Here is a 139,264-nt window from a genome sequence, read left to right as displayed (position 1 = left end):
TCAGACCATGCTGTCTGCCCCAGGGTTGTTTGCCTGCCTTTCCTCCAGGAGTAAGGAAGCACCCTCAGGTCTGTATCCTAGCCAAGCCCTCTGACCTTTAAAACTCCAGTCTTCAAGCCCTGCTGGTTGCAAGGACTCAGGAAATTCAGCCCCTCCTGTTTTCCCCAAACTGCGACTCCTTACTTCCTACCTTCTTCCATATGGCTTCCTCTCTCCCTCTAGTTGTGGAGCTTGTTCTGTCAGTCTTCTGGTGGATTTCTGGGGTATTCAGAATGATTTGATAGTTATCTAGTTGTGTTCATGGGACCGGAGGAGCCTCAGGTCCTCCTACTCTGCTGCCATCTTACCTCACCCCATCTATATTTAACTATTAACTTTCACTGCATTTTTACCCACTCTTGGTTCATATGTATTCTTATTGTTCATATGTATTATTATCATTTTAAGATATTTCTTTTGGCTAGGGTATATATATTTTTGGAACCCAGCATTCTATTTTATTTTTGAGTCTATGGGTTTCCCCCTAGCTTTATTGAGATATAACTGATATATAGCATTGTGCAAGTTTAAGGTGTACAACATGGTGATCTGATGCACATATAAATGAAAATGATTACCACAATAAGGTTAGTTAACACATCCATCACGTCGTAATTTCACTTTTTGTGTATGCTGAGAGCATTTAAGATCTACTCTTAGCAACTTTCAAGTATATAAGCCAGTATTTTTATCTGTACTCACCATGATGTACATTAGATCCTCAGAACTTACTCATCTTATAACTGATGAAGATGTACTCTTTGACTAACATTTCCCCATTCCCTTCACCTGCCAGCCCCTGGCAACTGCCATTCTATTTTCTATCTATGAGTTTGCCTTCTTAAAGATTCTACATAGAAGTGATATAATGCAGTATGTTGTCTTTCTGTCTGACTTGTTTCACTTAGCACAGTGTCCTCAAGGTCCATGCACCAATGGCAGGATTTCCCTTTCCTGTGGCTGAATAGTTTCCATTGTATATATGCCACATTTTATTTATCCATTCATCTGTCCGTGGACACTTATGTGGTTTTCATGTCTCGGCTATTGTAACCAGCACTGCCGTGAACACGGGAGTGCAAATATCTCTTCGATATATTAATCTCACTTCCTTCAGATATATACCCAGATGTGATATTTCTGGATCATGTGGTAGTTCTACTTTTTTCTTTTTTGAGGAACCTCCATACTGTTTTCCAGAGTGGCTGTTGCAATTAGCAATCCCACCAACAGTGCAAGAGGGCTCCCCTTTCTCCACATCCTCACCAACACTTGTGACTCTTGTCTTTTCTGGGCATGTGTGTTTTGCAACAATCCTATAGGTATCTTTCCTTAAATAAGGGAAATTCCCTCTAGTATTCCCTTGACTAGCACTTCTTGTCTGCCTGTTCCATTCCATCCTTCTGAAACATTAATGATTCCCAGTCTCCCCATGTTATGTTGTTTCTGTGAGGAAGGCCTACTTCAGTTGTTCAGTGACATAGCCGTCCATTCATCTGTTGCTGATTCTCATGACACATTCAGGAGTTTTTATAAAACTTTTCAGTTTTCTAAAGTTTTTTAATAAAACTTTTCTTTTTTTAAAAAACTATTCATCCAAATAAGGCAGTCAGAGAAGGACAAATACCGTATGATTTCACTCATGTGGAATGCACGAAACCAAACAAATGGTCATAGGAGAAAAAAAGAGAGAGAGACAAATCAAGAAACAGACTCTTAACTCTAGAGAACACACTGATGGTTACCAGAGGGGAAGGGGTGGGGGATGGGTGAAATAGGTGATGGGGATTAAGGAAGGCACTTGTGATGAGCACTGGTGTTCTATATAAGCATTGAAATCACTATATTATACACCTGAAACTAATTTTACGCTGTACGTTAACTGGAATTTTTTTTTTTAATTTTTTTTTTTTAAAGATTTTATTTATTTGAGAGAGAGAGAATGAGAGACAGAGAGCATGAGAGGGAGGAGGGTCAGAGGGAGAAGCAGACTCCCTGCTGAGCAGGGAGCCCGATGCGGGACTCGATCCCGGGACTCCAGGATCATGACCTGAGCCGAAGGCAGTCGCCCAACCAACTGAGCCACCCAGGTGCCCCCGTTAACTGGAATTTAAATAAAAATTTTAAAAAAATAAAAGCAAAAACCCAAACAACGTATTCATTTAATATTAATTAATCAAGCACATATTATGACGAGGTTGGGTCTGGAGTTCTGGATTTTTTTTTAGATTTGTAAAAAAATTAGAATTTCTGTGGGCATCAGGAGTCAAAATCCTTTCAGTAAACAGGCCCTGGACCATATCTGTCTTCTGAGTGTCCACCTGTCCCCAGTGGTCCTCACATACTGTTTTGAGCCTGGAGACTTCAAGTCAGATTTAGTGCACACATTTCTTGAACAACTCTCCTGTTCTGCCTCTTACATTTGAGGGGAGGGGTGCTTCCAGACCAAGCAATCTATATGCCCGTCAGTCACCTTTCTTATAGGGAAGTTCCATGTGAACATTTCTACCTATAGTTTGTTATCTTCAGTAGGAGAAAACAGTTGTGTCAGATATTTATATCACAAATAAGTGTAGCAGGGCAAAAAGGCCAACTGTAATTGCAGCTATTTACAGAATGACCTCTGCTGCTTTTTTGAAAGGTTCCTTGTCTGGATAACACATAGAAACTCTACTGGTATGGATTTTCTGGATTTTAGTTATGGGTAATAGAGGAATGAAAAATAGTTCCTGTAGAGGGTATATTGGTGGGACACAGAGCTTTTGTTTGAAAGCTGAAACATGTTTCTTGAGGGGGCAAGTCTCATCTTAAGATGGGAGGAATAGCCTGGGCTGCCCCACCTATGACTACTTGCACAAAAACTGCTTTCTATTTTTTTAATTAAGATTTTATTTGACAGAGAAAGAGAAAGAGACAGAGAGAGAGCACAAGCAGGGGGAGTAGCAGGCAGAGGGAGAGGGAGAAGCAGGCTCCCTGCTGAGCAGAGAGCCCGATGTGGGGCTCAGTCCCAAAACCCTGGGATCATGACCTGAGCTGAAGGTAGATGCTTAACCAACTGAGCCACCCAGGCCCCCCAAAACTGCTTTCTCTTGAGCAGAGCCAAAGCCAGAAATCCATTTCTGTGTCGACTGCCCCCTGGCCTTCTGCAACCAACCCTTCCTCAGCCAACATGTTCTGCACAGCCATCCCCCTAGGACCATCCCAGTCTTGGGTGCAGAAAATCACCTTCAACCAAGGGATCTTTGCCAAGAGGATCAAAAGACACAAGTGCAACAACTTTCTGCACAAAGCTGCTGGAGCAACAGAGCAGAAGTACATGAGAAAGAAGATACCAAGTCCTAGTTATGGAGGACAAATTAAAGGGGAGCTTTGCAGCCCACTGCTAGGACAGCCTCTACACATTAGGGGAGGCACTAGAAACAGAGTGGCAGGCATAGAGCTCAGCCTGTTAAAGAGGGCAAACCCCCAGGAGGCAGACACCTCTGAAGGAGGTAGACTTTTGGGATGTGGAGTAGTCAGTTGGGCATAGTGTGAGAAGAGCCTTAGCCAGCACTCATACCTCGCTTGTATGGGACACACTCAGAGGAGAGGACTTACGGGCAGGCTTTGGCAGTAAGTCATCCCTCCAGAGACCCCAGAGGATGCACCTGGGTAAGCAGCCTTTCATGTGCCGGGAACATGGAAGTCAAATCTTCACAGACATCAGAAGTCAGCCTCAGGGGAGAAGTGTTTTCTGTCCAATGAGTGTAGACGGTCTTTTACTAAGAAATCAACCCTCATTGCACATCAGAGGACACACAGGGGAGAAGCTGTATGTGTGTAGGGATTGTGGGCATGGCTTTAGACATGTCAATCCTTGTGAAACACCACAGAATACACTCAAAGGAGAAATCTTTTGTGTGCAGGGAATATGGACAGGACTTCTGACTGAAGTCCAGTCTTCCTCAGACACCAGTGCACACATATTGCTGGGCTGTGCCTTATGTGCATGGAGTGTGGGTTCAGCTTCAGCTGTAAGTCAGCTCTGGTCAGACACTTGGGAGAGAAATGCTTTGTGTGCAGGGTGTGTGGGCTTCAGCTTTAAGGGAGCGCTCTTCACAAACGAGAGAACACACCAGGGAAAGAGCAGTGGTGCTGCGTGTGCAGGGAATGTATGAAAAGTTTTAGCTGTAAGGGGGCCCTTAAGTGGACACCAGCAGACACACTCAGCAGAGAAGCCTTTTGTGTGTAAGAAGTGTGGGCAAGGCTTTGGCCTGAAGTCAGATCTCATCACACATCAGAAGAGACACTCGGGGGAGAAGTCTTTATGTCTAGGGAGTATTGAGGAGGCTTTAGATGGAAGCAAGCCTTTGTAGGACATAGGATGTGCTCAGGGGAGAAATAGTCTCTACAGGCAGTGTGGATGAGGCTTTACTTGGAAGTCACAGCTTAGTGTATACGGAGAACAAAATTTGGTCATCACCACCCCACCCCAGGACAGAGAGGCTTCAGGAATGGTTTCCTGGCCCTTAAAACACTCTGTGAATGTGAAAATGGCATGGGAAGCTGTAGAAAAATGGGGTTTTTCTTGTCAAAGAAATAGTCAAACTGTGGTCTGATTTCTTTCCCTGGGTCATTTGTTATAACATGAGTTCTTAACTGTAAACACACACCTTGTTTATTTGTGAGGACAGAGGATATCAGGACTGGTGTAGAGAACTCAAACTCAGCCTTTGTTTCCCTCAAGAAATTGAACCGAGAAAAATGAGTCCAGAGTTGCATTTGTATTTTTGTTATAGAATCTAAAACTGCAGTCAGGTGGAAGAGCATTCCAGGTGTGGGAGACAGGTCTCTTGGGGGATCTTGTCTTTTGATTTGGACAGTCCTTTTGAGATTTGTTTAACAAGAAGCCTTGGCAGATAGAGTGTCTTCCTCTGGGGCAGAGAGCAGATTTGTTTGGTTTCTAGGATAATAGAGAATGTCTTTCTCCAGGACAAAATTTGGGCAGGTTTGCCTGTAGCTCCTATAGAAAGATTGGGGATTTTTTAGGCTTGGAGATCCGCAGCTGTGACACAAACCCATTGTGACCTATCCACCCCATCCCACTTCCATGTCACCCCTTTGTGATGCAGGGCATATGGAGAACCATGAACAAGAAGCTTATGTTGTCTGTTGTATCATGAGTAGTAAAGTCCCTTTTCTATGGTCTGGGAGTCTGGGTCTTCCACTAGAATCCATGAAACTAGCAAGCTAGAGTATGGTGAAGTCTGACTTTTCATAGTTTTATTTTAAGGGGGGCATGATTTAAAAAAAAAAAACTATTGAGATGTAATTCACATACCATAAAATTCACCCTTTTTAAAGTTTACAAGGCAATGACTTTCAGTATATTCAGACTTGTGCATCTATTACCACAATTTTACAGTGTTTTCATTACCCCAAAAAGAAAACCTACAGCTATCATTCCTAAATGCCTACATCCCTACAGCTCTAGGAAACCACTAATTTGCTTTATGTTCTTATAGATTTTTCTCATTCTGAACATTTCATATTAATGGAATCCTACAATATGTTGTGACCTTTGTGAATGGCTTCTTTCACTTAGCATGATATTTTCAAGGTTCATGTTGTAGCATGTGTCAATACTTCATTTATTTTTGTTGCTGAATAGTATTCCATTTTGTGGATATACTACACACTTATCTTTCCAGATGGACATTTGGATTGTTTCCACTTTTTGGTTGCTATAAATAATGCTGCTCTGAACATTTCATGTACAGCTTTTGTGTGGACCTATGTTTTCATGTCTCTTGGGTAGATTTATTGGAGTGGGATTACTCACTGATATTGTAAAGTTTAGAGATCAAAAAAGAAATCACTGAAATAGAAAACAGGAAAACAGAAAATTAATGAAACACCTGGTTCTTTGAGATCAATAACATGTCAATAAATAAATTATTTAGATGAAATAGACAAATTTATAAATAACAAACCACTACTATAGTAGACTTGAGCAAGATGGTGAAATGAGAAGACCCAGGCTCTTTTTCTCCAATGGAGATAATAATATATGAACCAAATCACCTTTATGAGAATTCTAGAAACTGGTTAAGAGGTGGCAGAACCCCAGGCAAGTACAAAGCCAAGAAGAATTGCATCAAAGTAGCTAAGAGAGTTTATTGCACTTTGCACACCATAGACCCCCACCCCAGCACAACACACTTTTAAACAACCAATGGGTCAAAGAAGAAATCACAAGGGAAATGAGAAAATATCTTGAGACAAATGAAAATGAAAACACAACACATCAAAACATATGGATGAAGTGACAGCAGTACAGAAAGAACACTGGTATAAGACTATAGTGGTAAATGCTTACGTTAAAAAAAAAAAGATCTCAAATCAACAACCCAAATTTATACTTCAAGAAATTAGAAAAAAGAATAAACTAAGCCCAAAATTAGCAGAAGGAAAGAAATAATAAAGATTAAAGTAGAGATAAATAGAGAATAGAATGACAGTAGAATTAACAAAACTAAGAGTTTTTTTTTTTTTTTTAATTTTACTATGTTATGTTAGTCACCATACAATACATCATTGGTTTTTGATGTGGTGATCCACGATCCATTGTTTTCATATAACACCCAATGCTCCATGCAGTACGTGCCCTCCTTAATACCCATCACTGGGCTAACCCATCCCCCCTCCCCCCTCCCCTCTAAAACCCTGTTTGTTTCTCAGAGTCCATAGTCTCTCATGGTTCATCTCTCCCTCTGATTTCCCTCCCTTCATTTTTCCCTTCCTTCTCCTAATGTCCTCCATGCTATTCCTTATGTTCCACAAATAAGTGAAACCATATGATAATTGACTTTCTCTGCTTGACTTATTTCACTTACCATAATCTCCTCCAGTCCCATCCATGTTGATGTAAAAGTTGGGTATTCATCCTTTCTGATGGCTGAGTCATATTCCATTGTATATATGGACCACATCTTCTTTATCCATTCATCTGTTGAAGGGCATCTCGGCTCTTTCCACAATAATCTTTGACAAAGCAGGAAAAAACATGCAATGGAAAAAAGACAGTCTCTTCAATAAATGGTGCTAGGAAAATTGGACAGCCACATGCAGAAGAATGAAACTCGACCATTCTCTAATACCATTCACAAAGATAAACTCAAAATGGATGAGAGACCACAATGTGAGACAGGAATCCATCAAAATCCTAGAGGAGAAGATAGGCAGTAACCTCTTTGACATCGCCCACAGCAACTTCTTTCAAGATACATCTCCAAAAGCTAGTGAAACAAAAGCAAAATGAACTTTTGGGACTTCCTCAAGATAAAAAACTTCTGCGCAGCAAAGGAAACAGTCAACAAAACAAAGAGGCAACCCACAGAATGGGAGAAGATATTTGCAAATGACACTACAGATAAAGGGCTGGTATCCAAGGTCTATAAAGAACTTCTCAAATTCAACACCCAAAAAACAAATAATCAATTCAAAGAATGGACAGAAGGCATGAAAAGACACTTCTCTGAAGAAGATACACAAATGGCTAACAGACACATGAAAAAATGTTCATCATCATTAGCCATCAGGGAAGTTCAAATCAAAACCACATTGAGATACTACCTTACACCAGTTAGAATGGCAAAAATTGACAAGGCAAGAAACAACAAATGTTGGAGAGGTTGTGGAGAAAAGGGAACCCTCTTACACTGTTGGTGAGAATGCAAGTTGGTACAGCCACTTTGGAAAACAGTGTGGAGGTTCCTCAAAAATTTAAAAATAGAGCTACCCTATGACCCAGCAATTGCACTCCTGGGTATTTACCCCAAAGACACAGCTGTAGTGAAAAGAAGGGCCATATGCACCCCAATGTTCATAGCAGCAATGTCCGCAATAGCCAAGCTGTGGAAAGAGCTGAGATGCCCTTCAACAGATGAATGGATCAAGAAGATGTGGTCCATATATACAATGGAGTATTACTCAGCCATCAGAAAGGATAAATCCCAAACTTTTACGTCAACATGGATGGAACTGGAGGAGATTATGCTAAGTGAAATAAGTCAAGCAGAGAAAGTCAATTATCCTATGGTTTCACTTATTTGTGGAACATAAGGAATAGCATGGAGGACATTAGGAGAAGGAAGGGAAAAATGAAGGGGGGGAATCGGAGGGAGAGATGAACTATGAGAGACTATGGACTCTGAGAAACAGGGTTTTAGAAGGCAGGGGGGAGGGGGAATTGGTTAGGCTGGTGATGGGTATTAAGGAGGACATGTACTGCATGGAGCACTGGGTGTTATATGAAAACAATGGATCGTGGATCACCACATCAAAAACTAATGATGTAGTGTATGGTGACTAACATAACAATGAAATTTAAAAACTTAAAAAATATATAATAACAAAATTTTAAAAGATTTTATTTATTTATTTGACAGAGAAATTGAGAGAGAACACAAGTAGGCAAAGCAGCAGGCAGAGGGAGAGGGAGAAGCACACTCCCTGCCGAGCCGGGGGAGCCCAATGTGGGGCTCGATCCCAGGACCCTGGGATCATGACCTGAGCTGAAGGCAGCCGCTTAACCGACTGAGCCACCCAGGCACCCCCAAAATTTTAATTTAAATTCCAGGTAGTTAACATACAGTATAATATTAGTTTCAGGGGTACAATTTAGTGATTCAACACTTATATACCATACTGGTGCTCACCACAGCATGTGCACTCCTTAATCCCATCACGCATCCAACCCATTCCCACACCCCTTCCCCTCTGGCAACCATACAGTTAAGAGTCTGTTTCTTGGCTTGCTTCTTTCTTTTTTTCCCCAATGAGCATTTGTATTGTTTCTTAAATTCCACGTATGAGTGAAACCATATGGTATTTGTCTTTCTCTGACTGATTTATTTCCCTTAGCATAATACTCTCTAGATCCACCCACATCATTGCAAATGGCAATTTATCCATTCTTTATCCATTCATCAGTTGATAGACATTTGCGCTCTTTTCATAATTTGGCTATTGTAGATAATGCTGCTATAAACATCGGGATGCATGTATTCCTTCAATTTAGTATTTTTGTATTTTCTGGGTAAATACTTAGTAGTACAGTATTGCTGGACCATAAGGTAGCTCTATTTTTAACTTCCTGAGGGACCTCCATACCGTTTTCCAGAGTGGCTGCACCAGTTTGCATTCTCACCAACAGTGCAAGAGGGTTCCCCTTTCTCCACATCCTTGCCAATATTTGTTGTTTCTTGTGTTGTTGATTTTAGCCAAGCTGACAGGTGTGAGGTGATATCTTACTGAGTTTTGACTTGTATTTCCCTGATACTGAGTGATGTTGAGCATCTTTTCATATGTCTGTTGGCCATCTGTATGTCCTCTTTGGAAAAATGCCTATTCATGTCTTCTGTTTAATTGGATTATTTGTTTTTGGGAATTGAATTTTGTAAGTTCTTTATATATTTTGGACATTAAACCTTTATCAAATATCTTCTCCCATTCCATAGGCTGGCTTTTAATTTTGTTGATTGTTTGCTTCACTGCGCAGAAGCTTTTTATTTTGATGAAGTTCCAGTAGTTTATTTTTGCCTTTGTTTCCATTGCCTCAGGAGACATATCTAGAAAGAAGTTGCTGTGGCCAATGTCAAAGAGATTACTGCCTGTGTTCTTTTCTAGGATTTTAATGGTTTCCTGTCTCACATTTATCTTCCATCCATTTTGAATTTATTTTTGTGTATGGTGTAAGAAAATGGTCCAGTTTCATTCTTTTACATGTTGCTGTTCAGTTTTCTCAATACCATTTGTTGAAGAGTCTCTTTTCCATTGGATATTCTTTCTTGCTTTGTTGAAGATTAATTGACCGTATAGTTGTGGGTTCATTTCTGGGTTTTCTCTTCTGTTCCATTGATCTATATGTCTGTTTTTGTGCCAGTACCATGCTGTTTTGATGACTACAGCTTTGTAATATAATTTGAAGTCTGGAATTCTGATGCCTCCAGCTTTTTCTTTTTTTTTTTTTTTCAAAATTGCTTTGGCTCTTCAGGGTCTTTTGTGGTTCCATACAAATTTTAGGATTGTTTGCTCTAGCTTTGTGAAAGATGCTGGTGGTATATTGATAGGGATTGTCCTACATGTGTAGATTGCTTTGGGTAGTATGGACATTTTAGCAGTGTTTGTTCTTCCGATCCATGAGCACAGAATGTTTTTCCATTTCTTTGTGTCATCCTCAATTTCTTTCATCAGTGTTTTATAGTTTTCAGAGTACAGGTCCTTCACCTCTTTGGTTAAGTTTATTCCTGGGACTCTTATGGTTTTTTATGTAATTGTAAATAGGTTTGATTCCTTGATTTCTCTTTCTGCTGCTTCATTATTGGTGTATAGAAATGCAACTGATTTATGTACATTGATTTTGTATCCTGCATTTTACTGAATTTATGTATCAGTTCTAGCAAATTTTTGGTGGAGTCTTATAGGTTTTCTGTATAGAGTATCATGTCCTCTGCAAATAGTGAAAATTTTACCTCTTCCTTGTCAATTTGGTTGCCTTTTATCTTTTTGTTGTCTGATTGCTGAGGCTAGGACTTCCAGTACTATGCTAAATATCAGTGGTGAGAGTGGACATCCCTGTCATGCTCCTGACTGTAGAGGAAAAGCTCTCAATTTTTCCCCACTGAGGATGATATTAGCTGTGTGGTTTTCATATATGGCCTTTATTTTGTTGAGGTGTGTTCCCTCTAACCCTACTTTGTTGAGGGTTTTTATCAAGAATGGATGTTGTACTTTGTCAAATGCTTTTTCTGCATCTACTGAGAGGATCATATGTTTCTTATTCTTTCTTTTATTAATGTGGTGTATCATGTCAGTTGATTTGTGATATTGAACCACCCTTGCTGCCCAGGAATAAATCCCACTTGATTGTGGTGGGTGACTCTTTTAATGTACTGTTGGATTTGGTTGCTAGTATTTTATTTTTTTATTTTTATTTTTTGGTAGTATTTTATTGAGGATTTTTGCATCCATGTTCATCAGGGATATTGACCTGCATTTCTTTTTAAGTGGAGTCTTTATCTGGTTTTGCTATCAGGGTAATGCTGGCCTCATAGAATGAAGTTGCAAGTTTTCCTTCCCTTTTTTTTTTTTTTTTTCTTTTTTGGAATAGTTTGAGAAGTATAAGTATTAATTCTTCTTTAAATGTTTGGCAAAATTCACCTGTGAAACCATCTGGCCCTGGACTTTTGTTGGGAGATTTTTGACTATGGATTCAATTTCTTTGCTGGTTATAAGTCTGTTCAAGCTTTCTATGTCTGTTTCAGTTTTGGTAGTTCATATGTTTCTAGGAATTTACCCATTTCTTCTAGGTTGTCCAGTTTGTTGGTGTATAGTTTCTCATATATTCTTTTATAATTGTTTGTATTTCTGTGATATTGATTGTTTCTCCTCTCTCTTTTGTGATTTTATTTATTTAGGTCCTTTCTCTTTTTTTCTTGATAAGTCTGGGTAGAGGTTAATCAATTTAATTGATTTTTTTTTCAAAGAACCAGCTCCTGGTTTCATTGATCTGGTTGTTTTTTTTTTTTTTGGTTTTGTTTTGTTTTTGTTTGTTTGGGTTTTTTGTCTCCATATTATTTATTTCTGTTATAGTCTTTATTATTTCCCTTGTTATGCTGGCTTTAGGCTTTGTTTGTTCTTTCTCTAGCGCCTTTAGGTGTAAGGTTAGATTATTTATTTGAGATTTTTCTTGCTTCTTGAGGTAGGCCTATATTGCTATAAACTTCCCTCTTAGAACCACTTTTGCTGCATTCCAAAGATTTTGGACAGTTGTGTTTTCATTTTCATTTGTTTTCATGTATTTTTAAGATTTCTTCTTTGATTTCCTGGTTGACCATTTCATGTTTATTAGCATGTTATTTAACCTCCATGTATTTGTGGTCTTTCCAAATTTTTTCTTGGGATTGACTTCAAGTTTCATAGCATTGTGGTTAGAAAAGATGCATGGTATGATCTCATTCTGTTTGTATTTCCTAAGGTCTGATTTGTGACCTAGTATGTGATCTATTCTAGAGAATGTCCCATGTGCACTGGAAAATAATGTGTATTCTGCTGCTTTGAGATGAAATGTTATGAATATATCTATCAAGTCCATCTGGCCCAGTGTGTCATTCAAAGCCATTGTTTCCTTGTTGATTTTCTGCTTAAGATGATCTGTCCATTGATGTAAGTGGGTTGTTAAAGGCCCCTACTATTATTGTATTATTATCAATGAATTCCTTTATGTTATTAATTATTTTATATATTTGGGTGCTCCCATGTTTGGTGCATAAATATTTACAATTGTTAGATCTGTTGGATAGTCCCTTTAATTATGCTATAATGCCCTTTTTCATATCTTGTTACAGTCTTTGTTTTAAAGTCTAGTTCGTCTGATATAAGTATGGTGACACCAGCTTTCTTTTGATGTCCTTTTGCATGATAAATGTTTCTCCATCCTCTAACTTTCAATCTGCAGGTGTCTTTAGGTCCAAAATGAGTCTCTTGTAGGCAGCATATAGATGAGTTTTGTTTTTTTTATCCATTTGGACACCCAGTGTCTTTTGATGGGAGAATTTAGTCAATTTACATTCAGAGTAATTGATAGATATGTATTTATTGCCATTTTGTTACTCATTTTGTGTTTGTTTCTGGAGATTCTCTATGTTCCTTTCTTGTCTTTGTCACTTTTGGTCTTTCCTTTCCATGCAAAGTCCCCTTTAATATCTCTTGCAGGGCTGGTTTAGTGTCATGAACTCCTTTAGTTTTTTTTTTGTCTGGGAAACTCTCTCTCTTTCTATTCTGAATGATAGCCTTGCTGGATAGAGTATTCTTGGCTGCAGATTTTTCCCATTTCAACATGTTCAATATATCTTCCCATTCTCTTCTGGCTTGCCAAGTTTCTGTTGAGAGATCTGAGTCTTCCCTTGTAAATTAAGGACTTCTTTTGTCTTGCTGCTTTTAAGATTTTTTTTTTCATTATCACTATAGTTTGCAAATTTAATTACAATATGTTTTGGTATTGGCCTGCTTTTGTTGATTTTGATGGGAGTTTTCCATGCTTCTTGGACCTGGGTGTCTGTTTCCTTCCCCAGATTAGGGAAGTTTTCAGCTAGGATTTCCTCAAATAAATTTTCTGTCATCTTTTCCGTCTCTTCTCTTCGTGGGTCTCCTATAATATGAATGTTCTTATGTTTGATGGAGTTACTGAGTTTCCTAAGTCTATTCATGACATGTTCCATAGTTCTTTTGTTCAGCTTCATTATTTTCCATTATATTATGTTCTTTTTTTTTTTACATTTTTTTATTATGTTAATCACCATACATTACATCATTAGTTTTTGATGTAGTGTTCCATGATTCATTGTTTGCATATAACACCCAGTGCTCCATGCAGAATGTGCCTTCTTTAATACCCATCACCAGGCTAACCCATCCTCCCACCCGCCTCCCCTCGAGAACCCTCAGTTTGTTTTTCAGAGTCCACAGTCTCTCATGGTTCGTCTCCCCGTCCGATTTCCCCCCTTCATTCTTCCTCTCCTGCTATCTTCTTTTTTTTTTTAACATATAATGTATTATTTGCTTCAGAGGTACAGATCTGTGATTCAACAGTCTTGCACACTTCACAGCGCTCACCATAGCACATACCCTCCCCAAGGTCTATCACCCAGCCACCACATCCCTCCCACCCCCCACCACTCCAGCAAACCTCAGTTTGTTTCCTGAGATTAAGAATTCCTCATATCAGTGAGGTCATATGATACATGTCTTTCTCTGTTTGACTTATTTCACTCAGCATAATACCCTCCAGTTCCATCCATGTCATTACAAATGGCAAGATTTCATTCTTTTTGATGGCTGCATAATATTCGAGTGTATATATATACACCCACATCTTCTTTATCCATTCATCTGTCGATGGACATCTTCGCTCTTTCCATAGTTTGGCTATTGTGGACATTGCTGCTATACGGGGTGCATGTACCCCTTTGGATCCCTACATTTGTATCTTTGGGGTAAATACCCAGTAGTTCAATTGCTGGATCGTATGGTAGCTCTATTTTCAACTTTTTGAGGAACCTCCATACTGTTTTCCAGAGTGGCTGCACCACCTTGCATTCCCACCAACAGTGTAGGAGGGTTGCCCTTTCTCCACATCCCTGCCAACATCTGTCATTTCCTGACTTGTTAATTTTAGCCATTCTGACTGATCTGAGGTGATATCTCATTGAGGTTTTGATTTGGATTTCCCTGATGCCGAGCGATGTTGAGCATTTTTTCGTGTGTCTGTTGGCTGTTTGGATGTCTTCTTTGGAAAAATGTCTGTTCATGTCTTCTGCCCATTTCTTGATTGGATCACTTGTTCTTTGGGTGTTGAGTTTAGTAAGTTCTATTATAGATTTTGGATACTAGCCCTTTATCTGAGATGTCATTTGCAAATATCTTCTCCCATTCTGTCGGTTGTCTTTTGGTTTTGTTGACTGTTTCTTTTGCTGTGCAAAAGCTTCTTATCTTGATGAAGTCCCAATAGTTCATTTTTGCCCTTGCTTCCCTTGCCTTTCGCGATGTTTCTAGGAAGAAGTTGCTGCGGCTGAGGTCGAAAAGGTTGCTGCCTGTGTTCTCCTTTAGGATTTTGATGGACTCCTCTCTCACATTGAGGTCTTTCAACCATTTGGAGTCTATTTTTGTGTGTGGTGTAAGGAAATGGTCCAGTTTCATTCTTCTGCATGTGGCTGTCCAATTTCCGCAACACCATTTGTTGAAGAGACTGTCTTTCTTCCATTGGACATTCTTTCCTGCTTTGTCAAAGATTAGTTGACCATAGAGTTGAGGGTCCATTTCTGGGCTCTCTATTCTGTTCCATTGATCTATGTGTCTGTTTTTCTGCCAGTACCATACTGTCTTGATGATCACAGCTTTGTAATAGAGCTGGAAGTCTGGAATTGTGATGCTGCCAGCTTTGCTTTTCTTTTTCAACATTCCTGTGGCTATTCGGGGTCTTTTCTGGTTCCATACAAATTTTAGGATTATTTGTTCCATTTCTTTGAAAAAAGTGGATGGTATTTTGTTGGGGATTGCATTGAATGTGTAGATTGCTCTAGGTAGCATTGACATCTTCACAATATTTGTTCTTCCAATCCATGGGCATGGAACGTTTTGCCATTTCTTTGCATCTTCCTCAATTTCTTTCATGAGTATTTTATACTTTTCTGAGTACAGATCCTTTGCCTCTTTGGTTAGATTTATTCCTAGGTATCTCATGGTTTTGGGTGCAATTGTAAGTGGGATCGACTCCTTAATTTCTCTTTCTTCTGTCTTGTTGTTGGTGTATAGGAATGCCACTGATTTCTGTGTATTGATTTTATATCCTGCCACTTTACTGAATTCCTGTATGAGGTCTAGCAGTTTTGGGGTGGAGTCTTTTGGGTTTTCCACATAAAGTATCACATCATCTGCAAAGAGTGAGAGTTTGACTTCTTCTTTGCCAATTTGGATGCCTTTTATTTCTTTTTGTTGTCTGATTGCTGTGGCTAGGACTTCTAGTACATACCCAGTAGTTCAATTGCTGGATCGTATGGTAGCTCTATTTTCTCTTTAATTTCTCTTTCTTCTGTCTTGTTGTTGGTGTATAGGAATGCCACTGATTTCTGTGTGAATAGCACTGGTGATAATGGACATCCCTGCCGTGTTCCTGACCTTAGGGGGAAAGCTCTCAGTTTTTCCCCATTGAGAATGATATTCGCTGTGGGTTTTTCATAGATGGCTTTTATGATATTGAGGTATGTACCCTCTATCCCTATACTCTGAAGAGTTTTGATCAAGAAAGGATGCTGTACTTTGTCAAATGCTTTTTCTGCATCTATGGACAGGATCGTATGGTTCTTGTTCTGTCTTTTATTAATGTATTGCATCACATTGATTGATTTGCAGATGTTGAACCAACCTCGCAGCCCAGGGATAAATCCCACTTGGTCGTGGTGAATAATCCTTTTAATGTACTGTTGGATCCTATTGGCTAGTATTTTGGTGAGAATGTTTGCATCCGTATTCATCAAGGATATTGGTCTGTAATTCTCCTTCTTGATGGGGTCTTTGTCTGGTTTGGGGATCAAGGTAATGGTGGCCTCATAAAACGAGTTTGGAAGTTTTCCTTCCATTTCTATTTTTTGGAACAGTTTCAGAAGAATAGCTATTAATTCTGCTTTAAATGTTTGGTCGAATTCCCCTGGGAAGCCATCTGGCCCTGGGCTTTTGTTTGTTGGGAGATTTTTGATGACTGCTTCAATTTTCTTAGTGGTTATAGGTCTGTTCAGCTTTTCTATTCTTCCTGGTTCAGTTTTGGTAGTTGATACATCTCTAGGAATGCATCCATTTCTTCCAGATTATCGAATTTGCTGACATATAGTTGCTCATAAGATGTTCTTAGAATTGTTTGTATTTCTTTGGTGTTGGTTGTGATCTCTCCTATTTCATTCATGACTTTGTTGTTTTGGGTCATTTCTCTTTTGTTTTGATAAGTCGGGCTAGGGGTTTATCAATCTTGTTAATTCTTTCAGAGAACCAGCTCCTAGTTTTGTTGATCTGTTCTACTGTTCTTTTGGTTTCTATTTCATTGATTTCTGCTCTGATCTTTATTATTTCTGGTCTCCTGCTGGGTTTAGGCTTTATTTGCTGTTCTCTCTCCAGCTCCTTTAGGTATAGGGTTAGGTTGTGTATTTGAGACCTTTCTTGTTTCTTGAGAAAGGCTTGTATTGCTATAATACTTTCCTCTTAGGACTGCCTTTGCTGTATCCCAAAGATTTTGAAGAGTTGTGTTTTCATTTTCGTTGGTTTCCATGAATTTTTAAAATTCTTCTTTAATTTCCTGGTTGACCCATTCATTCTTTAGTAGGATGCTCTTTAGCCACCATGTATTTGAGTTCTTTCCGACTTTCCTCTTGTGATTGAGTTCTAGTTTCAAAGCATTGTGGTCTGAAAATATGCAGGGAATGATCCCAATCTTTTGGTACCAGTTGAGACCTGATTTGTGACCTAGGATGTGATCTATTCTGGAGAATGTTCCATGGGCACTAGAGAAGAATGTGTATTCTGTTGCTTTGAGATGGAATGTTCTGAATAGATCTGTGAAGTCCATTTGGTCCAGTGTGTCATTTAAAGTCTTCATTTCCTTGTTGATCTTTTGCTTAGATGATCTGTCCATTTCAGTGAGGGGGGTGTTAAAGTTGCCCACTATTATTGTATTGTTGTCAACGTGTTTCTTTGCTTTTGTTATTAATTGCCTTATATAATTGGCTGCTGCCATGTTAGGGGCATAGATATTTACAATTGTTAGATCTTCTTGATGGATCGACCCTTTAAGTAGGATATAGTTGTCCTTCCTCATGTCTAATACAGTCTTTGGTTTAAACTCTAATTTGTGTGATAAAAGGATTGCCACCCCAGCTTTCTTTTGGTGTCCATTAGCATGGTAAGTGGTTTTCCACCCCCTCACTTTCCATCTGGGGGTGTCTTTGGGTCTAAAATGAGTCTCTTGCAGACAGCATATCGATGGGTCTTGTTTTTTTATCCAATCTGATAGCCTGTGTCTTTTGATTGGGGCATTTAGCCCATTTACATTCAGGGTCACTATTGAAAGATAGGAATTTAGTGCCATTGTATTGCCTGTAAGGTGACTGTTATTGTATATTGTCTGTGTTCCTTTCTGGTCTATGTTGCTTTTAGGCTCTCTCTTTGCTTAGAGGACCCCTTTCAATATTTCTTGTAGGGCTGGTTCATGTTTGCAAATTCCTTTAGTTTTTGTTTGTCCTGGAAGCTTTTTATCTCTCCTTCTATTTTCAATGACAGCCTAGCTGGATAGAGTATTCTTGGCTGCGTATTTTTCTCATTTAGTGCTCTGAGTATATCATGCCAGTCCTTTCTGGCCTGCCAGGTCTCTGTGGATAGGTCTGTTGCCAGTCTAATGTTTCTACCATTGTAGGTTACATATCTCTTCTCCCGAGCTGCTCTCAGGATTTTCTCTTTGTCTCCGAGACTCGTAAGTTTCACTCTTAGATGTCGGGGTGTTGACCTATTTTTATTGATTTTGAGAGGGGTTCTCTGTGCTTCCTGGATTTTGATGCCTGTTTCCTTCCCCAAATTAGGGAAGTTCTCTGCTATAATTTGCTCCAATATACCTTCTGCCCCTCTCTCTCATCTTCTTCTAGGATCCCAATTATTCTAATGTTGTTTCGTCTTATGGTATCGCTTATCTCTCGAATTCTGCCCTCGTGATCCAGTAGTTGTTTCTCTCTCTTTTTCTCAGCTTCTTTATTTTCCATCATTTGGCCTTTTATATTGCTAATTCTCTTCTGCCTCATTTATCCTAGCAGTTAGAGCCCCCAATTTTGATTGCACCTCATTAATAGCCTTTTTGATTTCGACTTGGTTAGATTTTAGTTCTTTTATTTCTCCAGAAAGGGTTTCTCTAATAACTTCCATGCTTTTTTCAAGCCCAGCTAGTATCTTTAAAATCATCATTCTGAACTCTAGTTCCAACATCGTACTAATGTCCGTATTGAGTAGGTCCCTGGCAGTCAGTATTGCCTCTTGTTCTTTTTTTTGAGGTGATTTTTTCCGTCTTATCATTTTGTGCAGAGGAGAATAGATGAATGAGAGAACAAAATGCTAACAGGGTAACAACATCCCCAGAAAATATACTCTAAACAAATCAGAAAAGACCTGAAACCAGGGGGAAAGAAAGGGAAGGAAAGAAAAGAGAAAAAGTTTGTTTTTTTGTCAACAAACAAAAACAGAACAAAACAAAACAAAAAACAGAATATGATCAGATATGATCAGGCTGGTGCATAGATCAGTGCCACACACTAGATTTTGGGTGTATTTTGGTCTGTTAGAAGAAAGTGTCTCCCAAATTTTAAAGAAAGAAAAACTTAACATATGTACAAAAATAAGGTTTAATACGCTGAAGGGGTGGAATGTGACTGTAAAGATGAAAATTATAAAAGATTTTATAAAAGTAATTGATAAGATAAGGAGTTGTTTGAAAAAAAGAGGATTTAAAAAAAAAAAGTGGAGAGAATGTGATCAGGCAGGAGACTAGAACAAAGCCATACACTAGAGATTTAGGGTATATATTTTTTTTTTTAATTTTTTTTATTGTTATGTTAATCCCCATACATTACATCATTAGTTTTAGATATAGTGTTCCATGATTCATTGTTTGTGCATAACACCCAGTGCTCCATGCAGAACGTGCCCTCCTCAATACCCATCACCAGGCTAACCCATCCTCCCAACCCCCTCCCCTCTAGAACCCTCAGTTTGTTTTTCAGAGTCCATCGTCTCTCATGGTTCTTCTCCCCCTCCGATTTCCCCCCCTTCATTTTTCCCCTCCTGCTACATTCTTCTTCTTCTTTTTTTCTTTCTTAACATATATTGCATTATTTGTTTCAGAGGTACAGATCTGAGATTCAACAGTCTTGCACAATTCACAGCGCTTACCAGAACACATACCCTCCCCAGTGTCCATCACCCAGTCACCCCATCCCTCCCACCCCACCCCCGACTCCAGCAAGCCTCAGTTTGTTTCCTGAGATTAAGAATTCCTCATATCAGTGAGGTCATATGATACATGTCTTTCTCTGTTTGACTTATTTCGCTCAGCATAATAGATTTAGGGTATATTTTTATGTGTTAGAAGAAACTGTATCCCAAAATTTTAAAGAGAGAACAACTTATATATATATGCCAAAAATAAGGGTAACTACTATGAAGGGATAGAATATGACTCTAAAAATGAAAAATAAAAATGTTTTTTTAAAAAAGGGATTGATAAGATGTTGGTTGAAAAAAGGAAAAGAAAAATTAAAAAAAAAAAGAAAAAGACAGTTAAAAAAAAAAATTAACTTCGAAAGACTAAAGAATCATGGGGAAAAAAGCCATGAATTCTATGTGCAGTATTGCCCTGTCACTGGAGTTCTGCCATTCTCATTGATCGGTAAACTTGGTCTTGGCTGGCTGTTCTCGCTGATCTTCTGGGGGAGGGGCCTGTTGCCGTGGTTCCCAAATGTCTTTGCCGGAGGCAGAATTGCCCCGCCCTTGCCGTCCGGGCTAAGTAATCTGCTCGGGTTTGCTCTCCGGAGCTTTTGTTCCCTGCAAGCTTTCCGTACAGCTTTGGAGGCCGAGAGTGAAAATGGCGGCCTCCCAATCTCCGCCCCGGAGGAGCTGAGAACTCGGGGCCCCGCTCCTCAGTGCGCCCCCAGAGGAAAGCAGTCAGTCACTCCCACCTCTCTGGTCTCTGGCTGCACTCCGTGCTCACCCGGCCTGTGACCGCGCCTTTCTATCTGGCACCCGACCCCAGGTGGAGTCTCCAAACCCAGCAGATCCCTGCAGTGCACTTCCGCGCCTCTCCTCCCGGGGGAAGAAGGTGAGTCTCCCCAGATCTGCCGCTTGTTGGGTCCCTGCTGGAGGAGCAGGGGCCCGACTGTGCCGCGGATCACGGTTTATGACAACCCCGAGCTGAGAGCCCGCGCCTGGGCTCCGTCTCTGTAGCTGGCTTCCCCACTCCGATACCTGGGAGCTCTGCCGCACTCAGGCACCTCCGGTCTTTGTGTGACCCCGAGGGTCCTGAGACCACACTGTCCCGCGAGGGTTCCACCCCCCGCTTAGCCACTGGAGCGACGTCCCTCAGCGGAGCCGACCTCTAAAAGTTCCGATTTTGTGCTCCGGGGCTCTATCACTTGCCAGAAGGGGCCGACGGAGGCCCCTCCCCCCATCTATCCTCCCGGATATCGCCTCGGATTCACTTCTCCGCACGTCCTACCTTCCAGAAAGTGGTCGCTTTTCTGTGCAGAGAGTTGTTGCTCTTCTTTTCTTTGATCGCCTCTTGAGTTCGTAGGTGTTCAGAATGGTTTGATCCCTATCCGGCTGAATTCCTGAGACCAGACGAAATCCAGGTCTCCTACTCCTCCGCCATCTTGCTCCGCCCCTCCATTATTTTATGTTCTGTATCATTCATTCATTCTTCTGTTTCTTCCAGCCCTCTATTCATGCATCAAGCCTGTTTCCAATCTCAGTTATTGCATTTTTCATTTCTGTTTTTTAACTCTTTTATCTCTGTGGGTCTCCCTGATGTCTTCCATTCTTTTCTCAAGTCCAGTGAATATCCTTATGACTGTTGCTTTAAATTCTCTATCAGGCATATTATTTATATCTGTTTCATTTAGATCTCTGGCTCTGTCCTTACATTGTTCTTTCATTTTAGATGAATTCCTCTGTCTTGGCATTTTGTCTAATTCTCAACCTTCTCTGTGTTAGAAAAGCTCATTATATTTCCTGCTCCTACAGTGATGGCTTCATGAAGAAGAGGCCATATGGTGTCCAGGGTTTGGCACTTAAGGGTCTGTGGTGTGTGCTGAGTGCACTCAGCTGTTGTGTTTTGGCTGCTCTATCCTTCAGGCCCATCATCTGCAGAGGATCTCCTTGCCTGAAGTGCACAGTGTTTGGTCCTTGGCCAGAATCTGGTGAGTTTTAGGTAAGTTGCTTTGGTCTACTTTTAAATGAGTCCTGATACTACTTCCACTAGAACTAAAGCCCTGCAGAAGTCTGTGGTTGGGAGACGTGGTATGGGGCAGGGTGTTGGCTTATTTTCTGGGGAAGGGTCTGTGACTTTAAGACTGTCCAGAGCTTGACTGAGAGGGTCAGTCTCACCAGAGCTCAGGGGGGTGGGACTTGGTGTAAGCAGGTTAGTCAGCCAGTGTTGGCGCTGCACCTCTCACAGCTGGGAGCTCTGTATTTTTGCTGAGTGGCAGGGGAGGGAAATGGCACCAGCTGGCCCCTTTGTCCCTGGAGAGGAATCTCCCTGATTGTTGCCCCTCTAGGAAGCACTCTGAGAGAAGTGAATCATCTCCCCTCTGTGTGTCCCAGGTATTTTTCAGATTGCTGTTTCCAACTGCCTGCCTCTGGGTTGCTTGCCTGACTTTTCTCCAGGAACAGCTCAGTGGCCTCAGGGCTTTATCCCAGCCATGCCTGCTGATTTCTAAAGCTCCAGGCTTTAGGGACGTGATGCCAAGAGTCTGTGCAGGACTTCTGGGGGAGGGGCCCGCTGTGCTGAGCCTTAGGCAAGCTTGTCTGAGAAAGGCAGTCTTGCCAGAAAGCAGGGGGCTGGGCTTGGTGTAAGCCAGTTAGGCAGCCAGCGTCATGCTATGCTATTTCCAGCAGGTGGCTCTGTGTTTATGCTGAATGGTGGGGGAGGGAAATGGTGCCTGCTGGCTCTTTTGTCCCCAGAGAGGCATCTCTGTGAAAGCTGACTCTCTGGGAGGCACTCCAAGAGGAGCGAACAGTCTCCCCTCTGTGTGCCCCAGGCATTCTTCAGATTGTTGTTTCCAGGCTGTCTGCCCAGTCCTGTGCCTGCTTTCACTCCAGGAGCAGGATAGCACTCTTAGGGCTCTATCCCAGCAAAGCCAACTGACCTTTAAAACTCCAGTGTTTAAGCCCTGGTAGTTGCAAGAACTTAAGGAAATCAGTTCTTTATGTTTTCCCAGCCAATGGTTCTGGGGAAATGTTCTCCTATGCATTCCACTGTGTGCTCCTCTCTCTGTCTCTCTCCCCTTTCTTTGCGACCTTGGCTTTCTCCCCTCCACAGCACTAGGGATCTGTTTCTCCCCCAAACCAAGGTTCTGCACTTCTTAACGTCTTTGATGTGGCTTCTTTTCTCCCTTTAGTTTGGAGTTTCTGTCAGTCTTCTGTTTGATTTCTGGGGTATTTAGAATGATTTAATAGTTATCTACTTGTGTTTGAGGGAGGAGAGGAGCCTAGGGTCCTCCTACTCGGTCGCCATCTTGGATCCCCCCACCCCGTTCTTTTTTTCCTAGAATTGTTGTGGCTTTTTGCAATTTTTTGTGGTTCCACATTTATTTGAGGATTGTTTCCCAAAAGAATAGCCCCCTTCTACTTCTCCTGGTAGGTATGATGTGGGAAAGAAAAGCAGCAGAAAAATTATTAAATTTCCTTACTACCTACAGCCCACTGACAAGTCCTTGAAACAGGCCGAGTGACATTCCTCTAGGGACTCAACTGCCTCAATGTTGACACTTTGCTAAGGGCAAAAGGCAATCCTAGCCTGAACCCCTCCCTCCTTCCTGTAAGCCTACTTTAACATACAAAAATTCCTTTAGAAATTTCCTTTATCTCTAAACCCCCCAAGATATGTGTTGGCAGTCATCGCCGGAGCATACGGCCCACTGATATACATCTGAAGGGTCTCATGCCTAAGGTTTTATTAGATGGTAATAAATGACCTTTTCCCAACAATAGCTAGCCCCCTCAGGGTCCTGGAAACCTTGCTTCCAAAATTCCTTAGAGACTTACACTATCCCTAACCCCCTCCCAACTTGAAAATATATAACGGGCCACCCTGGTGCAGCTCTTTCTGCCCAAGGGTCCTGTCCCCATGCTTTAATAAAACCACCTTTTTGCACCAAAGATGTCTCAGGAATTCTTTCTTGGTCACCATCTTTGAAACCTAATGTCTTTCCGACATCACTCATTACATCAAGTGCCCTCCTTAATGCCCATTATTCAGTTACCCCATCTCCCCATTCACCTCCCCCCCCCCCCACCTTCTAATGTACAGATGTATGGATATCTCCAAGGTCCTGGCATGTTATGCAGAGGAACCTTTGTTGGGTTATATATGACTTAGTAGTTGTAAATTGAAGAAGAGAGACACAGGAAGCAACTCACACTGCCATGATGCTGAGGTCACTCATCATCCTTGTATTTACCCAAGTGATGGCCCAAGGGAGACACCCAACCCTATGCTTAACACCCATTGGCCGAAATTAGTCACAGGCCCAGGCTGGCTGCAGGGGGCTTCGGATGTGGTCTCCTGTGTTCCCAGAAAGAGACTCATAGAAGCCAGTGAGTGGTGATTGGAGGTCTGCTGAGGATTAACACTGGGAGTTCTTTTTTTTTTTTAATTTATTTATTTATGAGAGAGGGGGGAAGAGGGGAGGGTAGAAGGGGAGAATCTCAAGCAGACTTTCCACTGAGCATGGAGTCCCATGCAGGCTAGACCCTACGACCCTGAGATCCTGACCTGAGGCCAAAACCAGAGTCAGAAGCTTAACCAACTGAGCCACCCAGGTGCCCCTGCTGAGAGTTCTTATTGCTGATGTGGTCAGGGGAGGAAAGCCCTGACAGGCATATTTTCTTACCTTCTGCCTCTTTCTCCAACATGCTTGGGCAAAGGCCAGAATTAGGCCTCTAATTGAGATGTTACAGAAATATTATTTCAGGGATGACAGATTCAAAATTTTTATCTGAAAGAGGTGTTCAGTTGCACCAATCCTACAGGTCTGAGTTGGGATAAAGTTAGTTGCTAAGCCAATGCTGAGGGCATTGTCCATAGGGCGGGACCTTGGTCACAGGCCAAGGAGGTCAGAACTCTGGGCACAGTGTTCAGGAACCAAGGTCTGAACAGAGTGTTAAGCTATTGGGTATTAGCAGACACTGTGCTTGAGTTAATGGTGATTATAAGAAAAGATGCTGTAAGATAATGGGAAGATGCAGGCTATGGCCAAAGTGGGCTGGTCAGATAAGTGCTGTGTCTGGGGGATCAGCAGACCTTTTGCTGGTAACTAAAAGTGACAAGACATGAGTCTGTGAGCTAATGGTGAGTCAGCACTGGGAGACTTGTTCTGCCCCACTTTGAGCTCTGTCTTCAAAATACAGAGAGGTCAGGTTTGAAGCAAGAAGTCCTGGATTCAGAGGGCTCAGGTAGGTCACTCATTTCTCTAGGTGGGATTTTTATACCTCCAGAGACCCTCATCAGTGCCTTCAGCCCCCCAGGTGACTCCACCTTTGGCCAAAGCCACACTGCCCCATCATTGGAGTGTAGGTGGGATACTCTATGATGCTCAAGCTGGGATCAACATGGACTGGGAACTAAGCACCTGGGTTCCAGGGAGGTCTTCTCCCTCTATGAGACTCAGGTTATAACCTGAGTTACAACCAGGGGTGGCAGATCCAAAGTTCTTCAAACACCATCTGATATTGCAAGGGGCACCTGGGTCTTCATGAGCTGTCCTTTTCAACCTCTGAACCTTAGCATTTTTATTTGTAATAAGAATAGTAATACCCCTTATGGTAAAGCATTGCTAGGAGAATAAGATGGATAAAACACAAAAAAGCACCATGTTACATGTCAGTTATATTTCAATAAAAATAAATTAAATGGGTTAATAAAAAATGAGGAATATTCTGAAAATGTAGATAAATTGAAGGAAATGTTTTATTTTAATGTTTATTAATCATAAAATATTTCAGACTGACAAAAGTTATAAGGAGGAAACACCTGTGATGGTTAATTTTATGTGTCAACTTGAATGGGTTTAGGGATGCCCAGATATCTGGTTAAATATTATTCCTGGGTTTGTCCATGAGGGTATTTCTGGAAGATACTAGCATTTGAATTGGTTGGCTGAGTAAAGTTGATGGCCCTCCACAGTGTGGGTGGATATCATCCAATACATTGAGAGCCTGAATAGAACAAAAAGGTAGAAAAAGGTTGAATTTGCTCTGCCTGACTACTGAGCTGGGATATCAATTTTTTTTTTTTTGCATTTAGCACTCCTGATTCTCATGCCTTCAAACTTGGACTGGCATCTACATTATTGACTCTTGGTCTTTCACGTCTTCAAACTATGCCACTGGTTTCCTGGGTCTCCAGCTTGTAGACAGTAGATCATGGGACTTCTCAGCTTCCATAATCATGTGATATAATACCTTATAATAAATCTTTTTATGTATGAATGTACACACAAATACACAGACAAATATCTTATTGATTCTGTTTCTCTAGAGAACTAACTAATGAAACAACTATACATCACGATCTAACTTCTTAGAATGAAAAACATGCAACTCCAGATGAAATACCCATTATTATCCTTCCTGATCATATCCCCTTTCCATCCCAACTCTAAAGCCCACTCCCAAAAGTAACCACTCTCCTGAATTTTGTGTTTATCCTACCTGTTTTTCCTTATTTTTAAATTTTCTTTTTCTTCTAAGTTTTTATTTAAATTTGTTAGTTAACATACAGTTAGTTTCATGTGTAGGATTTACTGATTCATCACTTACATAAAACACCCAGTGCTTATCACAAGTGCACTCCTTAATATACTTCATCCATCTAACCCATCCCCCCACCCACCTCCTCTCTAGTAACCCTCAGTTTGTTCTCTATAGTTAAGAGTTGGCTTTATGGCTTGCTTCTTTCTCTTTTTCCCCTATGTTCATCTGTTATGTTTCTTAAATTCCATATATGACTGAAATCATATAGTATGTGTCTTTCTCTGACTGATTTATTTCCCTTGCATAATACTCTCTAGCTCCATCGACGTCATTGCAAATGGCAAGATTTCATTCTGGTTTTTTTTTTTTTTTTTTAAATTTTGTTTATTTATTTGACAGAGAGTGAGCACACAAGCAGGGGGAGCAGCAGAGGGAGAGGGAGAAGCAGGCTCCCCATTGAGCAGGGAGCCCAATGTGGGGCTTGATCCCAGGACCCTGTGATCATGACCTGAGCCGAAGCAGATGCTTAACTGACTAAGCCACCCAGGCGCTCCAAGATTTCATTCTTTTTTAGGATTAGGTAATATTCCATTGCATATATATATATATATATATATATATATATACCACATCTTTATCCAGTCATCAGTCGATGGACACTTAATTTGGCTATTGCTGATAATGCTGCTATAAACATCAGGGTATGTGTGTCCCTTTGAATCAGAATTTTTGTATCCTTTGGGTAAATACCTAATAGTACAATTGCTGAATCATAGGGTGTTGTATTATATTATATTTATTTTTGTGATAGCTTATGTTTCCATATTTTACAAAAGTATAATTTATACATTAAATTTTATAAATATGTTATACTATATGTATTCTTTTTCAACTATTGTTTTATGCCTTGAAAAAGTTTATAGATTACTTCTAAATTGAGTCTCAGAATGTTATCCTAGTAAAATAGGGGTCATAAATAAACTTAAACCATTTCCAATAACTTGTTCTTTTTTTGTTTTAAATTATTGCAAAGATTCTTTAGGTACACCAGAAAGTTATCCCTTCAAAAGGGGAATTCTGATGGGTTCAGGAAAAGATGGCGGAGGAGTAGGGGACCCTATTCCAACCAGTCCCAGAATTGAGCTGGATATCTACCAGACCACTCTGAACACCCATGAAATCAGCCTGAGATGTAAGAAGATAGATCTGGATCTCTACAAACAGAATATTGCAGGTGGTTGGTTTCAAGGTATGAAGTGGGGAGCCCTGATTCTATGGGCACATATCCCAAGATAAATGGAAGAGGGAGGGAGCTGCCATAAGCGCTGGCGCTGGGAAGGTGAAATGACACAGGAGCAAAAAAGCATCCCATGCTGGGGACTGGGCACAGACTCACAGAATGGTAGCGGTAGTGATGGGGAAAGGACTTTAGGGCAGCTCCCTGGACTGAAACCTAGAGCTGCAGAGCCACGTGTGCAAACTGGGGGTGGCTGGTGGTTTTAGAAACACAAAGGGCAGAGACGTGCCCTGACCTGGAGTGAGGACTGGGAGAGCTGAGGGGCGCATAACCCAGGACACTGCAGTTTCTAGCAGCACAGACAGAAACGAAGATAGTGTGGCCTGGAGAGCTCACTGAAGAACAGACTGCAATCTCTGCTCTGAGGCAGAGGGTTGGAAATGGTCTCTCCAGGGAAAGCCACCAGAAAACAAAAGCCTCAAAAAACCGGTTTTCACTGAGCCCATCCCCCCCACAGGGGGCAGGGCAACTCTGCCCAAACAGGGTTGCCTGAGTAACAGCGTGGCAGGCTCCTCCCCCAGAAGACAGGCTGAGAACAAGAGGCCGGCAACCCTGATATCCCTATAAAACAGGTGTATCTTGCTTGGGTTGTGGTCAATAATTTGGACTATGTACATTCCCTCAACCACCCCTCAACGGAATGACTAGGAGGAGGAACCCCCAAAATAGGAAAGACTCAGAGACTGTGACTTCTGCCACAGATTTACAAATGGATCCAGATATAACCAAGATGTCAGAGATGGAATTCAGGCTAGCAATTGTGAAGACAATAGCAAGAATGGAGAAATCAATTAATGGCAACATAGAGTCCCTAAGGGCAGAAATGAAAGCTGAACTGGAAGAACTTAAAAATGCTATCAATGAGATCCAATCTAATCTAGATAATCTAACAGCTAGGGTAAGTGAGGCAGAAGAATGAATTAGTGATCTAGAAGACCAATTGATAGAAAAGAAGGGAAAAGAGAAGGCCAGGGAAAAACAACTCAGAATCCATGAAAATAGAATCAGAGAAATGAGTGACACCATGAAATGTTCCAATGTCAAAATATGAGAGAATGTCAGGTCCCTGAGGGGTGGAGAAAGAGAGGGCTAGAAAATATATTTGAGCAAATCATAGCTGAGAACTTCCCTAATCTGGGGAATGAAACAAACATTCGTGTCCTAGAGGCAGAGAGGACCCCTCCCAAGATCAAGGAAAACAGGCCAACACCCCAGCATGTAATAGTAAAACTCGCAAGTCTTAGAACCAAGGAAACCATCTTAAGGGTAGTTAGGGGGAAGAGATTCCTTATGTACAGAGGGAGGAACATCAGAATAACATCAGACCTATCCACAGAGACCTGGCAAGCCAGAAAGGGCTGGGAAGACATATTCAGGGTACTAAACGAGAAGAACATGCAGCCAAGAATACTTTATCCAGCAAGGCTGTCATTTAGAAAGGATGGAGAGATGCAGAGCTTCCAGGACAGGCAAAAACTGAAAGAATATGTGACTACTACGGCGACCCTGCAAGAAATATTAAGAGGGGATCTATAAAAGGAGAAAGACCCCGAGAGTGATATAGAACAGAAATTAACAGAGACAATCTATAGAAACAAGGTTTTCACAGGCAACACAATGACAATAAATTCATATCTTTCAATAATCACTCTCAACGTGAATGGCTTAAATACGCCCATAAAACGGCACAGGGTTGCAGATTGGATAAAAAGACAGGACCCATTCATGTGCTGTCTACAAGAGACTCATTTTGAACCTAAAGATACATCCAGACTGAAAGTGAACGGATGGAGAACCATCTTTCATGCCAATGGACCTCAAAAGAAACCTTCCCCAGGGGGAAGCAATTCTTATAACAGACAAATTAGATTTTAAGCTAAAGACTGTCATTAGAGACACAGAAGGACACTAAATCATTCTTAAAGGGTCTATCCAACAAGAAGATCTAACAATTGTAAATATCTACGCTCCCAACATGGGAGCAGCCATCTACATAAGCCAACTGTTAACCAAATTAAAAAGTCATATTGATGACAATACATTAATTGTAGGAGACCTCAATACTCGACTCTCAGCAATAGACAGATCATCTAAGCAGAAAATCAACAAAGAGGGGCGCCTGGGTGGCTCAGTCGTTAAGCGTCTGCCTTCGGCTCAGGTCATGATCCCAGGGTCCTGGGATCGAGCCCCGCATCGGGCTCCCTGCTCGGCGGGAAGCCTGCTTCTCCCTCTCCCACTCCCCCTGCTTGTGTTCCCTCTCTCGCTGTGTCTCTCTCTGTCAAATAAATAAATAAAATCTTTAAAAAGAAAAAAAAAAGAAAATCAACAAAGAAACAAGAGCTTTGAATGACACACTGGACCAGATGGACCTCATAGATATTTACAGAACATTCCACCCTAAAACAACAGAATACTCATTCTTCTCGAGTGCACATGGAACTTTCTCCAGAATAGACCACATACCGGGTCACAAATCAGGTCTCAACTGATACCAAAAGATTGAGATTATTCCCTGCTTATTCTCAGACCACAATGCTTTAAAACTGGAACTCAATCACAAGAAAAAATTTGGCAGAAATTCAAACACTTGGAAGCTAAAGACCACTCTGCTCAAGAATGTTTGGGTCAACCAGGAAATCAAAGAAGAACTTAAACAATTCATGGAAACCAATGAGAACAAAAACACATCAGTCCAAAACGTATGGGATACTGCAAAGGCGGTCCTAAGGGGGAAATACATAGCCATCCAAGCCTCACTCAAAAAAACAGAAATTTCACCAACTAACTCTACACCTTAAGGAACTAGAGAAAAAGCAACAAACAATGCATAAGCCGCGCATTAGAAGAGAAAAAATTAAGATTAGAGCAGAAATCAATGAATTAGAAACCAGAAACACAGAGATCAGATCAACAAAACTAGAAGCTGGTTCTTTGAAAGAATTAATGATCGATAAACCACTGGCCAGACTTACCCAAAAGAAAAGAGAAAGGACCCAAATTAATAAAATTATGAATGAAAGGGGAGAGATCACGACTAACACCAAGGAAATAGAAACAATTATTAGAAATTATTATCAACAACTATATACCAATAAATTAAGCAACCTGGAAGAAATGGATGTCTTCCTGGAACCTATAAAATGCCAAGACTGAAACAGGAAGAAATTAACAACCTGAATAGACCATAATCAGTAATGAGAATTAAGCAGTGATCAAAAACCTTCCAAAAAACAAGAGTCCAGGGCCTGATGGATTCCCTGGGGAATTCTACCAAACATTCAAAGAAGAAATAATACCTATTCTACTGAAGCTGTTTCAAAATTAGAAACAGAAGGAAAGCTTCCAGACTCATTCTATGAAGCCAGCATTACCTTAATCCCCAAACCAGGCAAAGAACCCATCCAAAAGGAGAATTTCAGACTGATATCCCTGATGAATATGGATTCCAAAATCCTCAACAAAATCCTAGCTAATAGGACCCAACAATACATTAAAAGGATCATCCACCATGACCAAGTGGGATTTATCCCCAGGGTGCAAGTGTGGTTCAATATTCACAAATCAATCACTGTGATAGAACCCATTAATAACAGGAGAGAGAAGAACCATATGATCCTCTCAATTGATGCAGAAAAACATTTGACAAAATACAGCATCCTTTCCTGATTAAAACTCTTCAGAGTGCAGGGATAGAACATTCCTCAAGTTCATAAAATCCATCTATGAAAAACCCACAGTGAATATCATCCTCAATGGGAAAAGATGAGGGCCTTTCCCTTAAGATCAGGAACACGTCAAGGATGCCCACTCTTGCCACTATTGTTCAACATAGTACTAGAAGTCCTAGCCTCAGCAATCAGACAACAAAACCAAATAAAAGTATTCAAATTGGCAAAGAAGAAGGCAAACTCTCTCTCTTTGCAGATGACATGATACTTTATGTGGAAAACCCGAAGGACTCCACCCCCAAATTACTAGAACTCATCCAGCAATTCAGTAATGTGGCAGGATACAAAATCAATACACAGGAATCAGTTGCTTTCTTATACACTAACAATGCAACTGTAGAAAGAGAAATTAGAGAATTGATTCCATTTACAATAGCACCAAAAACCATAAGATACCTCGGAATAAACCTAACCAAAGAGGTAAAGGATCTATACTCTAGGAACTACAGAACACTCATGAAAGAAATTGAAGAATACACAAAAAGATGGAAAAACATTCCATGCTCATGGATCAGAAGAATAAACATTGTTAAAATGTCTATGCTACCCAGAGCAATCTATACCTTCAATGCCATCCCGATCAGAGTTCCAGTGACATTTTTCAAAGTGCTGGAACAAACAATTCTAAAATTTGTATGGAATCAGAAAAGATCCCGAATTGCCAAGGAAATGTTGAAAAAGAAAAACAAAGCTGGGGGCATCACGTTGCCTGATTTCAAGCTATATTACAAAGCTGTGATCACCAAGACAGCATGGTACTGGCACAAAAACAGACATATAGACCAACTGAAGAGAATAGAGGGCCCAGATATGGACCCTCAACTCTATGGTCAAGTAATCTTCGACAAAGCAGGAAAAAATATGCAATGGAAAAAGTCAGGCTCTTCAATAAATGGTACTGGGAAAATTGGACAGCTATTTACAGAAGAATGAAACTCGACCATTCTCTAACACCATTCACAAAGATAAACTCAAAATGGTTAAAAGACCTCAATGTGACACAGGAATCCATCTAAATCCTAGAGGACAACATAGGCAGTAACCTCTTTGACATCGCCCACAGCAAGTTCTTTCAAGACATGTCTCCAAAGGCCAGTGAAGCAAAAGCAAAAATGATCTTTTGGGACTTCCTCAAGATAAAAAGCTTCTGCACAGCAAAGGAAAAAGTCAACAAAACAAAGAGGCAACCCACAGAATGGGAGAAGATATTTGCAAATGACACTGATTTCCAAAGCACTGATTTCCAAGATCTATAAAGAACTTCTCAAACTCAACACCTAAAAAACAAATAGCCAAGTCAAAAAATTGGCAGAAGACATGAACAGGCACTTCTCTAAAGAAGACGTACAAATGTCTAACAGACACATGAAAAAATGTTCATCATCATTAGCCATCAGGGAAATTCAAATCAAGACCACATTGAGATACCACCTTACACCAGTTAGAATGGCAAAAATTGACGAGGCAAGAAACAACAAATGTTGGAGAGGTTGTGGAGAAAGGGGAATCCCCTCACACTGTTGGTGGGAATGCAAGTTGGTACAGCCACTTTGGAAAACAGTGTGGAGGTTCCTCAAAAAAATAAAAATAGAGCCACCCTATGACCCAGCAATTGCACTCCTGGGTATTTACCCCAAAGACACAGATGTAGTGAAAAGAAGGGCCATATGCACCCCAGTGTTCATAGCAGCAATTTCCGCAATAGCCAAACTGTGTAAAGAGCTGAGATGCCCTTCAACAGATGAATGGATAAAGAAGATGTGGTCCATATGTACAATGGAATATTACTCAGCCATCAGAAAGGATGAATACCTAACTTTTACATCCACATGGATGGAACTGGAGGAGATTATGCTAAGTGAAATAAATCAATCAGAGAAAGTCAGTTATCATATGGTTTCACATATTTATGGAACATAAGGAATAGCATGGAGGACATTAGGAGAAGGAACAGAAAAATGTAGGGGGAGAAATCGGAAAGGGAGATGAACCATGAGAGACTATGGACTCCAAGAAACAGTCTGAGGGTTTTGGAGGGGCGGGGGGTAGGAGAATGTGTTAGCCTGGTGATGGGTATTAAGGAGGAGCACTGGGTGTTATACAAAAACAATGAATCATGGATCACTACATCAAAAACTAATGATGTACTGTATGGTGACTAACATAACATAATAAAATTAAATTAAATAAAAAAAAACAATAAAAACAAAAAGGGGAATTGTGATCTTTGAGTAGTCATAGATGGAGATCCTACTTTCAGTTTTGATCAGCACCCAAGTGTAGATGTTTGGGTAGCAAGATGAAAGAAACCCAGTGATACTCTCTAGTCTCAGGCTTTTCTCATATATGTGTATGTATATATATATATATATATAGGGTTATGTGAGTAGCCTTGGTTTTAGGAGCACATATGGACAGAGGCTTGTCCTAGAGACGTGCTTGACTACCTTGTGTTGTCTGTAATAGAGCACTGACATGTAGACACTGATATACATCATGAAGAACACACATAGGAAATCTCATTGGAATATGGCATTTAGGAATACCATTGCATGTCAGGTCCAAGCTGCTTGGTTTTACAAGTACTGTGATACCCAGGACCAATATTTGTCATGCTGCTATAGTTACTGTTGTTTTATTTTATTTTATTTTTTTTTAAAGATTTTGTTTATTTATTTGACAGAGAGAGATACACAGCGAGAGAGAGAACACAAGCAGGGGGAGTGGGAGAGGGAGAAGCAGGCTTCCCGCAGAGCAGGGAGCCCGATGCGGGGCTCGATCCCAGGACTCCGGGATCATGACCTGAGCCGAAGGCAGACGCCTAACGACTGAGCCACCCAGGCGCCACCGTTACTGTTGTTTTAATCACCTTGATATAGATCAGCATGTTGATGATCCAGAAGAAAAGAGAAGAGGGCAGAATCCATGTTAAGATTTTCCATTTGAGCTATGCCCACTTACGGTTACTGGGACTGATACCAGTGACCTGAAAGGTACTTAGAAAACAAGTTGTTCACACAAGAAGACCCCAGAAAATGGAAAGAACACGACAACTTCACAACCAAAATTATTAAAAATGTGTCTAATTTTGAAGGCTGACATTCTTTCTGTCATGACATTTGACAAAGTTAGTGTGTGAGATCATGTCTGCAGGCCTCCTTTGTATGGCTGACTTACAAAAGTTTATATGTATAACAAGAAGTTCAATGAGTTCCCCAGGAACCCAAGGCCATTTTAGAGATGGAGAAAATCTTCAAAATCACGTCCATTGAAAACATGGTCCTCATGGCTTCCTTAGATCTTTAGAATGCAGCCAGCACAACCTAGAAAGTCATAGAAAGATATTTTAAGATGAAAAGTTAGGAGTAACTAAGCCTTGGGAAAAGAAAATCAGACTTGGTGCTTCATTATTTGTGCATAGAAATACAAGATTTCTGTACATTGACTTTGTATCCTACAACTCTTAACGAATTTGTTTATCAGTTCTAGCAGGTTTTTTTTTTTTTTTTTTTTTTGGTGGAGTCTTTTGGGTTTTCTATATAGAATATCATGTTATCTGCAAACAATGACAGTTTTACTTCTTCTTTGCCATTTTGGATGCCTTTTATCTCTTTTTGTTGTCTGATTTCTGAGGCTAGGACTTCCGGTTCCATGTTACATAACAATGGTGAGGGTGGACATCCCTGTCCTGTTTGTGACCATAGGGGAAAAGCTCTCAGTTTTTCCCAATTGAGGATGATATTAGCTGTGGAATTTTTGTATATGGCCTTTATTTTGTTAAGATATGTTCCCTCTATCCCTACTTTGTTGAGGGTTTTTATTAAGAATGGATGGTATACTTTGTCAAATGCTTTTTCTGCATCTATTGAAATGATAATAAGGTTCTTATCCTTTCTTTTTTAAGTTTTTATTTAAATTCTTGTTAGTTAACATGTAGTGTAATATTAGTTCAGGTGTACAATTAAGTGATTCAACACTTCCATACAGCACAAGTTACTCATCACAATAAGTGAATTCCTTAATCCCTATCAACTATTTAACCCATCTCCTGACCCAACTCCCTTCTGGTAACCATCAGTTTGTTCTCTACAAGTCTGTTTCTTGGTTTGCTTCTCTCATTTTCCCCCTTTGCTCATTTGTTTTGTTTCTTAAATTCCACTTATGGGTGAAATCATATGGTATTTGTCTTTCTCTGACTGACTTATTTCCTTTAGCATAATACTCTCTAGATCCACCCACACCATTGCAAATGTCAAGATTTCATTCATTTTTATGGCTTAGTAGTATTCCATTGTATATATATATATTTATACCACATCTTATTTATCCATTCATCAGTCAATGGACACTTGGGCTGTTTCCATAGTTGGCTATTGTAGATAATGCTGCTATAATCATTGGGGTGCATGTATCCCTTTGAATTAGTATTTTTGTATTCTTTGGGTAAATACCTAATAGTACAATTTCTGGAGCATAAGGTAGTTCTATTTTTAACTTTTCAAGAGACCTCCATAATGTTCTCCAGAGTGGCTGCACCAGTTTGCATTCCCAGAACAGTACAAGAAGGGTTCCTTTTTCTCCACATCCGTGTCAACACCTATTGTTTCTTGTGCTGTTGATTTGGAAAAATGTCTATTCATTTCTTTTGCCCATTTTTAAATTGGATTATTCATTTTGGGGGTTTGAGTTTTATAAGTTTTTTTATATATCTTGGATACTAACCCTTTATCAGATATGCCATTTGTAAAAATCTTCTCCCATTCCATAGGTTGCTTTTTAGTTTTGTTGATTATTTCTTTTGCTATGGAGAAGCTTTTTATTTTGTTGAAGTTGCAATAGTTTATTTTTGCTTTTGTTTCCTTTGCCTCAGGAGACATAACTGTAAAGATGTCACTTTGGCTGATGTCAGAGAGGTTACTGCCTGTTTCATTTTCTAGGATTTTTATAGTTTCCAGTCTCACATTTAGGTCTTTAATCAATTTTGAATTTATTTTTGTGTATGGTGTCAGAAAGTGGTCCAGTTTCATTCTTTTGAATGTTGTTGTCCAGTTTTCCCAATACCATTTGTTGAAGAGACATTTTTCCTCCCACTGGATATTCTTTCCTGCTTTGTTGAAGATTATTTCACCATATAGTTCTGGGTTCATTTTGGGGCTTTTTATTTGATTCCATTGATCTATGTGTCTGTTTTGGTGACAGTACCATACTATTTTGATCACTATAGCTATGTAACATAACTTGAAGTCTGGATTTGTAATGCCTCCAACTTTGCTTTCTTTTTTTCAAGATTGCTTTGGGTATTCAGGGTCTTTTGGGGTTCTATACAAATTTCAGGATTGTTTGTTCTAGCTCTGTAAAAAATGTTGTTGTTATTTTGATAGGGATTGCCTAAAATATGTAGATTGCTTTGGGCACTAGAGATTTTAACAGATGATGCAGAGAAAGCATTTGACAAAGTACAACATCCATTCATGATAAAAATCTTCAACAAAGTAGGGTTAAAGGGAACATATTTCAATATAATAAAGGCCATCTATGGAAAGCACACAGCTAACATCAAACTCAATGGGGAAGAACTGAGAGCTTTTCCTCTATGGTCACAAACAGGACAGGGATGTCCACTCTCACTACTGTTATTTAACATAGTATTGGAAGTCCTAGCCTCGGAAATCGGACAACACAAAGAGATAAAAGGCATCCAAAATGGCAAGGGAGAAGTAAAACTTTCACTATTTGCAGTTGACATGATACTGTATATAGATAACCTGAAAAACTCCACCAAAAAATTGCTAGAAATGATACACAAATTTAGTAGAGTCACAGGATAAAAAATCAGCATACAAAAATCTCTTGTATTCTATAAACCAATAATGAAGGAGTAGAAAAGAAATTAAGGAATCAATCCTATTTTCAATTGCACAAAAACAATAAGATACTTACGAATAAACTTAACCAGTGAGGTGAAAAACCTGTACTCTGAAAACTATAAAGCACTGATGAAAGACATTGAAGAGGACACAAAAAAATGGAAAGATATTCCATGCTCATGAAGAACAAATATTGTTAAAATGCCTATTCTACCCAAAGCAATCTACAAATCTAATGCAATTCCCATCTCTTTTTTTAATAGGACAAAATTTTTATTTTTTTTATTATGTTATGTTAATCACCATACATTACATCATTAGTTTTTGATATAGTGTTCCATAATTCATTGTTTGTATATAACACCCAGTGCTCCATTCAGTACATGCCCTCTTTAATACCCATCACCAGGCTAACCCATTCCCCCACCCCCTTCCCCTCTAGAACCCTCAGTTTGTTTCTCAGAGTCCATAGTCTCTCATGGTTCGTCTCCCCCTTAATAGGACAAAATTTTTAATTCATTTTTTTATGTGTAGGTTTTCCAAATTCTGTACCATTTTGTGTTAATAAGTAGTACAATTAAAGGGCTTTCCATGGTCAAGTATTGTTGAGAAGCTTCAAGTAAGGTAAAGTTATAGATGTTTATTTACTGAATCAGTTGGGATAACTAAGTTGTTTAAGGTTATAACAATCAAAATAAGGTTTTTTGCAAATGCAGAGAACATGATTTATTTTATTCTCTAAAAATTTTTGTTAATTTCCTTTGACCATCATAGTTCAATATGCTTTGGCTAAGCTAGTTAAAACCAGATCAACTGGGTTTTCCCATTCCTAGGTTTGAAACTAAGAGTTTTTTTAACAACGTGGATGGACCTAGATAGTGTAAGTGAAGTAAGTAAGTCAGAGAAAGATAAATACCATATGATTTCCCTCAAATGTGGAATTTAAAAAAGAAAACAAATGAACAAAGAAAAAAAGGGACAAACAAAACATCAGACTCTTAAAATAAGCCTGAACTGAACTGAAAATTTGATTCCTGAGGTACCATGGAAAAGGCCAACATTATTCTCAATTGTTTGGTTACTTTCTACTTAGCTTCTAGTCTCTTTCCTTAAACATTGCAAAAACTGATTGATTCCTTAGGGGAAATATGAATTACTTTTCAGGGCCTTCCTACTCTTTGGAACCTTGTCACTCAAATCCTGACTTTCTTAGGAGCTTGACCTCCAATTTGTCTCTTTGGTCCCAGGAGGTCACCAAAAGCTCTCCTGGCTTCTTTATTCCTTGGAAAAGGTTTTCAATATATCCATAGTTTTTGTCTCATTTCAATGGTTGGAATAATTGCCATGGGGAAAATTTTCTCATAAATTATTAGACCACAGCATGTAGTTCTTTCTACTCTATGATCTTGGTTTTTCCAATCCTGGTCATGAACAGCTTCCTCAAAGATTTGTTTTGTTTTGCTTAATTTTTAGCTTTCCTGGGTTACAGTATTCTTCTTCTAAAATTACTCTTATCACAGCCAGAAGCATATAATGTATTCTGCCAGAAGCAGAATAATGTATTCATTATTTCTGATAAACAAATACTTATTCTATTTTAGGTATTTTGTTATTTTTCAGTTTTTTACTTCCTTTCTAACAACAACACCACAAAAATGATTTTCAGTGATGTGATATTCAGAATTTTCTTCTAAAATTACATAATTTTGGGGTAACTCATTGATGCTTATGACCTATACTAATATCTTATTAATTCGTGCTTAACAAAGAACTCCACAGATGAGATTATGTGGACTTTGGCTAATATGTTAATTAAAATTTTTAGGAGAACCCAGAGACAAAGTATTCTTTTAGACTAAAAAATATTCTGGATGATGGGTATAATGTAAATTTCCCAAGAGGCAAAGGGACTTTCTATCTGCCCAACATATTTATTGAACATATTCCAGCACCAGCAACTTCCACTGAGCAGAGATCAAACCAAATCATCTGTTTTTATTTTTATTTTCCCCTTGTTTCTCTTGTTTTGGACTATCAACATGCTAACTGATATCCCAGACATACAAAATAGCGTGGATATAAACATCTCTTGTTGGTGTAGTTATCTAGGAAGTATTATATGCCAGCAGGGAATAATGTTCAATTTATGAGAAGCATAGTTATTTGTGATTTCCTCTTTGCATTCTTCATGATCTGGACCAGTGTTTGTAGGATGATTCTCTTGTACAAACACTGAAAGAAAATTCAAGACATGAGCAAGAGCCAGCACACACACATATCCTCCTCAAAGAAGAGAGTCTCACAAACTATCCTCTGCCTTGTGGCATGTTCTGTTTTTACTTCTTTAGGCAATTCTTTCTTCATTGAACTCTTGGTATTCAAGAACACAAGAATCTTACTTAGCAGGGCATCAGCAGCTTCTCTGCAGTTACCCAACCTTTTGCCCTTTGATGCTGATCCACAGTAACAGCAGAATTCCCAAATTCTGAGCTGCTCTTACTAGGATTAAGACCTCTCAGCTTATAAAGTAATTATGGATGCCACACCCAGACTTTTTGTTACATGAGAAGAAGACTTCCATTTCAAGGTGAGAGCCTACTTTGAGAATTTAATGTAGACTGGCTTCTTTTACTTAACAATATGGACTTAAGCTTCATCCATTTCTTTGCATGGCTTGATAGCCCTTTTAAAAAAATTGCTGAATAATATTCCACTGTATGGATGTACCATTTTATCATTCACCTATTGAAGGACATCTTGTGCACTTCTCATTTTGGATGGTTGTCAATAAAGCTGGTAGCAACAGGGACGCATGGGTGGCTCAATCAGTTAAGTGTCTGCCTTTGGCTCAGGTCATGATCCCAGGATCCTGGGATCGAGTCCCACATCAGGCCCCTTGCTGAGTGGGGAGCCTGCTTCTCCTTCTGCCTGCTGCTGCCCCTGCTTGTGCTCTCTCCCCTGTCAAATAAGTAAATAAAGTCTTAAAAAAATAAAGCTGGTATCAACAATCACATGTAGGTTTTTCTTTGGGCATAAGGTTTGAAATCAGGTAAATACCTAGTACTGTGATTGCTGGGTCATATAGTAAGGCAATATTTAGCTGGGCCTTTTATGTTTTAAACTGAAAACATTAATTGACTGAATCCAACTGAATTTTTAAAAACTAGATGTCTGCATGGTGAGTGAATACTACCTCCCTAGTCTCAATCCAGAGGAAGTTATTGTATGGTAATGAAGAGTATGCTAATTTTTATTGGGTAAATTGAAGGATGTAACAGAAAACATTTTGCAGCCTAGCTTTATTTTATTGTTTCTCCCCCAAACTATCTTATTTGTGTAAATTCAGCTAAAAATTACTGCTATAAATACCATACTTCTTAGTAGTAGTAGTAGTAAAAAAATGACAAGCTATTACAAATAGGGAATCTGCCTCATTTGATTTTTGGTTCTTCCTTTTTTTCTGTTCCCCAACAGTGTCTAGTTTATTCTTCCTTCTCTTCAGACTAATAAAATGCTGGGGACTGTATAAATACTCCTACACATTTAATAACACATTTATTAACATAGATATTTTTAAACTTCAGAGGAGATATGGAGAAACAGGCTTTAGTGCCTCAGTAAGTTCATCCTCCTTGCTACTTATTCCTTCTCCCCAGAGCCCCACACTATCTCACAATAACTGATCACTTAGGGGCTCTTCCTTCAGAGATGTTTTTGCAGAGTAAACAAGTGAAGGTTGCAGTGGATCTGAAACATGGGCTCATCACACTTCTCAAAGCTCCCTGGGCACTTAGTATAAAAGCTGCCTGCAACTACAAACTAAGTCTTTTGGACAGGAAGAAAGAACTCCCAGCCACCAGCTTAAATAAACGTCTTCTGGGTCTTTGGGCACAATGGACAGGCTTTCAGCTGAGAGGTGCCAGAAACCGATTTAGCTTATAGAAACTCTAGGTGTACTAGATATATATTACCCTTGATCCATTACAACCCTCCCCCCTCCCTTTTTTTAAAGACTCAGGATAATGTCTTTTCCCTACTCCTGGGAGGGAAATGAGAAGAGGACGAGGACATGATTTGGGTGCATAGAGCATTTCTGAGAGTGGGACAAAGCCAAAAATTTTGTGGGCTAAACAGAAAAGATAATAGGAAGAGAAGCAAAGAAAGGTGCTGGCAGTTTTTGCCAAATCCCACCTTGTGTCCTTGGTCCTAACGTGCTGTTGTGGGATAAGTATTACTCGGTCTGAAGGCTTGATAGTCTTGGCAAGGAGAAAACTCAATTCTGCATCTTGCTGCTTTAGCAGTTACTTTGTTTATAGTAGGGAGATGAGACCTGTGTGCCTGAGAGAGCCCTAGCATAGCTTCCCTTCTCTACCCAAGAATTCAGATTTCTCACCCACACTAGGACTTTAAGTGGGTGATAGAGGGCATGACAAGAACATGACTTTTAACACGTCAGACTGAAAAATGTGTGTGAAGGTGAGTATTGTTTCTTTACCTTCAATCTCTCTGGATGCAGGATCATAGCTGGGAGCGACTGAAAAGACAAAACATAGTTCTCATGAGTGCCCAAATTAGACTTTCTACATTGGCATAAAACTGGGTCATTAATATTTTTAAGGTTCTAGGAAGTTGTTTTTTTTTTAATTAAAAAGACACTTCAGCATATAAAGATGACACCTGGGGTTGAACCCTTGATCTTTTCTCCCTTCTTTCTACAATCCTGAGTGGTCAGGATTGGCAATGGTTTTGTTGAGTAACTGGCAGCTCCCCCTCTTCCCTTCACTCTTCAGTCATATTTATTTACCAAGTGCCAGGCACTGGGAGCGATAACTACAAAGGGATTATATGCATGGCCACCTACAATAATACAGGCACTATTGTACGATAGGTTAGTATCATGAACTTTGGAACCAGTGAGTTCTGACTTTGAGTCCTAGTTCTACCATATATTGGGGATGTGGACTTGGCTTTAGGACTAGGTTACCATAGGCTTTAGTTTTCTATTTTGTAAAATGGGGCAGTAATAATAACCATCTCAGAGATTACATGTGAATATAAGATGAGGCAATACACATAAAGCCCTTTGTACATTGTAAGCTTGAGAAATGTTACCATTATTCCTATTATTCCATATCATTGTTAGTAGTAATTGTCTAATGGATAATAGTTTAACTTTCATGTATATACTCTTATAATTTTCAAGATAACCCTATGAAAAAATATTATGATATTGTTATTTTCATATTACAGATGAGTAAACCAAGATTGACAAAGGTTAAAGACCTTCCCAAATTTACACATGTAGTAAGTGGTTGAGCCAGACAGAGTCCTTTTGATTTCATGTTTAACGCTCTAGACTCTACATTATAGCCTTTTCAAGTTCTCTGAGTCAATTCAACCGGAGAACTGAGGACGTGTTCACATTTCAGGAATGTAGTCATTAGGCCTGATCTGCCTGGTAACTGATGATGCATTATCAGTTTGGCTTTTGCCTTTCATTGGACAACGTGGTTCCCACTGGGCCAATCCTTGGTCCCAGGGCTGATTATTAACTCACCGCTGTCCCCACGGGGAGGCGGGGTTTGGACCTAAGACAGCAGTTGGTCCCAGAAGCCTGAGATTAACGGCAGGGTTTTACCTCTGCCTGTCCTGAGGGATGCTGAGTCACAGTGCCTACCTTGCCCCTAACTCTCTCTCCTCCCAGTCTTTGTCTGTTTCTACCCGCCTCCTCTCACTTCCGTCCTCTCTTTTCTCGCCTTTATCCATGGGATCCCAGAATTGTTTCATTTGAGAGGATTTAGGGCAGCATCTTTCTGAGCCAGTTGTCACCTTTTCTTGGTCAAATCCATTTTGAGAATATTGTTAAATTTTTAACCAACGACATCCCCCCGCCCCCTTTCAAGAAAGCACACATGCAACATTTGACAATTTCAGAGGATTCCTAAATCCCCTGGAGCCACAGAACCCAGGAGACCTGGTTAGAATCAATTTTCTTTCTTTCTCTTGGGAAACATCCCAGGTTCTGGCCTCAGCTCTTCCAGGGACAAGAATGTTATAAATAGCATCTGAGTAAATAACAACAACAAAAGCAGTCTCCTTCAATGACAATAATTATTAGAAAACAGAAAGCAAAAGTGAACTCCAGAGCTAATTTTCACATGTAGGAAATACCAGAGGTGGAAAAAGTAAGTTTAATGATTTCTCAGAAAAGCAAACAGCCAAATCTTGAAAATAGCATATCCGCAGGACCACTGGTCCTGTCTGCTTTCTAACATGTAGGGGCTCCTTGGGGGGTTCCAGGGGTGGTCAGAAGGCACCCTTCCTGGACTGGTTGGACAGATCTCCATAAGGCCGAGTCTCCTTCCCTTCAGAAGGACTCTAGGTTGTCCCAGAGCCTGACCACATGGTCAGCCATCTGCCTGATAATACCTTCTGTGGTAAGGACTAGGTTCTGAGGGAGAAATCACTACCCTGTCCTCCTGCCCTTATAGGAGTCTCTGTGGGACTGTTACGGAACCTGGACTGGATCGCCCGACGGAAGAACCAAGTGGCACTCGGAGATCTTGGAGGATAAGAGGTTTATTTAACGCTGGTGGGCTAAGAAGAGAGTGGTGTCCAAAGGTCTGAGCCCCGAGCACAAACAAAGGGGGCAATTTATACACTTCTACTTCCACATACTTGGCACTTTTGGCGAGTGCGCGAAGCGGGGCAGGGAGAAGAACCTGGATTGGTGCGTGCAGGATGCACAGCAGGGAGAAGAACCCAGAAGAGCCCCGGGGCAAGGACCGGGACTCTCTCGCTGGCTTGGTCGGCCATCTTAGGACACAGATTTTCCTTATCAGGACCACTTCCTTTTAGCTGCTGGCCAGCAGTGGGTCACTCATTCTCCTTTCCTCCTCATCCTCTGACTTCCCTTCCTCCTGTCCTCCTCCACCACCTGTCCTCCTGTCCTCATCCTCCTCGTCTGCCTGTCCTCATCATCCACCTGTCCTTCTGTCCTCCTGTCCTCTTTGTTCTGTCTTTCTTATCCTCCTGTCCTCATCCATCTGTCCTTCTGTCCTCCTGTCATTCTGTCCACCTCATCCTCCTCATCTTCCCGTCCTCTTCATTATTCTGTCTTCCTGTCCTTCTGTCTTCTTTGTCACCTGTCATTCTTGTCCTCCTGTCCACCTCATCTACCTGTCTTTCTGTCCTCCTGTCATTCCGTCCACTTCACCCTCCTGTCCTGTTCCTTTAATCCTCCCTATACTCCTGTCCTTCTGTCCTATTTGTCCTCTTTTTCCACCTGTTGTATTGGGGTGCTTTGAAATGTATGAGAAGGAGGGCTCTACCAAAGAGGAGGAGGGGCAGGGTCCTTCTTGCAGGGGAGTGACCTCCTACTACAGATGGTCAATGACCACAGTCCTCTTGCACAGTCCTCTTGCACAGTGCCCTGTGAGCCTCCCCACATGAGCCGGAAACACTCCTATTTCTTTCTTCTTCTCATCTCCATCCCAGCCGCCCATCCTCTCCCCCACATTGTGGGAAACCAGTGTGGGCTGCATCATGGAGCAGCCAGGTAGAGTCACTGTTTGGGGTCACAGGAGCACAGGATGATTTTCCTGGGCTGTAGACACTCAGGCAAGGCTGCCCACAGTTTTGGAGTCCTCCTCTCCCTCCCTTCCCCCTAGCCCCCATCCTCTCTGGAGGGTCAGAGAGAAGTGCCTTCCTCCAAACATAGGTGTTGAGGGGCAGCCCTGTAATAGAGGTGGCCAGGCCATCGTGGGGGCAGGAGTGCTAACTCAGGCTTGCCCTTCGATGTGGAGTTGGCCCTTCCAAGAGGTCCGTGAGCTTTACAAGGCTGTGTGTCCCATCGGGGTTGGAGGGTCCCAGCCATGTTCCCTTGCTATCCTGGGATGGCTTGCTGCCATCAAGCACGAGGTCACTTTAGCTTTACATCCTCACCAGCCAGGAGCCCTCATCCACTTCCACTCCTTTCTCTCCTTCCACCCCACCCATCCTCCAGCATCCCTCCTGACTTGTGGACCTGGACAACCTTTAGTATTTCTTCTCTTGCCTCATCCTTCTCTAAAGGTGGCTAAGTAGACCCTGGGGTGAGAGAGGCATGAGAGAGGGCAAGGGCTCTAGCCCAAAGCATTTTGTGGTTTCTTCCTGCTCTTGGGCAAATGTAGACAGTACCTCACTCCCTGGAGCCAGCAGACACTACCTAAGAGAAATGTGTCCTGTTTGCCATCTTCCATGCTTCTTCCTCCTCTCGAAGCTCTCAGGCCACAGGAGTGAAGACATTAGCCAAGGAGTCTGTTATTGGTAGATGACACCTTAGCCAAAGGTTGTGAAGGATGAGAATTTGTAACTCCCACATGGAACCCCCAGAACCTGTTTTCAAGCTGTGTGATCATCCATCAGCGACGATTTGCCCCAGTGACCACACTTCTGAAAGTCAGCTTATCAGCAACAGATACACATCAGCCACCACTGGATGTAAACACTCTCGACTCTGAAAATCCCGCAATTCCTGACACCGTGCTTCCCAAAACCCTGCATCAGGTCACTTCTGCTTTCCTCAAAGAGACTGTGTCTTACAAGCTCTCCAGTGCTTAAGCACCAAATAGATTCAGCTTTCCACCTCAGCTTCTGAGTGGTGCTTTCTTCCTTCAACAAGGGGTTTGGACAATCAAAAGAGGTCTCAGAGAATCCGTGTCTCTCAGCAGAGACTGGCAGGTGCTGCAGAAGCCTATGAAAGGCCTCACCCACAGAAATCCTGGCCCAGTACACTCTGTAAAACTAATTATTGTTGTCCCTGCCTTTATTGCTAACTTTAGAATTGTTGGTTATCTTATTAATGGACTTGTTTTTAGCTTACTGTTTGAGCTATAAGGTAACTGATTTTAACAACTTGACTTTGATGATGAGCCTCCCCACCCTGCTAGGAGTAAGCCTAGGATTCTGCTCCAGTGCCTGGGCCCTCAGTCCTGAAAGGTGAGCTACACCACAGGGAGGGATCTGGGATCTAAAAGTCTCAGGTGCACCTACAGGAGGATTCAGCCCTCAGCTCCTTGTGGGAAAAAACTTGAAGGAGAATCACCCTGAATGCCTGGGCAAGAGGTCAGTGGAGAGAGTGGAGCCAGGGATAGGGGGGAGTTTGGACAACGTCCCTGGAAAAGAGACGCCAGGGGAGTGGGTCACTGTGTCTCTGGGCTAGGACTATAACCAGGCAAGCAGGAGGGGCCCAGGAGCAGCTCCAGAGCCACTGCCTACCCTAGAGGAAGCAGTGAGTGCACAGCAGGATGCCTGGCCGGGTCCCCAGACCTCTCAGAAAGCCCTATCCATGAAGATGCTTCGTGAGGCTGGCCTCCTGGGGTAGGGCTTTGACAACCTGCTCAGACACATGGCCTTCTCTTTCCCCAGCAGCTCAGTTCACCACACACCTCTCTGCTGGCCTTGAGGTATAGCTGTATTTACCTCCCCCAAACTGCTTGTCTTTTCTAAGATTTATTTATTTTAGAGAGAGAGTACATGAGTGGGGGGGTGGGGGGTAGGAGGGAGGGGCAGAGGGAGAAGGAGAGAGAAATCCTCAAGCAGACTCGGTGCTGAGCGTAGAGCCCAATACAGGGCTCAGTCCCAGGACCCTAATATCATGACCTGAGCTGAAATCAAGAGTCGGCCGCTTAACTAACTGAGCCACCCAGGCGCCCCCCAAAACTGCTTTTCATCCTACCTTCATCTTCCTTACCCTTTCTGTCAGGACTGGGATCAACTGTCACCACCTCTGGGAGACTTTCCACTACCTGGTCCTTCTTCCTGCTCAGGGTCCAAGTTTCACCTGTGGTGGGTGTGGGTGTGTGTCTGAGCCCCACCAGAAAAGCTCTCCTTATCACTAAGGTTTTGTAACATCTTTTCCTGTCCTTAAGGGAACTCCAAAGATAATTTAACCTACACACCCACAGAATTAAAAATTAAAATGAATATAATGCCCTAATTGTAACAAAAAGTATTCACAATTAAATCATAATACAGTCATAACATATGTCTCAATATGTAAATGTTTGGCTTGACTATATAGGAAACATAATGATTAATCAGGCACTTGAATGGATATGCAAAACGTCTATGAATACAACAGCTACAAATGCCACTGATCAAGCGTGCTGTGGGCAATCCAGAACTCAGCTGTGGGAAGGACACAGTGCTGTAGGAAGTAAGCCACTCTCAGCAAAGTAGCCGACAATACGAACTACCACCTCCCTTCCGTCTCAGCATAGCCACCTTCCTGGAAGATTCAGCGTCTACTGTGAAAGCAAAAACGCTATTTGCCTGTGTCCTTATGACGAGGCCCATCATTCCCCACAGCCAACTGTCCTGGTTTGTCCAGGACTGAGGGGGCCCCAGGATGCAGAACTTTCAGTGCTAAAACTCGGACAAGTTGATCATCCTGCTTTATACCTTGAAACAAACCAAGACTAACCAGGTTTCTCTATTTGGTTTGGCCCCCAAAATAAACCTGGATTGCCTAGAAAAATAACTTTCTCCCTGATTTTTGCAATGCTAATCTGCAGATATGTCACAACTATTGTGACTATAACAATCATATCATAATGCAAACATTAATTTTACAGGTTTTTTTCCCTTAAATATTTTTATTTGATTAACCAGACTTTTTGATGCCCACCTTCCTTGCAACTCTGCTCTATCCTCTCCGAGTGTTCCTTTGACAATATTAAAACGCGACAAACGAGCTCTCGACGCAGATCATTACAATCGGGCTTCTTCTTTGGTGAAGGCCTGGCAAGACACCATGGGCATCTTGGCCTCAAGACCCGGTAGGGCTGGACTCCTGGCATCCTTGGCCCCGCCGCTGACGGGTGAGGAGCTCCCCCAGCACACCCCAATAAGGGCCGCCAAAGTCCTCCCCATGAATTTTCTTTAAAAAAAAAAAAAAAGATTTATTTATTTATTTATTTGACAGAGAGAGACACAGCGAGAGCAGGAACACAAGCAGGGGGGGTGGGAGAGGGAGAAGCAGGCTTCCTGCGGAGCAGGGAGCCTGATGGCGGGGCTCGATCCCAGGACCCTGGGATCATGACCTGAGCAGAAGGCAGACGCTTAACGACTGAGCCACCCAGGCGCCCCCTTCCCCCATGAATTTTCAAATATCAGAAACCACCCAGGTGAAAACTATTATCCAAAACATGAGGGTCCCTGGTGAGAATTCAGGGGGTCTGTGAACCTGGACGGGAAAAATAAATTAAATTTGTTTTTTAAATATTTATTTTATTTATTAAATTTAGCCATTCTTCCCCTAATGAATGGAGGTAGCAAAGCTCAGCAGTGTTAGCAAGACTTGTGCTTTTGTCCTCAGTCGAAACCACAGGAGTTTTCTTTTTTTTTTTTTTACGATTTTATTTATTTATTTGACAGAGAGAGACACAGCGACAGAGGGAACACAAGCAGGGGGAGTGGGGGAGGGAGAAGCAGGCTTCCCGCGGAGCAGGGAGCCCGATGCGGGGCTCCATCCCAGGACCCTGGGATCATGACCTGAGCCGAAGGCAGACACTTAACGACTGAGCCACCCAGGCGCCCCACCACAGGTGTTTTCGAATCACATGATAGTTGTTGCAGACACCTAAGTTTCCAAACGACAGTAACGTTAGCTCCACCTCTGGGTCTCATTTCATGAGGGAGTGAAGTATCCTATAAGCTATATTTGACAATTACCAACAAGATTGCTTTTCATACACATATATGTAATTTGGGGGGGTTCTACTTCAGAGGCCCAGCAAAGGGGACATCTGGGAGCTGTGGGGTGGGGGCTGACGATGGCGTTTGGGAGCCAGAGCCCGAGCGGGAGCCCGAGCCAGGCGGGATGGGGAGGGGCGGGGCAGGGCGGAGCCGCCTGAGATCGCAGACGCTCCGCCTTCCGGACGCTGAGCGCTAGCTCTCCGGGGTTAGCTCCAGGCCACCCGCCCCACAGCTGAGGACCGACTCCTGCTAAATCGACGCCCGGGGGCTGCGCGCCAGGCTGGCTGACCCGGGCTCGCGGGTCCTCGGGAGCGCGCGCGCCTGGACGCTGCTGCGGACAATGCTGCTGTTCCTGCAGCTGTTGCGTCTAGTGCCGAAGCTCGCGGCAGGTGACTGCGCGGAGAGGCCGGGGGCGGGGGCCGGGGGGGGGGCGGAGAGGCGGGGGCCCTGGGGCAGAACCCCAGGGGCCGCCCGCCAGCGCGTGGTTGGGGCTAAGGGAGGCAGGGAGCGATCGGAGGCCACTTCCGGGTTTGGGGACCAGGGATGGTGAGCTGGGGAGCAGACCCAGGACCGCAGGTGGCGTTGAGCCCTGGGTTAGAGCCCCCGTTTGCGGCCTCCACTGTGGCACCCGGATCTGGCTTAGAGTCCTGCGGGAAGCCGGCGGGACGCGGAGGGCTGGCGGTGACCCCGGCCTGGACGCAGCCGATGCCGTAGCTCCTCGGGGTCCCCGTGGCCCCCCCTCCGTAGGACGCCGCTCGGTTCCTGGGGCTGGGTCCTCCAGGAAGGTCCTTAGGGAAGCTCTGTGGGGGCAGAAATCTGAGAGGGCTGGCGCGTCCCCTGCCAGCTAGCTCGGGCAGCGCCCGCCCTTCATGGTGGGCGTCCCCGGAGGCGTGGCGAGGCTCTCCCGAGTCACGGTGGGTGTTGGCGGAGGAGGTGCAACGAGGATTTCTCTGACCTGGCCCGGAATTTCCATTCTTTCCCAGTTTTAATTCTTCTGGCATTGGTACCTGAGCCTGACCTGCTCCTGGATTCCCCCCTCTCCCCCCCGCCCGCTGCCATGGGGCACCGCCCCTCCCGGCCACACAGATGCCGGAACACGCAGCACACATGCGGAAGTGTCCACCGTCACAGCAGTTAACAGTGGCTGGTCACCCTCGCTCCAAGCTGTTCTAAATGCTTCACATACAAGAAGCCATTTCAACTCACAGAACAATCCTCGATTTACTATTTACAGATTTAAACTAGGGCGCGGAGAGGACGCTTACTGGCAGGATCTAAAGTCGGAGTTCTTAACCTTTTTTATGCCTTGGACCCGGTCTCAGAATGTTTTTAATGCAACAGATGAAATACATTTGGGGGGGGGGGGCGTCTGGGTTGTTCAGTGGGTTAAGCTTCGGACTCTTGAATTCGGTTCAGGTCATGAGGTGGAGCCCCCCCCCCCCCCTTAAGGCTCCCCGCTGAGTGTGAGGGGGAGCCTGCTTAAGATTCTCACTCTCGCTCTCTCTCTGCCCCTCCCGCGCTAGCGTGCTCTCTAAATAAACAAACATAAATAGAAATACATAGGATTACAAAGGAATCTAGTTACGTTTCTATAAAGCTGCTAAAACTTTTTAACTAGAAATATAAATGTGTGAGATGTAGTATGTGTGCTTCTAAGTTAACACATTAAATAATGCACCAAATAGCAACAATTCCCAGAATTGGGAATTAGAATAAAGCATATGTCCAGGTGTCTGCACCAACTGTCACCACAAAAGCACTTGTGGCTTCTGTCCAAATCCAAAGCAGGGGTTCTGCTAATCCTGCTGAGCTTTGTTGCCTTCACCATAGGAGAAAGGCTAAATTTCAGCCTTAGTGAAAGTAAAGAGGTTCTTTTTTCCCTCCAAATTGAGGCTCCTGAAGTCAACAGGATGGACCTTCAGGAGGATTCAGCCCTCAGCGCCCCATGGAAAACATTTGAAGGAGAATCACCTTGGATGTCTGGAAAGATTGGGGGAGAGTTTGGTCCTTGGGACAGGACCCCATGGGGCATGGGCCACTGTGTCTCTGGGCCAAGACTGTATTGGTTTTCAGGTTCATACAGTCCCCCCAACCCTCCCTGGGCATAATATAGGGGCATACAGGTGATTCCAATTCTGTGTGGCGGGATGGTCATGGGTGTTTGCACATAGGCCCTGTCTCCTTATGGAGGGAATGGCTGGGGCTGACCTAGGGAGTGGGGACCCCAAGCCAAGGAGGAGGGAAGGAGTGGAGAGATAACCCTGGGATGTATCCAGCTGCAGGAGAGAGATGGCACATGGAGGCGAGGTAGCCAGGGGTTTGGGGCAGGCCCCTCACAATACTGGATGCCAGGCTTTCCCTTCAGAAGCTAGGGAGTGAGGAAGTGGCTTTCATGGGGCAGATATCATGAGTGCTGCAGCAGGGAAGTTTGAAGTGGCTCAAACTTTAGAATCACCCAGAGGACTTGTTGAACTACAGAAAGCTGGACCCCACCCCCAGAGCTTCGGATTCAGTAGGGCTAGGTTGGGTCCTGCGAATTTGCATTTCTAGCAAGTTCCCAGGTGATGCTGATGCAGCTGGTCCTGGAACCACACTAGATTCACTAGCTTAAAATGTTTTTCCCTCCTTACCCACCCCACTGCCTCGTAACTCACAGCTGGTGAGGTCCCCTTCAGGTTTCAGCCTATAAGGCCCCTGACCCCAACACCTTCCCACCCCGGTGTGTTTCTGATGCCTGGGACTTCCTGCACCACAGCACTCATCAGCCCCACTCACCTTATTGGACCTACTTATTTATTTGTTCAGTTGCATCCTCCCTGTCAGACCTGAGCTTTTTCAGGCCCATGACCGTCTTGGTTTATCTCTGTCCCCACATACACCCCCACGTGGCTCAGTGCCTGGCTAGTAGTAGGTGCTCAACAGCTGTTTGCCAAGTGGGTAATATTGCAAGGGCACAGCTGAGCAAGTGGACAGAGCTGGGCAGGACCAGGCAGAACCAAGAGGGTATGGGTTCTCCACCTGGTAGCATATGAGCATCACCTGGGAGGTTTCAATGCCTGCTAGTGTCCTCTCCTCTTTCCCTCCAAACCAGCTAAATTTATCAATAGCAGAAGTGTCAAAGCTGCCAGGAGGGGCTGGAGCTGGAGAACCTCTAGCAGAGGGAGAGGCAACCCAGTCCTGGCTTCCCTCTTAAGTGGGAAGAGTCAGGGCCTACCTCACAGGAATGCAGTAAAAATGCCATGAATCAGTATTTCTAAAGCTCTGGCACCAAGACCCAGAACTCAGCGCTGTTGGTTTTACACCTCCGTGCTAAAGGAGTTTCCAGGCAATCCTGAGACAGGGCTCCCACGTCCCTCTTCCCTTCCAATATGCCTCTCTTTGTCATTTCATACCATCCCTCTAAGCAGAGACAAGGATGTGTAGGGTATTTATGCCTTGGGATTCATATTTCCCTTTTCCATTTCCCCTTTGCAGAGAGTCCCTGGGGGCTGCCTGTGGTGGCCGATAGCCCGGCTTCCTTAGCGAAGGTGGTGATGGCAGAACTAGCCGACCTGAAGTTAGAAAACAAGCCATGGCCTGGAGGTAAGGCACTGCCTACCTGCTGAAAAAGGGGGCAAGATGGCAGAGGCCAGGAGCCCCCAGCATGCAGGAGGGCACCTCCACAATCTGGGAATCTGGTAGACTGCCTTTGCTCAGGTGGAGCACACAGAGACCAGACCCTCTGGAGGGTGCCCCAGGGGGCTTCTTCACTCAAGTATCTTTCCCCACCCTCACCCCCCCAACACACACACTCCAGCTCTCTTTTCCCCATGCCCACCTCTCCCTTCCAGATAGGCTAAGCAAATGATGTCTGCAGAACCCTTCCTTCATGCCTACACTTCTTTATGTTTATTACCTCGCCGAATGCTCCAGCACTGTGGACCAGGTCAAGCAAGTGCCCTCACCTACAGATGAAGAAATCAAAGCCTGGAGCTGTGGAACAAGGCCACACAGCTAGACAGTGGCAATGCCACATGGATTGTAGGAAAGGGGTGGGGCACCACCCTCCCCCACCAGTCAGAGAAAGAGGGAGGCTGTGCATAAGAGGGCAGGACTGCCCCTTTTTGCGGGGCTGGCGATGTGGCCCAGTGACCAGGACGCAGCAGTGAGGGAAAAAAGGGTGGCTAATGACACGGGGCCTGAGGCAGCAAAGGGCATGTGGCCACTTAGGCCATGTCACAGCATGAGCAGATTCCCCTGGGACATCTGCCACGTGGCCCCCACTTCCTCCTGCTGTGGTCTCACCGTGCCTGGCACTGACCGCAGGCTGGCAGGGGTGTTTCCTCCAAAACTACAGAGGTAGCCTGATGATTCCTCACTCTGGGCTGGAGCCCCAGGCATGAGGATCCCTCCTGGATCCAGTTAGCAAGGAGGAATCTAGTCCCAGCTCAAACTGTCCTCCTGGAGCAAAAAGACAAGTGTGGGCAGCCGGTGAGCCCCCCCCAGAGAGCAGGTTGGGCTCCCAGGACCGTCTAGTAGGCAGAGTAGACAGCAGTGGGATTTTCAGGGATGGTGGCCCCTCACTGGGTATGTGGGAGGCAGTAGCTGGAAGCCAGCTGAATGACGGGGCCACAATCATGAACTTGTCTTTGAATAGTTCCAACTCCCAGGATGGGCACCAGATGCCAGGCTGTAGACCATGGGTGAAAAAGTCCAAGGCAGAGCCGATGCCAGAAACCAGAGCTCCCATGGCAGGGAGGGGTAGCCCAGAGGCTGTATCCAGGCCATTCCAGGCACCATCTGGACAAGCCGAGGAAGGATTTGGGATTCAACCCCCTCTTTCACCCCTACTGCTATCACCTACAGCTACTGAGTCACACCACCATTTTATTTTTCTCCCATGTTATTGCAAAAGCCTCAGAACACCAGAAGAATACTACTGCCCCAGGACCTTTCCACTGGCTTTCCCTTCTGCAGACCTGGAATGCTCTCTCCTAGACCTTTACACAGCTGGCTCCTTTAGGTCTTCATTCAGGAGTTTCCTTGGGGAGGGGGGCTTCCCCGTCCATTCTATCTAAGATTTTAAACCCCACCCCTAACACTTTGTATGTCTCTGCTTTGTTTTTTTTTCCCCTCAGAACTTATTGCTGATCAGCCTGTCATACATTTTATTCATTTATCTTGCTTATCCTACATTCATGGAAGCTTCCTAAGAGCAGGCACTTGTAGCTCTTCTGCTTTCCCAGCATCCTCAGGGCCTCCGAGAGGGCCAGATAAACAGCAGATGCTCAGAAAGTACTTGCTGAATGGGGCCACAGGGAGGGCCCCGCCTGGCCATATGGGCAAGGCTGGGCAGAGCTGAGCCCATTGAAACCGTGTCCAGGGTGGTGTCTGTGGAGGGCAGAGAGTGGGGAGATGCCATGGGGAGAGGGCTGCTCGTGTGTCCCCAGCCAGCCATATAGTGTCAGCCCTTCGTGGGTTCACTAAAGGGCAGGTGCAGGCCAGGGGACATCTTGAGAATCCGGGTCTGGCCCTGCTTTCCGCTACTTGGCAGGTGATTTTGCCTCTTTGGGGCTCAGTTTCCCCATTGGTCATAGATTGGCACAATAGTACCTGCCCGGTAAAATTGTTATGAGGGTTAACAGAGCCAAAATTTCGTAAAGTGCTTAGGACAGGGCCCAGCACCTAAGTGCTTTAGAACTATTTTGTAACTTTACAAAATAAGACATGGATAGACTTCCCTTCATTTTTAACCAGAAGTAACTGGCCATTGAAGCACAGCTTTTGGAGGACATCCTTCTTCCCGGACTGTGCATCCTTCTCTCTGTTTCAGGATAGCAGGACCTCCAGGGCTCCTGGGTTTGAACTGTCCACTGAACTCACAAGACACAACAGACTTTGGTCTCATAGTATGTGTATTTGTTCTCTATAGCTGCTGTAACAAGGGGACCACAACTTGGTAGCTTAAGGACGGCATACTTTTATTCTCTTAGAGTTCTGGAGGTCAGAAGTCCAAAATGGGCTTCTCTGGGCTGAAACTAAGGTGCCGCGGGACAGTTCCCTACAGGGGCTCTCAGGAAGAACCCATTTCTTTGCCTTTTCCAGCTTCTAGAGCTGCATTCCTTGGCTCGTGGCACCTTCTGCCTCTTTCTTTGTTCCATCTTCCCATCCCCTTCTCTGGTAGTCATGGAGTGTCCCTCTGTCCCCTTTCATAATGACACATTCAGGGCCTGCCTAGACAATCCAGGATAATCTCCCCATCTCAAGATCCTTAATTTAATCACATCTACAAAATCCCTGTTACCATATAAGGTAACATTCATAGGCTCCAGGGATATGTTAGGGGCCCAGAATTCAGCCTACCACACTGTGCGCCTTTAGCTGAGGAGGAGACAGGACAGAACATACAACATGCATGGCTTCTCCACCACCCAGGAGGCAACTACCCAAGGACACAGGCTCTTTGCCCTCCCTCACACCCAGGACAGACAGCTGCTGCAGATAGGAGCCAAGGAGCAGGTGGTCGGTCACCTTAGCGTAGAGAAGCCATAGCCTCTGTTCCTTTCAAGGTCTACATGCCTACTCACAACTCCCAGCCCAGGAGCACCCCCACTAATCTTAACTCAGTGGTTTGCAAGGAAACAGCACCCTGAGAGTCCGTCATTTCCCTGGAGGCCCACACCAGCCCAGGCCTGATGTCAGCCCTTCACTCACTTTCAACATTGATCCCTCTCACCTCATGTAAGGTGTCACCAGTGCAAGAAGAGAGCTCCTCGTCCTTTTCCTAAGCTTAGAAAAAGCAGGCTCTGGGGAGAGAATCCGGGCTCCTCTCTTTCTAGTGCATGGCTTTGGGTACTGTACTTGCCCTCCCCTGGGCTTCTCAGGTCCTTCATCTGTGGATTGGGGCCAATCACACCAACGTCTTAGGTTTATACTAAGGACCAACTGAGATAATGAATGAAAAGCAGTTAGACTGGTGCAGGGCACAGAGCAGTCACTCTCCAAAAATGACAGCTGTGATCATCATCCTTGCCTTTCATGCTCTTGTTTTTTGTCCAACTCGATAAATGCCGGCAGTATCCACTGTGTGCCAAGCATGACGTTCTTTCTCCCCAAGACCCGTGGAAACAGTGGTGACACAGTCCGATGTATTGCCCACCCCATGGAGCCCACAGTTTCGCAGGGAGCACAGAGACTGCTCTGAGGAATGTCAGGGTGGAAGCAGGAGGGCTTCTTGGAGGAAGGGACACCTGAGCTGCAACCTGAGAGATGAGGGACATTGGCTGAGAGAAGAGAGGGAGCAGCCTGGGGCAGAAGGAACTGCAGGTACAAAGGGCCGGGGCAGTTTGCTGTGGCTGCAAGGGAGCTTAAACGGAGCTGTGAGGGTGGAGATGCGCTTGACTCCTTTCACATTTGAATATTCAAATGTTGAGCATCCACTGTGTGCCAGAAGCTGTTCTAGTCTGGGAAAGAAGGATCCTTACAGGAATCTCTGCCCTTGGGGAACTGACATTACAGGGGAGAGACAGACTATTAACAAGAGAAACAGGTAGGGACACCTGGATGGCTCAGTGGGTTAAGCATCTGCCTTTGGCCCAGGTCACGATCCCAGTGTCAGCGTCGTGGGATCGAGTCCCGCATCGGGCTCCTTGCTCAGCCAGGAGCCTACTTCTCCCTCTGCCTGCAGCTCCCCCTGCTTGTGCTCTCTCTCTCTCTCTCTAACAAGAAAATCCTAAAAAAGAGAAACAGGTAAAGTGCGTATTCTCTATGTGGTGGTAATGCTCTAGAGAAAACACTAGGGGGAGTGCTGGGAATGTAAATATTTAATAGAGTGGGCAAGGAAGGCTTCGCTGAGAAAGTAGCATTTGAGTAAAACCTTTTTTATTTTGTTTATTTATTTGAGAGAGAATGAGAGAGCACAAGCAGGGTGAGGGGCAGAGGGAGAATCAGACTCCCCGCTGAGCGGGGAGCGTGACATGGGCCTCGATCCTGGACTCCAGAATCATGACCTGAGCCGAAGGCAGCACTTAACCAACTGAGCCACCCAGGGGCCCCGAGCAAAACCTTTTTTAAAAAAAAAAAATGAAGTAAGGGAGGGGCCCCTGGGTGCTCAATTGGTTAAGCATCAGACCCCTGAACTCAGCTCAGGTCTTGAGCTCAGAGTCATGAGTTCAAGCCCAGCATTGGGCTCCACAGTGTGGAGCCTATTTGGAAAAAAGGAAGAAAGAAAGAGAGAAAGAAAGAAAGAAAATGAAGGAGTGAGCTGTGGGTGAGCCTCTGAGAAAGGTGGGGTAGGTTTTTTAAAGGTACAGCACTTGTTTTCATAGCTGGAGTCAGGGCGAGCTGCTAAATAGATTTCATCTCCAGCACCAAGTTGAATGGATAAGCTGGTGCTTCTAGAGATGGTGGAGAACAAACCTTGAGGCAGCATTTGGACTTAAAGAGAAGAGATGACTAGCAGTGTCTGGTGTAGGAACAGGAGGGAGCGGGGAATGGAGTCAAGATGCCACCAACTTGGCAGCAATGGTTCAAGCTAGGAATGATGGCCCCGCTTTATCAGGTATCTCTGGAGAATGAATAATTCCACAAAAATTAAACTGCCAAACAACCAATTTTTTTTATCATACCTTTTTAATTGTGAGATGGGAAACCAGATAATCACACTTACAGAGAAGAGTGTAAAGTATAAGTAAGTAAACCCTGAGTGGGGGCGGGGGGGGGGGAATGGGGGTGGAAAACTTCTTAGAAATAGAAATAAAGCCCACAAGCCTTAGCACATGAACTTTGGCCTCGATGTTTGACTGATTGATTGACTGATTATTTAAACTATTTGGATGCCCTTATATTTTTAACTGAAATCCCCAGTTCTTGCTCTTACTGATGGCAAATACTCTGGAGAGGTTTCCACCGCCGTCCCCATCAGTCACACCAGCCCGCGGTGCCAATCCTGGCACGTGAGCCTGACTATTTTGTGTCTTCACAGGGACACACTCTCTCCACTACCACTACTTGGCCCTGTCAGAGCCAGGCCCGGGCCTTCCCCAGTTCCTGGCTATAGGCTACGTGGACAACCAGCCCTTCATCCATTACGACAGTCGTGTGGACAGGGCCAAGCCCCAGGCCCCGTGGATGGCAACCGTGGATGCCCAGTACTGGGAGACAGAGACCCAGAAGCAGAGAGCCTGGGCAAAGGTGCAGCAGGTGGAGACGTGGACCGTGATGGGCTACCACAACCAGAGCAGTGGTGCGTCAGGGGCTCCTACTGGCCCACCTCTTCCTTCCTTCACACTCCGCATGCAGACCCTCTAGGCAGCCATGCCCTTCCATTAGGGGACACAGGCCACCCTACTGAGCCCGGAAGAGGGTGCAAGGCATGCTCCTGGTGCATAGCTCTATCCCCACAGCCAAGCGGGGGCCCGCAGAATTTGTTGTGGCTTCAGGAGCCAGCCCATGGGGCCAGCACAGCAAGCATCCACAGTAGCTCAGGCCCCACAACACCTCCGCTTCAGCTACCCAGGGTTCCAGACTCCAGCAGACTGGCAGAGGCTTTTCCCTCCCTCACACCCACCTCCAGGCTCTCAGACACCAACTCTGCCATGCAGGGAGGGAAGCCAGATGAACCTGAACGAGGCAGACAGCTCAGGGTGGGAGAGAGAACCTAGCTGAGGACCTCTGCTCTACCCAATGCCAGGGAGGAAGAGGAGCATTTCCCTCAGGCCACAGCTTCCGTCTCTCAGCACGGACAAGCTCACGCCCCCTGCTGGCTGCTGCCGGTGCTGCATGAACACACCACCTGTTCACAGCCCTTTCCCACTCTGGACCTGGAAACCCAAACATAGGTATAAAAGCCCGAGACTGGGGAGAGGTGCACATTAGCCCAGGGGCCCCAGGATAAGCGTCCCCAGCCCCCAGTCGCTGTGCTAGCAGCCAGGCTCACATCTGAACGTGTCTTTCACATCTCTGAATTTGCCCAGTCTTACCATGAGGACCTCTTCCATCCATAAGTAGCTGAGTTCTTCTGATGTCTCTAGTTATGAACTCAAGTGTCCTCCCGTGAGAGGCCCAACAGGCTTCTCAGCCCTGCCTGCTCATGACAATTACCCGGGGAGCATTTGTTTTTTTAAATGCCGCCACCCTGCCCACCACCCTTCGGAGACACCCGTGGGTGCTGGGCTTCTCTCCGGCTCTCAGGGATCCACCCCATAGCCCGTGCAAACTGCAGCCTTCTCGCCCACGTGCACAGGCATACACAGCACTCAGCGGATGTTCGGCTGTGAGATCAGGGAGGACGGCTCTACCAGCAGCTTCTGGCAGTTTGGCTTTGACGGGCAGGACCACCTGTCCCTGGACCTGGAGACTCTGAGCTGGGTGTCGGCCAAACCTGCAGCCATGCGGACCAAGAGCTGGTGGGAGATGGAGCGCTGCTATGCCGAGTATGACAAGGCCTACCTGGAAGGCCTCTGCCTCATTTCCCTGGGCAGGTACCTGGAGCTGGGAGGCCAGAGCCTCACCCGGAAAGGTAAGGTGCAGGCTGCGGCCACAAGAGGGGCCCACACCCCCGTGCTCGAGAGTCTGGGGGGAGGGGCGGGAGGAGGCAGACTGTGTTCCCCTGGCTCCGATAAGCCCACTGAGCCCCAGGAAGAAGGCCGACTAGCCAAGGGCTTCCTCATGTAGAGCAGGACAGAGGCCTCGACCTCGGGCCCTCATTCCAGGTGAGGTGGACCACACTGTGGTCTTGGTAAATGAGGCCCTGATTCTTCGCCTCATTTTATTCATCCACAGAGTAGGTTAAACTAGGTGGCTCATAAGGCCCTCTGGGGGCTTAACATCCTGTGGTTCTCCCTCAGAAATGGACCTCAGGCCCCAGGGGATAGCATCCCTCACTAGACCAGTCCCTGGACTACTGGGGACTGCCAGGGAAGCTGAGGCCCTTTGCCCCTCTGCCCCCACACACCCCTCATGCTAAACATGCTCCTCAGATTCTAGGTGGATCCTATACTTCTGACTCCAGCCAGCAGGGCTGGCAATACAAGGACTGGGATGGACACTAGGGAATGTGGGTGCTTGGGGGTGCTGCGGCAGAGGTCTCGCTGGCTGCTAGTGGGTCGGGCCGGTCAGAGCACCCAACACATCATGGACGTCTGGTGATTGAGTGGCAGGATGTGAATCAGCTGAGGCAATGGGGGAGGACGTTCCTTGAAGGGAAAGCAGGGCAAATAACATCAAGAGATGTGTTTATGAGAGCAGAGTGTGGTGGGTCAGAGCTCAGGCACTGGAGCCTAGCCTCCAGAGCTACATCCTGGCTCCAGGACTTGCTGGCTGTGGACCTTGGGCGAGTCACTTGCCCTTTCTGTGCCTCAGTGTCCTTGTCAGTATTACAGGGAGGGTCACAATAGCCCCTGCCTCCCAGAAGCACCATACTGGTGTCTTAAATGAATGTTGAGCTCTCATCCAGCACCAGGAGATATTATACACCTATCACCTGGTGGATTAGTCAGAAATCTCCACAGAAACAGAACCAACAGGATGTGGAGAGAGAGAGAGAGAGAGAGACATATTTAAGGAATTAGCTCGCGTGACTGTGGAGGATCGGGAGTTCCAAGATCTGCAGTTGGCAAGCTGGAGACCCAGGAGAGCCAATGTTTCAGTTTGAGTCCAGAGACAGGAAAAGACTGATGCCCCAGCTGCAAGAGATCAGGCAGAGGAGTGCCCTCTTAAGACTGGGACTTTTTGTCCTGTTCTGATCCTCAAGTGATTGCACGGGGCCCACTCACACTGGGGAGAGCAATCTGCTTTGCTGCATCTACTGACTCAGATGGGAATCTCGCCCAGAATAGTGACTGACCACATGGCTAGGCACCACGGGGCCCAGGAAAGGTGACACATAAAATGAACCGTCACACCTGGAGGATGTCATTTGGGACAACCCTGAGAGAAAAGAACAAAGAATCCCCATCAGGCCCTGAGGGGCTGGGGGATTGGGGACAGGAGTCAGGCTAGGCTTTAATTCCAGGCTGTCTGACTCCAGAGCTACACTCGTGACCACCTCCTTCCAAAGTGAGGGAAGGACCATCATTCTTGCCTTCACTCAACCTCATTAGGCACCTACCATGTGCAAGAAGTCATGGGGGACGTATGTAAAGTCTCTGAGAAAACCATAGGGTTTCAGGGCACCTGGGTGGCTCAGTCATTAAGCATCTGCCTTCGGCTCAGGTCATGATCCCAGGGTCCTGGGATCGAGCCCCGCATCGGGCTCCCTGCTCAGCAGGAAGCCTGTTTCTCCCTCTCCTACTCCCCCTGCTTGTGTTCCCTCTCTCGCTATGTCTCTCTCTTTCAAAGAAATAAATAAAATCTTAAAAACAAAACAAAACAAAACAAAAAAACCATAGGGTTTCTGTGGGAAGGAGGGGGTGGTTAACATAGGACCCAACAGTCCCACCCAGGACCTCCCTGGAGATTGGGGGCAGGAAGTCACAGGATTGTGCCCCTTTGGGATGGTTGGCAATGGGTCATCCCTTCCTCAAACATTGGTTGAATGCCTTACCTGGAGAGAGACCTTGTCTCCATCTCCTCCCTGTCCTCCACCCTGGAAGATGCTAGGGGAGCCCAGGATCAAACACAAGGAAATGGGCAGAGAGCAGCCTCTCACCAGCCTTCCTCCCTCAACCTCTCTCTGCAGAGCCGCCCACAGTGCAGGTGACAAGACACACAGCCCAGGATGGGGGCATCACACTGAAATGCTGGGCCCGGGGCTTCTACCCACGGGACATCTCGCTGAGCTGGTGGCTGGGTGAGGAGGAGCTGGTTCTAGAGACTGAGTATGTGGAGACACGCCCCAGTGGAGATGGCACCTACCAGATGTGGGCGGCGGTGCAGGTGCCAGCCAGGATGGAGGACCGGTACACTTGCCATGTGCAGCACTCTGGCCTGAACCATATTCTCACTGTGGCCTGGGGTGAGGAGCTGGGTTTGGCAGAGAGGATGAGGAGGAGCAGGGGAGGGTGCCAGGGTACCCAGAGATAGTCCCATGGCCTGAGGCTGCTGCCCCCTTTTCTCTGCCTTCCGCAGAAGCACCCTCTCATCCGTGGATAACCAGTGCTGTGGTTATCTCCACCATCTTCACCATCACTTTCTTGCCAATGGCTGGAGTGTTGATCTTCATCAAGCAGTACTCTCAAGGTAGGCAGGGAAGAAAAACAGGGGTGGAAGGCCCTCACAGCTGGCCAAGCCCTGCAGGGAGAAATGCTCTGCTCCCATCCTTCCACCAGAACGATTCCCTCCTGGGGAGCAGCAACTACTCTTAAGCCCCTGTCCCCCATCTATGGAAAAGCCCAAGTATCCCCACCCCATAGCCATATATCGTCCTGAGGACCCTGCGGATCCCACAGCCAGGGAAGACCACTAGGCCTGACCTTGGAAAGGCCCTAGAGGGGGAGAGGGAATGGAAGGTGGGGACCCAGGACCCCACCTCTGCCTACCACCCACCTAATCTCTGGTTTTGTGTTCTTTTTCTCCCCACAGCCAGGAAGCAGGAATCTTGCCAACAAGCCCCAGGTGATTGTGGGATGGGCGGGTTGGGGAGAGGAAGCCCCAGGTGCTCCCAAGCATGGCTAAGATGCCTGAGAACCAAAGATGGAGGCAGGGTGGTGGGTGAGCGCTGTCTGTCTCCAGCATGGCCTCATCCCTCGCTCCCTCCCGCCATCCAGGAGCCAGGTGGAGGGGGTAGGGAGCCACCACTGACTTTGGGGGAGAGCTGGGGAGCAGGCCAGGTCACCTCCCTACTTCCTCCCTGCAGGTGGAGAGGACCCTGCAGTGAGAGTGGAGGCTGCTCAGCTGCTCTGCTGACACAAGTCTGCAGTCACAGGTCAACGAGGTGTTTTGTGGGGTGTTTGGGGGCCTCCAGGGTGCTAGCTGGCTGGCCGTGGTGACCCAGCTGGGAAGGGCCCACCCTACCCCCAAACGGAGCCCTCCACAGCACCATCAGCCTCGTTACAAGCAGTCTGTGCCACTAAGCTAGCTTTCACCATCTTCCTGAAGTCCTTTTGAAACTCTAATTGTCTCCTGTTTGGGGGGTGGGGGGGTGGGCGGTAATAATTCCTCGGCTCACACTTGACAATTTGCAGAATACTTTCATGTTCAGTGTAAACCCTGCTTAAGTCTCTCAGGTACTCTGTAAGTTTGGTGATGTTATTCTCACCTCCAGTTCCCCAACATGAAAATGGAGGCTCTGGGCAGTTAGGGAAGAACCAGAACAACAGTCAAGGAGTTATGGGGGCAGCATCCTGACCCCATCTGCTGGCATCTGGAAGAAGTGTCCAAATGCCTGCCTCTTTGTATAAGTGTGTTCTTGTGTGTATGTATATTTTCTTTTGTAAAGGTGATTAAAGTGTTGGGGGTGGTGAGGGTGTGTGGTTCTGGGAGCATGAGGGGGAGGGGGTCCATGATGTATGTGCAGGTGTGTAGGGGGTGAGGGTGTATGGGAGGTGTGTGGTGTGAGGGGGTGAGGGTCTGTGTGTGGGTGGTATCTTTCTGTGGATGAGGACAAGTTCAGAGGGACGGCTGCCCAGGGGCCTGTTAGCTGAGGGGAGCTGAAGGATGGGAAATGATATGGTCAGAATTTTCCATCCTGTCCTTTTGGATGGTTTGAAGTTTTACACTAAGGGAAAGAGGAGTTTCACCTTGTCCTGTGGAAATGCTTATTAAGATTCTTGTTAAGGGTGTGTCTGGGGAAGGTCCAGCCTCACCTCCGAATTTTCAGTGGAACAGAAACCCCACATCTCCCTTGTGAACAAGAATCTCCTGGGGAGCACACATTTTTGTTTATTCAGAAAGCAGTTCCAGTCTCATGGCCATCTGATGTGCAAGGGGAGGGGACTCCAGAGCCACAGCAACGGGACCACTCCACCGTCATAAAGGACACAAGGCTGGGCCCCTCGTAGGGCAAGGCCCCCTCCACCTCTCTGGAGGACCCCAAGGTATGACAGAGCCTCTTCTGGGACTTCTGAAACCTTCATGTCTGCAGCCCTGGGAGGCCCCAAGCCCAAGGATGTGAAAGATTTGTGATACTAAGAAAAGATTCATCTGCCCTGGTGGCCTGAAGGGCCTCAGCAGGGAGCTCCGAACTATCTGATTGTACTGAAAATGAAAATGTGTCTTAGATGTCTGTCTGCCTCTCCTCGTAACGCCATCGTGATCCATGTGTACAAAACAGGGTTCTGAGCACTTTACAGGTACTCAGCTGTTCAATCCTCATGGCACACCTGGGCGGGAGAATTAATAATCCTGTGCTACAGGAAAGGAAATGGAAGCCCGAGGTCCTACGGCTGGTTCATGCTGGAGCCAGGAGGGAGGCCAGGCAGTCTGGCTGCAGTCTGGGCATCTCACCATTGAACCGCCACTGTGCCATTCTGGAAATGGGTATGTAAGTCCAGGGCTGCAATCCCTTATCTGCGGTTCTGAAATGCAAAACCCCAAACCAGAATTTTCTTCCTGATTTTGGCATCAAAACCCAACCTGAAGTGAAGTGAGGCTACCTGTGGGCCATTGGGCCTTTTCACAATTTTCCACAGAAGTACTGATGTCTTTGGTTACATTGTGTCACCCCAGACAACCTCTGGAGATGTTATGTAATGTTCAGCATCTGCACCTTGGCACTTTCTAAAACCCAAAGAATTCTAAATTCTTAAATCTATCTGGCCCGAAGGGTTTCATGTAAGGGCTTGTGGACCTGTATTAATAAGGTTTTGTGACAATAAAGGTTTTATTTTTACAGTTGTCTAATGGTACAGTAAAAAAAAATTGGGGCACAAAGTGGGTCTGGCCCCCACCAATGGAAGGGCACACATGGTCAAAACTTCCCTGAGGCAGGGTGAGGGCCCAGTGTATTGGTGGAGAAGCAGATGGTGGGGAGGCTGTTCTCCCCTTTCCTGAGTGCCTTCCTCTGCTAGAACAGTTCACACGCCTGACAGAATCTGGTCTTCCTGCTGCTAAGGGCACCGCCATCCTGACCTTCAGGGAGTATCTGCTCTGTAACTGCATTATGAGATCTTGGAAACTGAGCATTGCTTCAGCTTTACTTTGTTTCCTATTTCCTTTACAAGCTAGTTCAGTGTTTTGCCCATGGAACCATAGAATACTTTTTAGACCTAAAGGGACCCTAACGCATCTCTACAAGCCCCTGATAATTTGACACTCTCACTCCCACACACACACACACACACACACACACCCCCACCATCATGCTGCCTTCCTTGGCCTCTCACATTAGAGTCCCTCCTGTCCAGGATGTCTGCTCTCTCCGGAGCACATCTCTCTCCCCCTCTCTCTTTTACCTTCCACCCATACCCCAAGCACATATTGGTTTAAGTCTGGTGCACCTGCAAGAATTGAGGCAAAGGAACACGATCAACCAGCACCCCACGGCCAGGTGGGAGGTGAACCTGGGTGTCCTGAGTCTAATTTCACAGAGGGATGAACAGGCCCAGAAAGTATGGCAGTCTGCCCTAACCCAGGCTTTGCTCCAACCCCCATTTTTGCTTCTCTGCTTAGCAATCAATGGCTGGTCAGTGATCTCAACCAAAGACAGGGGCCCTGGACCCAGCTGGACCAGCCCAGATGCCTGCCTGCCTCCCTGGTTCCTTCTTCAGCACTCTTTCCAGGAGAGAAGCTTGTGAGAAGACAGAAGGCAAATGCAGAGGGACTTCATCTTAGCCTTAAGTGTTGCCCTGGGTGCCCCCCAATAACGACCACAGTCTTAGCAGTGGATAGGGGCAGGAGGGCAAATGAGGAGGGCTCTGAGCACCCCTGGAAGCAGTAAAGGGGCCTACAAATCTGGCAGGGGCAGGACAGCAGCTTTGAAAAAAAAAAAATGCAGACCTGCAGGAAAAGCAGCCTTTTCACCCAGCAGGACATTACTTCCACTAGCTGCTCCTGGGAACTGCTTCCCTCTCTCAGCCCACACTGGGCTGGCCTTGGCTCATGACCATGGGATCTCCACGTGCAGACCATCCTCTCGCTCACAGAGGCCAGGACATCTCCCATGTGGGAGGAATGCTACTAGCCTTCTAGTCCTCAGGCCGCCCTGATATACCCCTACACTGACACAAACCTTACCTGCTAACCCTCTGGAGTCTGGTCCCAGACCACAACTTTTTTTAGGCCAACCATACTTAGGGCAGAATTCAGTGTGGCCTGGCTGGAACCCAGCTGTGATGTTTTAAATGAATAAATGCATTGATTAATAATTAATATTCAGTGAAGGATATTAGATTCTATGCCCACCAAATACAAGCGTTTTTTTTTTTTTTTTAAAGATTATTTTAGAGAGAGAGAGAGAATGAGCAGGAGGGGCAGAGGGAGAGAGTATTCGAAGCAGACTCTACATTGAGCACAGAGCCCAACACAGGGCTCCATCCCACGACCCCGAGATCACAACCTCAGCCGAAACCAAGAGTCAGATGCTTAACCAACTGTGCCACCCAGGTGTCCCCAAATACAAGGCTTTCTTACAAGCCATCTCCAATGCAGCCTCTGTCCCCCCCAAGTAACTGCATTGCTCCAGTCCTAGAATGCCATGCCTGTGCTCCCCACAGCCTCCAGGAACTCTCTGAGACTTGTGCTCAAGCCACCTCCTGGAAGCCCTCCTAGCCACCCTTGCTCTGAGGTCCCATGATGCCCACAGCACATGGCTCTGGGCTATCTCTAGGACATGTCCAGGCAGTCAGGGTCTGGCCAGCAACAAAGCCCGGCAGGAAGGCCCATACCCGGGGTTGGCCGTTTTTTTTTTTTCCCCCTCCTCTAACTTCCTGAAGAAGCTCACAGACCAATGTACACAGGAGAGGACTAAAGACCCAGGCTGTTTCATCGGTGTCTTTTTAGCCTCGTCCCTATGCTGCCGCATAACTGAATAGTAAGTTTCAGAATGGAGTCACACAGCATCACCTCAAGGCAAACAGCAAGAGAGAAGGGAGTCAGCCTGCCAGCTCCCTATGCCAAACGGCTGACCCTCAGGCAGGCTTCTCCAGGCCTGCTTGCTGGCCATGTTGATGGAGCCATCTGCTAGAGCAAGTCCAGGACAGGGAGAGACCCAAAGAGTCAACGAATCACAGCAGGGATGGAGAGAAGCTGGGCCTGAGTTAAGGGAAAGGAAGGCTGTTACCAAAATCCACTTCCCACTCACAGCACCAACTCAGAGAGAAGGCAGAGTAGGTCTGCAACCACCTCCTGAAACATTTGCCTGGGAAGAAACAGAGAAGCCAGCCAGTGGGAGGGAGCTGCGGGGTGCCTGGGAAGGTTGGGAGGGGAAGAATCCTGCAGGCTCCAAGGGGGGGGGGGTGTCTCTCATCCAGGTTAGGCCCCTGCCTGACCACGAATCAGATGGGGCTGGGTGGGGGTGAGGGGAGGTTCTTCTCAGGAGCTCTCAGGTGGATTCTTAATCACACAGCCTCCCTGCTCTTCTCTGCCTGAGCACCAGGGGAGAAGACACAGGGGTAACTTGTCCTGGATCACCTGTCCTCCAACCAGCCTCTATCCCCATCAGGAGATGAGGGGCCTGGCACTCATCATCTTCAATTCTAAAGGCTAGCTGGGCAGAAGGTAAGGAGAAGAGAAGGCCCCTTGAGAAAAATGATTTGGGGGACAGGCTGAGCTTGAGGTCTCCCCTAAAATCTCTGAAGATAAGAACACGCTGCTCCTGAGATCCGTAAGTTTGTGTGCTGCCTGAAGACTGGTATCTCATGCCGGCTGGCCTGGCCTACTCTGGGGAGATGCCCAGCAAGGAGAGGCCTGGGGTAGCACTCCAGTGGTCTGGTTACAGCCTCTCACTCAGCCTCAGGGTCCCACTCTGGTCCAGCCCAACACAAAGTGCCAAAGTGCAGGGGACTCTTAATTCCAAGGTTTAAATAATAGTTAAGTAAGATGTACAAAAAACTGGGACACCTGGGGGCTCAGTTGGTTAAGCATCTGCCTTTGGCTCAGGTCATGATCCCAGGGTCCTGGGATCAAGTCCCACATCGGGCTCCCTGCTCAGGAAGGAGTCTGCTCTCCATCCCTCTCCATCCACCTCTCCCCTTGCTCTTGCTTTCTCTCTCTCTCTCTCTTGCTCTCGCTCAAAAAAATAAATAAAATCTTAAAAAAAAAAAAAGTACAAAAAAACTAAACATATGTATCCCTCTGGCTCAGTAACTCCACTCCTAAATCTTATGCCTGGGAGAAGAAAATTGCATACTTACGTTCACCAAATGACAGATTCTGGTGTTCAGAGCACTGTTCATAACAGCCCCACACTGGAAACAACCCAAATGCCCATCAACAGAAGAACAGATAAACAAATCTGCTCTACTTACACAATGGAATATTTGTACCAAATTGGAATGAAGGATTTATGACTCTATACAATGGCATGGATGAATCTCTCCTGGACATTAAGTAAAATGAAAGAAGCCAAGCAGAAAAGCACACACTGTATGTTCCATTTCTGTGAAATTCACAAAAAGACAAAACTAATTCACGGCTGAAGAAGTGAGGACAGTGCTTGCCTGCTGTGGAAAATGAACGGGAGTGGACATGGGATTTCCGGGGGTGCTCCATTTCTTGTTCTGGATGTACACTTCGAAATTTTTTTCAGAGCTATAAATTTATGATTTGTGCATTTCTGTGTGGATGCTACATTTCAAGTGGAGCAGAGAGAAAGAACCACCAGTATTTCCTGGAGTCTGTAACACTGAAACCACCCACAAACCCACAACCAGACTCAAGGCAGACCCACTGGTTACACTCACCCTGTCCAGCCAGGACTTCTGGAATCGGACTGAGGAAGGGAGTGCTAGGAGTAGGGGAAGAGCCTGACTCTTGAACCCAGAGGAGAGACACAAGCCAGAATCCCAACATCAAAAGGCACTCTGGAGGTCCTCTATTCCATGCATCCTAGCCCAGGCATCAGCTTTTTCTGTAAAGTATTAGATTGTAAATATTTTAGATTTTTCTGGCCACATACAGTCTCCAACCACATATTCATCTTTATTTATTTTTTTTTTTTTATAACTCCTTTAAAATTTAAAAACCATTCTTACTTCTTGGGACTTGCAAAAAGAAATCGAGGGCCAGATTTGACAACCCCCGTGCAACCTAGCCCACGCTAGACTGCCGCTCTAGGACCTCTGACAGACGCTCCCGGTGTCGGGGTAACAAGGGCTTGCCTCATCACCACAAACTGGCATTTAATGATCTGCAACCGGGAGGAGGGAAGCAAGATGGCGGAGCAGTAGGCGACCTTGTTTGGACTGGTCCCCTGAATTGAGCTGGATACCTACCAAACCATCCTGAACACCCACGAAACCAGCCTGAGATGTAAGAAGATACATCTGGATCTCTACAAGCAGAAAAACGCCACCAGGCGCGAGGTAGGAAGGGCTGAATCGTGAATCTGCGGGCAGCTATGGGAAGATAAACAGAAGCGGGAGGGAGCCACCATAAGCTGGTGCCGGGAAAGTGATACAACAACCGAGCGCAGAAAGCGTCCTGCTCCAAAAGGGGCAAACACTCCAACCGGGCAGGGCTTTAGAGCAGGGCTCAAACAGGATCCAGGAGCTGGGGTGCGAGGGAAGCGGGGGGGCCCTGGCGGCGAGCGCGCGAACCGGGACCACTGGCTCTTTTAGAGGCACGAAGGGCAGAGACAGGCCGGGGCCCCCGGGTCGACCTCTGAAGGTTGCTGTGAGCGCGCACCGTGGGGAGGCGGCGGTCGTCGCCGGCGCTTACAGAAACGGAGACTGTGTGTTCTGGAGGGTTCAGAGAAGAGCAGACTGATTTCTCTGCTCCGGGACAGACGTTTGGGTGCAGCCATTTTTGCTCTGACCCCCAGAAGAGGTGGAAGAGGCACTGAAAGCCACCAGAGAACAAAAGCTCAAAAACTCAAAAAACCGGTTTCCAAGGAGCCCATTCCCCCTCCACCACCATCCAGGGCAACTCTGCCCAAGCCGGGTTGCCTGAGAAACAGCGCGTCAGGACCCTCCCCCAGAAGATAGGCTGGAAGAACAAGAGGGTAACAACCCGAGGGGCCCCATAAAACTGTAAAACCCCAACACCAGGGGAAAATAGTATATTGAGCTCCAGGCATTGCCTCATGGCTTGTGAATTTTTCAGATACAACTCTCTTTTTCTTTTTATTCTTTCTCTTTCGCTTCTTCTGTTTTTTTCTCTTTACCTTTTTCTCATTTCAACTAGATGTTCAATATATCAACTTATATTTCATAGTAGCTTTTTAACTTGTACTTTCTCACACCTACATTTTTTTACAGATATATGCTTTAGTGTAGTCCTTTCCGCATTCAATATTACCTTTATATATATACCAGTTTTACTTTCCCTGTATTTCTGGGAAGTAGTGTCCTCTAACAAACAAAAAAATACACCCAAGAAGAACTGAAACATCCTACTTTGCCCACACTGAAAGATTATAGCCCCCCTTCTCTTCACCCCCCTTTTTTTTAATTTATAATTTAAAATTTTTTTAATTTTATAAATTTTATTCTTGGGTTTCATTTTGGCTTTGTTTTTTCAGTGGTGGCTTCCGACCACTCCGGATTTTCCTAGGGTGCATCTTGCCTGGGTCATGGTTGGTATTTTGGACTCTGTACATTCCCTCAACCATCCCTCAACAAAATGACTAGGAGGAGGAAATCCCAACAAAGAAAAGAACCAGAGACAATGGCCTCTGCCACTGAACTAACAGATATGGATATAAGAAAGATGTCAGACATAGAATTCAGGGTAGCACTTATGAAGTCATTAGCTAGGCTTGAAAAAAGCATTTGTGACAATATAGAATCTCTAAGGGCAGAAATGAGATCTAATTGCACTGAACTTAAAAATGCTATGAAAGGGAAGCAGTCTAAACTGGATACTCTAAAAGCCAGGGCAAATAAGAAGAACGAATTAATGATCTAGAAGATAAGCTGATAGAAAGGAAGGAAGTCAAGGAGGATAGGAATAAACAACTAGAAGCCCATGAGATCAGTGACACCATGAAATGTTACAAAGTCAGAATTATTGGGATCCCTGAGGGGGTGGAGAGAGAGAGAGGACTAGAAGGTATACTTGAGCAAATCATAGCTGAGAACTTCCCTAATCTGGGGAAGGAAACAAGTATTCATGTCCAAGAGGCAGAGAGGACCCTTCCCAAGACCAATAAAAATAGACCAATACCCCGGTATATAATAGTAAAACTTGCTAATCTTAGAGCCAAGGCAGCTATCCTGAGAGCAGCTAGGGGGAAGAGATTTCTTACCTATGGAGGGAGGAACATCAGAATAATGTCAAACCTGTCCACAGAGACCTGGCAAGCCAGAAAGGGCTGGCAAGACATAATCAGGGTACTAAATGAGAAGAACATGCAACCAAGAATACTTTATCCAGTAAGGCTGTTATTCAGAACGGATGGAGAGACAAAGAGCTTCCAGGACAGGCAGAAACTGAAAGAATATGTAACCATCAAGCCAGCCCTGCAAGAAATAATAAAGGGGGATTCTATAAAAGTAGAAAGACCCCAAGAGTAACATAGACCAGAAATTTACAATCTATAGAAACGGGCTTTACAGGCAATATGATGGCACTAAATTCATATCTTTCAGTAGTTACTCTCAACGTGAACAGCCTAAATGCTCCCATGAAATGGCACAGGGTTGCAGATTGGATACAAAGACAGGACCCATCCACATGCAGTCTACAAGAGACTTATTTGGAACCTAAAGACACCTCCAGATTGAAAGTGAGGGGATGGAGAACCATTTATCATGCCAATAGACCTCAAAAGAAAGCTGGGGTAGCAATTCTCATATCAGACAAATTAGATTTTAAACCAAAGATTGTAGTAAGAGATGTAGAGGGACACTATATCATACTTAAAGGGTCTATTCAACAAGAAAATCTAAAAGTTGTAAATATCTGTACCCTCAACATGGAGCAGCCAACTACATAAGCCAGATGTTAACCAAAATAAAGCAACATATTGATAATAATACATTTAATAGTAGGAGATCCTAACATTCCACTCTCAGCAATGGACAGATCATCTAAGCAGAAGATCAACAAAGAAACAAGAGCTTTGAAGGACACGTTGGACCAGATGGACTTCGTAGATATATGCAGAACATTCCACCCTAAAACAACAGAATGCTAATTCTTCTCGAGCACACATGGAACTTTCTCTGGAATAGACCACATACTGGGTCACAAATCAGGCCTCAACTGATACCAAAAGATTGAGATTATTCCCTGCGTGTTATCAGAGCACAATGCCTTGAAACTGGAACTCAGTCACAAAAAAATTTGGAAGGAATTCAAACATGTGGAAATTAAAAAGCATCCTACCAAAGAATGATTGGGTCAACCAGGAAATTAAGGAAGAACTTAAACAATTCATGGAAACTAATGAGAATGTAAACACATCGGTCCAAAACCTATGGGATACTGCAAAGGTGGTCCTTTCAGCAATGTGGCAGAATACAAAATCAAAACCACAATGAGATACCACCTTACACCAGTTAGAATGGCAAAAATTAACAAGACGGGAAACAACAAATGTTGGAGAGGATGTGGAGAAAGGGGAACCCTCTTTACACTTGGTGGGAATGCAAGCTGGTACAACCACTCAGGAAAACAGGATGGAGGTTCCTCAAGAAGTTAAAAATAGAGCTACCCTAGACCCAGCAATTGCACTACTAGGTATTTACCCCAAAGACACAGATGTAGTGAAAAGAAGGAGTACATGCACTCCAATGTTCATAGCAGCAATGTCCACAATAGCCAAACTGTGGAAAGAGCCAAGATGCCCTTCAACAGACAAATGGATAAGGAAGATATGGTTCATATATTCAATGGAATATTACTCAGCCATCAGAAGAATGAATACCTACCATTTGCATCAACATGGATGGAACTGGAGGGGGTTATGCTCAGTGAAATAAGTCAGTCAGAGAAAGACAATTATCATATGGTTTCACTCATATGTGGAATATAAGGAATAGCACGGAGGACCATAGGGGAAGGGATTGAAAATTGAAGGGGGAGAAATCAGAGAGGGAGATGAAACATAAGAGACTATGGACTCTGGGAAACAAACAGGGTTTCAGAGGGGAGGCGGGTGGGGGGATTGGGTCGCCGGGTGGTGGGTATTGAGGGCACATGTTGGGATGAACACTGGGTGTTATACACAACTAATGAATCATTGAACACTACATCAAAAACTAATGATGTAATATACGGTGGCTAATTGAACATAATAAAAAAAAATGAAGGGGCACCTGGGTGGCTCAGATGGTTAAGCGTCTGCCTTCGGCTCAGGTCATGATCCCAGGGTCCTGGGACCGAGCCCCACGTCGGGCTCCCTGCTCAGCGGGGGGCCTGCTTCTCCCCTTCCCTCTACTTCTCCCCCTGCTCATATTCTCTCTCTCTCTCTCTCTGTATCTCGAATGAATAAAAAGAAAGAAGAAAAAAAATTATCTGCACCTGAACTTTTTTATTTATTTATTTATTTATTTGAGAGAGAGAATTTGAGAGAGAGAGAGCACATGAGAGGGGGGAGGGTCAGAGGGAGAAGCAGACTCCCCACCGAGCAGGGAGCCTGATGCGGACTCGATCCAGGGACTCCAGGATAATGACCTGAGCCGAAGGCAGTCGCTCAACCAACTGAGCCACCCAGGCGCCCCTGCACCTGAACTCTTGTGCGGGCTTCTCCAGTCTAAAAAAGCTGATGTGAGTGGTGCCTGGCTGGCTTGGTGGGAAGAGCATGCAACTCTTGATCTTGGGGTTGTGGGTTCAAGCCCCACCTTGGGTGTAGAGATTACTTAAAATCTTAGGGGAAAAAAAAAAAAAGCTGATGTGAGTTTCCATGAATACATTTTCTGCAAGTCCTGTGAAAAATACACCAGTAGCTACCACCATTGCTAAGCTCCAGCCTGTGAGTACCCCCCACCGCTGCCATTTTCCCAATGCCCTGAGAAAGTGGCCTGATGCCCTGGGTATGCCAGGTCACCCGTTCTGACAACCCACAGCTCCAAGTTGGATTCAAGAGACAGCTAGCAGTCCTCCTGCAAATAGGAGCATGCCTTGTTGCAGGGATGCCAGGCTTGCACGGGGGCTTAAAACCAAGCCTCTCTTCTAACCCGGAAAGAGAGGCTTTACAACAACCTGAGGGAATATGAAAGAAGCCCCTTCCAGCTGGCACTTGGATATGAGGAATGGTAATTTAGAGAAGATAAAAGAAATAGATATTAAAGATTCTTATACACCTAGGTATTCTTCAGAATGGGTATCCATTATATGCTCCTTTTAAGTCTTACCAGTTCCTCCAAGATGCTCCCTCTAGCCTTCTCTCACCCTCTTCTCCCTGTACATGTTCCCCCCTGCTCTTTTCCTTCAGCTCTCCTCCTTCCTTCCTGGGTTCAGTGCACCCCCCCCCCACGGCAGGCAAGAATTTGCTTTTGAGCAGCCCCCTCTTCCCTTGTTCTGCTCCCCAGCTGCTGCTGTGTAAGGTAGAACCTGCATTCAGAGATGGGTGAGTATTCCAGCCCTGAAACACATTTCCACTTCTTGTTGCTCAGATTTTCCCTCATGGCTCCTCAGGCTCAGTCAGGACCTCTGGGAAGTCTCCCAGATTGCATACTGGGAATTTGTTAGTTTCCTAACAAACACTCCCAATAGATGCCCCACTGTAGGCAGGTCAAGGCTGGGTTTCAACTCCCTCCCTCTCCAAACATAAGGCTCTCAGAACCACTAAACGACAGATGGTGGGCTACTTTTCACCAGAGTGTCCCAATCTCTTGATCCTATTCAAAGAGGAAGAGAACAGGAGATGGGGTGAGTTTCTTCTATGGCTTGTCTACTACAGGAAAGGAATATAATGGTAGGTAATGGGGATAACCCCAGTGGGCACTGTTCTAATTACGGATGTCAATAATTGGAATTGGAATACCAACTTCACAACAACCCTAATGTGTGTGCCACTATCATCTTTATTTTGCAGATGGGGATATGGCAGCACAGTTGTTAAGAAACTAATCCAAGGTCACACAGAAAGTGACAGATTTGGGGTGCTAAAACAGCCTGGGACCAGCCTCGTGGAAGAATCTCCTTCAGATTATGCCTAGGCAGAGACCTGGATAATTAGGGAGTTATATCTGGGTGAAGCAGTGAGACAAAAGCTGTTTAGGTGGGAGAATATGCCCAAAGACCTAGAGACAACAGCCTGGCATGTGTGTGTCAGACTTCCATTTCAGGCAGATGGTTCTGCTGGCTGCAGGATGGACTGAAATGAGTGCACATGACCCTTTAGGAAACTTTTTGTCCAGCCAGAACCTGATGGGGTCAGATCTAGGATGGCAGGAACAGAGATAGCGAAGGTGGCCTAGATTTGAGGAAATAAAAATCAGCAGGACTTGATGGTTGCAATTTGTTGGGTTTGTTCATTATTTACTCAGCAGATATGTAAGAAGTACTTGCTGTATGTCCATCAGCACTATGATAGAGGAGCTGCATGTACAATGTTAACAGCACATTTACCATCCTTGCTCTGTAGAACCTACGATTCAAGTTTGGGCCCAGAGAAGGAGAGGAGGGATTCCAGGGTGCCTTGAAGATTCCATTAGGGCAGGTGGTGTTCCTCAAACCAAACAGTGACCAGTTAATGAGGGGTTCAATCATACCAGTGGATCTTGAACAGCATCTTACTTAAGCAAAATAGAACAGAACATATCAGGGTGCCTTGAATGCCATAGGGAAATTCTGTTTCTGTTATATATGTACAAGTCTGTATTGGATTAACATGTGCAGTGCATTTCTTAGTGAGAGTCGAATAAACCTTGTAAAACCTTGGGTTATGGAAAACCACACACTTAGAACTCTGAACTCCTTGAAGGGATTGATCATGCCTTACATTTTTGTTCCTATAAAGTGGATGGATAAATGGATGGGTTATGTATGTATATGATGGATGGAATTAAAATGAATGGGTAGCTGGGTGGATGAATGGATGCATGCATGCGTGCATAGATAGGTAAGTGGACGGTGAATGGAAGCATTATCAATGAAGGCAAAAAAGATCTACAGAAGTCAGTGTAGGGCATGCTGAGTCTGAGGTATCTAAGTGGTCGCAGGACAGTGCTAATGGACATAGAAGTAAAAGTCGCGGGAGAGATCAGGGCTAGGAGGCCGAGGCTCTGCAGGCAGCACTAAAGGAGTTAATTGGGGGCGCCTGGGTGGCTCAGTCGGTTAAGCGGCTGCCTTCAGCTCGGGTCGTGATCCCAGGGTTCTGCTGAGCAGGGAGCCTGCTTCTGCCTCTCCCTCTGCCTATACTCTCTTGCTTGCACTCTGTCTCTCAAATAAATAAATATAAAAATAAAGGGGTTAACTGTTTTGAGGAGAAAAGTTGGGAGGCACGCGAGCCCCCACGCGAGATCCTTAGCCCTCACAGCATCTCCGCGCCACCGCAAGCCCCACCCCCTGCGTTTCTGCAGCCCACGCCCCCGCCCCCGAGCGCAGCCTCTGAGACGTTCTCACTACCACAAAGGTCTCCGGCTAGAAGGGCCGGAAGTGCACCAGAGCTCGAGCTTGGCCGCCGCACTCCCCCCGTTTTGGGTCGGTTCCTGCGTACTGGCTCCCGTGAGACTGCCGGATCTCATGTATCTGGCTAACTGGAGCGGCGGTAAGCCGCTCAATGGCTTAAATTGATTCTTTCCACCTCTACCTATTCTCACTAGTCTTTTCTTCTTCGGGCTTGCTGCATGGCCGGCCGGGCTCCCAGCTGTGGCGTCCCCTGGGGCATCATAGAGATTGTGGTCCTCCCCTTCCCGAGTGTGGGTTAGAGCGCCTACGTCATTTTCTGTCGCCTCGGGCTGGGTGAGGAGTGTCGACACCTGAGGAGGACGCCGCTGGATCGGGCAAACCCGGAGGGAAGCAAGAAACGTCAGTCTGGGTTTGCAAGCTGAGCCTCAAAGGAAAGTGGAGGCTGCAGCCTGGTTCAGCCCCCGCTGCCCTTGGAGGGCGGCTGAGTCTGGACCGCGGGCTTTCGCGCCTTGAGCTGGAAAAAGCCTGAGGGAAGGGAGCAAGGCATCTCTACGGGCCTGAGGAGGAAGAGCAGGGTTGAAAACAGCCTTGGGTCACAAGCGTAGCTTGGAGGCAGGCCCGCAAAGCAGTCCCCCAGCTCCTCAGCTCCGAGCTGAGGCATCCACACCCACAGGCCGCGCATTAAAATGGCTGGCTATGCCACTGTTCCTAACCCCATGCAGACCCTTCAGGAGGAAGCGGTTTGTGCCATCTGCCTGGATTACTTCAAGGATCCTGTGTCCATAGGCTGCGGACACAACTTCTGCCGAGGGTGTGTGACCCAGCTGTGGGGCAAAGCTGAGGAAGACAGGGAAGAGGAGGAAGATGAATGGGAGGACGACGAGGACGACGATGTGGAGGGGGCCATCGGTGGATGGGACAACTCTATTCGAGAGGTTTTGTACCAGGGCAATGCTGATGAGGAGGTGTTCCAGGACCAAGATGATGAACTCTGGGTTGGTGACGGTGGCGTCAGGAATTGGGACAACGTGGACTATGTGTGGGACCAGGAGGAAGAGGAGGAAGACCGGGACTATTACCTGGGAGGCTTGAGACATGACCTGAGAATTGACGTCTACCCAGAAGAGGAGATACTGGAAGAATACGATGAGGACGACCAAGAGCTGTATCCTGACACCCACCTGCCTCCTCCGGCCCCTCCACGTCAGTTCACCTGTCCCCAGTGCCGAAAGAGCTTTACACGTCGCAGCTTTCGTCCCAACTTGCAGCTGGCCAACATGGTCCAGATAATTCGCCAAATGTGCCCCACTCCTTATCGAGGAAGCTGGGGGAATGACCAGGGCATCTGCTCCAAACACCAGGAAGCCCTGAAGCTCTTCTGTGAGGTGGACAAAGAGGCCATCTGTGTGGTGTGCAGAGAATCCAGGAGCCACAAACAGCACAGCGTGGTGCCATTGGAGGAGGTGGTGCAGGAGTACAAGGTGAGAGGCACAAGGGGGAAAGAGGGTGAGGGGTTGAAGGGAGTGGAGAGAAAACAAGGGGAGCTGGGAGAGATGGGTACTTGCTAGTTGAACCTCTTTTTTGTGAGAGATGAGGGCACAATAATGGAGATGGGCATATGTAGAGAAAGGAGACAAATTGGTTGAGGCTGACTGGCTTCCCCAGGGGAAGCTAAGGAAAGACACAACAGTCACCAGAAGCTTACTACTGTTATTCCCTTTCAATCTGAGTATAGGTGACATATCCCTAGTATTTGATTTCCCTCTGTTGAGTCCTGAGTGTGTACCTTACCAAGATCCCAGGACCCTTAACACATAGGAATGGAAAGCCATAATACTTGTAGATAATAGACATTTGGGAACTCAGAGCAGTGTCAAAACAGATGACTGGAGAAAAAACACACATACAAAAAAACATGACTGGTATTGATAGGCTGAAATGCCAGGTTTGAGTCCTGGACAAATTAAGTGCAACTGGACACACCCCCTTCCCAAAGTCTGAGGTTGCTTCCTCACCATCAGTAGGGTCTGTTTTCCCTACAGAGGGAGGCAGAGGACATAAACATCTTTTTGATGGATCAGAAGCCTCATGCCCTGATCACTCTCCTTTCCTGGTATTTTATCACAGTGAAAGGAGTGAGGGATTTAGGAACAGATGACCTGGCTCTGCCACTTACTGTCTAATCTTGGGCAGGTCTCTACCTCTTAGCTTATTTTCCCCTAGGCTTAAGATTAAGAGATCATGTATGTGAAAGTATTTTATAAACCATAAAGCACTAAGCAGATGTATGCTTTTTTTAATATTCCTCTAACTTGTCTTCTTTTCTTTGGGTTCTGATTTGGTTAATACATTGCCAAGTTATTACAGAGTTGTCTCAATGACAGTTTGAATACTATTGTCTTCCTTACCAAAAGCCTAGGTGAATGTGACTCCTAGCAGTACCCAAGGAAGGAGAGAATGTCTCAGGCCCGTAAAGTCTTATCCTGGATATTCATTAGCAGCTGCTCACACTTCAGTGTACTTTACAGTTTATAAAATATTTCCTCATGTTCTCCTATAGCAGTGGTTTTCAAATTGTGGGGGTTGACCAATTAGTGGGTCTTAAAATAAAGGGGTCATGCCCAGCATTATTTTAATATTAAACAGAATATATCAGAGTGCATGGAACATACTAAGGTAAACACTGTCTTATGAAACTTTTAAATTTATGTACACGTGTGTATACTTGGTCTGAGAGTAAAATGTATTGCTTACTCTGGATTGCAGTCAAAACATAAACAGAACACTGTCCTAAGACATCGTACATTAGCTATTATCATACTCTTCCAACTTACAGTTACTGGTAAGTGGACACATAAGACACAAATCTTAACTACAAATCACTGCTAATTTCATCAAATGAACTTGACTTTAAGCACAAACCCTAGCACCATGCTTTCCCCAGGGTAACAAAGGTTGCTGCCCCCAGAAACTATGTCCTGTACTTCTGGGTTTTAGTACACTGAAGCTGATGTAAGAAGGTAACCTTTCAATCCTCTGTTAGAATTTTCTGAAAGGATTTCAAAACTGAAATTTTAATTGAAAGCCAATTTAGACAGGAGAAAAGAGATGGTCTTTTCAACCAGGGAAGCCAGAGAACACTCTTACTTATAAAGCATATCAGTAAATATAAACACCAAAACCAAGTAAAACAAATTGGGGATAAATCCTTTCAAAATATAGAATATTTAAAAGGAAATATAACTTTTATGTTCAAACATATACCAGAATTTAGGTAGATGGTGTTGCCAAACATAGGAATTACATTGAAGAGGTAAAAATTTTTTATGTATGTATAAACTTAGTAATTGATGACATAGTTTTGTTACTGCCTTTCATTGCTCAACATATAACATTACAGTAGCATAATTTAGAATTTTACTGAATAAACTCTCATAATAATAGTTATCATTATAATAAACTATTTTTGTATAATGGTTTATTTAATATTATGCATTATCCATCACACAGTTCTGGTTACAGTGAATTTTTGTCAGCTACCAATTCAACACATTTTTTTATCTACTTTGGAGGTAAGCAAGCTTTTTAGTTTTAGGGACTGAGTAGAGTGTTGTCACTCACAGACTCAAGGAATAGTCAGTGATTTTTAGGAATAGGAGAGAAAGGCATTCTCTCCCTCACAAATTATATTAGCATTGCAGATATGGCGAAGAGTTATAGTTTACAAAATTATAGTGTTGTAATGTTAAAAAGAAAAAACATTTCATAAGAAATAAAGTTGGAAAGAACTCCTTGGCTGGTGGGAGTACAAAGATAGAACAAGCAGCATTCAGAGTAAGGCCTATAATTAATGAGGTATGACAGGTTGGGTAGCTGCAGATGTTCACTGTGGGTATGGTGCTATTTATACTGCTATTTTTATAGCATATCCAAGACAGTTATATTGTTTTGAGGTCAGTGTTCTTTTAAAGTTTAATTTTGTATAAAAAGAGGCTTTTTAGCTCTGAAAAGCTTACTTATTTGCATCTCCCATTTTGTCCATCCCATGAGTTAGAGTTCATCTTGACTCTTCAAGCTAGAATCAGAGGATTATGAAAGTAAGATCGTTTATAGATTTGACCAAGGGCACCATTAAATGGTGTCAGGTTTTAGGCAGCAGATGGGTGTATAAAAAGGAAATGAACAAAGATTTCACTTCTTGGGGCTCAGGCATAACTGGATGCCTATATTGCTCTGCCACCCAGCTGCCGCCAATAAAATCACTCATCGTTCTCCAAGAAGGACCAGATGCTTCCACCATCAGTACTCCTTTTTCTGTTTTCTCCTTTGAGGTAGCTAAAGATGGCAGCCAAAAAATTTTTTGAGGCTTTTATCAAGTATATATTCACGTTATGACGCAGAAGATAGGGTGAACTTCTTCAGTTGAGTTACCTGAAAATGTTGGGCAGTGACACCATGCCAAACACTGTTAAATTTATGCTCTAACAACAGTGGAGTATTCTGCAAAGCACAATTCTCTGCAGCTTTAAGATTGGACAGTATTGGAATATTAACAGCAATCTTCAAAGGCTATGAAAGCATAGTATTAAATAGCCCTTTTAATTGCAAAGGAGAAAAAAATGGAGAAACTTGTGAAGCCTTGCATTCCAAGTGCTGCCACAACTGAGAGGAAATTGAGGAATTCCAGACTTTCTTCATCTACTTCTGCAGTCTTAACTCTGGATTGATGACTGAGTATATCAAACTTCAGGTTTTAAAAACATCAGCTCATCCTTCTTTGCTTAGTTGAGAAGAATCTGATAAAAATGTGCTTTGCTTATGTTTAAAATAAATAGGCTTTAAAAACTCTGAGTGTGCTGGTTTCATAAGCCTAATACTTGACCACTAAAGACAGTATTTTTGAAGCTGTAGCAAATGAACTGAGTTGGAGGAAAATTATAATATTATAAGGGTATCCATTACAGTAGTGTTTTAGATCTGGGTTTTTGGCAAAAACTGAAGAAAACTGTGTTTAAGATGTACTGTAGCAATCACCACCAGGCATCAGCTTCCATCAACTGGCCCATAATCTACTGGAAATCTTCACCTTTCTGTCAGTTAACCTTTGTGAAAAACAGTATATTCAATCCCAGTTTGCCTTGATTTTTGAAGATCTGTTCAGAATGCTGTTGAAGAGTATTTTCTGTTACATACTGAGGTTCCTTGGTTGTCAACTGTATTCAGCTGAATTTATGGACAGAACTGATTTTGGAACACCAATGACAAAACAACCCTCTGATTTTGGAACACCACCTAAAGAGAATCTGTACTTTAAAATTTCATAAATTAAAACTTTCAGCAGAATTTAATGCATTGAAGCTTAAAACACATAGACCATGAAATGTCAAAATGCAAGCACCAACATCCCTGCTTGTTTTGAAATACTTTAAGCAAAAAAAAAAAAAGAAATACTTTAAGCAAAACTTACCAAAAATCCAGGTACACATAGCAAACTTATACTAAAAATGTCCAATTTGCTTGGCCATCTTTGAAGGACTAGATTCATAAAAGTTATTTCAAGAAAAAAAACATGAAATATCCAGAACTATTTTGGGTGATTGTTCTTGACGTTGTTCTTAAAACCTACCCGTGGTAGCTTTTGGAAAGGTTTTCACTGATATTTGGTCCTCACTGAAAGAACTTCAAGAGGAGTATGTAGAACTCAAAAGTCTGATTGTTTTGACTAGAAACTTCCAGATAAAGACTCTAGAGAAATTGGGATATAAAATGTCTAAAAAGATGAGAAGAATTTATTCCGTTTTCTCTTTACATCTTAAAAGCTTTTTTGGGGGGAGGGCGTATATCTAGCTCTGGGGAGAAAGCAGTACCAGAGTATTGTTAAAGCAGCTTGTGTTTTGTTACATCTTCTACACCACCCAGGAAAGAAAAGTTAAGGCTTAACAGTGACTGGGTTATCACATCATCTGAATAAATTTTGTCTTACAAAATTACCGTTGCTTTGATTTTTAGTCATGATACTTAATTGTGAAATTTTAAATAGCACTGAAGGTGGGAAAATGTGAGATTTTTAGGTAATATGAGAAGTAGAGCTATGGGTTACAAAAACATTGAGAAAAACTGGTATATCCATATTCACCAGATACTCATCTGTTTAATGAATGTTTTCCCTACTAGGTTCAGCTGTTGACTGCTGTATCACAAGTCAGACTGTTTAAACTTGCTCCTCACTACTCCTGTGGCTGTACCTGGGACCTCATCTTTACACAGACTTGCTACACATCTGAAATCCTCATCTCCAGTTGCACTATGACCTTAGCTCTTAGCCTTCTAGTGCAGTCAAACACACTCCAGTTATACCTGCCCTTCAGTTTTATGGAGGCCACAGTTCCACTGACTCCTAATTTTTTTCCTTCCCAATTTAATAGACACTTGCTAGCCTTAATTATTATCCCACTGAGCCTGGACCTCATGAGTAGTCGGGACTTTAAGAACTGATCCACACTGTAGCCTAGACCTATGTTTCTCAACCTCAGCACTATTGACATTTTGAGTAAGATAATTATTTTCGGGGGAAGCGGGCTGTCCTGTGCACTGTAGGATGCCTAGCAGCATCCCGGGACTCTACCCACCAGATGTAAGTAGCACTCCCCCACCAGCTGTGAAAACCACAAATGTCTCCCAACATTTCCAAATGTCTTGTGGAGAGGGGTGAGAGAAACAAAATCATCCGTGGTTGAGAACCATTGGTCTCTACTCAGGGAAAGTGGTCAAATCCACAGATATGCCATTACCAGCTTTACATATGCCCTATAGCCAGTGACTGACCTACATGTTTAAAAGTGTTGAATGGAAGAATAGCTCCACCTAGCTAGAACCTTATTAAACGCAGTCTTAGTGGAATTGATATGACTCCTACTTCTGCCAGCTCTTGGCAGGCAGGTGACAGAGTCAGCAGACCTTTTTTTAAACCAGAGCTGCCTCTGTCACTGCCATTTGGGAGAACAAGGGCTATGACAGATAAAGCAGTATATGAAATGAAGATCTAGAAATGATGAGTAAGGCAATCACTTCAGCAAACATCAGTTTCAGCAGAGCCAATCACTTTGACAGTCATTTTTTTTGCTTTGGTTTTTAAGTATTATGCAGAACTTATAAAACCAGAACCTGTCTGCTCCTGTTGGTGTGTGTGGCCCTGGAATCACACATATAACATCAGCTCCTAAAGCACTTCCTTAAAACCTAGGTCTCTTCTGCCACTGGCCGTCAACCTCTGGCCCCTATGCCATGCCTCCAGAAATCTTTATAGGACCTACAGTTCTATGCTATTCTCCACCCCCAATCCCTGACCCCCCCTTGAAAGTTATCCTGTAATAGTGAAGTTATTACATTTACCAACTGATAAAATAGGGTAACAAATAGGGGGACATAAGACAGCCTGCTATACCAGGTCTAAAAGGACTTTGCAACAATGGAAGTGTTCTCAATCTGTGCTGTTTGATGTAGTAGGTACCATTAGCTACCTTGAGCTTGAGCTCTTGAAATGTGTCTAGTCCAACTCAGGAACTGAATTTTTAATTGTATTTAATTTTAATTAATTTGAAATAGCCATACATGGCTAGTGGCTGTCAAATCACAATGAATTGTACAGTTCCATAGAAATAAGGCAGGTTGAATTCTGGTCCTTTCTAGGACTCTCAGGAGTAGAAGCAAGTCCAAAGGGAAGATGAAAAAGAAGTGGGAACTCTCTTTTCCCAATCAAGAGAGGTAGGCTCAAAGGTGGTATTTTGGGGCATAGAAGAAAATACTTAAAAGAAGGCCTTCTTGTATTTTTTAAAAATGTGACTAAAACAGTCTTGAACCAGTTCCACTTGTGATTCATGTGGATCACATGTGAGAAATGTGATAGAGGAGAACTCTAATAGGAAGTAGCTAAAAAACAAACTGTTTTACCCTCTTCCCAAAAAAGAGCCAGGGCTGGGGCCTCAAAATAGGAGGAATATAAGAATAAATAAGGTTTTATTTGGTGCCTGACTTTTTGACAATGGGATGTGGGGCAAAACCTAGCATTAATGTAGGTAAGTGGGTTCTTCCCTTCCTCCTCTCACACCTAAATCCTGACAGAGGGTGATAAAGAAATCATGGAGTCCTAGAAGGGAAAGCAGTCTGTACTGGTAGTGATAATGAGAAAAGAGGAAGTGAGAGGTTTTCGGAATAACAGGGCTGAAAAGGAGGAGACTGTGAGAGCTAAAAGTGGTAACAAATTTAACTTTTAATGATATAGTCTTTGCCCACAAACCATAGTCCTCAGAGGTACAGTCTGAGAACCCTGGGCAGGGGGAAATAGCTCATCTTGGCATGTGAGAAGTTGGAGGAGGAGATGTGACAGTAGACCAGCAAAGAAGGAAGAGTTACTACTCTTCTCCCCACCTCTATCCCTCCCAAAGGAGGAAAATGAGCTAGAAACAGCCTTAAAAAACAGGGAGGGGCTTATTCTTATTCGTCCATAGCTTAGGCCTTCCTAATCTTTTACCCCATCCTAAAGGACTCAGATGCAGAGTTGGTCAGAGACTTCTGATTGACAATTCCACTTGGTACCAAGCAGGGCCCCACAAAAATGAAGGACAAAGGTCACCTGGAAGAGGATCCCTGGAGGTCACATCCCCTTTCTGTCTGCATTTCCTAAGCACATAGAATCCTCTCTCTCCCCCTCCAGCAGAGGATGGAATTTCTCAGCAAGCTCTGGTTATTTAACCCAAGTATGAGCAGGAAGGACTGTTTCCTCTTAAGCCTTCTTATCTTGTGGTAAGTAGCCAGCCTCAAAGTTCCATTTCAACATATTCTCCCAACCCTAGTTCTTATCAAATTCTCTTCCAGGTAAAAAGCTGAAAAAAAGGGCACCTTGGGTCACCTTTTGTTTCTCCCTACCACCTAATGGTGTTTTAAATCCTTTAACAAGCTAGAGGCTTGCCTTCTCCTAGCATGTTTATAATTCTGCCTGGACTACAGCCCAGACCTGCCTGGGTCATGCCCACTTCCACAACCTCTGACTGCATATCTGCTGAAGCACCTAGGGTCTAGGGAATCCCACAGTCCATCTCCCAGGGAAAACACAACAGAATGCCTTAGCAGCTTTCTAGGGGACTGTTAGACCTCAGATTTCTGCCTAAGATGGACACTAAATATTTATCAAGAGACATAAAGAAATGATATATGGTTTTTTGATAACATCTGTTCCCGGCATTGATTTAGTATCACATCCCTACCTCTCACCAGGAATAATGGAACCTAAGAATAGAACTTCCCATGTTTCCTTCCAACCTTTTTGAACTTAATTCTTTAGGCCTCATCATGAAAGTTTCTATAATCAGAGCCCAATTCTAGATACTGGAGTGAAGAAGGTGGGGTAGGGAGGAGAGATATGGATTAGATGAAATGTTGACTCACTCATAAGGCCAGTAGGAAGTTCTCAGTGCCTCCTTTTATAGGACTCTCATGACTCCTACAGATCCTCCTGTCCAGCTTCTAAACTCGTCTTTCTAGTCTCACTCTTCCAACCTACCCTCCACTCTGACAACAAATGACTGTCAGCAAAATCAAGTCTAGGCAGGAGAGGGATTATGATAATCCTAAAGAGACAGTCCTAGGCTTCAGGACAAAATTCCTTACCAGTCAACTCCTCGATAGGGGCTCCTTGATCACCTTGGGTTTCACTCTATCCTACCTTCCCATTTGAAACCATCTCCCAAACCTCTGCATGCAAACCACTCTTAACACCTCTTCCCCATGGTGATCCCTCTGCCTGAAACACCCTTTAACTACTTGCCCTTAACTACTTAGCCTATGAGGCTAGTCACCAAGATTAGAATCTTCCACAACCAAACCCTCTACCAGCAAATGCAGCCCAAACAGATCATTCCCTGACCTCAGGGCACTGAGGAAAAGCCCTGAGGGATTCAAATAAGGGCAAATTGAACTAAGTGCTGTGAAGGCCCCGAACACCATCACCATGAGGGCATGAAACAAGGAACCTAACCTAGACTTGAGGGTCACAAGAGGGTTTCCCTGATGTGGCAACCTGAGTTGAGACCTGAAGGAAACTTAGATTAACTAAGAAAAGTGAGGGTGGGATATGGTGGGCCTTCCAGGCAGAATAATGTGTGTGTTCTGTGTGGGAGAGAACTGACAGTTGGAAGAGCATGGGAGAGCCACGGTAGCCACAAAAGGAGTATGGGGCATGCCAATGCCAACCACACTGAATCTGCAGAGGAACAGCAAAATGAAGGGAAGCCACTTGCTTTAGCTGACAGAGGCCCTCTGGTCTTGGCCACACCCCTTTCCCTCAGCCCCTCACCTATCACCCACAGTAATCCTCACCACCTCATGGAAGGGAAGACCTGTGTCATCTCCTGAATGCTGGCAGGAGGGAATAGAGGCCTCTGTTCCTAGAAGAGGTCATAGGCCTCTAGAAGGGAAACAAGAGGGCCTTCTTCCAGCTGTGTCGATCTTAGGGATTCCCAGCAGAAAAGGAATGGTGAGAAAGACTTCCCCCCTTTTTTTTTTAAATTTTATAAATTTATTTGACAGAGTCAGCAAGAGAGGGAACACAAGCAGGGGGAGCTGGAGAGGGAGAAGCAGGCTTCCTGATGAGCAGAGAAGCCCATGTGGGGCTCGATCCCAGGACGCTGGATCATGACCTGAGCTGAAGGCAGATGCTTCACGACTGAGCCACCCAGGCACCCCAGGGACAGACTTCCTTAGAAGAGCATTTCCAATTTCTCTCCTTTGTTTACCTTGTCTGGGCCTGAAGGTGGTACCAGTGGGGACATGGGAGAGGACGGGCAGCCCAAGGGATGGGACCAGAAGTGGGTGGGGAACTTACCAGAGGGGTGGCCTGAGGAGCACAAAGAAGACTCCGCAGAGTAACTTTCCCCAATTTCTCCCAAGGTCAGGTGGGGCCCTCCAGCAGGTTTCCACCTCCCAGAGGCCAGATCATAGACACGTGGAATGAAAAGGCCCAGAGGCCCTACCGATGCCTACAGAGGCAGCAGACTGTTATGGGAAGCACGCGGCTTATTCTTAAGATGCATCCCGCAGCCGAGAGAAGTCATCCCACTGGAAGGGGCCAGGCTTGAGGAGTGAGTAGTCCAGGTGCGCCCATACGCCTAGCAGGGAGCTGCGGGGCCCCAGAGGGAAGCAGGCATGTATGGGGCTCAACTCCAGCTTGGGCTGAAGAGGGGAAGGCTCCCGCTGCCCCCGGTCCCTGCACCCAGCTACACCCAAAGTGTCCGGAGAGTCGGCCAGGCCTCCCTCGATTCAGGAAGGCCCCTCGGTGGTTTTGTGGCTTGCCGGCATCCTCTCCAAGAGAAGGGAGGCCAGGCACTGATTGGAGGAAAACTCCCGAGGTGGAAAGCCCAATCCTGTGGTCCGGTCGTCCGGAAGTCCATTACATCCCATTTCTCCCTCTCCACTGGCATTGCCAGATCGGTGCTGGTGGGCTCCAATGCAAAACCCGAGTTCCTGCCTTGGCCCAACAGGAGGGGCCGCTGCCAGAACCGTCTCAAAGAGTAAGGGGCTGGCGTAGGGCGAGGCCCTCCGGTTGCGGGAGGCCAAAGACAGCTACAGAAATCTCGGTCTGGTCTCGGTAGCCCGAGGGGAGGACTCGAAGAAGGGGTCCGCCCAGAGGAGGCCTGGGGAGGGCGGGGCTAGCCTGGGAACCGCCCGTTTCTGGAAAAGGGCCGGGCGGTGCCGAAAGGTCGCGTTCTAGAGCAGGCCTGAGAGACCTGGGAGGCTCGTTTTAAACCTGCACTCCTGGGAATGCCTAGGTGGCTCAGACGGTTAAGCGACGGCCTTCGGCTCAGGTCATGACCCCGCATGGGGCTCCTTGTTCAGTACGGAGCCTGCTTCTCCCTCTGCCTGCTACTCCCCCTGCTTGTACTCTCTGATAAACAAACAAATAAACAAACAAACAAAATAAACCTGTACTCCTGGCCCTACCTCAGGGATGTTGATTCCACAGGGGCTCCCTGGCAACATTCAAGAAAACAGAGAGCCAAATGAGGTTTCTCGAGGGGGTAAATATGACTAAGGAATGATCTCTTTAGAGAGTACAGGTAGGAGATAAAGGAAGTGTGTTCTTGAACTGAGAGCAAATCCTCTGCATGTATAGGCCAACAGCCAGGGGAGTGTTTGCGCTGCGCATCTCCACTTGAAGATGCGTGGAATCTCTCACCTCCCCATTTGTCCCAACCGCCCAGAGTACTTGGCATGACCCAAGCTATGAACAGCGAGCTGGATATTGGTGTGCGTGAAGGTAGGGGTCTCTCATGACCACAGGACAAACAAAACATGTGAGTCGGAGTGCAGTTCGAGTTTAGTGTTGCTAAAGAGAAAAGACAGGTGATGTACACAACCGGGACCCTTGAAACATAGGCCCGCACCCTGAGAAGCCACGGTCCTTCCCCACGCCTGCTGGCCCTGTCAACTGCCCCTCACCTCCATCCCACTGTTTGGTTTTCAGCAGCTCCAAAACTCCAGCTCAGGACTTTTGGCACTGACTCCTTCCCCGCCCACCTCGCCCCGCCCCCGTCATATTCTGTCCCTCTTACTGGAACCTTATCCTCCCATATATCCACAGGGCTGTCTCCTACTTCTCCTTCCTCTCTTTGCTCCAATTTCCCTCTCAATCTCCTTTCCACTCACCCCATCAAATGTAAACTCCAAGAAAACCAAGTCCTCACCGTCTTGCTCACAGCTGTATCCCCCAAGACCTAAAACAAGAGCTAGGGAGTTTAAGTTTGCCTGCATTTACTCTGCCAGGCATTGCTCTGGGCGCTTAAACCTATCTTAACTCATTTACTCTCCTCAACACCATTTTTGGTAGGTGCTATTATTTCCAACCTCGTTTCACAGATGTGAAACTTAATACGTGTTACAAACAAAATAAATACGTATGTATAATCCCCCCTTATTTTGCATAGATGACAGCGACTGCTATCACCCTGGTCTGTGCCTCTCCCCCTTTAAAAACATATGTGACAAGGGCGCTATCTGCCAGCATCATCTCTTAATACCAAGGATGTGCCGTAGTGGGAGGCACCACATATTCACGTACCATGCGGTTAAATGGGAGGCCGGTAGGCAGCCCGGGAACCACGTTCCACTGCTTCCCAGTCTGAGGGCACCTCCTTGGGGTCACGCCTGGACCCGGAGACCCGCCGACCTTTCTGTGAGGTGGTGAGGCTCAGAGCCGGCTTTCGACCCGAGTCCGCAGAAGTCAGAACCCGGAGGCCTTTCCTCTCCTAGTTTCTGCGACGCCTCTCCGCACTCCTGCCACGGCGAGAGCTGGGTGGCCGACAAGCAGCCCACAGGCCGATTTTTCGTTCCTCCCGGGTTTTCCGTTCCGTAACCCATTCCTGTCTGAACTTCTGCCTGGACTAAGTCCTTCCGGACAGGGAGTGCCTCAGTCAATTCCCTCAGAGCAAAAACCTCTTGGGGGAGCAGCTGCCCACTGCGATGGAAATCTGTCAGGGTTTAGTAGTTCACCTGAGCAGTGTACTTTAAAAGCTGACTACCATATTTTTCATATTGCTTACCGTTACTCACAGTTCTCACCTCGAAATTAAGCTCCCTCAGCGTAGCCCTCCGAGGCACCAAGCGGAAAGGGCGGGGCTCGCGCTGTGCCACGTGGGGGCAGTGCAGGCGCAGGACGATCCTTATGGGAATATGCTGTGCACTTACCGTCTTCCGCTTCTTACACATCATGCCCCAGTGGACGTTTGAGGGGCCTTTTTAAACGCTTGGTGGAGTTGGTTTCAGCATGTTTTTGTATAGCACTGCCAAACTATGTTGCGTAGCGAGGGAACGATGAAGTTTTGTCTTTTCACCTCGCCTTTTGCCCTACGTGGCGCCGCCATCTTAAGCAGAAGTGCATTAGGGGGCCGCCATTTTTGCTCGAACAGGCGGGTATTTCCGGTTCCGGCGGGGGCCTTTTCTCCCTTTTCCTCCGCAGGGCCGGGGCGGTAGTGGCTGTGTTGCAGGTCTCTCTGAACTATCCAATTCCATCCTTGTCGCCGCGGCGACACCCGCACTCGCCGCCGCCATGACTGAGCAGATGACACTTCGTGGCACCCTCAAGGGCCACAACGGCTGGGTGACTCAGATCGCAACCACTCCCCAGTTCCCGGACATGATACTGTCCGCCTCTCGAGGTACGGGCTAAGGTGCGGGGCAAAGGATTGAGGGATGAGTGGGTTGCGCGCGTCGCCTGGCGTTGCCAGTGGCGCGCGAGTTGGCGGCTTGGAAAACTCCGTCCCGGTGTGAGTTGGGGCATGCGGACCCGGGCCTAGGTTTCAGCCCGGATAAGCCCGTGAGGCATTCCCACTTGGCAGAGATGGAGACCTAGATTAGCTCGTGGCTGGCAGGAGGATTGCAGGGTTGGAGTTTTATTTCTTACCCACCTTCTCGCAGGTGTGCCTGAGTGTGCACAGAAGCCTGCGGGGTCGGGCGGGGCGGTGATGATCCCAACATGCCATCTGAGTGCTTGTGCTGAGATCCAGAGGCTGTTTCTGAGCTTCTGCCCGGCCCTGTGCTTAGTGGGTAGTGGATGGACTCCAAGGGAAAGTCGTGTCTCCAATCTCCTTGCTGGCCCGTGCTTTTTTTTCCCCCTGCCTTCGGTTTTTTCATTCTCTGAACTTGGCAGCGGTTGGAGGCCTCTTGTGCCTTTTGTTGGCCCCCACACTATTAAAAGTAGGCTGAGGCTGGGGTAATGTTTGGCGCTTAATTGGAAAGCTTGTTCAGTCTAACATGTTTCATTGAAAGCATCCAGTGTCGTAGCGTGTAAAGCAACTTTTCCAAATTCAGCACTTGGGGCAGCCCTCAGCAGCAATTGTTAAGAATCTCACAGCTAGTCTTCCCACACCCAAGCAGTAGTGTTTATGCTTTAGATCTCAGATCAGACTCAAAAAAGATGTTTAATTGATCTCAATGTTAGAAAAGAGCATCCAAAATCTGCTAAAGTTCTGTACCCCTGAGTTTAATCTTCATGGCATTACTCAGTTCTACTTGACTCTTTTTTGAATAGCCACTTGTCCTTGTCTTTGTTATCTTTTATGTCCACCAATGAACTTGAGGGATCCTGGATTATCCAGTAGATCAGCAAGGGGCTATGGGATTCCTCACTGGGTTTTCTCTCTTACCTCCCCTAGATAAGACTATCATCATGTGGAAGCTGACGAGGGATGAGACTAACTATGGCATCCCGCAGCGTGCTCTTCGGGGCCATTCCCACTTTGTTAGTGACGTGGTCATCTCCTCAGATGGCCAGTTTGCCCTCTCAGGCTCCTGGGATGGAACTCTTCGTCTTTGGGATCTCACAACGCAAGTAGCTGGTCAATTAACTTTGGGGCACTGGGAAAAAGCTGGGCAGAAATGATGTATATGTGTTGGGAGGTGGTTTCCAAGGGACAGTGAGGTACATTGTGGGAATTGTAGGGCAAGAGAGTACCTAGAAAAGATAGTTGGGTTTGTTTGGTTTCCATCCTTGCTGCTTTTAATTAGTTAGGCAGAATTGTTAGGAGTGGGCTGGTTGAGCAGTTTTGCCACATACTGTGGTGGGGAGTAGGCGAGTGTTTGAAGCTGGTAAGCTTGGGAGCTCAGTCTTTGGATGGTCAGGCATAATGGAGGATCCCGGTGATGACAGATGACATTGTCAGCCAATCCCCATGCGGGAGTGAGGACATGTCCTGCAATTCTGAAGGGATTCTCTGGCATATGCTCAACCGTGGGCCTGTTGTGATCAGACCCATGTCCAGACTCATGTGATTAATGGCAGCTCCAGTGAGACGAAAAGGCCAGGGAAATAGTCTGATGTGAAGGATGTTTGCGGCATTTAGAGACTGACCAAGTCCTCCTCTTCAGGGGTACCACCACACGCAGATTTGTAGGACATACCAAGGATGTGCTGAGTGTGGCCTTCTCCTCCGACAACCGGCAAATTGTTTCTGGCTCCCGAGATAAAACTATCAAGCTGTGGAATACTCTGGGTGTATGCAAGTATACTGTCCAGGTAACTGAAGGCACATGTAGAAAGCACATGTTGAAGATTCTCTCCTACTCTTCTCATCTTGCCAGTACATGGTGATTTCAAGCCTGGCCTGTACTCTAAAGGGTTTTGTTAATACTAAGATTTCGGTTCTGGGGGTGTGAATACTTCCCATGTAACTGAGGGAAGGGGTGGTGGGTTTCATGGGGACCAGGATCGTTTCTCCTGATTTCTGTCTTCTGCAGGACGAGAGCCATTCGGAGTGGGTATCTTGTGTCCGATTTTCACCCAATAGCAGCAATCCCATTATTGTCTCCTGTGGCTGGGACAAGCTGGTCAAGGTGAGCTTGGAACCAGGGTGTAGGGCCTTTACCAGCCAGAATATTCTCCCACTGCCTCCCAGGTGGTCATAGGCTCTAACTTCGAAGGCTTTGTCCCTCAGTTGGCTTTTACTATGGCTGTCTTCTAAGTACAGGCCATTAGTTCTTAATACTTTCTGTGAAGTAGCTAATTAAGCCCAGTGTCCCCCATAAAGCAACACACAGAACATTTGTTATCTTTTTTAATCTTTAATTTTCCTTGGGTGACCAAGACAAATTCTTTTAACCTTTTTGTTACTGAAAGAATGAAAAATAGCCACCCTGTCCTGGAATGCTTTTAAATAAGGTGCCATGCCTTTTTCATTTGTCCTGAGCCCTCCTGACCCCAGTGGATTCAGAGCCAGGTTCTTCACCTGTTACCCCCCAACCTCCCAAACCTAGGTATGGAACTTGGCAAACTGCAAGCTGAAGACCAATCACATCGGCCACACGGGCTACCTGAACACTGTAACTGTCTCTCCAGATGGATCCCTCTGCGCTTCTGGAGGGAAGGTATTCAGGAACTGGGAGTTACTACTCAGTGGGGGACAGTGTTTTAGAAAAAATACTTATGATAATGAGATAGCAATCCAAAATTTCTTAAGATTGCTTTCTAGAAATGACATAGATAAGGCATACTGTTTGGAACAAAAAGATTATTTTCAGTAAAGCTGGTTTCTTGAAACTATTGATTAGTAGGTTTCAGTTTTTAGAACTGATTGTAGTTATTTAGAAGTTGTCAGAGACATAGGGTTGGTGAGGTTTCCTGCATGAAAGGAAAGGCTTTCAGAGATAAATATTGGTATTTGAATCCTTAGCTTTTGGGACATTTGTGGGGGGAGGGACAGAATTTTGAGACTATTGAGATTAACATCTGGAATAGGTTTCATATTGCCCTAATTCCCTTTCCTTATCTTTCCAGGATGGCCAAGCCATGCTGTGGGATCTCAACGAAGGCAAGCACCTTTATACGCTTGATGGTGGGGACATCATTAATGCCCTGTGCTTCAGTCCTAACCGATACTGGCTCTGTGCTGCCACGGGCCCCAGCATCAAGATCTGGGTGAGTGTGGGCTATAGTTAAGGCCGAGCACCTGGCTGTACTCTGAGCCCTGGCAATGTTGTGATTTCCTCATATGTCACTGATGGGATTCAAGCTTCCTGAACAACCATGGGGCTATCAGTGGAGATCAAGGAAGAGCAAGTTAACAGCTTCCCAAGATTGGGATTTACAGTGGTGGCAGATATTTGTCTACCAAAGGGGATGGCAAATTACAACAATTTACTCAAACTCAGCACAGTTGACATGTTGGTCTAGATTGTTCTGGTGGGGAGGAAGGGAGGCAGTCCTGTGCATTTTAGGCTGTTCAGCAACATCCTCAACCTCTACCCGCCTGCCTCCCCACCCCCATGCTTGTAGCAGAGTCCCTCCTTACCCTGATTTTGCTCCTTCCCCAGGACTTGGAAGGCAAGATCATTGTAGATGAACTAAAGCAAGAAGTTATCAGTACCAGCAGCAAGGCAGAGCCACCCCAGTGTACCTCTCTGGCCTGGTCTGCTGATGGTCAGGTAAGTAGGTCTCTCCTTAAGTGACTTGGCTTCTACCTTTTCTCTCTCCCTTTATGCTCTTGGTGTGTCTTTGACATAAAGTAAAATGACAAAATTAGCCAGGGTGATTTGGGAGGACCAGATTAGCTGTGCCAGTGAATAGAGTACATGTTCCCGAATTGGAAGGAAAATTGATCTAGCAGGCAGTGATTACCTGCCTTCAGTTAACACCTTAGATAACCATTTTACAAAAGTATGAATCCTTAATACCAGCTGTTGCCTCCTCTAGGAATATATACTGCCTACAACCTGGTGGTTAGGAGATTGGGAATTTTAAAAGAAAGGCCATCTTTATTACTAGAAATGCAGAGTTCTGTGGCTCTGACATGACCTATCGTTGTCCTTTCTCCTTTGCAGACTCTGTTTGCTGGCTACACAGACAACCTGGTGCGTGTGTGGCAGGTGACCATCGGCACCCGCTAGAACTATGGCAGAGCTCTAGGAATAAAACATGGTTTTCTGATTTTTAGAAAGTGTCTTTTTCTGATAAACAAAAACAGCTACTTTGTAATGCTATGCTACATCACAATATCCTGTGTCTCGGGTATAGGTCCTCTAGGCCTCCCTTAAGCCTGGAGAAAATGTTCTTCAGGAATAGTAAAACCTCAGTCCTAGCTTATAAAGAAATAACAAATAGGCATTTTGTCATTCCTCAAAGCCCGATTACAAAACAAATATTCTGAAACTCCTCAGGTTAGTCTGTCAAGTTGGGTCTTTTTGTTGGAGATTTTTGAATCCATCTATGATGAAGCAACTCTTCACTAGAAGAATTGCTGCTTAATAATTTTTACTCCTTCCATTGTTGGACACTAAAAATTGTACAGAGTGGTCTGCAGGTATTTGTAAATATAATCACAGCTGGCTTTTTTCTTCAAGTGGTGGGTAAGTAACATGCAGCATGTTGATGTAGCCTGTACAGATCTTCCATTTCCTTTTCTGTCAACTCATAATGGTAATGAGATCTCTGGCCTTAGCTTCAACTTTTATGGTATTTCAGCTAGATAAAATCACACAGAAAGACTTTGGAAATGTGAAGATTCTTGGGAAAACCATAGTCCTAAAGCCACAAAGCAGCAAACAAACATCTTCAAGTGCATCCTGAAGAGGGTGCCAGTAAAAAAAAAAAACAAAAAAAACTGTAGGTCATTCAGATGGGTCTAGGAAATGAGTATCAGTCTATGGGAATAAGGTCATGCTTGAGAAAGAGGGCTCACCAAATGTGACCAGTGCAAAAGGCAGGTTATCACAAGAAGGTACAATTAGTCCTCTGTTCTTTGGCATCACATTAGAGGAACTGGCTTACTATGGAAAAAAATGTTGTCTCATCCTGTTTTTGTTCATCTAAAGGAAAGGACTCCACAAAAGAAGCAAATAAACTTTTTATTTCCACAACACAACCCATCTTCCCTTTTCCCCAGGAACATAAATTGACCTCTGCCATCAAAGTAGAGGACAAAAGCTGACAAGTGACAGAAGGCGAGGGGATTACTAGAAAAATAGATTATACCCAAGGCTCTTCTGGGGATCCAAACCCCTGTCCCCAGGCTCCTGGTCAGGGCTCACCAAATGGAGAACTAAAGACATGAAGAGGCTGGAAACTGACACAAGGAACTCCATTGAACAAAGGGGAAAGGAGCCTGGCAGTGAAAAGACCTGGAGGGGTTGGATGGGGTGAGCTTTACTCCTAGTTTGAGTGCTGGAAAAAAGGAAGGGGGAGAAAATAATTTATTGGGTGATATATAATGGTATGTAGTTTAAACCATGTCAACCATTCTAGAGCTCTCAAGCTAAATTCTGGCCAGTCTATGGAGGTAGAAATTGGGGATGGAAGGAGTTCAGAATCCCTCCTACTTCCCCTGGAGAGTAGACATTTATTACCCAGCTCTACCCTTTTGCCCAACCTGCCTCCCCAAAAAAAGCTTCCAAATCCCTTAGCTAAAATTTGCATCAGAAAATGGAATTGAAATGGGGGCAGACATGAGTCTTGCTCAAGTATCCCAGCCTGGGAACTGACAGGGTTGAAGAGCAGGGGCAGGGAAAAGGAAGTTAAGCAATGGAGTTAAATCTCCGCTCATCCCCTACTCAAACTCAGACCCCTGGGTGGACAGAGGGAAGGAAAACCAGGCAGCTGTTCTTATCAGGGACCCATGCAGACCTGTTGGACAGACATTGCAGGTGAGAGAAGGCCGAGCTGCAGGCCAGGAGGGTTCTTTAGGCTCCTAGAGGGAGAAGCGGGCCTGGGTCAAAGGGGAGCAGGAAGCAACAAACAGTGGAAGGAGCCTTTGAGCCCCCAAACTTACGGGCCACCCTCCACCACCACCCGCCCCCCAAGTGCTAACCAGAGGGGCCCCTGCGGGTGGCAGGCTTATCAAGGGCAGAGCTTAATACGGGTGCCCTTGGAGAGCACCCGAAAGAAAGGGAAGACACGCTCGCCCAGGAAAGCAGCTGAGAAGGTATGCACGTGGGCTAGAGTCTCCGCATTGTAGAAGCCCAGGCGCCCAGCCTCATAGTCCAGATACACGCCAAAGCGCCGTGGTTTCTCACTTGGGCTCAGCAGTGTCTGCTCCGTTGAGCTCTGTGCCTGGTAGCGTTTGCCGTTGGTGCCCACACACCACACTTCCCGCTGGAGCAGGGGCTGTTGGGGTAGGTGCAGCCGGCGGCGGCGATGGTGATGGCGCGAGGAGCTGGCATCCCCACTGCCCACAGAGGACCCCCCAGAGCCCACCTTCTCCTTATGATGGGTCGATTCACGGGCAGCGCCCACCGCCCAACCCCGCCGCCCGCCCACCTCTACCTCCCAGTAGTGCCGGCCAGAGCGGAAGCCTTGGGCCCCCAAGACGCAGCAGTCGGCTGAGAAGCGCTTGGAATGGTCAGCAACCTCCTGCCGCCGCTCTGCCAGGCGGACCCCCCGGCGGTCAGGGGACAGCATCAGAGCCGGGTGAGCCGTGTCAGGGTCCAGCGTCAGGTCCACTTGGGAGGGGGGAGGACAAATATGCCAGGGCTGGAACAACTTGTTCCCCTGCCCTCCCCTTTGCCTCCCTCCCTCCCAGCCTTCCAGGTGTCCTCACCCCACCCCATCCTAGAGGCCAAACTTGAGTTCCTGTGGGCTCCACTTCTTTCCCCATTGTTTCCAAGACACTGGACAGGTCTAATGCTGGCCCTGGCTCTTCTTGCTACCCACCTCCCTCCCCAACCACCAACACCTACCTGGACTAGGACAAAAGCTACTCTTGGCTTGAAGCCCCAAGCAGCCTACCTGTATCCTGCTCCACCTCAGCCCCAATCGTCCCCCCTGGGACCCACCTACCCCCTCAGAACCCAATCTCCAGTCTGTAAAGGGAAAGGCAAAGGAAGGTCGTACAGGTGACCTCCCTACCTCGGGCAGCCTGACAGAACATCCGGCTCATTTTCCTCACGATGGCATCTGTCAAGAAGTCATGGCTATGGGGTTGACACGGGTCAGGGGACCAGACCTCTGGGGGCTGCAGCTGTACCTCTTCACACCTGGAGGAAGGGGACCGGGCAGGGGGTGGGACCATGATATTCCCAGAGGGAAGAGCAAAAGCTGAGGGGAAGGAGAGGAGGGTCCAGGAGGCAGAAACTCGGGTCCTGGGGAAGGAAGGAAAGGAGCGGGATATCCAAGAGAGGTAGGGATGGGGAACCAGATGCCACTGGGTCACAGAGGAAAAGGGTGGCAACACACCTATTGAAAGTCTCCTTGATGTCCTGGGAATAAGAGAAACAAAAAGAGGGAGAGGGAAAAAGAGACAAAGAGAGAGTCAGCTGCACAGAGACAGCTCCTTTCTCCCAATCTGATTCCAGCCAGAGAAAGGACTGAACTTGAACAGGGAGTAAGAAAGAGCACCCTCAAGGCCCTCAATAAGCATGTATCTATCTCAGTCATCCCTATGCCTCAGCACACCTAATTCATCTCATCCTGTTGCAAGACCAATAACAGAATCTTCAACCCCAGTAAAAGAATTTTCACAACATGACTTGGTCATCTTTTTCAGGATATCTCTGTCAAAAATTCTTTCCTCAACTCTCCTTTAAAACCCTCATTCTACAACTGAATCTTCTTTCTTTTCACTGGGTATAATCACACGTACACCACATTCGGCATTAACTCTGTCCCCAGCCTCAAAAAACCTTTTGGTCTTAGGTTAAATCATTGTGGGTTCCTCTCAATGAGAAGAGAGGCAGCTCTGAACAGACGTTTGGTAAGCATTGCCTGACAGAGCAAGTACAGGGTTTTGGGGAGACAGGGAGATAAGGAAGGGGGCACTGCTCACCTGGAGCAGCCGCAGGCCCCCCTGCTGGCTCCGCTCCTGGGCCTCGGCCAGCAGGCGGCTCAGCTGGGCAGCCTGCTCCGCCAGGCGGCTAGCCGCTGCTCCTGCACGCCCTAGCTGGGCTTCGTGCATCTCTCGGAGGCGCCGCTCCAACCCTGCCTGCTCTTCAGCCAGAAACCGTGTCAGCCGCCCGAACTCCGAGGCCACAGCTGCCAGCTCTGACTTCATCTGGCTCTGGGATGATGCAAAGGGGATGGTGGATACCACCTCAACACACAGAAACATAAACTTCCAATTTTGCAACTGCTGCCCCTCAATCCAAGATAATGGAGCCCTACATCCCAAATGGAAAGAGGCCCCTGTCCCCCCCTTCCCCGCCTCCCAGCCTTACCAGGCCCCACTCCCACACCCCCAGCACAGTGGTCTCAAACTCAACAACTTCTGCCTGTAACTTTATCTCCACCCTGGCTAACTAACTTGATTCATTCTTCAGGTCTAAGCTTAAAAATATTCCCTCCAGATCTAAATCACGACCACCCCCAAAAATATCACTGTATATCATGGCATTAATCTTAGGTTATGTTTACACTGAAGTATCTTTTAACATCCTTTTCCACCACTGCATAATCTCTGTTTGCCACAGGGTCCTCAGACCCTGGAAGAGCACCAACCACAGAGTAGGTACTTAGAATTTTTTGAAATGAATAAATTAAAAATTCAGGAATCAGGATATGAAGTTAGGGTCTTGACTATACCACTAAAGACCTCAGAAAGTCACCCAATCCTTCTAGATCGGAGTCTAGCAAACTTTTCCTGTAAACAGCCAAATTATATTTTACACTTTAAGAGCCAAGAGACAAATCATGGGCATCACTGTGTAGGTACTTCTACATATAATGACAGAAAACTTCTGCCCACTCTTACCCCATTTGCCTGGGCTGGGGAATCCCAATAGTGGGCATGCTTTCCACCCACCAACTAGAGACATTCTTGGGACAAAGAATAACAGGCCAGAGAGGGAAAGGAAGTTCTGACTGACCAAGTGGGTGAAGGAAGTCAGTTTCACCCTCTGCCCCACAGACACTCAGATCTGACATCCTCTCTCTGTAACCAAGGACCCCAGAGCATCTGGCTAGAGGCAAGAGGATTCCATGGCTCCCAGACTCAGATTCCACCACTTAGTGCCTGGCAGTAGCCAGCAGCAGAGTTCCTAATGTGTAGGTGGCAAAGAGAAAGCACAAGCCCTGGGAAGTGGCAAGACCCCTCAACTGGCCAGAGTGGTAGGCGTAGGAGAGATGAGGGAAGAGGTCAGACAAGAAGGATGTCCTGGCTTGGTCTCCAAAGCTCAGTGCCAGGCCATTCTCAGTGCCTGCTGACCTTACAAAAACAGGTACAGAGCTGGGGGTGGGGGCTTGATATTATGGGAAAAAATATCTAAAAATACTCCTTGGGGAGGGGTGATCAATCATGAAAAACAGCTGAGAAACACTGGACTAGAAAAGACTAAGTCTCTGCCCTGCTAACATTCACAAATTCCTATCGTCCATTAAACACTCTGGCCCCCCTCTCCTGCTCAGGGCTGCCCTGCCATCTGTCCTGGGAACTGGGGCTCCTCTGATGGCTGTTATGTGGATTTTCCTTGCCCATTTCTGCCCTCTGTGCTATCCGGTGTGGTGGGCACTGGGCCTGGAGTGAGGTGTCTGGGTGGTAAGCCTGCTTTACAGCCCTGGGCCAGGGACCCAACCTCTCTGCCCCAGGCCTGCTTCCACTCCATTTTGGAACCTAGGAATGAACACGCCCTCTACCGTCTAAAGCCCCTCTCTCTTCAGGATCCTGAGAATGTGTCTACTTCTCTCCCAGGCCTCGGCTGCCCCTCTTCAGGGAATCTAGCCACCACTTTTGAGAGTGGGCAGCCCATCTTCCCTGCCTGATCACAGAGCCAGTCAACCCCATCAAGGACATTCACCCACCTTCAGCTCTGTCACCCGCCTTTCCTCCTTGGCCTTCATCTTCTGCACAGCCTCTAGGTGCTTCCTCAGTGGTTCCACATGCCCCTGCAGTTTGGCCTGAGGGAATGGGAAAGGAAGGTTAGAGGCCTGGGATGGGAGAGGCACCTGCTTTCACCTCCCCCATCTTCCCAGCAGTGCCTGGGGGCCACCTCCCCCATCTTCCCTGCAGTGCACTGGGGCCCAAAGCCTGATCCCCACCACAGGTACCAAATAAACATCATACTCCCTTCCTCCCCTTTCTTCTCTTCAGATGATGACAAAGGCCTCCAACATTCTGCCTGCACTCATGTACAGAAGCCCTGGGTGTGTTCTCTAAAAGTAGGATCCTGAGGACTACAGAGCCCCATACTCGGAGTTGGAGTGGACCTGGCCTGAAGCCCTCACCACACAAAGTCCTTCCACATGAATGTTCCTGCCTATGGTCCCTTCCCCCTCATAAGCAATCTTCCTTGTAACTTTCATCTCTAAATACTTCTCTGACAATTTTGTGCCTGTGCTAAAGATCCTTCAGTGGTTCTCCACCACCTGCAAAATATGAGGCTCTCATTGCTTCTACATTTCTAGCCTCCTCTCCTACACTTGCCCCTTCTAATACAGACTCTTAGTTTTAGCCACATAAAACTACCTGTCTTTTCCTGAATGTAATTCCATATCTTTATCCATGCTGTTCCCTCTGCCTGGGATTGCCTTTCTCCATTTGGCCCAAGGCATGCTTCCTTTAAAACCCAGCTACCTGACCATGGTCCAGATCCTCCCTGCCTCCAACTTCCTCTGTCACCCCAAGGAACATGAATACAACCTTTACAATACTTCTGAGGCACTGATTTTTAAGTATGCCTCCCCCAGGACACAGGGGCTCCTGGGGGCAGGGGCCCCCCTTAATTTCTATGCCTCTCTGTCCATTTCTCTCCCACTCACTTACTAAATGGAAAACAAAAACCCTCTCTTCCTAAGGTTTTAACCTTCATAGCCAATATGCATTTGAGTCTATGTTCCAATCACTTGTAACAGAATCTTTTTCTTTAAAAGGCTGTTAGAGACCAAAGATGGGCCCAACCTGTTTTTTTTCCTTTTTAATGTCTCCTACTACTTCTGCCTTTCTCCTTCCTTTTCCTTGAGAGATAGTACAGGGCAGAAGAGCTCAAGCCTAGACTCCAATCTAAACCTGAATGGAACCAGATGACCTGATGCGAGCCACATTTCCAGTTTCCTCACCTTACATGGGAATTGGGAATAACAGAATCTACCTTATGGACAGTATGCTTCATACAGTGTCTGGCATGTACCAAAGATCAATAAATGTTATCTAGTATTCTCTACCTATGTCTAAGCTGCCAGTGACAACCTGATAATGACCCTTGAACTAAAGAGGTTACTGACCCAGAGTACAAAAGGCAGTTGTTGCACAGGATAAGTGGTTGTTGAAAAAATCACATTAAAAATATTACAAGCAATCCCTTACATGAAAGTAGTATAAACTACAAAAAATTTTGTCTTTTGATATTACCTTTTCTCCAACTCTATTCAAAATTTATGATGCTTAAATTTCCATTTAATATTTTTCCTGAATAACTGACAAAAAATTCATGAGCACAAATCCAAACAGAGTACTATTTAAGAGAAATTATCAAGGACTTCCACCTTTTTAGGAGCTTTATTTATACATCATTTGTATTATTACCTATTCAATAAAGATATATTTCTAAAAAACAACACTGTTCCAAGCTAGTGCTAGTTAGTGTACATATTTGAAAGGGATGAACTACCTGCCCATAAAATAGCCTGTAAGTTAGAAAAGGAATCACTCAAATTAGTTCTATATAATAAAACTTATGTATTTACATTTGCTGATCAGTTAATGGCAGATTATTTGCATCTATGTGGCCTCCTCAAACTGCAGAGCCCTACTGGGCTGGCATACAACAGATGTGGCTAACACAAATTAAAATCCAGTTTCAGAAGCTCTTCAGAAGAGTCCTGTAGGAGGAGGGTGGAGAAGGGATGGAATGCCCATGAATAGTCCACCCCAAGATTCAGTTAACAAACTGACTGCCCATTGATGGGTACAGTTAACTAGGAGCCAAAAGGAGGTAAAAAAAGGACAAAATGAGATCACAGCCTCCCCTAACAACACAGGGCCTAAAAAACAGGTGATGTTACCAATGCAGTGATCCCCATGCTACGCTGGGCTTTCTTAAAGATATTTTGATATTCTCCCTGTCTCTGACTCAGAATCTCAAGTGGTAGGGCCCACTGTACTTTTGAAAACTCCCCTAGTAATTGGGACAATCACCGTGTGGAAGAAACAGTTACTTGTCATGAGAGGGTATAAGTTTGTCTTAGCTGTACTGCTCATAGCTGAGAAGTTCTAGACTCGTTACTCTAAAATTAGGGTAATGATAAAAATTATCTAAATGAAGTTACTGTGTGACAATGTATGAAAACACAGGTCATAACACAAAGAAGTTCCGCACAGACCACATAGGAGCTACCCTTTCTAGAACCATGAGAGACAATGGACTCTGAAAAACAAACTGAGGGTTCTAGAGGGGAGGGGGTTGGGAGGATGGGTTAGCCTGGTGATGGGTATTGAGGAGGGCACGTTCTGCATGGAGCACTGGGTGTTATGCACAAACAATACATCATGGAACACTATATCTAAAACTAATGATGTAATGTATGGGGATTAACATAACAATAAAAAAATTAAAAAAAAAAGGGAGTTACCCTTTCTTCCTCCTGGTCCCACTATCTCAAACCCATCCCAGGAATGCTATTTGTGCTGGCTGTCTCACAGACAAATCTTACTTATATCCCAAAAGAGTGAGGCCAGAAGTAGGGTGCAAAGTATTATCCAAACTAGAATCAGACTCCAAGAAGTCACATGTCAGGAAAGTCAAACTAACAAGACATCTAAATGGCGGTGACACTGTTAACAGTATGCAGGGGCGCCGGGGTAGGGGAAGGGGGTCATAACCAAGTCCATCACTTACTAGTAGCTGTGTGGCCCTGTGTATGTTACTTAAATCTGTTTCCTAATCTGTAAAACAGGGATAGAAACCATATCAAACTTACAGGATTATTTTGAGTTTTAAATGAGTCCATGAAGTGCTTAGTACAGTGCCTGGTGTACATAGTAAGTAAAGTGTTCAGTAAATATTAACTTTTAATCCTGGAGAAATTAAAGTTCCAAGACTTTCAGAGATGCCTGAGTGAATATTCACAAGTGCAGAGCCCGGTCTTCTGATTTAGAAGCCTCTCCCTTTTTCCTGCATTCTCAGGAAAGGTAAGTTCTAGTCAGTACATTAGACTGATTCAGATCTAACAAAAGTCCGTGAGGAGAAACAAGCCATATCATGGGGTAGGTGAGAAACCCATTAAAAGGCAAATGCAGAGTATCTGGGTCTGACACTAGTAGTCATTTCTACCTTCCTGCTCCTTAAGGCACTTTCTTATTCTTTGAGGCCCCAAGTCCTTCCCAACTCTAGGGGTCTGAGTCAAGGATAGACTGAAGACTCACCCAGAGGAAAATGAGACTGGTGGTAAAGCCTGAGGGGATTGTCACCTGCACTCCTACACTTAGAGACAGTGGAAGTGTGAAACAGCAGTGCTTTCCCTAAGAGATGCAACCCAATGATATGGTGTCATATGGGCTTTGCCCAATTTCTTTTGAGGAAGCCAATCTTCCTGGTCTTCTTCACTGGTCCGCTTTGTCTGTACAGGATCCTTCTCAGTCTAACCCACCTTGATGCCAATAAGTGCTAAGTAAAGGAAAATCAGCTCACCAGTGCATGAAGTTCTGGGGTTGGGAGGGGACATGTTTCCTTTTCCCAGCTCCTCTTACTTCCTCTCCACCCCCACTAAACTCCCCTCTTCTACTTCTCTCACCTTATACTCCTGCACCACCTCCTCCAATGGCACCACGCTGTGCTGTTTGTGGCTCCTGGATTCTCTGCACACCACACAGATGGCCTCTTCATCCACCTCGCAGAAGAGCTTCAGGGCTTCCTGGTGTTTGGGACAAATGCCCTGCTCGCTCCCACGGCTCCCTCGACCAGGAGTTGGGTGCATCTGCCGAATCACCTGGACCATGTTGGCCAGCTGCAGGTTGGGGCGGAAGCTCCGCCTGGGAAAGCTCTTTCGGCACTGAGGGCAGGTGAAGCACCTCCGAGGGGCTGGAGGCGGGGGCAGTGGGGTGACGGGGTCTAGCTCCTCTTCCTCGTCCTCCTCCAGTACTTCCTCCTCGTCCTCCTCATCCTCCCCTCTCAGGTCCTCCTCCATGTCCCCCAAGTAGTAGTCCAAATCTTCCTCCTCGTCCTCCTCCTCCCACACGTAGTCCATGTTGTCCCAGTTGGACCCTCCCATGCCACTGGTCCAGAACACACCCTCCTCTTCCTCCTCGACCTCCTCCTCCATGTCGCCCTCATAGTCTTCATCCCGCATGGGGGTGTCCCACCCCCCACCAGCTCCCACAGCCTCCACTTCCTCCTCCTCTCCGTCCTCCTCTTCCTCCTCCCGGTCCAACTCGTCTCTGTCCTCCTCATCCTCCCCTCCCCACAACTGGGTTACACACACTCGGCAGAAGTTGTGCCCGCAGCCGATGGACACGGGGTCCGTGAAGTAATCGAGGCAGATGGCGCACACCGCCTCCTCCTGAAGGGTCTGCACAGGGTTGGGTGCCATGGCAACGGCAGCCATCTTAGTGTCCAGTCAGCCAGTGTAGATGGGCGGTGGGGGGGCGGGGGGCGGGGGTCTTCCCTCTCAGACGCCCTGACGACCCGGCCCCACCCCCACCCCGCCTCTCCACACCTTGCCTCAAGCGCAGGCAGAGGAAGGTCCTCCCGACAACCCACCCCTCCACACAGAGTTCCCTACTCCTAGACGACAACCGTGTCTCTGCGAGGGGAGGGGACAAAGCTGAGCGCTACAGCCAAGTCCCTCAGGTGGCCCTGAGTGCAAATCTGTCCCAACGCTCCCTTGGCCTCCTCATAAACCCCCGCCCCTCCTCACTTCCTGGCTCCGCCCCCTCACTTCCGGCCTTCCTTCCAACACTTCCGGTATCTGCGAATTTCCTAAGCTCGCGAGTTCCCTCCGCCGTAGCGCTACGCCCCCTTCTTTCCTCCCGGGCCCCTGGGCGACAGGAAACGGCGAGGAGACGCTCTAGCAGGCACACAGGAACAGGGCGGGAGGGCTAGAACGAAGGAGGCCCACGTCTCTGTAATACGAAAGAGCAGGGAACGCGGACGACCCGGAAGAACCGGCCTCCCCCATCCCCCGCCACTGGGGATAAACTTCGGGGGACGGTGGAAGCGCTTAGCGGCAGTCCGCTCTCGGTGCTGTGACCGCGTCGGCCCGGCGCCATCCTACTAACCGAGCACTGAGGATTGCACCAGGGACTCCCGACGGCCGATGCCGGAAGCGGAGGGGCGGGTCCCGGTGAGCGTCCTCAAGTACTTCCGGCCCTTCTAGGCCGAGGACTTTGTTGTTTGGGAACTCAAGAGTTCTAGGAGACCTTGCCAATCATCCCCCCTATAGTTGGCATTGTCACAGGCATTTGAGAAACTGCCGTCTGGTCACTATCGTATCGTTTAGATGAACTTTTCTAACGGCCCATCAGTAAAGGAATAGTGAAATCATTACATGAACATTCACACAGTGGAACGCTCTTTAGCTGTAAAAAGGGAATCCTTTTCAAGATGTATTGTGAGGTGAGAAAAGCGAGGTGTTGAAAAATGTAGACTGTACTACCATCTGTAAAAAAGGGGGGGTGTTAGATGTATTTGATAACTTTATCGTCCTGTATTTACTCATATAAAATAAGGGTCATAGTCCCTATCAGAGGGTTTTGTGAAATTAGAGTTAATATAATTTCAAAGCGATTAGTATGTTGCTTAGCACACAGTAACTGAGTTCAGTGCCGTCGGTTCATTCAACACTTTCTGAGCTGGGCACCACGCACGCTACGTGCCCAAACTACTACCTCGAGGTCTGTATGCACGAGTCCCAGTCTAAGGGCAGGGGCTCAAGCTGGGTTTGTGGTATTCATTGTACTTGAGAGAATCCCATCCAGGCTGTAGAACTATAGATGCCGCTTTGGTACGCAGAGCATCTCTGTCAAATAAATTATTTTGGCGATAGAAATAATACCTGAGGCTTTTGAAAATTTTCTCCTTTAATTAAAAAAGAAGGGAAAACCTGCAGGGGCAGTTACAGGAACGTAATTCATGTGCAGAATTGCCCGTGAGTGCCGGCCGCTGCGGGATGCCAGGGCTGCGTACGCAGAACTAACCCTGTTCAGGAGGCGCTTTCCCGCCAGTGGGGAAACTCCCAGTGGACGCCTGCGTCCTCAGAAGGGTGGCCGAACACGCCCAAACAAGTAATCCTCGTGGGTGAACAACCATACGAGGCCATGCCAAGAGAAGTGTGGCCACCAGACCAGAACACAGCTCAGCCGCCAGCGCAGGGAACGTCTGCCGCTTGGAACCCTGGCTTTGCTCAACCCCGTCATTCCCCGCCTTGCGTAGCTTCAAGGTGGTGTTGGTCAAAATTAGCGGGTGTGAGTTTCCGTAGTGTAGTGGTTATCACGTTCGCCTCACACGCGAAAGGTCCCCGGTTCGAAACCGGGCGGAAACAACTTTTGGTCTGCGTTTCATTTCTACGGTCACTTCATCCACGCCTCTCTTGCACCCCGAGGAGACTGGGGGGGCCCTGTGGTCACAAAGAGGGAAGGACATGTGTATGGCCATCTCTTTTTCTTGGAGACAGTAAAACGGGACAGCAACAGCACAGAGCTCAGAGCGCGCCCTCCATAAATGCTCCGGTATAAATTCAGGTCTCGCTCCTCAGCTAATCTCTTCCTCTTCCCTGCAAGAGCCCGCAGAGCCACCTCTCCCGGGTTGAGGGAGCGTAGGCTTTGGATCCTCCAGCCCTAGTCACTAGGACAGTCAGACACACAGTAGGTGCTCCATATTTGCATAATTGCTTTTAAAAGTGTGCCCTCAATCCCTGCACGTGCGTTTCAGTCTTCTGGGATAGAACAGGAACTAGGTGTATGTGCCCGGCTAGCTCAGTCGGTAGAGCATGAGACTCTTAATCTCAGGGTCGTGGGTTCGAGCCCCACGTTGGGCGCAGGCTCTTTTGAAAAGAGAAAAAAAAGAACTTTTGATGCAAAGTCAGGCAACAAGGTTCTCTCCAGACTGACAGCGGGTGGAACTCGGCATTCCTGGCGGGGCGCGCGGAAACTGGGCTGGTGGTTGCCAGTAGCCCAACAAAAGACTGTAAGGCCCTCGCTTGGCTGAAAGGCAGTGAGGGAGGCGTGGATGCCAGCGGACAAGCTCCCCGGAGGGCCTGCTCCTCGGGCCGCCATTCCGCTCGCGGAAATTCGACTGCCCACGGTCAACGCGTATTGGGCGCCTTCTGTTGACCAGACTGCCAGTCGGGTGTCCGCGGCGCGCTGCGCGGGAGGGGAGGGTGCGGCCCCGCTTCCGGAAGCTGCCGGGGGGGCCCAACGGCCGCCGGATTCGCGACCACTTTTTCTGGGTGACTTAGAGGCTAAGCATTCTCGCGCTCTGGCCGCCGTGGTCGGGTTTTTTTTCCGGTGAGAAAAGAGTGTTCTTCGTAATCTGAGACCCTCATCTTCAGTATATTCCTCTTTTTAAGAGTCCATCTTTTGTGAAATGTTGCCCCACACAGAGAGGAATGTAAAAATATCCTTTATTTGGAACACCCTAACATGAACATCCTCAGTTTACTGGTCTTGTCAGGAAATGCTTCCTTAACTTCAATTGAACTGCTTTTTTTAGTCCTGCAAATTCAGCCCTTTTTCTGTTTTCCGTATGTAGAAGTCTCCCTTAATACACGCCAGATTGCAAGAGAAGTCTATTAGTCATGTAAAGCTCGTTTATTGAACTTGCTAAGCAAAGGATTGAATCGCCTTCAGTCTGAGAAGTGTGTCCAAGACAGGAATTAGGGAAAGTTTAGCATGACACCGTATAAGGGCAGTCTAGACAGGAATTGGTCAAAGTTGGTAAAATAGAAGGATTTGCTGGTACAGTCCTACCTCGATCATGTGAAACTTATGGTTACTATGGTCTTAATATGGTCTTATCTTGGAATTAAAGGGTCTAAATAAGCTTGTGCCCTAGGAGTTTCAACTTTGACATTTTTCTCTTGCACAAATACTTATGGATTCATTTGCAAATTGTAGTTTCAGGGCCTTTTTTTTAACCTCCTTCACTGGAAATGGAAAACATCCTAAAAGATCCTGGCTTTCATTAAGGGGAAGCCAAAGTGGACAGGCTTCTTGTTGCCATCTCCCAACAAGCTAGGGGCATCCCACCGGAGCTTTTTGCTACAATTCCTGCTTCTCTTTCCTCTCCACCACTTCCACAGTTGCCCCTCTAGCCAGGCCCAATTTGGAATCCCCTTTGGTAAGTGATCTGCTGCTCTTAACACAAAAGAGTCAAGCGTTGATCAGTTCAGACATTCAGCAAACACAAGGAAAGTAGGATTTTTGCCTTTCTCCTCCTTGGCGATGGAGGCAGAAGGACTCTATCTGATTTACATTTCAGAAGGATTCCTTCAGGAACGATGAGCAGAATGTGTGATGGGAGTGAGACTGAGTCAGAGAGAGGAATTGGATGTACACAGCCATGGTCTAGACCGGAAGCACTTAGCACAGCAGTGGGGAGGCAGCAGCCAGATGGGAGAAGCGGGTGAAGGAGCTAGGTGCACGGTTTATACCTGGGCAGGAGAGGGAGCTCCCCGGTTTCTGCTTTAGATAGTTTAGTAACAGAAATCAAAGACTGAGTGTAGGAGTAGGGGCAACACTGACCCCACCTTTGGCCCTCCATCCTCTTCAAGCCGGAGCAGTGACCTCCCTCCCACTACATGTTCCAGGCCCGTGGAGGTTAATGTGTGCCGTGACATGGAATGCGGGAAGGCTTGTTCTGATCTTCCCTAAAGTGGCACACAGAAGGCCCCACTTTAGGTAACTACCCTATGACCTCACCACCATACTCCTCATTCCATAAAATCTAGGGATTAAGGTTGGACTGGGCGGAGAATAGCTGTGGAGAATGACCCGGCACCGCCTGGATGGTTTGTCCCCACCCATACTCCCTGTCAGTAAGTTACCCTGAATAAAACTCTGTGTACGATATGGAGTGGCTTGCTTCATTTTTTCCCTCTTAACGTGCCTTCTCAGTCCAGAAGGTACTTCACTGACTCTCCTCCACCTTCTAACACTGAGGAGTGGGGTGGGGGGCTGAGAGAGAAGTAATGAGTTTACTCTTGAACAGGTTGGGAGATGTCTAAAAGGACATGTCCAAGATATGTGGATCTGAAGCTTGGGGAGCACTGTCATTGCTGGAGCCACAGATGGGCAGGGTAGAGGTTGGGTCAAGCTGTCAATCGCAATGTGACTCTCCAGGGAGATAGCCTTGGGTAGACAGATGGAGAAGGAGTCGGAATAGGAGTAAAGCTAGCAGTGAAGCTTCCACTGAGGTCAAGAAGTTAAGATGTGCAAAAAAAAAAAAAGGAACAGATCGGTAGAGTCAAATTCCATACGCGGTCTAGTAAAGGAAGGTGGCAAGGCCTCTATGGATTGGGCCACCTGCAGGCACCTGGTGACCTTGATCAGAGAACTAGACTCGGACAAGAGGACCTCCCACCGAGTGGTCTGGTGGAGAGGGGCTTACAAGTTGAAGACACTCAAGGATCCCAACTCAGCAGGACTCAGCCTCCATTCCAATTCCTGGCTCCGCAGGTCTTCCAGAATCAGTGTCGGCAACCGAAAAAATATTTGGCAATATTAAATCATCAATACTAATCTTACATTTGCATATATAGAGATCTACATATACCATGTGTTAAGCCTCATCCCAATGCTAGTATTGATTGCTTTTATTTTTAGAAAATATTTTAAAGATTTAATTACATTTCAAAATTTAAATTTTCAGTTTTATTTAAATAACAATGACTTAGAATTTGATATTTCAATTTCCTTTTTATTTTTAATAGATAATTCCACATAATTTAGAAGAAACACAATCATTTTGAAAGCATATGTAAAACTAATTTTTGGCTTATTTATATGTACATTTTTACGAAATATATTCAAATCTCGTATTCTTTGAATGTATTTATCATTTCCTTAATCCTTTAGATCTTTAGTGTCAATCCAGCACAAAATGGGTGAAAATTTAAACCCTCCAGCTGTCTCGCTAAAAGAGACAAAATGGAGAGAATTATCTAGTCTCAAACCTCCAAAGCCACATTTACCTTCCTTGCTGCGAGGCCTGCTGCTTTCATTCACTGTTTTGTTTTTAATTGCTGAATGTGACTGGTTTCCCGACCTACTAATGGGTCGCGCTCGGGCGTTAGACAACAATATTTCCGGGGGCCCACGTACACTATTTCCAAGGGCTCTGCCTCGCAGGTAGGGTGAAGAGACCCGGGCAGTGCCCATGACTACAAGTCTTACAAGGATCCTGGAAAAAAAAGTCGTTTTTTTTTTTTATTATCTGTTTCCGTAGTGTAGTGGTTATCACGTTCGCTTAACACGCGAAAGGTCCCCGGTTCGAAACCGGGCGGAAACAATTGAAGTAAAGTTGGCAGTTTTTTTTTTTTCTTTTACCTCAAACAGTTTAATTGAATTTGTCTACTCCAGTCATCTGTCTTTGGAATGTATGTGCATATATATATATGAATACTCTTTATAAAGTTTTACACGTACTCTTGTCTTTTTTAATTCATGACCAGTTCACTTTAACCAATACAGTCCAGGTCTCTAGGTCTGTGGTATAAGAAGGTGGTCTATGTCTTTAGAGCATTCCTTCAAAGAACTTAGAATCCTGGCCGGTTAAAAGGCAACAAACGGCCGGAATGCCACGCAACCACCCATGAAATATTAAAAAGCGCAAGCAGGAATGAGCTGGAAATATTTGGTGGAAGTCAGGCCAGGGAAAAGTATTCCCAGGGAAGATCGCAGCGGTGGTGATGACCGCGCCATGTACAACGCACTGTGTTGAGGGTGTCCGGTCCTGGTTTAGGTGTCTGCCTCAAAGAAACCTAACAGTCCTGGGAGGTACGTAATGTTGTTTACAGGTGACGCCGCTGACGCACAGACACGTCACAGAAGGTGAGGAAACTTGCGGTACAGAAGTGGGAGCTCAAGGATGGAGAAGAGGGAAAGAAGCGGGGCACCGAGAGAAATTCAAGCAAGCACAGCGAGGAAACAGCTTTGGTTCTGCTCGGGACTGTCAGTGATTGGCTGGGTGGACCCAACGACGATGGCGGCAACTCCACACCGCGGACACTACCACGAGCGAGTTTAAATTCTTCTCCCCTGACTGGTTTCACTCCCAGCTCGGGGCCTCCCATCCACCGGTCCTCAGGGGGGCCGCCTCTGCTCCTCCAAGTGGCGCCCTACTGTTCGCTCCCTGCCTGCCCCCTAAGCCACCCACCTGGTGTCTACCCCGCATTCCTCCCACTGTCCAGTGCGTCCTCAGTGGCGGAGAGCAGTCAAAAGGACCATCAGTCTCTCCAGAGGTGTCTCGGCCAGCCTCTCCACCGATCCTCACGTGCAGCTCGTTGGCCTCGAGCCTGTGGGATGCTGCATCTGTGTTGGGAAGCAGGCTCCAGAGTTCAAGGGCAAAAGGCAGTGAAGTCTTCAGAGAAGCAGCCCAGCGGCGCTCCAGGGCCCCCAGCCCAGTGCTCCTGGCTTGAGAGATGTCGGTAGAGACGCACACCTGTGGACCTCTGTAGTGCAGCTTGCTTTCACGCCTGGAAAATAGGGCTCATGCTTTCACACCTGACGGAACACACTTACACATTTGACAAGCAACTTCTTTCCCAGCACTTCTATCAAACTGGGAAGCCAAATAAAACATCAAGGTTGTAAATCACATTGCCTTTAAAGTTTCACACATCTTAAATGCAGACAAAGCCTAACCAAAAACAGCATAAAGTACTAAAAAAAAATCAACTTCATGCCCATTTCTTTATCATTGCTCTTTCATACTTATTTGTATACTTTCCCAGAATTCACAGATGTAACACCCAACCAGGAAGGCTAGGGACTAACCATGGAACTTAAGAGACCCAGAGGACTGAAGAGTGAAGGATTCTGGACCTCACCTGGAGAATTCTTCTTCTGCTGCTGCTGACCCAGTTTTTGTGTTTTTTGTTTGTTTGTTTTGTTTTGTTGTTTTGTTTTGATTTGTTTTTCATGTTTTACTGAGTTGAGGTGAGTCAGTCAGTACATGCCCCTCACCCCAGGCTCTGTACTGCCAGAGTGTCTCCCTTACTTCCTCCAAACTAACTTCCTTGGTGGCCCCAGAACTCTGGGAGGTCAACACCATCACTCAGTTACTCTTGCCAGAAGGATTTTGGTTTGTGCCTCAGCTAACCGAAGAGTTTTCATCCCTGCTCCTTGTGGACACAGTAAACAAATCCAAAGCAGCACAGCAAACACCAAAAAACCAGCTGGGTTGGGCAACAAGCTCCACAGGAAGCTGTCCAGTTTGAGTCATATTTCTTTTGGGTTACACTTAATGCTAACTTGTCATTCTGCATTTAAAGCTTTCCTAGATTCATCTTATTTCAATTAATGCTAACTATTATTCTCTTACTGATGCTTAAATTGTAGCTGCTTGTCAGTGGGAGCCCCTTCACATTGGCTCCTTTATCTTCAGCATCACCCCAACAATTTGAAAGCATCCTTGTTTCCTGGCAGCAACTCACGCTTTGGACCCATCTGTAATTTTTCCTGCCTTAGGACGCAGAAGAATGTACAGGGAGCTTCTTTTTTTTTTTTTTTTTCAGTGAAGAGTAAAAGAAAAAGCCAAATCTAAGTGCCAGGACAGTGCATGGAACCCAAGGTCTCTGGCTCCCCCTCTTCCGAATACCCTAGGAAAATAGTTTTAAGGACATGAGTTAAGACTGAGGGTTCTATTTAATTGTAGCTCTTGCTAGATCTTTACATTTTTTTTCAAGTAAGCCTCAACATCGTTACTGTACAAAATTATCTACCTAACTTTTTAATCTCTCACTCATTCCTTTTTGCTTTATTTAAAAAAAACTTTTTATTAGGAAATTTGAAGTAGAGATAATGGTATTAGGAAATGCCAAGTACCCATCATCCAGCTTCAATTTTCTCTCTTCCACAATCCCAATTTTATCTCTAACCCCATCACTTCCCACCCCACTGGCTCTATCTCAGAGGGTGATAAGGACTGTGAGAAAATTAATGAGGGAGATCTGATTGAGTGGCAAGCAAACAGAGAAGAGCTAAGAAAGATGTATCAGAAGAGGTGACAATGAGCTTAGGAAAATAAAAAGAAGCCAGCCTTTCAAAGATCTAGGGAAGAGGCATTTGGGAGAGGGAGCAGAGGGCTTGAAGGCTTTGAAGTAGGAGTGTGCTTGGTGGGTTCAAGGAGGAAAGGAAGATCTGGAACTTGGAGGATAAGGAGCCATAGCCATATCTCCTTGGCTCTGCATTCTGATGACTCCAACTACACCAGTTGCTGTTTTTGTTTAAAAGTGGATAGAAAAATGTATGGAGGACACTGGATCTATAGTCTTAGAGGACTCCCAGGCTAATGAGAACTACAGTAGGACCTCAAGGTGGCGTTTTTAAGGACAGCTGAATGAACACACAGGCTCATTCAGAAGATTGCAAACAGACAATACACCTGGTGTTTCTAACTGCTATGAGTTGGTGGTTAAAGCAGGGAGACCACAGCAGCAACCGAGTTTCAGGTACAGGCTCTGCACTCCAGCTGTGACCTAATCAGTGCCCCCCCTCTCCTCCACACTCAGTGAGGGTTCAGAGAGCTAAGTCCATAATTGTCATCTGGAATGTCTAAGAGAAAATATCACCAGTGGCTCAGATGTTCAGAATGACGCCTTTCGATAACCATAATTCATGGAGGAACTAGTGAAGGAACTAGTTAAAGGAACTAGTGATTGTTCCTGTTCCAGAAATTGCTAGTTTGATAAGAAAAACAACAATATTTGTAAGTTGAATTTCAAACCATGAGAAAAACTAGGCTTTAATATTTACAACTAGATAAATTGAATATTAATTACACAACAAGTTTGTATTCTTTTCCATGTTAAAAAACCTTCCTTAGTCCTTAGACATTAAACATCTCAAATGACAACAGAGAGAGTTTCCCAAAATATCCAGTGATTTTAATCCAGTTGGTCCTGACACAGAATGGAAGAGCAGGTCATTCTGGGTCATCTATTTGGCCACTTTTCCTTTAGCATGCAGTTCTCCAGAATTAGGTTGCTCTGGTTGACATTTTGTCTTCCTATTTGCCCCAAATTTATATTCCCCAGGACATCAGCATGTGACTGAGACTGGCCTTTTATTTAGGGGACTTTGTGCCCTTAAACAAATGTGATATAATATAAACAGCAATGAAATAACAGGGTAGCATTTGATGATGGTTGAACCATTTCTCCTGATGCTACACAGACCCTAGGAGAATGACTTTACCAACTCTAGTAAAGGGAAACCACTGACCATTAAAGAAAGAGCTGATATTGGAGTATTTTTAGACTAGTTAGAAAATAGCCATTAATATCTTAAACCTGGAGATAATTTTCTGTTTCAAATGAGGTTTTAAATAAAAATATTCAAGTGGATGGTTGATAATTTATATGTAAATTATATATAATTATCATAAACCACAAGCCACATGCATGATATAATAATTTAAATATGCCCCATATGACATCAAGACCAAGTAGAAAATCACATACAAATTTAATTTCTTATATTTGATTGGATTCTTTCTGTCAAAGGGAAAAAATTCACAGAATAAGAAATAACTGAGGGGACACCTGGGTGGCTCAGTCGGTTAAGTGTCTGCCTTCGGCTCAGGTCATGATCTCAGGGTCCTGGAATCGAGTCCCACATCGGGCTCCTTGCTCGGCAGGGAGCTTGCTTCTTCCTCTCCTTCTGCTGCTCCCCCTGCTTGTGCTCTCTCTCTGTCAAACAAATAAAAACTAAAAAAACAAAAACAAAAAACAAGAAATAACTGAGTAGGCCTTTCCAATGATATCATGGCTTTGCAAATGAAGAAAACATGATAGCCTTCACAGAGACAAGCCTGAAAAAGAAAAAATAATGTTGTCCTATAGAATTGGATTAGAAGCCATAAATAAGAGTGACACTGTGATCTTCAGAACCTTTTCCCTGAGTATGTTCCTGTGAGGGGCAGAAGGAAGGTCCCTCTTCCTGTCAGGCAGTGCCCTGTAGGCCCTGCAATGGATATCATCTTATCTTGTAGGACAGGCAGTTAGGGAATTTTAAGGGGGGGTGGAGTCATGTTAGATTTGTTAAAGCAGCCCATTGCCACCAAAGTGGTGGAGAAAAAGGCAATCTGGTTCATGGCTGGTAGGAAGGAATATCAATCAGCCTGTAAGATCTACAGTCCTCTACTCCTCACTCCAACTACAGTGAGTGATTTGTCTATTTCCATAAAGTTACAATCACATATAAACCTTGACACAGCAATCTCACTTCTAGAAATTTACCCCACAGATATGAGTGCAAAATAACAACACTACATACTTATTAACTGCAGAATTGATTATAATAACAAGAGATTGGAAACAATATAAATGTCCATCAGTAGGTGATCTGTTAAATAAACTATGATTCATCTACAGGTGAATATTATGCAGCTGCAAAAAAAAAAAAAAAAGACTTAGAAAATTTCCTACATCTTGAGATGGAAAGATCTTCAAATATAAGAATTGTAATTATCTTTTTGTATAAAATAGAAGAAAATAGAAATATATTTGCATCAAAAGATATATAACTGTGCAAGAATATATACACAGGTACAAAAGTTGTTACCTAAGGAGGGAAGATGACAGATGCTTTTCACTGAATATTTTTATGTATGATTCAATTTTTGAACAGTACAGTGTATAACCTACTCAAAAGATGTTTTAAAAACTCATTTCGTGGAACTCTGTGGAAAATGCTATGGTGATTCTTCAAAAAATTAAACATAGAAATACCATATGTTACACTGGAATTAAAATTAGAAAGAAACATAAGAAAAAAAAGAAATACCATATGTTCTGCAATTCCACTTCTAGGTATAGCCTCAACAGAGGTGAAAACAGGAACTCAAAAAGATATTTGCACACCCATGCTAATAGCCGCATTATTCACAAAAGCCAAAAAGGTAGAAGGAACCCAACCAAGTGTTTATAGACAGATGAAGGGTTAAAAAAAATGTAGCGTGTCTATATACATATAATGGAGAGTAGTCATAGAGATAGTAGAATGGTGGTTGCCAGGGGCTGGAGGAAGGACAGAATGGGGAGTTAGTATTTCCTGGGTGGATTTGCAGTTGGGGAAGATGAAAAAGTTGTGGAAATGGATGGTGGTGATGGTTGCACAACTGTGTGAATGTGTGAAAAGCTACAGAACTGTACATGTAAAAATTATTGAAACGGTAAGTTTTATTATGCATATTTTAACAATTTTTTTAAACTAATAATTTACATATATTTATATAAAATTCATTTCGTTAGCAGTAAATCATAAATTAATCAACGAACAAAGGTATCGCCACAAAAAAAGCCCACTTGAATACCGCACACAAGAAATTTCCAGAGTAGAATTTCTTTATTTGTCCCGGAGGGAATCAAGGAATGAACCAATAAAAAGCAGACCCCACGCCCAACGTGGGGCTCGAACCCACGACCCTGAGATTAAGAGTCTCATGCTCTACCGACTGAGCTAGCCGGGCGCCTACAAACAGCGTCTCAACATTTCTTACTTCACGGTAGGATTCAGACTATATGCCGCTCCAAACTCAGAAATAGGTTTCTTTGCAACATCCAGCCGCTTGGCAGACCCAGAAACTCAAACTCCGCAGATAGTGCCTGACCGCCCCTCCCACCTAAGTCTGTTTTCTGCTTGCTCTGCTTCGCCAGCTACCTAACCTTTTTCCATTCCCGGAAAGTGCAGGGCGCAAAGGAGGGAAAACATGAGCATCCTAATGCCACTGGCACGCTCACCTTGTGATATTTTAATCAGGAGTTTAGAGGTAGGGTCTGGGCATTGGAGTGGGTGGGTCCCGCCACCGCCCCTTCCGATCTGGACAAACTCCCAAATACGGGACTTTCCCCCAGGGCTCTGCAAACATTCAGCGTTTGAAAACTTAGTAAGGATAGGAAAAAAAATAAATAAATAAAGGGAAGACGCAAAGCCGCCTTGGAGATGCCGGGGATCGAACCCGGGGCCTCATACATGCAAAGCATGCGCTCTACCACTGAGCTACATCCCCACTATAACCAAACATTCTCTGAACGTTCCCTTGGCTGCTTATTAGTATAAGGAGGGGGTGTGCAAACAGCCTGATAGAGACAAGCCAGATGTTTGCAAAGCCGGTCGGGCAGCGCCAGAGCTGTGGTTGAATCCTCTACTGACTCCAGGCGAGGGGATCTCCACTGAGGGACACTGGCGGGGAGAACAGGGTCGGAATAAACCCCTGAAGGCAGCAGTGGAAAACGTAGGAGAAATCATCAGGCACGATGCCCCCAAATGAACTGTGAGCCGAAAAAGGAAAGTAAGGAAGACTGTGCGCAGGCTGCTACGTTTAAACAAGAAGAAGGGGAATGTAGCAAACTATATAATATTTGTATAAAATAATTCAGAATTGCTAAGTTGATCGCTTGGGATGAGGAGGAGACTAGAGCGTAGACGATAGGCACCTTTTTCGCTGTGAACCACTCTGCATATCTGAATTTTGAACCACGTTTAAATCAATTCAATCCAAGAAAAGTTTACCCATCACTTCCTGTGCAACAAGAACTGCTCTAGAAATCTGGGGGTCCCGCCATGAACAAAACTGACACAGTCATCTCCTCTAACAGCTCAAATTCCAGAGGAGGTAAAGTGTTAGAGAGAAAATAGAGCCAGCTTGAAGGACAGAGTGTGGTAAGAGGTGATTTTAAACAGTGTTGTCAGGGCAGGGTTCCCTGAGAGGGTGACATTTGGAACAAGACTTGAAGGAGGTGGGAAGTAAGCCATGCAAGTATGGGAAAAGAGAGGTCCAAGTAAAGGTAAAAGCCAGTTCAAAGGCCCTGAAATAGGCTCTTGCTGGCATGTTGCAGGAATAAGGAGGTCCCTGTGGCAAGACAGGAGTCAACAGGGAAGAGGGACAGGAAATGCGGGTAGAGAGGCTGGGTGCAGGGCATGAGGTCAAAGGATAGGTAGGGCCTTTGGAGGATTGTAAAGACTTCAACTTTCACTTTGAGCAGCGGGAGCCAATGGAGGGTTTGAGCAGAGGAGAACTTAAAATTGATCTGACTCAACATGTCAACAGGACTGTTCTCACACTTGGGTGGAGAAGCCTAGGGCAGTGTGACAGAAGGGGAGAGAACTGTTGTGATCCTGAGATCACTGGAGGTGGTGCAGTGGAGGGTGTGAGAGAGTGAAGACACACAGGGGACCGAGGGTGGAGTGTGTGCAATGCTTTCCTCTTGGGAGTCACAGAGGACTCCCCAGTTTGGCCTGAGCACCTGGAGGGATGGGGTTGCTGTTAAATGGGGTGGGGTGGGGAAGGCTCTGGAAGGAACAGCTGGAGGGGCAGATTAGAAGTACAGTTGTGGATATGGTGAGTGTGTGAGATCCCTTAGAACATGCTACTGGGAGTTGGATGTGGGAGCCAGGCATAGCCGGGGAAATGGGGTGGGGATGTGTACTGTGGCACCAGCAAGAAGAGGGCTTTCAAGCCAAGAAAATGGAAGAGATCAGGAGTGAGTATAGAAAGGGGTCCAAAAACTGAGCAAGTGCAGGAAGAGGAGGAGGAAACCACAAGGGAGGCCAAGAAAAAGGTAGGAGAGCCAGGGACTACAGCATCCTGGAACGTGCTGGGAAAGAGTACCAGCAAGGAGGAAGCATCAGAGGAAAGGGCAGGTGAGGTGAAGCCTGAGAAGGAGCCTTTGCCTTTGGGTTAGAATTGCTGAGTTCACAGGTGACCTTGATAAGAGTGGTTTCTGAGGAGGGTGGTGTCTAAAGCCTGCCTTGAGTGCCCTTTGGGAATGAGGAATGGCGGTGGAAGCAAATATTCCTGTAAGTTCTGGGGGGGGACAGTAGAGGGTTGGGTTATTTTGGTGAAGATTAAAGTGGGAAAATTTATTGTAAATGTATTATTTGTTCAAAGCCAAAAATTAAAGAAAGAATAAACAAGGGGCAGAACAACGGTGGGAAAAGTAGCCACCGAAGTGGATACAAGCCACGCTTGGGGGTGGGGGCAAGAGCCATGTTGCAGACACTAAATTTAGCTCAGCACCGGGCTAGGACCAACCTGCACTCCGGGAACCTGACACCGTGGCCCGGGCGCTAGGCCCTTGGCCCGGCCGTGCTAGGTCGGGCTTGGGCGGCAATCGGGAGTGGCACCCAGCTGGGTGTGTGCGCCCACTTGTCCAGGCCCGTTTCCCACGGCTGACTGGGTCAGGGTGGGGGTGGCCTAGAGAAGCTTGCGGAGGGGCTGGGCGAGGTGGGGGGGCGGCGTGACGGAGAGGGGGCGCCAGGGGACCAAGGAGGCCACAGACCAAACCAGTGTTTGAGCGGCCCAGAGCCGGGGGCGCGTGGCGCTGGCCCGCACTTGGATCCGACCGAGAAGTGAGGTCTGGCCCGCCCACAACGCGCTCACTCCCGTCTCGTTTCCCGGCCCGGCAAGCTCTCAGCTCGAGTCTCCGCCAGCCCGGCTTCAGCCCCGCCCTTCCTCTCCCCGTGGGTGCTCGGAGGCCGGATCGGGCCTCACCGCTCCGAGCCGCGTACTGTCGAGCCCCTGGACTTCCCCAGCACCGCCCGACTTGGGTGCGCTGAGGGAGCGCATGGCGGCAGTGGGGCCGCGGACTGACCCCGGCGCCGGGGCCGAGGCGCTGGCACTGGCCGCAGAGCTGCAGGGAGAGACCACATGCTCTATATGCCTGGAGCTCTTCCGCGAGCCAGTGTCCGTCGAGTGCGGCCACAGTTTCTGCCGCTCCTGTATCGCTCGCTGCTGGGAGCGCCCCGGCGTGGGAGCCCCCGCGGCGTCCCGCGCGCTGCCCGGCCCGCTGCCCTGCCCACAGTGCCGAGAGCCCGTGCGTCCCGGCCAGTTGCGGCCCAACCGGCAGCTGGCCTCGGTGGCCACGCTGCTGCGGCGCTTCGGCCTACCTGCGGCCGCGCCAGGGGAGCGCCAGCCCGCGGAGGCAGCGCTGGCTGGGTGCGTCCAGCATGGCGAACCGCTCAAGCTCTACTGCCAAGACGACGGACGCGCCATTTGCGTGGTGTGCGACCGCGCCCGCGAACACCGCGCGCACGCAGTGTTGCCGCTTGACGAGGCTGTGCAGGAAGCTAAGGTGAGCTTCCCCCCGCCCCAGTGCAGATCCCCAGGACCCAGCTCGGGTTCTGTTTTCCCGCGCACGCAGTGCAGGCGGCTGGCAGGCAGGCAGGAGGCCCAGGTGAGACCCTGCCTCTTTTTTCCTTTGCCATGCTACCCAGCACTGGCTCTGGGACTGAGTGCGCCTCTCGCTGTGTCACTGCCACACCACTAATAACACATTCCCACCCACCTCCAGTTGCCCTCTGGGCTCCCTACTGGACCGCCTTCGCGATACCTCCACGGACTTCGCGATTTTCTTTCTGTCTGTCCCTGGCTTCTAGCAGTGTCTCCGTCACACCCACACTTCCTCTGCCCGCACTCTCAGCCCTTTCCCTGGGCGTGGCGCTCTGCTACGTCCTTGCGTCCTGGGGCCCAGTGGGACGACTTTCCCAAGAGGTTGGGATAAGGCAGTGGGTGACTCCTGGGTTGAGCAGAGCACCAGAAGCTGTCTTGGGCTGTGTCAAAGATATGGATCTGGGGCAGTCTCTTCCCTGCCTCCTTTCTGGGGTGTCCACAGAGGCTTCAGGCACACAGTCCCCAGTCTTTCTTTACTCCTTATTCCACTCCAGCCCTCCCACCCAGATGGCTTTCTGATGGTGAGGAGGAAAGCAGAGGGGAAGACTAGGTAGGTTGGGCTCCTACATGGCCTGCATTTCAGCTTGGATTGTGTACAGACGGTCTTGGGGAAATGAGACCTTGGGGCCTTAGGAGTCACGGGTCAGTTGCCCTATTCTGCTATGTGTGCCTGTGCAGGTTGTAGCCATCCTCATGTCCAGATATGGCTTCAACCCTGCCTCCTTCTCTTCAATGAAGAGGGTCTTCTCTTTGTCCTGGATGGCTCCAGGAAGTCACAAGTTGGGGTTTCCAGAGTCCTCTTCCCATAACGTCTTCCTTCTCACCCTCCTGCAGGAGCTCCTGGAGTCCAGGCTGAAGGTCTTGAAGAAGGATCTGGAGGACTATGAGGTCTTTCGTTCCACCGAAGAGAAGGAGAGCAAGGAGCTCCTGGTGAGCTGGGCACCCTCCAGGTGGCCCTCTTTGAGTGACAACAGAGGACCACCCACCATCCTGGCCCTGTGTGTGCATTCTTTAAAAAGAAGTAAAGTGAAGAGTGAAAATTGGAGGGATGACAGAAGTTAAAGGACAACATTTAGCTGAGTAAAATTTGCAGATATTACTGGCTTTATTCAGGGATTCATGAATTGGGCAGCATCCCATCTAGCAGATAGAAAAGAACTCTGAAGGGATGCCTGGGTGGCTCAGTCGGCTAAGCGTCTGCCTTCAGCTCAGGTCATGATCCCAGGGTCCTGGGATTGAGCCCATGTTGGGCAGCCTGCTTCTCTGCCTGCCGCTCCCCCTGCTTGTGCATGCTCGCTCTCTCTCTGACAAATAAAAAACAACAAACAAACAAAAACTCTGAAAAGCTATACAAGGCAAAGATTTTATAAGCAGAAGGGAGCAGGAACCAGGAATTTATACTAGGCCAAAAAGCAGATTGGTTATTGCAAAGTTACTTTGCCTCTTGGGGAGTGTAGGGGTTTATCAGGCAGTTACTTAACTAGTACTGCTCAGGTGATTCCTGATTGGTGTAAAATTCTATTTCTGGGAAAACTGAAACTGTAATTAAGTCTCTGTTTCCTGAGGTGAGACTTAGCATGGGTGACTCCATTTTGGGCCTGTTGTCTTGTTTTTAACTCGAAATAAATGTGTTTGGGGGTGGGAAGGATGTGACCTCAGTTTAATCCTGACAGTGGCTCTGGGAGGCACTAATTTATTCTTCCTACTTTTCAAATGAGGCAGCTATAGCCCGGGGTGGTTCTGGGGCAAGTTTGAAGTTGCCCTAGGTTGGTGGGAGAGCACATTTGTGACAGGGGACTCGACAGCATGTGCTGAAGCTGCTGTGTGCTCAGAGTTGGAATGTTTAAACTAAAGGATGTACGTGGCGGTTATGTGTAGGTGAGCCTCTGACCCCTGAACAGTGAGGTGGATGGAATTCTGTCCCATGGGATGGCTCAGAGGCTACTACCCAAATGCTACATCTTGATGTCCCATTGCCTCTCCAACTTCTCCTCTCCTGAGACAGAAGCAGATGGCAGCTGAGCGAGAGAAGGTGGGTGCAGAGTTCCAGGCACTGCGGGCCTTCCTGGTGGAGCAGGAGGGCCGGCTCTTGGGCCGTCTGGAGGAGCTGTCCCGGGAGGTGACACAGAAGCAGAATGAGAACATAGCTCAGCTTGGGGGTGAGATCACCCAGCTCTCCAAGCTCAGCAGCCAGATCCAGGAGACAACTCGAAAGCCTGACCTTGACTTTCTCCAGGTGAGTCTGGATTGGCCAGAGGTATGAATCATTTATCCTAAGGCATTACAAATGGCAAGTGAGAACAGAGTCAGATTCTGTGAGTTTAGTTAGAATCGCATACTTGAGCAGGAGGCGACTGGAGAAAACTGCACGGATTCTCCTGGGGTTAAAGGCATAAAAAGATGTGGTAAAACTTTCTTGACCTCGAGCCACAATAAAGATCTTATTGGCTTTACTCAAGGATTCATGAATTGGGCAGTATCCAATCTAGCAGACAGAAAGGAGTTCCAAAGAGCTATATACAAGGCGTATCTAAGCCTTGTGACAAAAGTCTCGGAAAATAATACTTATCTTTAGTACATGTGATGCATTTTGACATTTTCTACTCTATTTCCTTTGGAAATAGTCACAATCCACAAATAAACTTCACAAGTCACAAATGGGTCAAGTGTAGTCATTTAAAAGAGGCTGGTCTGAGTGACCAGTCATTGCCTAAGGGCTGTGACTTATCTGGGGTGGTGTCAAGAGCAGATGCAGCTCTGGATCCCAGCACATGGCTCCAGTGGTGATTCTGTAATGAAGGGAACATTTGCAAAGCTGTGGGAAGGGAGGTGATGAGACACCCAGTAATCAGGCACAGCAGAAAGCCATTGCCATCTGGGCCCATGCAGGTGGTAGGGCGTGGTACACCTTATTGCCAGTTTTATTTTGTCAAAGGTGACTGGAGGTTACCTGATGCTGAGTTGGTTTTCTTTCATCTTGCTTTCCAGGAATTCAAAAACACACTAAGCAGGTGAGTGGACCTAAGAGTTCCTTAGGCCTCTCCAAGCTGGCTCTTCTCCTTTTCCACTGAGCTCTCTCTCTTCATTCCCTTACCCCTGACCTCTCATCTCCCAATTCCCACACTGCCTTACCTCTGTACCTTCTAAGGTAAATGTCCACCTGCCTGGCTGTGGATACTCTGGTGCAAGATCAGCCTCTCCTTTCTTCACCTCTCCCCACCAAGAGGACCTTGCCATCCTAATTGCCTCAGCCCACTGGGAATAGGACAGTGTTTGTGGGCCTTCCTCAGGGTCTTTGTCCTGCAGATGCAGCAATGTGCCTGGCCCCAAGCCAACCACAGTCTCTTCTGAGATGAAGAATAAAGTCTGGAATGTGTCCCTCAAGACCTTTGTCTTAAAGGGGCTGCTCAAGAAGTTCAAAGGTAGGGGCCTGTGCTTGGGGCTGGGCCATGCAGTGCTGGTGGGCATGGTGTGTTTCTGGTAGTTTGGGGTCCCAAGGATGTGCCTTTCCAAAAGCTATGTGAGAAAGTAGGAGCTAGGGTGTGTCAAGGCCAGATTGGTGCAGGGAGATGATAGTAGCAAATCCATTCAGCAACAGTTCCCCCCTCCACCACCATGTCCCCAGCACAAAGATTTCCCCAGGGACAGTCAGGGTAGAGGGGTATTAGCAAAAAGAGGGATGAGGAAAAAGAGCTCAGCTCAGACCAGCTCAGGCAAAAGAGGGGGAAGCTGGAGAAGTAGAACTAGGATACTGCCCCTTCCCCACCCCCCACGCTTGACCCAGAGTCTGTACATCAACTCTCAGCCTCTGGGGTATCTGGGGAGTGAGTGAGCCTGTGGGGCTATAAATGTCAGAGGAGGTGGTATCTTTTGGTATCACTGTCATTGTCAGATAGACAATCTTCTGAGTCATTTACACATACACTGCTTTGTTTCACCTTCTCAGAGGATCTTCGGGGAGAGCTGGAGAAAGAGGAGAAAGGTATGATGGTTGTTGTGATAGTGAGTTCCCATTATTTGGCCATGTAAAGAATCCTGCCTACCTCTGCCTTCTGCTGTCTGCTTCCTCATCCTTGCCTCCCAATTCTGGCTCCCTCAGGCTGCAGTGGGACCTGTAGGCCTATAAATTGTGGGTCACTCACCTGGACAGGCTCTCTCCCCTCTCCCCACTCCCAGATAGGCAGAGACCTCTCCTGGGGACAGGGGTTATGTGCAGGGGTCAGGGAAAGCAGGAAGAGACTGAAGAGAGGAAGGGAGGTGGTTCTTATTACTGCAGAGCTCTGGGGTGAATGGGATCCAACCCCACAGGAGGGCAGGGGAGGGGAGGGGAGGGCACATAGTCCTGATGCTGATGACTGAACAAGCTAAGTCAGAATTTACCTTGGAAGAATCTACACCAGCTGAGTCAGATCATGCCCTTCCTCTGCTCAGAACCCTGGGACAGCCTCTCTCACTCCACATAGTCCTCACTGTGGTCCTCCAGGCTTAGGGATCTGGCCTCACTGCACACTCTCCCCCTGGCTTACTCTGTGCAGACACAACAAGCCCTCCTTGCCGCTCTTGCGATGCACCAAGCACACATGCACCTCACGGCATTTGCACTTCATTGGCTGGGCCTCAGCCTGGTATATGCGTCCTCCAGACAGCTGCGAATCTGGCTTCCTCACTTCCTCTATGTCTCTGCTGAATTGCACGGTGAGGCCTTTTCGCCTTCCCTGGCCACTCTGGTTGAAATTACAGCCTTCTCTCCTGATTCCTCTTACCATCCGTGTTTATCTTTTATCGTTTCTCCCTCCCTTCCCCCCAGAAAGGAAGCTGCAGGAGGACAGGGATACTGAACTGTGGGATTCCCGGGGCGTACGACAGTCCTGGCAGATAGTACTTAGTGTGCATATTTTAAGTTTTTATTATGAAAATTGTAAACATACACAAAAGTAGAGAGACGATCATAATGCATATTATATCCTCATCACACACCTTCGGCTAATACTTTTCTTGAACACCCTTACCCCCATCTTCCCACTGGAAGCAAATCACAAATAAGGCCTTTCCATAAATATTAGTATGTTATCTCTAAAGACAGACTTAAAAAAAAAAAAAAACACATAACCACAAAACCATAGTCACAATTAGAAAAAATAACGGTTCCTTCTCATATCTAGTGTTCAAAATTCCCCCATGTCTTTTAAATTGGATTTGTGGATCTGATCCAAATTAGGTTCTTACATTCCGTCTGACTTTCCCACGTACTTTGTGGGGGGATGGTGATGGAGAAGTAACCGGTGAGAGGTGAGCAAGGGGCTTGCATGGGACGTCTCTCCCTGTGTCTGCCTTCAGTGGAGCTGACCCTGGACCCGGACACCGCCAACCCCCGCCTCATCCTCTCCCTGGATCTGAAGAGCGTGCGCCTCGGACAGCGGGCCCAGGACTTGCCCTGCCACCCACGCCGCTTTGATACCAACACGCGGGTCCTGGCGTCCAGCGGCTTCTCCTCGGGGCGGCACCACTGGGAGGTGGAAGTGGGCTCCAAGGACGGCTGGGCCTTTGGCGTGGCGCGCGAGAGCGTGCGCCGCAAGGGCCTCACGCCCTTCACCCCCGAGGAGGGCGTCTGGGCGCTGCAGCTCAACAGCGGCAAGTACTGGGCGGTGACTAGCCCCGAACGGACGCCCCTCAGCTGTGGCCACCTGTCCCGCGTGCGGGTGGCCCTGGATCTGGAGGTGGGCGCCGTGTCCTTCTACGCCGCGGAGGACATGCGCCACCTCTACACCTTCCGCGTCAATTTCCACGAGCGCGTGTTCCCGCTTTTCTCCGTCTGCTCCACTGGCACCTACTTGCGAATCTGGCCTTGAGAGGCCTCGGCGGCCTCCCAGAGAGGGTGAGTCAGTCAAGGGGGCATTCCTCCTTGTCCGGGGGCTGCCCGCGAGAAGCAATGGTGCTCTCTGTCGGAGCCCCCGATTACTTTGGGCCTGCCCCCCACCCCACCCCCAGACTCGGCCTGGGCGGCCTTAGAGGGGCTCTTGCAGGCCACAACATTAGAGCCCGCAGAACGGGCGATTGCGGAAAAGGGTTCTGCGGTCAAATGAGCAGGGGGAGATGCCTTGGACCCCTGGGGCCAGTCCTCTGCCTGTTGTGGGCAGGTGGATCTGGCCTGAGCTGTGAGGAAGTGCAGGTGGGTGAGGACGCCAGCCAAACTACGCACAGAGGTAATTCCCATCACTGGGGCTTCCTGCCTGGGCTTAGCAGGGCCTCTGGTTCTGTGGAGCAACACCAAACCCAGTGCTGTCCTCAGTGCATGGGGCAGGTTCAGGCCCAGACAGCCAGGTTCATGATCACTTCTGCTTTCCCTTCTTGTCAGCTGTCAGCTCTGCCTCCAGACACCTGGATACAGCTGGCCTGAGGTCTGTAGTCAGGAAGGAGCGCTGTACTCCCAGCTCAGAGAACAGCCTGGGCCAGAACTGGAAGGAGATTCTTGACCTGTACATGAGCAGAAAGCCCAGGACATGGCTACTTTCCAGTACCCCTCAACCTGATGATACAGAGTGATACGTACTTTCTCAGCCACAGTGACAGCCATGTGTGCTCACAGATGCCTCAACCCCTTCCAAATGCCAAAGCATAGTCTCCCTTGAGTAAGGAGACCAAAGGTTATGGAATTTTGAAACACAAAACAGCACTTATAATTTTATGGATGCAACTAACATCAGCATGGGACGGCACATGGGATGCCTCTGACATACCCTTTCTGGAACTTGCCAAGTGTACACCAACAGCAGCCTGGCGCCAAGGTCTGCTCAGCCTGTGCCCTGATGGGGTGTTATCCCTTGGCTAATTGTTCCCCAGCTTCTGTTTGGGTGGGTTCCTGGGAGGGGGTGTTGGGCTGTTCCGTGCTTAGTGCTCCCCAGGGAAAGGGGATGAGGAGATGGAAATAGACTGAGCTCATTTCTAGGGTGGCTTAGCTCATTCTTGACTCCCCCAGACTGAGCACAGGAGCAAAGGTTTCTGCTAGACTGGATGAGCAGTTGTGTTTAAGTGTGTGAGGAATGTGTGCACATGTGTTTATATCTCAGATTGAGGGGGGCAGGGGTGTGTGTGGGTTTTGGAGAGGGCATTTATCAGCATGTGCATAGGGCTTGGATATTGCAAATAGACCTCGGTCAATCTGGTAATACCTTATTTTTCATTTGTTGTTAAATATTAGCTACCCCATATTTAGGTCAGGGCCATAGGTTTCCTCCCCCACTACCTGGCTCTCTGGCTAGATGAAAGCCAGTCTCAGACCTCTTCTGTCCTGCACAGGTTCAGACAGGTATGTTGGCATGTAGGGGCAGTGACAATTGAATAGTCTGGTCTGCAAGTGTCATGGAGTTTCTGTGCTCTATCCCTGAGATGCTTCAAGCACACTTGGCATACAAGGGCCTTACAGGGCAGGCATGATACTGTTCTAGAGGCAGACCCAGTGGACACAGCACCAGGTAATCAGAATCCAGTGGCTTATGGGCTGGGGATAGGATCATATAAGAGTCCAGCCTACAGGGGTGGCTTAGTCAGTTAAGCATCTGGCTCTTGATTTCAGCTCAGGTCATGATCTCCAGTGGTGAGATCGAGCCCCGTGTGGGGCTCTGTGCTGGGCGTGGAGCCTGCTTAAGATTCTCTCTCTCCCTCTCCATCTGCACAACTCCCCCCCACCAGCTCATGCTCTCTCTCTCTCTCTCTCCAATAAATAAATAAATCTTAAGGAAAAAAAAAAAAAAGAGTCCAGCCTACAGTATCATCGTATCATTCCAGAGGGTGAATCCTATGTGGTGTTCACACATGGAGAGTAGCTTTAGAACATTGTAGCCAATGCATGTATTTGAATACCACTAATTTCCACAAGGAAAACCCATTTTTAATATTCACTTGCTAATTAAATTGGCTAATGTTATCATCAAGCCCTAATGGTATCTGGGCTTGTATGGGTTTTGGACTGAGTATCACAGTTAAAGTCACGTAACAAGTGTGCTGAAGGACTGCAACACATATTACAGGTCACAGAAGGGGGGTGTCTGGTGGAGGTGCCCGTAGGGCCAGGTCTGGGGACTGCACGGGGGGCTGTCTGTGTGTATATTTTCAGCTTTTATGTTTGTGAATGTGATTGTGTGTCTACCAGAGTATGTGTGTTTGCAGATTAACTACATAGACGTCTGTGTATCTGAAGAAATATCACAACAGTTATAGTAACAATCACACACTGAGGGTAAGAGATGTTCTCTTTTGGTCACTAGGACAGTGTAGTGACTTCGGATGTCACAATGCTGGTGTGAAAGTATGTGTGACTGTGTGCATTTTTCTCTCCCATACTTTGGGCATCCTAAGATCTGTGAATGTTTGGGTCTCTGAAAGCAATGACTGGCTTAACTTGGTTCCTTCTGATCCCACCCATGAGTCCCAGATCCTTGAGTTGCATGAGCCATTTCCCTGACAACAGACCCTCACATGGCCCCTCACCATGCAGACTGGAGGGTACCCACCGGCCCAAGTCACCTGGCCTTGCAGGGACCATGGGGCAGGTTGGACCACCAGGTCAAGGTCCACCACTTATAGCCACCACTTTCTTTTTTTAAGTTTTATCTTAAGTCTTTATTTTAATTCCAGTTAGTTAGCATACAGTGTTTTATTAGTTTCAGGTGTACAATATAGTAATTCAACACTTCTGTACATCACCCTGTGCTCATCATGACAGGTGTACTCCTTAATCCCCATCCCCTATTTAACTCCTCTTCTCACCCCCTCGCCTCTGATAACCATCAGTTTGTTCTCTATAGTTCAAAGTCTATTTCTTGATTTGTCTCTCTCTCTTTCATTTTTTCCCCTTTGCTCATTTGTTTTGTTTCTTAAATTCCACATGAGTGAAATCATATGGTATTTATCTTTCTCACTTATGTCCTTTAGCATTATACTCTCTAGCTCCATCTGGTCCTTGCAAATGTCAAGAGTTCATTATTTTTTTATGGCTGAACAGCATTCCATTGTGTATATATACCACTTCTTTATCCATTCGTCAATGATGGGCACTGGGCAGCTTCCATATCTTGGACAGCCCGCCACTTTCTCATCGTTGCAGGGTAGGGCTCCTGTCCCTCACCTGGGCTCTCACCCTCTCCATGCCCCTTATCCCCTGGGCTTTTAGGGGCTCTTAGGGAACCAGTTTCACAAGAGTTAAGGCGAGCCCCAAGGTTTGCCTTTTCCTAACTTGCCTAAAGGTGCGGCAAGGGCTAGGGACCCCCAGCCCTGACCCAGTCCTTCTCCGCCCAGCACCTCTTCACGCCTCGACCTTCTGATTTCTCCAACACCTTCTCTCCGCCCCTCCCCCCAGATCTCTTACTGCCCAATGACAGCCCACCTTACCAGCCCGTACCTGGATTCCTTCAGGACAGGTCTATTGACACCCTTCCCCTAACTCCTCCCTCGCAGCCCTGACCTCGGATCCTCATTCTCAGACACAAAAAGCCTTGGACCTCTCTAGCCAACGAACGGGTCTTTGCCCCTGACCCCTAAGCCCCCGGAAGACCCCGGGCCCTCCTAAGCTCCGCCCATCGGAGGCCCCGCCCCTGCCCGCGTAGCGTCATGCCCTCACCCTATCTCTCACAGGCCGGGGGAGCGCACCGTCTGCCGTCTCTCTGCGGGGCTTTCTCTCAGGATTTGCGGCCTGGCCTGCCGGCATTGACACTTACTGACGTCGCTGGTGAGACAGCAGCGGCGAGATTATGTCCTCTTCGGCCGAAAGGCTCCGGCCCGCCTCTCATTGCTTGGCTCCTCCCTGCGGTTCTTTGCGGCTGCGCGGCGGACGGTGGCGGTGTCAACTGCTCTTGCGCAGAAAGCAAAGTTGTGGTTGGCTCCATAGCTCAGGGGTTAGAGCACTGGTCTTGTAAACCAGGGGTCGCGAGTTCAAATCTCGCTGGGGCCTGCTTTCTTTTTTTTCAACCCCTTCCTGAAAGGTGGAAAAACGGAAGATGCGTGAGCCAACACGAATTTCCGCCCTTCTGAAGGCCAGGCCCTAGGTGGAACTGACTGTTCTTGGCTCCTTAGATGCCCGCCAACTACAAGTGGCCTTATTTCTCGAAGAGCCAGACCCCCTGCGTCCGTGGCCTTGCGATCACAGGCTCCGCTGGCTCCGCGCAACTTCTCCAGAGCGGTCCCTCGCATCCTTAGCGTGCTCTCGGCAAGTCTGTGGCAGATCTTAACGTTCCCCTCCTCTCACCCCACTCAGGCCAGGGCCGAGTCCTCATCTCTTCTGTCTTCTTCGTTTAGTGGGGACCACCTGTCTACGCCCACCTCCCCACAACGCATCCTGGGAATCTGTTTTAGTCGGGAGGGGGACTAGGTTTAAGCCCTCGCTTAGCTCGCCGTTGGTCCCCACAATCTAGGTTCTATAGTGAGGTGGTCGTCCAGTAGGGCAGGCACATAGGGGTCGATGAATCCTGGGAGTCCGGGACGCGCAGGTGCCGGAAGGTGTAGGTGCGCTCCTGGCCTATCCCGGGCGTGTCCGTTCGGGTCTTAATGCGGTCTTGGCTCTTTGGATGGGAGCGGGCGGGGTGCGAAGGCCTGTGGCCCCCATTCAACACTCTCCCCAACTACTCCATTCATCTCTTATCCGGCGTCTCCCCAGGGTTCCGCGAGTGGTTTTCTCCAGTTTGGTGCACCGAGCCCGGGTTGTTTTCGAAACCCAAACGGCGCTAGAGCGCTGCCAGGAGTCAGCGCGGGGATCTTTCTGAAGGTCCCCTTTGACTGGAGAGAGGGCTCCAGCGGGCTGGGATGGCGCGGCGGGGCAGGGTCGCGCCTCTGCCTGAGCCAAGGCCTCCTGGTCGGGTCGGGTCGTGCTGGCAAAGGCCGTGGCGGGAGGGTGCCCCAAACCCCCCCCGCGAGCCTGCCTCTGCCTATCAGGCAGGGCCCCCATTGTTCTCTGGGGATTTAATTTCATTTTGTATACTTGACTTCCTTGAACAGCATAAATAAATAAATCAAAGTCAGAAGGTTAGCATATATTAATTGTGTGCTTTTATTGTTTAAAAGAAAAACGAGATGGTTAAAAAAAAGGAAGCAAATGTGGCAGTTAGAAGCTTTAGGGGCAGGTGTTACCAACTGTGGACGTCTGTTCTCACTTTTCTTATATAATTCCATAGAGAAGGGAAGCAAATGCTTATAACACGGAGGCGGTAGTAACCAGGAGCGCGAGGATACACGGTGGCCTAGGACAGAGTCCATCCAACACTTTGTGCGTGCGAAAGGAGGCGAGGACAATGCCGGTTGAGGAGAGGCCGGTTAGCATCTTGTTTTCCAAGGAAAAGGCCGAGAGGAGCAGCGAATGGAGCGGTCAACGCAGAGGGCTGAGCAATATTGTGGAGTGGCAGTGGAAAAATTAGCACTTTTTTTCCTTGAAGTGGGTTAGCCACCATTCGTCTCCCCCTCTGTTTTGTAACAGTCATCTGTGTAGGGAGTTTTTCTGGGAATTTTTGGGCCAGCTCTGAGTGGATTTTCGTGAATTTTACAGCAGGGAATCAGAATCACTGTTTTTTGTTTGGTTTTTGGTTTTTACTACTGAATATCCCAGTGCAATTAAAGCCCTTTTGGGGAAAGCAGGTCCAAGACGAGGGAGGAGAGCGCCCGTACAGCCCAGGACCCTGGCTCGGCGGGAGTGGTGGTTGCTCCCGGGCAATCCCAGGAGAACGCGCGGAGGGCGGAGGGCGGGGGCACCCAGCCTGCGCGGCGAGTGCGCGCGCGCTCTGGTGCGAGCCTCCCGAGCTGTGCCCCCAGACACCGCGGCCAGTCATCTCGTTTCTGCCTTACACTTCCCTACATTTTCTGAAGCTTTTGCAAATAGCGTTGCAAACAGTTATGTGTTGCTTTTCATATTTTCATTAAAAAAATAAAGAAAGGGGCACCTGGGTGGCTCAGTCGTTAAGCGTCTGCCTTCGGCTCAGGTCATGATCTCAGGGTCCTGGAATCGAGCCCCACGTCGGGCTCCCTTCTCGACAGGAGGCCTGCTTCTCCCTCTCCCACTCCCCCTGCTTGTGTTCCCTCTCTCGCTGTGTCTCTCTCTGTCAAATAAATAAATAAAAATCTTTAAAAAAGAAAGAAAGAAAAACCCTAGTCCTTTTACCAGGCGCCCCACCCGAAGGCACCACTCCGGTTTCATTTCGCGGCTCAAGACACAGTCGGTCCCGCGACCCCTCCAAACCCCGCTCTCTTCTCTTTCCAGGAGCCCTCCGGCTCCTCCCGGACTCTGCGCCCAGACCCCGGGCCTCCAGACTTGGGCCTTATTTGGGCTCCCTTGGGCAGAGGCTCCCAGGCCAAAGCGGAACGGTGGCCCTGCTTGCTGTCCGAGGCGCGCTAGCAGTGAGGCTCTCCCAGATCACAGAGAGGGACCAAGGGATATGGAGCGTTTTCGCTGGGCGAGCTGCCTACAGATGAGGTTAACGGCGGATGCGGAGACTGCGGAGCAGGGATAAGGTTGGGCGCGGGACACTGAGGTCCAGAGAATAATTCCAATATGTGAAAAATGAAAGTTCCCGTTGGTGGCAAAACTACTCCCAAGCGACTCAGATTACGGACCGAACCAAAAAACCAGCCACGAGGCGGCTCGTTGGTCTAGGGGTATGATTCTCGCTTTGGGTGCGAGAGGTCCCGGGTTCAAATCCCGGACGAGCCCACTTTCTCACTTTTACATACTTTTTAGCTACATTTCTTCTTAGATGGATGGTTTGGGTCTTGGACGGGCAGATGGCATACCCAGGAGTTCGAGTGGCCTGGGGCTCGGGAAGAAGAGTAGGTAGAGGAGTAAGTCGCCCCGGAACCGAGGGCCACCGATGAAAGACTGGGTGCAGAGCCGCTTGTGGTTGTTTTCTGCCAATCTGGGACGTGGTGTCATCTTTTCTCAGCCATAGAACTTTGCATCCACGGTGCCAACGGAAGGCTTTCTTCACAATAAGAGTATTACAGGGAGCACGCCACCAGCGGGTTTCCGTAGTGTAGTGGTTATCACGTTCGCCTAACACGCGAAAGGTCCCCGGTTCGAAACCGGGCGGAAACAATCCCTAGGTTCCTATTTTTTCCTTCCTACTATTTAACATTTGGAGACTATGAACCATCCACCATCAATTACTATTTGAAATTTATTACACTGGTGTACATTTGGAGACTCTGTGGGACAAACCTGGCTTCGGTTCAGGACATCCACCATCCTCTGCCTGGTTACAGACGTGGGAGCTCTTCCAGGGATTGAGAAAAGGGTATCTACACCGCCAGTTTTCCACCTCAGCCACGGACGCCTGTCATACCTGATCCCAACCCACTTGCTGTCTAGACACGAGCTCACAGAAGGCACAGAGCCCAGCCATTCAGCAGCCGCCCTCTGGTAGAACGGAGTTCCAGACGCCGAAAACTGAGAGTGCCCAATCCCGCTTCGTTCCGCTATTTGTGATCCACAGCAAAATAGCGCACAAAGCGCTGAGAGACTCGCAGCGGTGGGATTTGAACCCACGTGCCCGGAGAGACTAGAGCCTTAACCCAACGCCTTAGACCGCTCGGCCACACTACCCCGGCGCAAGAAGGCTTGGGGTGTCTAATTTCACTGCTGATAACTTTCCAAGGGTCTTCAGGAAAAGAAAGCGTTGGAAAGAATCTATAGGTTAGAGCAGAATTGTATCCCCACCAGCAAGATTAGTTTGACCAGAGCCACTGGGCTCCACCAGCGCGCTGACAGAGAAGGATTCGCGAGGCGCACACCCTATGCCTTGCTTTTGGGAAACTCTCAACAAGCAACTCCCACCTTTCACTTTGGGGAATGCGCGTGAACGCAGAGGAGGCCTTCCATAATCTCACCTGTTTTTTTTTTTTTTTAATTAAACCGTGTGTATTATTTCTAGAAATTAAATAAAGGAGAGGGAAACCTTGCATGCACCCCCCTCTCAATTTTTCAAAAAATCTATAACGTTTATTTTATTTATTTATTTATTTATTTATTTATTTATTTATTTATTTATTCTGGCAATCCTGATCTCAGAGGCCTCCACCCGTGCAATTCTGCTGCCTGAGGTTTCCATCCTTTTAAACAAGTGTTCCAACGGGAGATACCGGATCTTGACAAAAAACACACTTGATTGAATACCATAGGGGGAATCTTCCCTTCCCTCCCTATTATAAAAACCCATTAAAGAGAGAAAAAAACAACAACAACAGCATATCCAGGGGAAAAAATAGAAAAATATTCACCGGAAAACCTCAGAGATAACTATCAATATTTGGTGAAGTAACCTCCAGTTTCTTTTTCCGTTAATTTCCCCCTGCACCAGTATGTCTACCTGCTGTAGATACCGATTTGAAACATTCTTTTTAAACTTAGATTGTATGTCATTAAATCGTCCCAAACCTCATTTAAATGGCTGGGTCTAAATTCATGAAAGTAGCTTGGATTCCGTCCCTGGGGCCTTGACTTTTAATGGGAGATCTGAACACGGTGGGTAGCCAGTGCTAGAGTAGAGGACACTAGGATTACTGCACCATCCTAGTAGATTTATTTTCTCCTGCTTAGTTTCTTTCTTTTTTCTTTTTTAGTATTTTATTTATTTATTTGAGAGAGAGAGAGTGAGTGAGAGAGAGTGATGGGGGAAGGTCAGAGGGAGAAGCAGACTCCCCGCTAAGCGGGGAGCCTGAAGCGGGACTCGATCCTATCGCTTAACCAACTGAGCCACCCAGGCGCCCCACTCCCTCTTAATTTCTTAATATAAAGATTGTCCCGTGATTCTTATAACTGTATACAGCTGTGTGTTTTTAAGCCAAAGTGTGTATTACCACAAATTTAGTGGCTAAAAACAACACAAATTTATTTTAGTGGGTTTTTTAACTTTAAATTCGATTAGCCAACATATAGTAGTACATCATTAGTTTCAGATGTAGTGTTCAATGATTCATCAGTTGCCTGTAACACCTAGTGCTCATCACATCAAGTTCCACCCTTAATGCCCATCACCCAGTTACCCCATCCTCCCACCTGCCTCCCTTTCTGCAACCCTCAGTTTGTTTCCCCGAGTCCAGAGTCTCTCATGGTTCGTCTCCCTCTCCGATTTCTTCCCATTCAGTTTTCCCTCCCTCCCCCTGTGGTCTTCCACACTATTCCTTATGTTCTACAAATGAGTGAAACCATTTGATAATTGTCTTTCTCTGATTGACATTTCACTTAGCATAATCCCCTCCAGTTCCATCCCCGTTGACATAATGGTAGGTAGTCATCCTTTCTGATAGCTGAGTAATATTCCATTGAATATATGAACCACATCTTCTCTATCCATTCATCTTTTGAAGGACATCTCAGCTCCTTCCACAGTTTTGCTCTTGTGGACATTGCTGCTATGAACATTGGAGTGCACGTGCCCCTTCTTTTCACTACATCTGTGTCTTTGGGGTAAATACCCATTGGTTCATAGTGTAGCTCTATATTTAACTTCTTGAGGAAACTCCATCCTGTTTTCCAGAGTGGCTGTACCAGCTTGCATTCCCACCAACAATGTAAGAGGGTTCGCCTTTCTCTGCATCCTCACCAACATTTGTTTTTTCCTGTCTTGTTAACTTTATCCATTCTAACTGGTGTAAGGTGGTTATCTCATTGTGGTTTCGATTTGTATCTCCCTGATGGCAAGTAATGTGGAGCATTTTTCATGTGTCTATTGGCCATTTGGATGTCTTCTTTGGAGAATTGTCTGTTCATGTCTTCTGCCCATTTTTTAACTTGATTACTTGATTTTTGGGTGTTGAGTTTGAGAAGTTCTTTATAGATCTTGGGTACCAGCTCTTTATCTGTAATGTCATTTGCAAATATTGTCTCCCATTCCGTCAGCTGCTGTTTACTTTTGTTGACTGTTTCCTTTGCTGTGCAGAAGCTTTTATCTTGATGAAATCCCAATAGTTCATTTTTGCTTTTGTTTCCATTGCCTTTAGACACATGTCTTGCAAGAAGTTGCTGTGGCCAAGGTCATAGAGATTGCTACCTGTGTTCTCCTCTAGGATTTTGATGGATTCCTGTCTCACGTTGAGGTCTTGCCCCCTACTTTTATGAAATTTTAAACAAAGAGCAATAGGCCAAGGGGTTGGGGAAGAAGTAGCCCTTAAGAACTAAACCAGGGGCATCTGGGTGGTGCAGTCGGTTAAGCATCTGCCTTCGGCTCAGGTCATGATCCCAGGGTCTTGGGATCAAGCCCCGCATCGGGCTCTCTGCTCAGCGTGGGGAGTCTGCTTCTCCCTCTCCCTCTGTCTACCACTCTGCCTACTTGTGCTCTCTCTCTCTGTGTCAAATAAATAAATAAAATCTTGGGGAAAAAAAAGAACTAAACCAGGGGCATCTGGGTGGTGCAGTCGGTTAAGCATTGGACTCCCGGTTTCAGCTCAGGTCCTGATCTTGGGGTGATGGTATTGAGCCCCCCGTCGCCGCCGTGGGGCTCCACACTCAGCACTGAGTCTGCTTGAGACTCTCTTTCCCTCTCCCTCTGCCCCTTCCCTACTGTATGCACTCTCCCTCTCTCTCAAATAAATAAATAAAATCTTAAAAAAAAAAAAGAACTAAACCAAAGAAGCTCATTTAAACATGTTTTTTGGTAAATCAGTCAGAGGGACAAATACCATATGATTTCACTCATATGTGGAATTTAAGAAACAAAACATAAGCAAAGGGGAAAAAAAGAGAGAGAGAGGCAAACCAAAAAACAGACAACTATAGAGAACACACTGATGGTTACCGGAGGGGGATGAGGGGATGGGGGATGGGGGAAATAGGTGATGGGAAGGAAGGAGTGTACTTGCTGTGATGAGCACTGAGTGACGTATGGAAGTGTTGCATCACTATATTGTACACCTGAAACTAATATTACACTGTATGTCAACTAACTGGAATTTAAATAAAAACTTAAAAAAAAACACCCATGTTTTTGGTACTTGTCCACAGCACCTTCAAAGAAACTTCAGATGGTTTTAAAAGAGCCTTTCCCCTTTTACCCAGAGGCTAGTTTTTTTTTTTTTAAAGATTTTATTTATTTATTTGAGAGAGAATGAGAGAGAGCACATGAGAGGGGGGAGGGTCAGAGGGAGAAGCAGACTCCCTGCTGAGCAGGGAGCCCGATTTGGGACTCGATCCTGGGACTCCAGGATCATGACCTGAGCCGAAGGCAGTCGCCTAACCAACTGAGCCACCCAGGCGCCCCTACCCAGAGGCTAGTTTAAGGAATTACTACAACCTGTCAGAAAGAGGGGCTGTGTGAAGAGTCAGAGAATAGGTCCAACGCTGACTTGTTGGGATTGTTGAGATTCTCTTGCACTTGAGCATGACAGAGACCAATCAACTGGCTGATTTTCTCAAATAAAGGCACATGTAGCATTTATAAGAGGAAGAGAAGAGAAAGCAGAGAAATATCACAGCCAGTCTTGAGAGTTTTTTTCTCACAGGTAACCTGCTTAGCTGGAGGCTATCCCAAGTAGGGTTCTAGGTGGAGGGCCTGCCCTGAATGGGCTGGCTTAGCTCCTGGGGAAATGATTCACTGGTTGCCAGTTTCTCCAAAAAACAAAACAAAACAAAACCTTGAGCCCTCAGCCGGGAGGCATAATGTAACTCTGAAATGCCTGCAAAATGCAGGTAGTATCTGCACCATTTTCCTCATTTTAATTCTTCAGAAACTATGGCATAACTTTTTGTTTTTCAGTCATGTCTCAAATCAAAGCAACACAACAAAATTCAGTTTCTTTTATTTTTTAAAAACAAAACAATTTCCAATTGTTCTTGGCTAGTATATAGAAATACAATTTATTTTACCATATTGATCTTGTGTCTGTAACCTCGCTAAACACATTTGGTTCTAGTATTTGGGGGGGGGTGTGGTGGAGACAGTCTGTTAGATTTTCCCCGCAGATATTATGTCATTATGACGAATGAAAATTTTACTTCTTCCTTTCCAATCTAGATGCCTTTAATTATTTTTCTCACCTTGTTGCACTGGCTAGAATGTCTAGTACAATACTGAAGAGAAGTAGTGAGATGTGGAAATCCTTGTTCTTCATCTTGGGGGAAAGCTCTCAGTCTTTCAACATTGAATATGATCTTAGCCCTTTCTAGGGTTGAGAGTCAACTCTACTCCTAGTTTGCTGAGAGTTTTATAAAA

General features: G+C 46.2%; 5 protein-coding genes, 3 long non-coding RNA genes and 10 other non-coding genes across 38 annotated transcripts; 13 read left to right on the top strand and 5 right to left on the bottom strand.

Moving 5' to 3' along the window:
• The first annotated feature begins 19,750 nt into the window (after positions 1–19,750).
• On the top strand, positions 19,751–47,547 carry LOC118528672 (uncharacterized). 5 transcript variants are annotated; one of them, XR_013445874.1, is made up of 5 exons: positions 19,751–20,482; positions 21,514–21,578; positions 26,533–26,713; positions 27,167–27,382; positions 34,038–34,251. It is a non-coding gene; the product is annotated as an uncharacterized LOC118528672 (long non-coding RNA). The 5 variants fall into 5 exon arrangements; XR_013445873.1 differs by having other exon boundaries at positions 19,752–20,482; positions 21,514–21,589; XR_013445875.1 differs by lacking the exons at positions 26,533–26,713; positions 34,038–34,251 and adding an exon at positions 43,517–47,547 and having other exon boundaries at positions 19,760–20,482; positions 21,514–21,589.
• On the bottom strand, positions 34,343–90,241 carry LOC144381156 (uncharacterized). 2 transcript variants are annotated; one of them, XR_013445876.1, is made up of 3 exons: positions 89,910–90,241; positions 41,521–41,559; positions 34,343–34,481 (listed from the first exon to the last, which is right to left on the bottom strand). It is a non-coding gene; the product is annotated as an uncharacterized LOC144381156 (long non-coding RNA). The 2 variants fall into 2 exon arrangements; XR_013445877.1 differs by lacking the exon at positions 34,343–34,481 and adding an exon at positions 39,019–39,257.
• Positions 48,944–64,512, top strand: LOC118528669 (H-2 class I histocompatibility antigen, Q10 alpha chain-like). 3 transcript variants are annotated; one of them, XM_036081174.2, is made up of 8 exons: positions 48,946–49,153; positions 52,239–52,346; positions 57,727–57,987; positions 58,987–59,262; positions 61,423–61,698; positions 61,812–61,922; positions 62,265–62,297; positions 62,539–64,512. In XM_036081174.2, the coding sequence occupies exons 1-8, from the start codon at positions 49,105–49,107 to the stop codon at positions 62,586–62,588; spliced, it is 1,164 nt and encodes a 387-aa protein (XP_035937067.1). In that variant the 5' UTR covers positions 48,946–49,104; the 3' UTR covers positions 62,589–64,512. The 3 variants fall into 3 exon arrangements, with proteins under 3 accessions (XP_035937071.1, XP_035937067.1, XP_035937069.1); XM_036081178.2 differs by lacking the exon at positions 57,727–57,987 and having other exon boundaries at positions 48,944–49,153; XM_036081176.2 differs by lacking the exon at positions 52,239–52,346.
• Positions 76,292–84,322, top strand: TRIM52 (tripartite motif containing 52). Of its 4 annotated transcripts, none has more exons than XM_078067634.1 (2): positions 76,292–77,779; positions 80,909–82,288. In XM_078067634.1, the coding sequence occupies exons 1-2, from the start codon at positions 76,985–76,987 to the stop codon at positions 81,023–81,025; spliced, it is 912 nt and encodes a 303-aa protein (XP_077923760.1). In that variant the 5' UTR covers positions 76,292–76,984; the 3' UTR covers positions 81,026–82,288. The 4 variants fall into 4 exon arrangements, with proteins under 4 accessions (XP_077923760.1, XP_077923761.1, XP_035937074.1 ...); XM_078067635.1 differs by having other exon boundaries at positions 76,293–77,779; positions 80,353–82,288; XM_036081181.2 differs by having other exon boundaries at positions 76,294–77,779; positions 80,543–82,288.
• A 34-nt stretch (positions 90,242–90,275) lies between the features above and the next one.
• RACK1 (receptor for activated C kinase 1) lies at positions 90,276–94,777 on the top strand. The gene is made up of 8 exons (XM_036081183.2): positions 90,276–90,505; positions 91,502–91,673; positions 92,214–92,361; positions 92,583–92,678; positions 93,099–93,209; positions 93,619–93,759; positions 94,155–94,265; positions 94,662–94,777. Exons 1-8 carry the CDS (start codon positions 90,397–90,399, stop codon positions 94,725–94,727), a joined length of 954 nt encoding a protein of 317 aa, XP_035937076.1. The 5' UTR covers positions 90,276–90,396; the 3' UTR covers positions 94,728–94,777.
• LOC118528677 (small nucleolar RNA SNORD95) lies at positions 90,803–90,870 on the top strand. The gene has a single exon (XR_004913780.1). It is a non-coding gene; the product is annotated as a small nucleolar RNA SNORD95 (small nucleolar RNA).
• On the top strand, positions 91,979–92,057 carry LOC118528676 (small nucleolar RNA SNORD96 family). Its single transcript, XR_004913779.1, has one exon. It is a non-coding gene; the product is annotated as a small nucleolar RNA SNORD96 family (small nucleolar RNA).
• An 891-nt stretch (positions 94,778–95,668) lies between the features above and the next one.
• On the bottom strand, positions 95,669–106,010 carry TRIM41 (tripartite motif containing 41). 5 transcript variants are annotated; one of them, XM_036081171.2, is made up of 8 exons: positions 104,491–106,010; positions 100,564–100,659; positions 98,597–98,860; positions 98,008–98,030; positions 97,681–97,913; positions 97,099–97,274; positions 96,460–96,523; positions 95,669–96,000 (listed from the first exon to the last, which is right to left on the bottom strand). In XM_036081171.2, the coding sequence occupies exons 1-8, from the start codon at positions 105,298–105,300 to the stop codon at positions 95,879–95,881; spliced, it is 1,788 nt and encodes a 595-aa protein (XP_035937064.1). In that variant the 5' UTR covers positions 105,301–106,010; the 3' UTR covers positions 95,669–95,878. The 5 variants fall into 5 exon arrangements, 4 of the variants coding, with proteins under 4 accessions (XP_035937064.1, XP_035937065.1, XP_077923756.1 ...); XM_036081172.2 differs by having other exon boundaries at positions 97,681–97,808; positions 98,597–98,827; XM_078067630.1 differs by having other exon boundaries at positions 95,669–96,523.
• A 1,152-nt stretch (positions 106,011–107,162) lies between these two features.
• Positions 107,163–107,235, top strand: TRNAV-CAC (transfer RNA valine (anticodon CAC)). The gene has a single exon. It is a non-coding gene; the product is annotated as a tRNA-Val (tRNA).
• A 422-nt stretch (positions 107,236–107,657) lies between these two features.
• On the top strand, positions 107,658–107,730 carry TRNAK-CUU (transfer RNA lysine (anticodon CUU)). Its single transcript has one exon. It is a non-coding gene; the product is annotated as a tRNA-Lys (tRNA).
• Positions 107,731–110,607: 2,877 nt separating this feature from the next.
• Positions 110,608–121,306, bottom strand: LOC144381157 (uncharacterized). The gene is made up of 3 exons (XR_013445878.1): positions 121,201–121,306; positions 115,456–115,620; positions 110,608–112,386 (listed from the first exon to the last, which is right to left on the bottom strand). It is a non-coding gene; the product is annotated as an uncharacterized LOC144381157 (long non-coding RNA).
• On the top strand, positions 111,128–111,200 carry TRNAV-AAC (transfer RNA valine (anticodon AAC)). The gene has a single exon. It is a non-coding gene; the product is annotated as a tRNA-Val (tRNA).
• On the bottom strand, positions 117,311–117,383 carry TRNAK-CUU (transfer RNA lysine (anticodon CUU)). The gene has a single exon. It is a non-coding gene; the product is annotated as a tRNA-Lys (tRNA).
• Positions 117,852–117,923, bottom strand: TRNAA-UGC (transfer RNA alanine (anticodon UGC)). The gene has a single exon. It is a non-coding gene; the product is annotated as a tRNA-Ala (tRNA).
• On the top strand, positions 120,206–128,822 carry TRIM7 (tripartite motif containing 7). 7 transcript variants are annotated; one of them, XR_013445872.1, is made up of 8 exons: positions 120,206–120,987; positions 121,920–122,015; positions 123,091–123,321; positions 124,074–124,096; positions 124,392–124,507; positions 125,032–125,067; positions 126,423–127,288; positions 127,441–128,822. XR_013445872.1 is itself a non-coding variant. In XM_036099371.2 (8 exons), the coding sequence occupies exons 1-7, from the start codon at positions 120,481–120,483 to the stop codon at positions 126,932–126,934; spliced, it is 1,521 nt and encodes a 506-aa protein (XP_035955264.1). In that variant the 5' UTR covers positions 120,206–120,480; the 3' UTR covers positions 126,935–126,960; positions 127,441–128,822. The 7 variants fall into 7 exon arrangements, 6 of the variants coding, with proteins under 6 accessions (XP_035955264.1, XP_035955265.1, XP_035955266.1 ...); XM_036099371.2 differs by having other exon boundaries at positions 126,423–126,960; XM_036099372.2 differs by having other exon boundaries at positions 126,423–128,822.
• Positions 128,823–130,958: 2,136 nt separating this feature from the next.
• Positions 130,959–131,031, top strand: TRNAT-UGU (transfer RNA threonine (anticodon UGU)). The gene has a single exon. It is a non-coding gene; the product is annotated as a tRNA-Thr (tRNA).
• A 2,670-nt stretch (positions 131,032–133,701) lies between these two features.
• On the top strand, positions 133,702–133,773 carry TRNAP-UGG (transfer RNA proline (anticodon UGG)). The gene has a single exon. It is a non-coding gene; the product is annotated as a tRNA-Pro (tRNA).
• A 308-nt stretch (positions 133,774–134,081) lies between these two features.
• Positions 134,082–134,154, top strand: TRNAV-AAC (transfer RNA valine (anticodon AAC)). The gene has a single exon. It is a non-coding gene; the product is annotated as a tRNA-Val (tRNA).
• Positions 134,155–139,264: the final 5,110 nt, after the last annotated feature.

This window comes from Halichoerus grypus, chromosome 2 (assembly GCF_964656455.1).
Source record: "Halichoerus grypus chromosome 2, mHalGry1.hap1.1, whole genome shotgun sequence".
NCBI lineage: Eukaryota > Metazoa > Chordata > Mammalia > Carnivora > Phocidae > Halichoerus > Halichoerus grypus.
Note: the sequence above shows the minus strand (reverse complement) of the source record. Positions and strands in the feature narration are given on the sequence as shown.

Coding starts and splice junctions, on each gene's coding strand:
- LOC118528669 (XM_036081174.2), top strand. CDS start 49,105: ATGCTGCTGTTCCTGCAGCTGTTGCGTCTAGTGCCGAAGCTCGCGGCA. Junction 52,347..57,726: donor AAACAAGCCATGGCCTGGAG/GTAAGGCACTGC, acceptor GTGTCTTCACAG/GGACACACTCTCTCCACTAC. Junction 59,263..61,422: donor CCAGAGCCTCACCCGGAAAG/GTAAGGTGCAGG, acceptor CTCTCTCTGCAG/AGCCGCCCACAGTGCAGGTG.
- TRIM7 (XM_036099371.2), top strand. CDS start 120,481: ATGGCGGCAGTGGGGCCGCGGACTGACCCCGGCGCCGGGGCCGAGGCG. Junction 120,988..121,919: donor AGGCTGTGCAGGAAGCTAAG/GTGAGCTTCCCC, acceptor ACCCTCCTGCAG/GAGCTCCTGGAGTCCAGGCT. Junction 124,097..124,391: donor TTCAAAAACACACTAAGCAG/GTGAGTGGACCT, acceptor TTTGTCCTGCAG/ATGCAGCAATGTGCCTGGCC.
- TRIM52 (XM_036081179.2), top strand. CDS start 76,985: ATGGCTGGCTATGCCACTGTTCCTAACCCCATGCAGACCCTTCAGGAG. Junction 77,780..82,472: donor AGGTGGTGCAGGAGTACAAG/GTGAGAGGCACA, acceptor TTTCCCTACTAG/GTTCAGCTGTTGACTGCTGT.
- RACK1 (XM_036081183.2), top strand. CDS start 90,397: ATGACTGAGCAGATGACACTTCGTGGCACCCTCAAGGGCCACAACGGC. Junction 92,362..92,582: donor TATGCAAGTATACTGTCCAG/GTAACTGAAGGC, acceptor TGTCTTCTGCAG/GACGAGAGCCATTCGGAGTG. Junction 93,210..93,618: donor TCTGCGCTTCTGGAGGGAAG/GTATTCAGGAAC, acceptor TTATCTTTCCAG/GATGGCCAAGCCATGCTGTG.
- TRIM41 (XM_036081170.2), bottom strand. CDS start 105,300: ATGGCTGCCGTTGCCATGGCACCCAACCCTGTGCAGACCCTTCAGGAG. Junction 100,660..104,490: donor AGGTGGTGCAGGAGTATAAG/GTGAGAGAAGTA, acceptor CCATTCCCTCAG/GCCAAACTGCAGGGGCATGT. Junction 98,828..100,563: donor GGCGGGTGACAGAGCTGAAG/GTGGGTGAATGT, acceptor GCATCATCCCAG/AGCCAGATGAAGTCAGAGCT.